Source organism: Psammomys obesus, unplaced genomic scaffold, assembly GCF_907164565.1.
Source record: "Psammomys obesus unplaced genomic scaffold, mPsaObe1.curated_primary_1811, whole genome shotgun sequence".
Classification (NCBI taxonomy): Eukaryota; Metazoa; Chordata; class Mammalia; order Rodentia; family Muridae; genus Psammomys; species Psammomys obesus.
This window is the reverse complement of record NW_026592510.1, coordinates 24,653,452-24,783,642: the sequence shown is the minus strand read 5'-3', so window position 1 is coordinate 24,783,642 and position 130,191 is coordinate 24,653,452. Positions and strand designations below refer to the sequence as shown.

Sequence of the window (130,191 nt, the reverse complement as noted above, 5' to 3'; positions counted from 1 at the left end):
CTTGCCTTGCCTTGCCTTGCCTTGCCTTGCCTTGCCTTGCCTTGCCTTAAACTTTGTAGTACAGGCCAGGTAGGCCTTGCACTTATGATCCTTCTATCTCAACCTCCTTAGCTAAGGTTACAAGTGTGCATCACCATGCTTGCCTGAATAAAGGAAGTGACTGAATCAGTGGCTACTGAGGTCAGAAACTTTCAGGTATAATGACCCTTCAGGAAGGGGATTTTTCACCGGTCTGGCGAAGCATTTCCACACGTACCAAGAACTTTCTCTGGGCTTAGGGGTTGAAGTACATTACATCATATGAGGAAATGTTATGAAACCTGTCTCAGGGGCTAGAGAGGCGGCTGCTGAGATGAGCTGCCTGATCCTCCTGAGGATCTAGGTTCAGTTCCCAGCACCCTCATGGCAGCTAACAAGCATCTGTAATTCTGGTTCCAGGGCTTCTGACAGAGCCATTCTATCGAATATAGCAGGTGGCTTCAAGAAATGAGAAGAGGTAGAAATGAGCAAAGGCCTGGAGACAGCATGGAGTGGGCCGGTGTGTTGGACTAGACTAGAGATTAAAATGAAAAGGGAAACCATCTAGAGGGTAGCTGTCTATGTGAAGGCTGAGCTGGCTTTCATAGGCTGGAAGGGGCAGAGGTTGAAACTGCTGGGCTGAGTCTCACCTCCTGGGGCCTGTCCCCACCCACTGCCTGGGGTGGGGGTCGAGCTGCAGTGAGGCCTTCTTGGGATGCTGGGGCAGCAGTTTCTGGGCAAACAAAGCCTGAGTATGGGCAAGGGATGAACAATCTCCCTGCTGTGGGCAGCGGTTGGGGGCTAAGGCTGATGACAGGGATGAGCAGTCTCCCCGTGTGGGGTGGAGGTTGGGGGCTAAGACAAGACCTTCCTAAGACAGCTGGAGTCTCCTAAGAGAAGGGCACCTTGATGTTGGGTGCCAGAAGGCACCAGAAGTCATCATCATCCCACCTCAGAGGGAAACAGACTTCTCCAGGCTGGACCAGAGTCCAGGGAACTCAGGCCTCAGAAGCAAGCTCTAACTCAGCAGCCAGGCTTACAGGCATTTCCCCTGTGTTCATAGACCACCCCCTATACTTCAGCATTCCTCCTTTCATCCACCACCTGGCTTTAAGTGAAGTCAAGAATAATGGCAGATTCTAAGAGAAGCTAAAGAGGGACTAAGAGTGTGCCCATTCATCTCTCTTAGGGACCCATGAAATCTCAGATTTCAGATGAGAATTGAGGCTCAGCAGCATGTAAAGATGTCTCCAAGATAACAGTTACTAAGCAACATGTCCAGATTTGGGTAGCAAGAGCCTCTGCAGCTACCTGGCTGTACGGCTATCCTACACAACGCTCTGTAAGTCACATTGTGGGTGCCTCTGTGACAACTCCAGGTCTTTCCAGTTCTTGTGTCTTTAAACTCTTAGTCTGGGAGGTGTTGGTTGTTCATTCTTCTATGGATTTCTTTGTCTTAGCCGGCTCTGTGCCAGCCTGTCTTGGTAGAGTTCATAGATGACTGTGATCAGATGAAAGTACTTCTTAGGGTTTGAAACAAACTTTGAGAGAAGTAAGGATGAAAAAGAATGATGTCTTGAAGACAGGTAGGCACTATCAAGGATGAGGAAGTAATAGGACTGAGACTCTGTTCAAAGACTCATATCTCTGCCTAACAACCTAAGCTAGACAATGTACCCCCTGTCCACCTACACACCTTTCTTTTTGTCACCAGTGAGATAATACAACAGGAAACCCATATGCTTTTTTTTAACAAAAATATTCAAACCTTGCCAATAGAAACCCTCCCTGTCTTGAAAAACAAGACAAACAAACAAAATTCAAACCTTGATTTTAATGCTGAAAGGGCAATGTTGCTTTCTCAGCCTCTGAATGTCATACAGAGTCCAAAAGTCTTCAACATGGGACTTGCAGTGATTTGATAGAACGTTTGTCAAGGCCAAAGTGCAAGGATTACCTGGGAACTTTGGCAGAGGCATGAGGCAGCCATCCCAGCCTCTGTCAATCAGTGTCCACTGTTTGGGGTGACAGTCTTTCTCAGGTAGATGGCCACCTGCCTGCTCACCCAGCCTCCTCTTCTGGCTTAGGATCTAGTGGGTTTTTTTTTGGGGGGGGGTTGTTTTAAGACAAAGTTTCTCTGTGTAGCCCTGGCTGTCCTGAAGCTCACTCTGCAGACCAGGCTAAGCTCTAACTCAGAGATTGGCCTGACTCAGACTAGAGTGCTGACATTAAAGGCGTGTGCCACCACACATAGTTATGACTTAGCTTTTAAATTCTGAAATCTTTGGGAGAGAGGGGCAAACTCCACAGCTTGGGGGGTTTGTGGCTTTAGAGCTAAGCTGAGGTGGATTCAAATCCCTTGCTTTCTATTTTTGAGCCTTAGTGTGTTTTGCCAACCTAACATCTTTCTGAGGGATGTCAGGCAGTGAAAGAGAGCCCAGGCACCTAGGGCCAGCCTTAGTCACCACCCTGAGAGCATTCTTACACAACCATACTGCAAATCTGAGGCCCTAAAGGGTGCTTCTATAACTCTGTTGATTGTGAGGCCCAACCTAAGAAGCCATTTGCAATCTTTATTAATCCTGTGAAGTGTGAAGAATCCTACATTTTTCTGTTGAAATGTGAATGTATGTGGTTTCTAGTGACTTCCCTGCTTCCTTCTGAGACATCGCATCATAGACAATATATGCATCATGCCAACTTTTAAAAATCCAAGCCATATGTGGAAGGGGGCACCCTTATTCCCTGCTGGCGGGGGTATAAACTAGCATAGCCATCCATGAAAATCAGCAGGGAGATTCTTTCAAAAATTAAAAATACAACTACAGTACTCCTGGGCACATGCCCAAGGGATTGTCTCACTACACAGATACTTGTACATTCTTCTCAGGAAATGGAGCCAGCCTAGATGTCCGTCTGAAAGGGTTAGACTAACTTTGTAACCTGTATGTCTTCTAAAGCCTATAGTTTTGAGTTTTAGGTTCAGGTTAAGCTAAAGCCTCTTAATACCTTTTCAGAGAATGGAAAAAATGTGACCCTATCTATGAGGACAGATAGAAAAAAAGGCAAGCAAGCAATGACCTTCAGTCAGCAAAAAGAAAAACTCCTGTCTTTGAGATAGCATTTCTTAGCAATGAACCCAGACTTCTTCTGAGTAGCTTTTGACCTCCAGCCAAGAGCCAGCAGCCCTAATCTTCAAGGATGAGCTAACCACCCCCACCTTAAATTGCAGCTGCATCCACACTTGGCAGGACTGACCAAGCTTGAGCACCTAAGACTAACCAATTATCTTACTTTATAGCTTCCTCATCCAATCCTAAATTGCCAAGACTGCAACTTCAAATCTCCCGAAATTTTTCTTTTAAAAACCTAAAGGCCTTTGTCTCCGGGTGCCACTCTTTGTTGACCGGCAGGGGTGACCTCATTGTGCAATGGTTAATAAACCTCTTGCTTTTGCAATGAGTCGTGGTCTGGGGGAGATTCTGGGAAGGGCACGATCTTGAACTCCTGAGCTGTGAGACCCCAGGTCTTACACGTCCACAAAGGGGTGAACCGTAGGAAAGCAATATATAAATAAACTTACTGAAGTTTCAGGAAAATAGGGAGAACTTAAAAAAGACTATTAGTAAGATGACCCAGGCTCAGAGAGAAACCACACATGTTCTCTTATACCCAGAGCCTACCCTTTAGTGCTTGTATATGAAGTTGTAGTATAGGCAAAACCTCTCTGAGACTAGACAGGAGACCATTAGAGGGCAAAGAGGGGTTGGGATGTGTGGGGTACAGGGAAGAAAGAAAGTTATTGGCGAAAGGCAGGGGCTGGTTGGGGAAGAAGCCAGGAGAACGACAACAAACTATTATTTTAAGTGCCATTAATAAGGGGCTGGGGAGATGGCTCTGTGCTGTTCTTGAAAAGAACTTGGATTTGGCTCCCAGCATTCATATGACAGCCCAGAACCATCTCTGGCTCATGTTCCCTGAGAGCCAGTGTCGTCTTCTGGCCTCAAACAGCACCACACATGTGCATACATACATTCAGGCAAACATTCATACGCATAAAATAAAAACGGGTAAAATTTTTCAAATGCCATAATGAAATTCAGGTATTTTGAAGCTAACAACAACAAAAAAGAAATATTATTCTAACATACAGAAATGCTGTAATTATCCATTCTGTTCTTTTAATTTTGGGTATGTTTGTGTGTGTGATTATTTTTTTCCACTAAAATTAAATGCTGGGGGCTGGAGAGATGGCTCCGTGGTTAAGGCTGCTCTTCCAGAGGGGCTGGGTTCAATTCCCAGCATCCACATGTCAGCTCACAACTGTCTGTAACTCCAGTTCCAGGGGATAGGACACCCCCACACACAGACACAGACGCAGGCAAAACGCCAACATGCATAAAATAAAAATAATAAATTAAATGCTGGAATCTTAAACCCAGCTACCCCAGAACATGGTGTTATTCAAAAATAAAGTGTTTATATAGAGTGTGCATCAAGTAAAAGTGAGGTCTGTGGTGTAGAAGGTCTTAATCCAACATCACGAGCATCTTCATAAGACAGCACAGACAGTGTTGTCAAGGGAAAGCTAGAGACTGCAGTGCTGCTTTGCTGTTTGTTGGCTTTCTGAGACAGAGTCTCATGTAGCCCAAGCTGACTTTAAACTCAAAATGGCCTTGACCTCTTAGTCCTCCAGCTTCTACCTCCTGATTGTTAGGATTACGATGTACGCCACCGTGCCTAGTTTACGCAGTGCTGGGTTCGAACCTAAGACTTATCCCATGCTAGGAAAGCAGTCTAACAACTGAGCTACACCCCTAGCCCTAGAGTGACCTTTCTACAGGCCAAAGGAACACCCAAGATGGACACAAACCTGCAGAAGCTAGGAGATGAGAACAGATGCTCCCTCACAGCCTTCTGCAAGAACCCCAGCTGCTGACCCTGGACCTTAATTCAAACCTCTAGGACTGTGTGAAATAGACGTCTCTTAATGGTGCCACCTAGTCTTTGGGACTTTGCCACTTAGCCCTAGGACACTAAATCGCCCACCTCTACACTCATATCTGCAACAGAAATTCCACGAGAGCTCGGAGGGAGGAGCCTAGAATTCCAGAAGAGAAGAGAGGAGCCAGGAAGATGGAAGAACGGGTCTTCCTTTACTTCCGGTTGCTTGTAGAGTCTACAAGCAAGCACGTCCTTCCAAAGCCTGAGTTTTGTGACTATGCTGATACAGCTAGAGCTTAAGCAGCCTCACGTGCTGGTGACAAAATATCCGTAGAAGCTTGTAGGGAGCCGCAGGGTCTGTCACAGCCCTGGAGTGGAAGGAGAGAGCGTGGGGACTTCCTCAAATTCACAGGAACAAAGAGTTTAGTGTTGTTCAAAGACCCTGGAATCTGTGTGCTCCCAGCCAAGCCACAAAAGCTGCTCAAAACCTGCCTGGTGCCTACTTCTTAGCACCCCCACCCATGTGCTGATGGGCCAAAATGTCCTCTAAGCTTTTGAGTATTAAAAGGCCCCTTCTTCAAGGACAAAGGGGAGGGGTGTGAAGGTGCTGAGTGAGACTTCTGTTCTCTTTGCATTTTTTTTTTTAAATGTGGTTGCTACAATTCTTTTGCAATAAGGATGACTAATGTTTACATTGTTTCTGAATTTTCACTAGAATTGAGTGGGGGTGGTGAGAGTTGGTAGAAGCGGCCCAGCTACCTTGCCCATCTTAGCTAAGCGCCTGGTCCTTTCCTTCAGACACTGGGCCAGCTGGAATCTGGCTGAAGGAGCTCAGCTGCCAGCACTGACTGTAAACTCTGCTCCTGTCCCTCGAAACACGGCCCCCTCTCCACCATCCCATTTGCCTCTACCCACTACTGTTCCCACAAATTAGTGAACCTTTGCCACAGCAGCCTTGGTTTCGGAGACAGATAAAAGATTAAACAACCCTGAACTGCACAGTAAGCAAACGACACCCTTTCTAATTATCCAACCCTTCAAGAAAAATCTGAAGTGGTCTAGATGGCTCCACTGGCAAAGGTGCTTGCTGTCAGGCCTGAACTGATCCCCAAAACCCACAGGGTGGAAGGAGAGAACAGACTCCTGCACATTGTTCCCCGAATACCATACACATACTGTGCTTCACTAACACACACACACACACACACACACACACACACGTCAATATAGTGTTACCAGCCTTTAACACTGTTTAAGCCCCCTTGGGCTTGGGGGCAAGTTGTTTGCTGGCCCTCTGTTTTTAGTGTTTTGCTTATATGTATAAATAATCTCATACTTTAAACTCTGACTTCCCACTTCCTCTGGGTGTGTTTGAATCCCAGGCTCTGTGACCCATCTCCTTACCCTCCCGTTCCTATACCTGACACCAGGCTTCTGTGGCAATATTCCCTGTTCCTGGGATGACTGACTTCCTCCCTGATGTCAGCATTCACGGATATGGGCATCACCCAGGACTCTGCTCCCATGTCCTTAGAGCTCTTGCCTGCATCTCTAACCCAGACTGCTTCATCACTTTTCCTGTGTGTGCCACTTCATGAAATGATACAGTTTTTAAAATGTGTTTATAGTTCGCTTTTCCTCATAACTTCTGTGGCTTAAAGTCGGCAACACATAATACTGTAGTCCCAGCAAGAGGAAGGAGAACTCCCCACGCTGGCAGAGAGTTGCTGAGCCAAACTCCAATGACTGAGGCAGGGCAGCCATCAGAGGCTCCCCTGAGGGAGCCCCAAGTTCCAGCCTTGGTTTCATTTCTACCAGCCTTCCATGCACCAAGCTAACAAGATTTCACCCACTGAGGCAGTTAAGAAAACCACGTGAGTAGTGATAAATGCAGGAGCGACGATGGTGTTCTGAGGTCACAGACTGACAACCAGAACCAAAGTAAGTGTTTCGGGCGAGGGTCATCCATGTTGCAAAGCGGGCAAAGGTTTGAGGGGACCAGATATTTATGTATTTATGAGTACATTCTCAAAAAAAAAAAAAAAACTCTATCCAGAAAGTGTGTGTCAGTCTCAGAGGAAGCTCTAATAGAGCAACCCAGCAGATAGTGATCAGTGAGGCTAACAACGGTGGGACTGTCCATCCCACATGCTTCCTGGAAAGAGGTGCTAAGATGGATCCCATCAACCTATGTCATCCCTGCCCAAAGACGCGTGACTCAAAGCCATCAGGAGCGATCTTCAGACGAGCCGGTTAAGTGGCCTTTCAGAGAACAAGCGCTCTGTGTGCTTCAAGATCGATGTCATGAAAGAGAAAGAAAAAGCTGGTAAGGGCTGGAGAGGTGGCTCAGCCGTTAAAGCCTAGGCTCACAACAGAAAGAAGCTGGTAGGTCATTCTAGGTGAAAGAGAATAGACATGAGAACCACACGCAGAATGTGAAGCAGAGTTTTCTTCTGGATGTTACTAGACTGGTCTGCAGAATCTGAGTAAAGTCTGCACAGTAATAATATTGTGTCCGAATTTATTGATTTTTGGAAAGTGCAATGTCATCATGTAAAAAAAGTTTTCTCTTTTTTTTTTTTTTCTAAAACTAAAACATCCAACCCTAATTTGAACATCTTTCACACACACACACACACACACACACACACACACACACACACACACACACTGTTCAGGGGAAATCTTGGAAGAGGGAGTAAAAAAAACCCAAAAGAGCTGGAGGACCGGGAGCAGCCCTGTGAACTGCTGTCTTCTGGCCTTGACTCGGGCTATTGCGCACATGCAGCTGAAGTTCCTGTGTAGAGGGAGAGGTGCCCTCCAGGCCCTGTCTCTCGCTGAAAAACGGTTGGCAGTTGATGGCTTCTACAGGAGAGAGAACCACTCACCTAGGATGTGGTTACTGTAGATTTCCTACACTAGGTGACTCCACAGCGGCACACATGGGAGCAGCACTAACTGGAGTTAGTGGGCTAAGGCAGGGGGCTGGGGCAGGAAGTCAGGAGAGGGAGGAGGTACTGCAGGGAAAATGAGTTGCAGGAGGGAAATAGAGGGTATATAAGGCCATATTTTATTATTATATTTTATTACATGTATGGAATTCTCATGGGAATCATGGGGGGGGGGAACTAATGCTGGACATAGTGATACATGAGAAATTAAGGCAGGAGGATTGCTTGAGCCCAGCCTGGGCAACATGGTCAGACTCTGAGACTCTGTCTCAAAAACAAAGCAAAACAACCAGCACAAAACAAACAAAAACGTCAATGTAACCTAAGAGACAAAACTAAAACATATTAGAGCATGTAGGGGGAAATAGTATGTCCACAACCTGCTCTTAGAAAGTTAGGAAAACAGTAACAGATAACAGAAAATGTGCTTTGAGAGCCAATGACAAAGCAAATGAGGTGCGCTTGACGGTTGGGAGTCTGGGTGAAGTACTCTAAGAAATCTGTCGTGCTGTCCTTGAAACTTCTCAGTAAGTCTCAAATTAAATGGCTGTGGTAAAATTTACGAGAGAGAAGAGAGGAAGTGAGAAGAAAAGAAGGAAGGAAGAACTGGAGGGAAAATGAAAACACCCAAGATACAAAGTTCCCAGAACTTTGGGGCTGGGTCAGCTGGTAGACGGGCAAGCTAGAGGGCCTGTAGGAGACAGCTCCTATCTTCATCCAGCTGGCCAACAAAGTTGAAGCCCAGGGTGGGCCGCCTGTGTTCAGGTGAGAGCAGGTTGGACCATAGCATCCCCTAGCTGGTCTCCCATAAAGGAAGCTAAGCATGAACCAGTCTCACAGGTGATGTGTAAAGAAGTCCTGGAGTTGGGACTAGACCTGTAGAGTTGCCTTCTCCTGACCTTGGGCTTCCCACTCTGCAGTTGACTTTCCTCCTCTGAGAAATAGGAGCAGTTGGCTGCCCACTGTGGTGTCCTCCAGCTTAGATACTATTGTACGTCCAGAGTCTCATCTGGGAAGAAGACATTTCTCCAAGGAACTTATTTGAGAAGGCTGGGTCGAGAAAGGTAGGGCCTGGGTCTCTGGCAGCCCAATAGTCCATTGTTACCTCTGCCCTGGCCCCAAGTCTATCTGAAGGTACCCCTCCAGAAAGAGCTAAACACTCTAGCTAAAGCATATTGTCATGCAGATGAAACCTTTCCTCCTAACCCCATTGAGGAAGAGGCAGCTAGTGGGCAGGAGTGGGGTGGAATGGGGGTGGGCTGGCAAGCAGGTCTACCAGGAACTGAAGGCTCCTTGCCATCACTCTGCTCTTCTGTAAATGGAGCAGATCCCTGCTCAGCATTGGCCCCCACCTCTGAAGATACAGGGTCCTCCTGACCCAGACAGTGACAGGAGATTTCCTCAGTGAGGATGGTTGTTCAAAAGAGCTGCCAGCTCTGAGGGAGACTTCTCCTCTTCCAACCTGTCACTATTCCCCAGCAGCCCATCCTTTCAGTCCCACACAGAACCCTTGGGCATCTGTTGGCACTGTCTGGAGACAATCATCAGACCAGGCTTGTGAGGTAGGTCGGGAGTGGCCTGGAGATATGGAAGCTGGATCTTTTATATCCTCCTATCATGAACACTTGTGGAGACCCAGGGGCTCAGTCTCTTGCAGAGGAAAGCAAGAGGTTGCTTTCCCAGAGTGAAGACCCTTTCCTGGAAATCTCAGATGTGCCAGGCCTGGCCTATAGCTTGATCAACAGTTTATCAGCTGCACTGACCTTTTTCAGGCGCCATTTTCAGGCAGGAGGCTAGGCAGACCGCTGAACCTACAAAATGGCGGGCGGAAACCTGACCTTTGCTTTGTTTCTCCTCTGCTGTCCCATGCCTCAGCCACATCGCCTGCTGCTGAACAATGCAGCTGTAGGGCCCTTGCAGCATCCCACACCTAGTCTTTTTCTTAGTCTGCCTCAGCTGACATTTCATGGAAGTAGGCTCTCTCATTGGCCTGGATTGTACTATATCAGCTGGGCTGGTTAGCTAGAGAACCACCGGGACCCACAAGTCACTACCTTCCCTGCACTGGGATTACAATTGCACACCCACCATGCCAGGCTTTGGTTTTCTAACATGGGTTTTAGCAATCAAATGCAAACCCTCATGTTTACAAGGCAAGTACCTTACCCACTGAACCATCTTCCCAATCCTAGACATGATTTCTTTAAATTTACCATTAGCTACCACTGAGACAAATTATGTAACCTTCTGAGCCTCAAACTCCCTTCTTCTAAAATAGGAGTAATTACCCTAGAATTGTGAGGATTGGATAGGATAAACATCTAAGCTGAGACTTAGAAAATGGAAGTCCCTAAGGATGGCTGGGGGTTAGAGTTCATTGGCTTGTATCTGTGGCCACATTAGGCCAGGTTGGCCCTGATACGTTTCCCCACCTGCTTCATCATGATGTGACTTTTGTTATCTTGTATCTTAATGTGAGCATAGGGCTCAGTGCAGAATAAATATGTTAAGACGGACCCTCCTGCCAGGAAAACTCGGAAGGAGAGCCATGGCTGAGCAAGGCAGCCACACTATGTCTCCTGTATTGCTAAAGGCCAACTGGAACCACAGAACCTCAGAGCCCCTCCAACAGAACCTCCCCCTCCAACAGACCCTGGACTCAATGGTGAGCAAGCAAAAGAAGGGTGCTATTTGAGGAACAAAACTTCACAACTGAAGAAGGTGTCAACCAGGCCACTCGCTTATGGGGGAAAGGGCTCTGGGCTGCTCAGCTTCCTGCTCTCGCTAGCTATAGATTTTGTTCATCTCTGAGGTGTGCCAAGCTTCCATTTCTTCATCTATAAGAGAGAGTTGCTCTATAGGTAAATGAGCTCACTGTACAATGGTGCCAGCCTAATGAGCAAATCTTATGTAACATGCACACAGTTGACTGTCTTGGGCCTTATGTGACATGTTTCTGATATAACACTTTTGAATGCCACAGTTTGCTCAGCAACCTGGGATTGCCTGATCTAAGTTGACTTGACTACCTTGGCAAGCCAGGCATTGCTATCTGTAGCTTCCGTGTCACGCAGAGCTGGGGTCGGAAACAAGCCTGTCTGGCCCCAGGGTCTCGGCTGGGGTTGTGACACACTGTGCCTATCCAGAGGTTGGGTTTCTCTCAGTCTGTAGTCTCCAGGGACATATTTAGAGGGTAAGGATTTTTAGATCATTGCAACCTTAGTGCTAATATGTTAATTTTCCAGTGAGGAAGCCAGCATGGGAGAAAAGAAGGAACTTGCCTGAGATTACCCTGAAGAGTTAGTTAAGGTGAGAGCTGGTCCCCAAACCCATCCTGAGTCCCCATCTTCTCCAAGTCATAGGAAACCCTTTTTCCAGAGTCAACTGGGAAGCAGAAGGGGCTATCTTAGTCTGCAAGCATGGGACCTGATGAAAAAATAAGCTGAGCATGGTGGCATAATCCCAGCACTGAGGAGAGAGATGGGCAGATCCCTGGAGCTAGCTGGCCAGTTACCTTAACCTAATTTGTGAGTTCTGGGCCAGCCAAGGATGCTTTCTCGACAAGGTGGAAGGCTGCGGAGGAGCAACATCTGCGATCGAAGTCAGGCCTCCGTGTGAACAGAAACCAGAGCTGTGCCACAGAGCATGAGTTTGGATGTCATACCTATTTCAAGGCTCACCAGAGAAATTCAGGGGTTTCCCAGAGTACCCTGGGCTGCCTATTATGGGGTCTTCATATCCAGAATGTTCCAGGCAGCTGAGTGGCTTCCTCAGATTTAGTCTTATCAAGTGGGCATGGGTCCAATGCCCCTTGACCTTTCTTTGATCAGTGTTTCCATGATGCAAGTACACACCCAAAAGTTTGCCCAATGGCTTTGTTTGGTCGCCAACCTCAACACTATGATCACATTTCTCTTGCAACCTGGCATGGAGGAGAGGGCTTCCTGTGGGGCCAGTGGTAAATGCCTCTCTGATACACACACCTCTCCCTTTGGAGCAACGGTTCTCAACCTTTCTAATGCTGCGATCCTTTAACACGTTCCTTCTGTTGTGGTAACCCCCAACCATAAAATTGTTTTCACTCCTACTTCATCCCTGTAATTTTGCTGTTGTTATGAATTACAAGATAAATAGCTGTGTTTTCCAATAATCTTAAGCGACCCCTGTAAAAGGGTCATTCGGCCTCCAGGCTGAGAACCACTTCTTTGGAGGACAGCAAGAACAACCAAAGCATATGGCTGGTGTCTAGTGTCTAGTGCCATCTTTTTGTTTCCGTGACACTTTTTTTTTTTTGCTCACAGCACATTCAGGTGCTTTCCTGTAGCTTTCCCTGTAAGCCACATGCATTCTCTTCTACAAATAAACACGAGACCTCTTTAAAACACCATTTCAGAAGGGTTGAGGGATGGCAAGACACTGGTGACTGGGAATGCCGATCAACGGGGACTTCTCAGTGCAACCCTAGGCCTTAGCACAGGCATTGAAATTGTTGGCTTCAGTCTGTGGTCTGGGCATGGGGAAGGTGACCTGGTTCTAAAACTGTCTTTTTCTGTCGGACCCTCTAGCCCTGTCCTGATCAGTCAGAGTTACTCTCTAGCTCCCTGGCTCACTCTGCTTGCTTTGTTCATTTCTTCTTTCTTTCTTTCTTTCTTTCTTTCTTTCTTTCTTTCTTTCTTTCTTTCTTTCTTTCTTTCTCCCTCCCTCCCTCCCTCCCTCCCTCCCTCCCTCCCTCCCTCCCTCCTTCCTTCCTCCCTCCCTCCCTCCCTCCCTCCCTCCCTTCCTTCCTTCCTTCCTTCCTTCCTTCCTTCCTTCCTTCCTCCCTCTCCATCCCCTGCCCGATTTGCCACGACACACATATGGAGGCCAGAGAACAAGGTGTGTGAAATCTAGTCTCTCCTTCTGCCAGGGATCTAATTTACATCACCAGGCTTGGTTGAAGCATTTTTGCTGACCCCCACCAACTGCTGCTTATTCTTCCTTGTCTCAGGGAAAAGCTTGGGTATTTTAGCCTCAGAATCTAGCAGCCAGGGTCTGGCTGTATCATGAGGGTTTTTTGTCTTTTGTTTTTTTTGTAAGGAAGTGAGGCTGAGGTGGGCAGCCCAGAAGGCCTTGGCACACACAGAATAAACATGGAAGCTGTAGGCAGAGTATCTCAGTCCACTCGGCTCACTCTGAAACCATCTATATCTGCCTAAATGTGCCAGCTCTACCACATGGGATGGCCATTGATGTAATAGCCGTGACATTTGTCCCCTATCAGTTATCACCTATGACCAGACAGCACAAGAAGCCAGAGGAAGCCTAAGCTTGTCCTGTGTTACTGATGCTATCTGTGAACTGTATGACAGGCAGGAAGAATGTGGCACAAAATGTAATGGAAAAATGGACACGTGCTGGATTTTAATCTGCCAGGTGAGGACACAGACATAGAAAATTAGTTTTGTGTCCTTTGTATCCAGAAACTGTGGGTCAAATGACTACCCAGTTGGAGGAGAAGAGGCCTCAGCATGGCCACTGACAGCACAGAAGAATCACATCTTTTATTTTGATAAAATGAAAAAACAAAACAAAAAAATCCCCACTGACCTCAACTGAGTCCACTGAGATGACAAATCCTCCCTTCTCGAGGAGGCCCCCGACTTCCAGCACACCCCACCAGGGAGGACAGACTTTACAAAGAATACATGATTAAATAAATAGAACCTTTTAGTGTTTCTAGCGGTGGGTGAAGTGAAAGTTGGGTCAGATTCTGTGCATTGGTCTGTGAAGAGGCTGTGCTTGTGATATCTGAGGACACAAGTGCCCTCAAGTCAATGTTCAACTTAAAAATCCAAGGGGATTTGATGTGCCTGTCAACATCGTCAGCATCCTCAGGAGAATTCCCAGTCTGAGACCTTCCTTCTTTGGAAAGTCTTCGTTCTCTGCTGTGAAAGGAAACGCTCTGGTGGGTCTGAGAGTAAGGATGGTGTGGATATTCGAGCCCCTCGATTCCTAAATTCAGTTTAGAATATAAAATATGGGCTGGCAATACGGTATTGTGGGCAAAGGCACTTGTAACCCGAGTTCCATCCATGAGACCCACATATTGGAAGGAGAAAACCAGTTCCCAAAAGTTGCCCCCTGACCTCCACATATGCTCTGACATATATTAGTTTGCGTGTGCCCACGTGCACACACACGCGATTTTAACTCATTTTCAGAATTTGTTTTGTGCTTCGCACTGACACTTCTCATATGGTCGGAACACAGGGGCGGCCATATTGGACAGCATGGAGTTGAGGGAATTAATTAGCTAGAATTAATCAGTAAGATGCATTTAATCAGAAAAAGGAACTGCTCTCTTCAGCCTCATTGGCTCAAAGGCCCCTTGAAATTATCAAGCTTACAACTAAAACAAAACTTATATTCACAAATGAGGAGAATTGATTAATTTTTAAAAATTTAACAATTTTTATGTGTGGTGCTTGGTGTCAAAGCAAGCATCTTGCACATACTAGACAAGTATCAACCACTGAGCAGCATCTCCAGCCTGAAATAGTCTTTTTAGATAAGTACAATTTTTTTTTTTTTCAGGACACAAAAGACTTTATCCACTAACCAGGAAAATGAGGAACAGGGAAGGATGGGAGCCCAGGCACTTGGTGAATTACAGGCAACACTGGGTGAAAACTCCAGTTTCCTAACCCCAAACTCCCTCTAGTTAGCGCTTCTAGTTCACTGTCAGTCTCTTTCTCCCCTTCGATGATCAGGAAACTGAGGTCCAGAACTGGGCCCCGAGGGTCTGTCTCTGTAAGCCCTGGCCACCCAGGAACAGTCAGGCCTTGCCGGAGGTGGGCGACCAAAGAGAGCTGTATGGAACTCAGAGTAGAGAGCTGGGTACCAGACCTAGGAAGAGGAAAGGAGGAGAGCGCTCCAGCTTCTCAGGAAAGCTGGCATCCACCAACCCCTGGCATTCCCTACCCTAACTCCCAAAATGGAACCAAGCAAGGCTTGGACCACGTGGGTTTGGACACTAAGCGCCAGAAAGCGCCAGAACTCTCTTCTAGGCTTCACTCTCCTGCTCCCTTTCCTCTTGTTGTTCACCATTTTTTCTACCTTTTCTTTCTCTTCTCTCTTAATGTCCTCTCCCTAAGCCCGCATGGTCCAACACAGATCCGGCACCCCTGCACACAGTTCCGTGCCCAGCCAGTGAGGCCTGCCAGGTCAGGCAGAGGGAAAGGAACGCTCAGGCCCTTGGCCCAGAGCCTCAGCCTCCCTGACATCAGCAGGAGGGAGACATAGGGTCATTTAGGGGTGCAGTTTTCCTTACACCTGCAAAGATCAGATCATCCTCTGGGGACATTTCTCAATGGGACATAGACCATCAGTGACAGATGAATGAGCATTGCCCAAATTAGGGCCTATTCCCTGCTCAGTGTGCTGGGCAAGTTCAGAAGAAAATAACAATTTGGAACTAGGATATTCTTATGCCCTCCCTCATCACCCCATTAACTGGGAGGGAGGGAGGATATAGGCCTTAGGCTTCAGGGCATTGACTAGAATCATTTCAATTGCCACAAATTGGTTTTTGCCCCCTTTTTGTTTTCTGTTTTTATTTTTATTTTTTTTTTTCAGGACAGCTGTATAACAGTTCTGGCTGTCCTAGAACTCACTTTGTAGTCCAGGCTGGCCTTGAACCCACAGAGATCTGCCGACCTCTGCTTCAGAGTGCTGGGATCAAAGGCGTGCACCATCACCAGTTTGCCACCATTTATTTTTATGTTTCCCTTTTTTTAATTTCTGGCAAATGATAGGGTTTTCTACTTACGACATGACAGAGTTTTCTTTCAAAACTAAATTTGTATCAGTAACAAAAAACAGGTCAACTGACATCAACCCGGGGAAAGGAAGTAGCCGAGGATACTGAGGCTGTGCATGGGGCCAGGTGCAGCCCATACCTAAGGAACCTGCCTGGTGCTGAGGTCTTGCCTTCCCGTAGGCATCACCCTGGGCCCACCTTCTCAGACCGAGGACCAGCCACCTATCAGCTTTAGAACAAAGGGCTCCAGGATCCAGCTCACCCTGTTTCATCCCTCCTGGGAGGCAGTGGAAACAGGAGAAGCTCGTTTGTTTGAAGCCCCAGTCTGGGGCAGTCAGCAGTCATTTCCCTTTAGGACTTAATCCTGAGCCTGTACTGGGCCTCTCGGGAGGGGCAATGGTAATTGCATTGACGGACAGGAAGAGGCAGGAGGCCTCTCACCATTTGTAGTCAGCCTGGCAGCTGAGCCTCAAGAACCAGTGCTTTGGAAATAGCTGGTCAAGAAAGGACCACAAAGCCCGACTGTCCAAGACACAAGCTAATTTAACAGCAGGGGGCTTGGAGGATGTGCCTGCAGATCCAGAAGGAGACACTCCTTTAGAAGTCCCCAAGCGCTCACAGCCTCTGTCCAGCCTGATATCCCTACCCCTTGCCTGGGCTCCCCATCTGTGGGGCAGATCTAACTTCTTAGGCCATAAGTCTGTTTCTATACCATCTTCCTTTCCTGAGTTGTAAAAGCCCACCATGTACAGGGACTCCCGAATCTCTAGGCTGTTGCCTGTTCCAACCAGCTTGGCCTTGGCACTCTAAGGCGCCTCATGAGTGTCTGGTGACCTTGGGCCTTTGCTCTAGAACCCTGGCCCAGGACACAAGGCTCGGGACCTCAAGAGCCTTCCTGATCATTTGTGTCTCAAATTAACCCAGGAGGTTGAACTAAAGTCACCAAGATGATGATCTCAAGGTCCGCTGGTTCTCCCTGGGTTCTGTCTTTGGCACTTATGAGTCCCACCAGGGCTTAACATGAAAAATACTATTGCTGGTTGGTCTTCCTTCTCAAAGGAGGGGTCCCTGCCCTTCTCTGAGATGGTAAGAAACTGTGGATGGGTGGACCTCCTTAGACCTAGGGCCCTAGGCAGGCACAAAGCTCAGCCATCTCACTCCCAGGAGGCCTTTCAGGATGAGAGCAGCCAGTTCTAGCCCCTTAATGCATCCCTGTGTCCTCTCAAGCCCCAAGGTGCTATCACACCAGGATGGCCAGAGATTAAAAGGCTCTACCAAGGTGGCCACAGGCAAACAGCTGGCAAGAGGCCAATGGGACAGGACGCAGGTCCTCAAGCCCAAGCGACGGGAAGCGATGGAAGATATATACCTGAGAGCACTGCCGTCAGCAATCCAGCGATCCCAAGGAAGAGCCACATGTCTGGTGCTGTATCCCGCTGCTACACACGCCTGCCTGAAGGAAGCGCCATCCTGGTTCAGGGAGGCAGCTGTGCCACCGATGGCCGGTCTCACCCTCGTTGCCCTTTCTGTTCTTGTTCCCAGCGTCCTCTGTGCTGCACACCCGTCTCCCCTTCACGCAGGCCCAGCCTATGAGTAGCTCACGCCTCTACACTCTGCTTGTGGTTTTGGTCTCCAGGAAGCCAGGCTGTTGTCACAGGGGTGCTGTCACAGGGGTGTTGGGGCGGGGGGAGCCCAAGCTGCCTTTGTAAGCCCACCAACCCATGGGAACCCCAAGAATCACAGAGTCTCATGCCCAAATGCGCACATCGTCGAGGGTCTCCCGAGAAAGACAGAGAGGCTGCTTCCTCCCTTGAGACGGACAGCTCAGAGATGGTCTAGCAACTGGCGCTGGAAGAGTGAACTCCTGGCCCCCTGCTGCCCCTCCCACATACTGCAGCTCTCATGGGGTTGAGTGCTAAGGTTTGCATCGTCTTTGGGAAGGTGGCGACTAAGAGGCAGGGGAGTAGGGTCTTAATGTGCTTTTCTTTTGCTTGTGTGTATGGAGGGATATATCATGTGTGCTGTGTGTGTGTGTGTGAGTGTCTGTGTGGTATGTGTGTGAGTGTGTGCCTGTGTGTGTGAGTGTGTGCCTGTGAGTGTGTATGTGTGGTGTGTGTGTGGCATATGTGTGAGGGTGTGTGTGGTGTGTGTGTGACTGTGTGTGTGGTATTTGTGTGTGTGTGTGTGTGTGTGTGTGTATAGGCTTGAAGCTGATGTCACGAATCTTCCTCAGTTGTTCTGCACTTTATTTATTGAGGTTGGGTCTCTCACCGGATCTGGAGCTCCTGAGTCCGCTAGTTTAGCTAGCCAGCTCCCCATGCCTCCCAAATGCTGGGCTTACAGGAGGCTGCTATGCCTGCCAGGTTCTGAAGATCTGAGCTCTGATCCTCATGCTTCGCTGACAACCTACTAAGCCATCTCCCCAGTCCTGGGGTGCGCTTTCGAGAAGCAAAGGCCTAAGCCTTTCCAAAGGAAAACCCAAAGAGTAAGGGATCTTAGAGTAGGAGTCCCCCACCTCCATCCCAGGTCGGAGATGCACAGGCGTGCCACAGAATATGGATTCTGCCTTCGAGGACCGGCTGCTCATGTCATAAGAGCTGGACAAGCGGGTGAGTGGGTTTTCAACAGATGGCCATGGCAGGAGGCTGCTGGGGAAGGAAAAGATTCAGAGAGGAAAGAGCTGGGGTTGGGGGCGGTCCAGGCTGCCTGGGAGGTGTTGAATTGTGCTAGGAAGGAGGCCGGGGAGTGTATGTTGAGCTCACCAATGAGCTCCCCTTGGAACACATAGTAGGTGCTAAATAAACTTTGTTGAGAGAAAGAGAGAATGGATAACTTGTCTCTCTAAGCAGAACCGCAGGGTCTAGAAAAGGACTGGTTTCCAATTCTAGCCTTGCCACATAACACATGACATTTTCTGGTTCTCCACTTCCTCCATTTTAGCTTGTCTTCATTTCTTCACGTGTGTCATGGAAAGGATTTCTCCCTGTAGTGGGAGTGTCCCACCAGCTTGAGGGGACATTTGATGTGGCAAGTTGGGAAGCCATAGTGAAACAGGCCCCTCCCACCGTGAGACCACGCCCAGCCCAGAGGGAGCAAGGGGCGGGAACCGCTTCTGGCATCGGCTGAGGGCGCCCTCTAGTGGAGAGCCTCTGACAGCACAAGGGGCAGCTTTGGCTTTCAGATTCCACTCCACTCTCTCGCCAGAGGCTTGGGAGGGTGTAACCTCGGAAACACTCCGTGGGAAGAGGAAAGATGAAACAACTCCCCTGCCTTCAAGAAGCATACAATTCACAGTAAGAATGAGATGGTGGCCGGGCGCGGTGGCGCACGCCTGTGATCCCAGCAGTCAGGGAGGCAGAGGCAGGCAGATCTCTGTGAGTTTCAGGCCAGCCTGGTCTACAAAGTAAGTCCAGGGCAGCCAAGGCTGCCAAGAAAAACAAACAAACAAACAACCCCAAAACAACAACAACAAAACAAACAAACAAACAAACAATGATATGGCTCAGTGAGTAAAAGTGCTTACTGCCAAGCCTGATGCTTTGAGTTCAATCCCTGGGACTCACATCACATGGTAAAAGCAGACCACTGACCCTCTGACCTCTGACATCCACACACTCACACGCCCATGGGCGCCCACGCGTGTGCACACACACACAATTTTTAAAAATAGAATGGAAAGGGATTCTTCCCTAAATCCAAATAAAAACAGGAAAGACAAAACTAAAAATGGAATAGAAAGGAGGGGCAGGTTTCAGTGGCAGAGGGAGGTACAGGGTAGGGGGAAGGGTGTACCTAGCAGGGGGCCACTGGGTACCTCAAGGCAGGCAGCTCTAGGTGAGTGCTGTGGTGGCTAGAAGGACACAATACATCCCAAGCCGCTGGTTCTTCGTGGGCATGAAGCTTAGAGCAGGAAGCTGGAAGACGTGTCCAATTGGATGCTCACATCTGTGAGGCCATATTTATTTTTAATTCTTGGAACCAAGGCCTTTGGATCTCAATTTGCAAGGGGCACCAGTGGCTCTCTGTGATCGAGGGATCCAGGTATTTTTCACTCTCTCTCCACTGACCTTGGGCCTCAAAATGACAAAGGGAAGAGTGTCTAAGCAGAAGGAAGAGAAAGCTCACAGAAGTAGCTCACCTCCGTGTGCAGCAGGGAAGGCTGATGTCACCAGTCCTAAGCGAGCTGACCCTGGGCTACCACCATGCATGGGTCATGGTATGTGCACATTCCTCTCCCACAATAAATAAGTAAACTATATGTATTTAAGACAAGAGGGGGTCGGTGACGGTGGATTGTAACGTAAAATCATCATGGCTTCACAGAGACTAACACTGAAACCCAGGCTCTGAATGTGTCTCTCCCCACTCACGGTTTTGTACAAACATGCGTGGGTTATCTGTGGAACAGGCTGGTTCATAGAATTGAGAATTATTTACCTCTTTCAAATATCAATGGACTTCATTTACACAGTATCAGGAAATCAAAGTCGCTGTGTCTTTGATCCCATCCAGAAACTACAGTCACTGGGAATCTGTCTATATCACAGTGGCAGAGTTTTCTAAAATTCAGATTTTTCACTTAAAAGCTCCAGTTTCATTGGTAGTAACAACTACCACCAGTTGCTTCCCTTGATATGACAGACTTGCCTTCTTCACTTTCAAAACACTGCCTGACAGTTTCTTCAGTCTGAACAATTATGGATCCAAGTAAATTTAGCATTCTTTTCTTGAAGATTTGTTTTATTTTATGATGTGTGTGTGTGTGTGTGTGTGTGTGAGAGAGAGAGAGAGAGAGAGAGAGAGAGAGAAGCGCACATGAGTACAGGCGCCACTGCAAGCCTGAAGAAGGCTTTGGACCCCCTGGAGCTAGCTAGCGTTACAGGAGGTTATGAGCCGTCTGTGCGGGGCCTGGGAACTGAACTCCAGTCTTCTGCAAGAGCAACAAGCACTCCTAACCTTCTTGATGCCTCCAGCCCCCAAATATGGCATCTTTTTAAAAAGAAAAACAAATCCAGCCAGCTCAGCTAGCGAGTCCCAGAACAGCAGATCAGGAGCTTGCCAAGACGGGGCCACTGTGCCACAGCACCCTGCAGTGCTCAATACCTTTGTGCTTGATACTTTTATGTCAACTCATAGAGGCCACAGTCATCTGTGGGGAGGGAGCCTCAACTGAGAAACTGCCTCCATAAGATGGGGCTGCGGGCAAGCCTCTAGAACATTTTTTTCTTTTCTTTTCTTTTCTTTTCTTTTCTTTTCTTTTCTTTTCTTTTCTTTTCTTTTCTTTTCTTTTCTTTTTAGAGCATTTTCTTAATTAGTGAAGTGGAAAAACCCAGCTGCTTACGGGAGGTGCCAGCCCCCCTGGGCTGGTGGTCCTGGGTTCTATAATAAAGCAGGTTGAGTGAGCCATGAGGAGCAAGCCAGTAAACAGCTCCCATCTATGGTCTCTGCATCAGCTCCTGCCTCCAGGTTCCTGCCTGGTTTGAGTTCCTGCCTTGGCTGCAAAGGACTGAGAATCAGAATAGATGAGCCAAATGAACCATTTCCTCCCCAGCTTAATTTTGCTCACACTGTTTCATCACAGCAGTAGTAACCCTAACTAGGACAATCTTCTCCCCATTTTGTTACACATAACCTCAAAAATGCGCGTCCGTGGCCTGTGATTATTTTGTGTGTGTGATATGTACGTGTATGTAGTTGACGATGTCTGCCCCTACTCTCTGTCTCTGTCTCTCTGTGTAAGTCTCTCTCTCCATCTCCTGTCCCTTCCCTCACCCTCTGTGAGAGTGCGCATTTAAAAAAACCAGAGGTCAACATCAGATGTCTTCCTCTATCTCTCTCCACCTTATTTTTTCTCGACAGAAGGTCTCTCTCTAAACCCAGAGCTCGCTCATTCTGCTGGCCAGAAAGTCAGCTCACTAATTCTGCGGATCCTGTCTCCACCTCCCCAGCTCTGGGATTACCCACTCTCCACGTGGTTTCTGCGGGTTCCAACTCAGCTTCTCATGTTTGCGTTGCAAGGGTTTTAACCGCCGAGGCCCCTCTCTTCAGGCACTGGGGTGCAACTTCAGAATATGAACAATGCTAAACATTTCACTGTGGACATTAAGTAAAACCAGCTGTGGCCCCTGTTTCCTCACTCACTGCTGTAGGAGTGTGTAATCCAACGGTTTCAGTAGTTTTTGTTGCTGTTGTTGAGATTGCCAGGGCCCTGGCAGCTGGAACCGCTGCCGCTTCTGATCAGGGCTGTGGTGGTCAGAGGTGAGAGCCAGCATCTCACAAAACCTAGTTCCTCCCTGAAGAATTGCCAGAGACATGCAGGCCTTGTTTACAGCACCGCTTAGGCTCAGTGTTCTCCCCTGTAGGATCCCCTATCACTCACCATCTTTTGACTTGTGCAATGGCTGAATCCAACACCCCCCAGCAGCCTGGAGGTGGAGCCAATGCCACACGTGTGTGGTGCGTGACTCTCTGTGACAGTCAAAGCCTCAGAGCCACAACAGAGTGGAGCTCTGGGAAATCAGACCAATGCACTTAGTAAATGCTTTATAACTTTCTCCTGTCTTGTAACTATGACAGTTTCATGGAATTGTTTCCTGGCTGGAATTCGTTATTTGGGGTGACTTGAATCTTGTGTTTCCCAGGCATGAACACTAAAATTTGGCTCAAGAATAAACTATCTTGGCCTGTTGGTGATGGTGCGTGCCTTTAATCCCAGCACTTAGGGAGGCAGAGCCAGACAGATCCATGTGAGTTTGAGGCCAGCCTGATCTACAAAGTGTGTCCAGGACAGCCAAGGCTACACAGAGAAGCCCTATTTTGACCCCCCCCCCAAAGATATCTCTTTCTCTCTCTGCCTGTCTCTGTCTCTCTGTTTTATTTTAGTTTTTCAAGACATCTGTGCTGTTTAATGTCCCCCAGGATCCATCCAGCCCATGGTGCTGTCTGGAGGGAGTGGGAACTTTTAAGAGATGGAGCTTGTAGCAGGAAGTGATTAATCTCAGTGCCATTCACCTGGATTTAGAATCAGCTAGGAAACACACCTCTGGGAGCGGTTAGCAGGGTGTTTTCAGAAAGGTTTACCTGAGCAGAAAAGGCACAGTCTGAATGTGGGTGTCACCATTCCGCAGGCCAGGGTCTGGAGCTGAGTAAAAAGCGGAAAGGGAGAGGAGTACTGGCATTCCAACTCCCTCTGCTTCTTGACTGCAGACACAAAGTAACCAGCTGTGGCATCCCTGCCACATTGCCTTCCCGTTGCAATAGAGTGTAGAGGGCACTCTCAAAGCTCCATCTAACCCCCCCCTTAAGTTGTTTTGGTTGGGTATTTGGTAAGCATTGGCTATAAAAGAAACTGATACAAAGGTCTTCTGGTCATAGAGTGCCATTGAAGGGGACACATGTTTAGTCGACACAGCCAAGAGTCGCCTGAGAAGGGATTCCCAACTGATGAAATATCTAGGTCGGACTGCATTCCCCGAGTCTGCAGGAGACAGTGAATTGATGGGGGAGGGCCCAGCCCGCTGGAAGTAGCACCGTTTCCTGGAAGAGTGGTCTTGGGCTGTGCGAGAAAGACTCTTTTCCAGCCTTTTCCCTGACTTCTTTGTCCTTTTGCCTATATCCTGTCTTTCCTCATCATCCAATGTTTCCCTTTCTTGGTCTCCTTTCTAACTGTTATGGTATATTCTTCCTTACGTCTGTCACATCTATACATGTATGAATTATAGGATAAGAGCCACGTATGAGGGAGAACATGTGTTGTTTCTTTCTTTCTTTCTAAGTTAGGATGACCTCACTATAAGTACACTTTATAAGTCCACCCATTTTTTTTCCTAAAAATTTCATGACTTCATTTTTTTTTTTTTTTGGAGCTGAATAACTTTCCATTTTACATACACACCATTTTCATTATCCACTGGTCTGTTGATAGACATTTATATTGGTTCCATTCCCTTGCTGTCTGAAATAGAGCAGCAATTAACATGGGTGAGCAAGTATCTCTGTGGTAGGTTGTGGAGTCAGATGGTAGCTGGGTCAGATGGTAATTCTACTTTTAATTTTCTGAGGAATGTCAAAACTGATTCCCACAATGGCTGCATTACTTTGTGCCCTCACCAGCAGTAGGTAAAGTTTCTTTTTCCCACATCCTCCCCAACAATTTGTTGTCAGATTTCTTTACAATGGCCATTCTGGCTGGAGTGGGTGGTATCTCAAGGTAGTTCAATTTGCATATAACTGATGACTGGGAACTTTGAACACTTTCAAAAACAGTTATGGGCTATGTATGTTCTTCCCTTTGAAAACTGAGCATTTCACTAGTTTATTTGATGATTGAAAGTTTCATCTTCTTAGCATGTGATTTCTGCAGTTCTTCGTAAATTCTGGATATCAGTTCCTGAAGTGTAGGTGGTAAGGATTCTCCCCTGTCCCCTGAGCTGTCTATTTGCTTTGCTGATGGCTTCCCTTGCTGTGCAGAGAGACTTTTTAACGTCACGTGATCCCATCTGTTCAGGATAATCCCTGTGCTGTTGGTGTGCCCTTGCCCACCCACAATATCACAGAATGTCCCCTGTGCTTCCATCTAGAAGTGTGAGCAACTGGGGATTTCAATTAATATCTTTGATCCATTTCCAACTGAGTTTTATATAAGACGAAAGATTTGAAGCTAATTTTATCATTCTGTAGGTGGCTATAAACCCTGTTATAGTATTTCTTGTAGTTGATAAGTACATAAAAATGTAACTGATAACCAAAATGTGACACCCTAAGTGAAACTACGTAGCTTCAAAATGGTCATTTCTAGCTGTGTAGGAGCTCATTGAGATGTATTGGTTGAAATTTCTGTTCTGGTTTAATTTGTTTTAACTGTAATAAAATAACATTAAAAAAAAAAAAGCAGCCTAGGGAGGAAAAACAATGTTTTGGGATCCAGTTACAATCTATTAGAGCAGAGAAGTCACAGTGGCAGGAGCTCAAAGCAGGTGTTCATGCTGTAGCCACAGTCAAGGGCCGAGAAGCATAAATGTATTCAGGCATGCTTGCTTACTTGCCCTCTTTCTTGCTTGTACTCAGCTTGTTTTTTTTTTTTTTCTTATTATTATTCTTATGGAATTTAGGTCATCCTGCCTAGAAAACAGCACCACCCACAATAAGCTGGGACTTCCCACACAGACTAACTTAATTAACACAATCCCCACAGAAATGCCCGAAGGCCAATCCAGTGTAGACAGTCCCTCATGGAGACTCTCTTCCCAAGCGATTCTAGGTTGTGTCAAGTTGATCATCACACTAATTAAGGTGTAGACATCTATTGGCCCTCTGTTACATGCCAGCCACAGTAGGTTATCTCATTTTGACGATTACAGAGAATTCCGGTGTAAATATGGTTCTTCTTTAGTTTTCTCTGGCTGTACCTGTTTTCAAGTTGGTCACCTTTCAGTGTTTGTTCTCTTAGAGAGGAGGTGGCTACCTCATGCGGGTCGCCAGGTGCTGAAGCATGGAAAAGAAAGTGTAACCCCTTTCCCCAAAGTCTCTAGTCCCTTGGAGAAACAGAGGAGCAGATAGTATGACATAAGTCAGCACGGGGGGACTATGAGGGTTAGCCCAACCTCCCTGGAGAAATTAGGGGAGACTTTTCAAAACAGGTGACTACTGGGTCAAGTCCTGAGGGACCACAGTAATTAGTCCTAGGCTTGAGGAACAGCAAGGGTCAGGATGCAGATGAGTTGAAGCTGGAAGCTGAGCAGAGGGCAGAGTGAGCCAGGAAGGGTAGAAAGAACAGAGCAAGAGATGACGCTCTGGGTGGGCACAGGAGGGTTTCACCAAGGTTGAACAATGGAGTTTGGACTAGTCCGAAAACCCGGAAGGAGCCTTAATCTCGGCTGTCGGCTCTGTTCCACTCCATTAGAGGCATCTGGCTTTCCTGGTGGCGGCGGGAAGGGAGTAAAACAAAATTTCTGAATCTTGCCCTGTGGCATCAAAAGGTTGCATTCTGCTACTTGCCCCCTCTCCCAATGGGAGTGCTCATTCCATTCTCTCCCTTTCCCCTACACCTCCAGGGCCTTGCTGGAACTCAGGATCCTGACGTTGCTGGGCGCACCATCATGCCCCGCCTCTCCGATTGTCTCATTCTGCTGCTGCTTTTTCTCAGCAGAAGAGAAACGCTCTCTTCGTGGACCCCTGAAGATGACTGGCATGATGCGAGTGTCACCACATCTCAGTCTCTGGTTTGTCATCTCTGGTCTCTGCCTGTCTCCATGGATAATGAGGGAGTTATGTGTCAGAGGATCCTGAAGTATCCTCCAAGAGAAGCAGAGGTGGCTGGTTAGGAGCAGCCTCTGTCTCTGCCTATCTTTTTTCCCCCTTCTTGCTATGTCTGCTTTGGCCCTGAACTCACACACACCTGCCTCTGCCTCCTGAGTTCTGGGGTTTAAGGTATTTGCCTTCACTCCTGGCCTTGTCTCTGCCTATCTCAATATGCTCCCATGGACTCTCCTCTGTCACAGCTGGGCTTCTTCCCTGATATACAATGTTAAAAACTGCCCTGAAAGGCTGGAGAAGATGGCTCAGAAATTAAGAGTCCTGGCTGCTTTTCCAGAGGACCTAGGCTTGGCTTCCAGCACCTACATAAGAGTTCACAACTGTCTATAACTCCAGCTCCAGTGGATCTGACACCCTCTTCAGACCTCTGAGGTACTCATACATACATACATACACGTAAAACTTTCAAACATCTAAAATAAAAAGAAATATATATTTAAAAATAAATGAATGAATAAAAACCATGCTGGGGATGTAGCTCAGTTTGTAGAGTGCTAGCCTAGCATGCCCAAGGCCCACAGTTTAATTAGCAACACCGAATATACTGGACATGGTGGCATGTGCCTACAATCTTAGTAGTCTAGAGTTGGAGGCAGGAAGATCAGAAGTTCAATGTCATACTCAGATACATGGTAATTACAGGCCAACCTGACGCCTGACCTTAAAAACCAAGCAAACAGGAGCTGAAGAGTTAAGAGCACTGGCTGCTCTTCTAAAGGACATGGGTTTAATTCCCAGCACCTACATGACAGTTCACAATTGTCTGTAACTCTAGTTCCAGGGAATATGACACTTTCACACAGAAATACATGCAAGCAAAACACCAACACATAAAATTAAAATAAAAATTATATATATATGCAAGCAAAGAAAATAATAAAAGAAAATCACACACACACAAGTTTAAAGCTTTGGCAATTCTGTTTATTTTAGCTTTCTGATGTCATTCTTGCAAATCCTGCTGCTTAAGCTGCTCTCATTCGCATTCATTTATTCTAGCAATACTTAATGAACAGCTGCCATTGCTAAGCACTGGGAAGTACTAGGAATAAATGATTCTCAAGGGCACCTGCCCCAGTAGTGAGTCTTTCCCCCCATAAGGCAGAGTGCAAAACAATAAGTAAGCCAGGGAGGCTGAGCTGGGACAGGGGGACCTGCTGGGTGTGACGGTGAAAATTCAGTCGGGTGGCTGCTAACCTCAGACCATCTGGGAAGGCCCCTGGGAAGGGGGATCTTCTCACCAACACCCAAATAAAGAGAAAGTAGCCTCGTAAAGGTCTCAGGGAAGAGTCTATTTGGATAGGCAAAGCAAGGCGCTGAGCCAGCTGAGAGGAGAGCTAAAAGGTCAGCAGACCACACTCAGTGGGTTGAGACGCAGTCAGAGGACAGGGTCAGGTGCCTCTAAATTTGTAGGCCAAGGTGTGGCTGGCTCTTCTCTATTCTCCTGCATGAGGTCAGAGGGGTGTGAGTGAGGGGTGACTGTGATTGAGTCTGAGGTCAGTGCCCCATCATTCTTGTGGCTCCCATATGGTGCCACTTCCTTCCCCTCCACTGCTTTTGCAATACAAAGGGCATGTGAGCACTTCCCTCGACACAGGCAGTGGTGGACCCTGGGGCTCAGACACCGGAATCCAGTCATTTCCCACCTCCCTTCCCCACCCCTACTGGGGTTGTCTCTGGGTCTGTGAAAGGACATCTGGGCCTTCTCAGCTCCACAGGGCTGATCTCACTGGCATCACCACAAGTTAGTGTGGAAGGATCCTGAACTTCCTCCAAAGGTGGCTCCCTGGGTAGAAGATGCTCCTCAGTGTCTGCCTGCCTCATCCCAGCTACAGAGGCAAACTCCAGTGGAAGAGGGTGCTGCGTTAGGATGGGAGGGGGGATGGGGTGAAGGGAAACTGAAAGGAAGGTCCCTTCCTGGCCCTGGGAAAGCCGGCAGACCTGGGCTAGGAGGGCCGACAACAGCCCAGGAGAAAGGAGATTTTTTTGGAAGCTGGATGAGGAGGGACCCTTGTAACCCACAGGCTTTCATTTCTCCTAAATACTAGGTGACGTAGGCAGCCCCAGGGCCAGTGAAAGGGGAAGTCCGCAGTTTCTTAAGAAGCAGAGAGAGAAGGACAGAGGGGACTGGGAGGAAGGGAGGCAGTCAGGCAAAGAGGAGTGTGTGGAGGAGGTGGCTGGGCCAGGGCGTGCATTGAGACCCAGGTGTCATAAAAGACGGTTCAACAGTTGAGAAAAGGCAGACAAAGGGGGAATTTAGCAGGAAAGAGGGGGAGGGTAGAGAAATGGAGTAATCGGGGGTGACAGGCTGGGGTTTGGGGGAAGAGAAGGCCGAAGTGGGGGAAGGAGAGGGCAGAAGCACAGGGGAGATGAGCAACAAGAAGGATTGAAGAGTGGAAGGAGAGAGTGGAGAATTAAGGAGGAGATCGAATCTAGGTAGCAAACAGAGGGACCTGAGGGGAAAACAAGAGGGAAACGAGGGGAGAGAAAAGAGAGCGTTCCGATTTAGAGGAAAAGAGAGGCTAGAGGAGAGGGTTTGTGTCACAGGAGGCCCAGGATGTCTGCTCCTCGTGCTGGAGAGCAGCCAAGCAGGTCCGGAGAGCGGCGACCGCTGGTGGCTCGAGGCTCGCGGGCCCCCCCACGGTGGAGACGGACAGCGGTCGCCGCGATGCTGCTAGTCCAGCTGCTGGAACGAGCTGCGTTCTTCGGGGTCACCTCCAACCTCGTGCTCTACCTCAACAGCTTGAACTTCAATTGGGAGGGCGAGCACGCTTCGCGGGCCACGCTCCTCTTCCTGGGCGCCTCCTACCTGCTGGCTCCAGTGGGAGGCTGGCTGGCCGACGTGTACCTGGGCCGCTTCCTCGCTATCTCGCTCAGCCTGCTGCTCTACCTGGCCACCACCGGCTTGCTGCTCACTGTCATCACCGACGATGGTCGCAGATCCTTCTGCGGAGAGATGCCTGAGCTTCCGCTGGGACCCGCCTGCCCATCCGGAGACTGCCAAAGCTTCTGGTCCAGCCCCTACTGCGCGACCACCCTCTACTTGGTGCTGCTGCTCCTGGCGCTGGCTGCCAGCTCTGTGAGGAGCAACCTCACGTCTTTCGGGGCTGACCAGGTGAGTAGACAGAGGCACTGTGTCATGGAGACCCAGGGGGAGTGGAGATCCCAAGTCAAAGGTTCTAGCTTCCAGAGAGACCTCAGACAAACCACTTCCCCTCTCTACACCAGTTTCCTTATATGAAGACAGAAGGAAAGAGCCATGTAGGAGCCTCAGTAAGATCAGCCACAGGTCCCACCTCTGAGCCATGGCCCAAGCCCAGGCCAAGTGCCTTTGATTTTTTTAAGACAGGGTCCCAGCATTCCAGGCTGGCTTCCAACTCAATATGTGGTTGTGGAGGGACTTGAACTCCTGAACCTCCTGCCTCCACCTCCCAAATGCTGGTGTGCCACCATGCTTGCCTCAGTGGTGTATGTGTGTGTCTTGTTTTGACACAGGGTCACACCTCTGTAGCCCAGATTGGTCTAGAATTCATGAAGGAGCCCAGACTGATGTCACAGTGTGGCTATCCTCCTGACTCAGATGCCTATGCGCTGGGATTTCAGATGTGAGCCACCATGCATAGTTGCTTTCCTTGTTTTAACTTGGCCCTCTTCACTATCCCCTAGGTGAGTAGTGTTGGGGCCCCTCAGCTTATCTCAGATGACAGAGAGTAAGTCATGAGGGCCGGTAAGGCAGCTGAGTCTCAGGTCCCAGCTTGAGCCCTGTCCTGAGGTGCCGATGGGACCTGGGGGCGGGGGGGGGGGGGGAGCCAGCCAGCCTTTTCTCACTCAGCAACACCAGAGGCAGTGAGTAAAGATACTCAGACCTCATCTCTACTCCTCCCAAGAGGGGCAGCTGGACATCAGCCTCAGCCCTTTACATTCCCCTGAGCCATGATGAGGGAAAAACAAGGCCGATAAATACTTGCTAAATGACTGACTTGAAGTTTTCTGATGTGGCCCTGTTTTTGGTAGATGTACACAAATAGGATAGTTGATAATAAGCAAACAAGTAGAGGACATTATTAAAACAAGCATACAGTGTGAATGATCAAAGGCAGAATCTGGAAATGCATGGGGCCAGCCATAGGAAAGGTGAGGGGTTCACAGCTGATACTGGCAGCGTGACCAGGCCACTGGGCAAACTGTCCTTTCTAACTCACTTCGCTTTCCTCATAAGCACTCACAAGAAAGTTGGTTTTTAAACGTGTTGTCTTCTGATCGGCATCCACAGCCCATCACCCCTCCCAGTGACCGGAGTCCTTGCTAAGGATTTCCCTTCTTACTAGCATTCATCGTATTCGTTTATGTAGGTGTCTTTGCAAGTATATGTGCACACACGTGAACAGATGCGTAGCAGAGGTCAACAGAGGGCACTGGGTCCTTTGGAGCTTGAGTTACGGGCATTTGTGAACAGCTTGGGCCTCAGGTATCCTTCTCTTCCTCTCATATGGTGTTGACCAGAAGATTCCCAACACTTGCTGAAAGGAGTGCCCCTTCTACTAACTTTACTCTTTGATTTGACACCCCACTGCTTTACCGACTCCCAGCTTCCCTGAAACCCCAGAGTAGATAGGGGTGACCTGCTGTCATGGGGGCTTGCAGGCAATTAACAAACTTACCCTACAAAACAGAATACAAAGAGTTTATTGCTACTGAGCGTGCAGCTGGCTGGGAAGTAGCTGTCATGCCGCCTACAGCACGGGGTAATGATGCGTGGGCCTCCACTTGGTTAGAGTGAGGCCCTTTGTGGGCATTTCCTGGCATGTGATTTGCACGACACGAAGAAAGGCAGCCCAGATTGGTAGTGTACAGTTCTGGGAAGTCAGCATGAGCTGCTATATATAGAATTTCCAGTTGGGTAATATAGACTATGCAAACGAGAGCCATGCAAATCTGGGCAGTTTGTGTTGATCAAAACTAAGCCCTGACCAAAGCTCAGGTTGCAGGGCAGTAGCAGTCTGGGATTCCTGGACCAAGCTTGTGAAAAATTCCCTAGAGGAGACCATCTCTGTGCTCTGGTCTTTCCACCATCCCTCCAAGGGCCTCAGCCACCAAGCACCTCTTCTCTCTTTCCTTCTGATGAAAGAGCTGGTTGCCCATAGGCCAGGTCACAGCGCTGTGACATTCACAGCTTTACTCGGTAAGTTGTCTCTTCAGCCCAGCCACTGTTATTTTTAACACAAAATCGCTATGTACAAAATGAATATTGTTTCTGCGTTGGCAACCATCACAACAAAATTATTGTGCTGGAATTCTTGATTCTTGATTCACCAGCCGGTGAGATAGGCTTCAAAGAAGACTCTGGGGTGAGGGGCTCCTTTCCCTTCCCATCTCCCTGTGATGTTTGCTATCTTTGTATCTCACTCCCTAGGAAAGTGTAGAGACACCGCACTGGCTGGAGGCAGGGTAGACGTCATTGGACTGAAGTTCTTTAAAGATGGCTCTACTGCATTGGAGAGATGGGCAGAACCACAGGATTGGGCGTACCAGAGCACAAGACAGGCTGTTGCAGCATTCAGGAGGTTAGGTAGTCCGTCTAGGGACATGGGGAGCCTGGCACCATCTGGAAGAGAGCTATGCCTAGGAGCTTTGAATGTAGCCCACTTGCTGATTTCAGGAAGGGCAATCCATCATTCTCCACAAGGTATTCATTTGCTCTGGGAGGACTCATTTATTTCCTGCATGGGCTGCCTGGCCTTTCCCTTCGAGTTACACTTGTCATACGTATTTATTTCCAATTAATAAATGGAGGTAGCTGTTCAGAATGGAGCATATTCAATTTTCTGCTTGAAGGTCCAGACAAGGATTCTCAGCAAGCTGACATGGTGGTGCCCCTCCTTCCTCCTCCAAGGGTACCTTAAAGAATCCCCAAGGCAATGCAATTTTAAGCACATCTGTACAGATTATAACTCTACGTTTAGATAAGGAGAAAAACATTTATCTCTTCCTCAGCATAACTGCACGGAAAGTGTGGGAGTGAAAATACGTATTCCATGTTTGGAAGAAGGACAGTGATGACTTCTGAGATTTGGTGGTTATTGGAACACAGCTGTTATTCAGACCTGGTACGGCAGGCCTGTAATCTCAGCTACTTGGGAGGTGTAGGAAAGAGGATGGCAAGTTCTGCATAAGCCACAGAGTGAGTTCAAGAGCAGTCTCCAGAACTTAGTGAAAATCTGTTTCAAAATAAAAGCCAAAGAGGGCTGGAGATGTAGATACAGGTATAGAGCACGTGTGTAGCACGCTTGGGGCTCTAAGCTGGACTTTCAGCATGGAAGGTAGAAGGCAAAGGGCTAAGAGCATACGCCACGGAATCATGAGGGCCTGAGGGAGGATCCTGGCAGTCCTGTAAAAAGCACACTGTGAACACACGTGCCAGTCACCAGTGTTGTCACCCCACTCACTCATAGGTAAACCGCATGCACATGTATGCACACATGTATATACAAAAATACACAGGCACATGTAGACACACATGTATAAACATCAACGTACTTGCACACACTCACACACATATATGTTTGCGTACACATATATAAGTCTCAACACAAATGCACACACCACAAACAAGAATGCAGAGATTCATTTGAAAAGTGACCCTCAGTTCTTACGGCCTCCTAGAAATTCAGGAGCCTGGTCCTCCTTGCTGAGCTGTAGAAGTAGAATCTAGGGGTCATGGTCTGGGAATGGGGAAGCAGCCAGAGACAGCAGGACAAAGTGGACTATCTACTCGACATTGACATAAGTCCTGGGATAAGATCTACCCTTGCTGAGGGGCCTGTGAAAGATTTTTTTTTCATAAGCTCAGAGCCCACTCTGAGTGCTGTGCGTCTAGAGCCATTTCCACCTACCTCCGCTGCTACTCCAGCTTCGTTAGGCCGTGCACAGAGGGAGGGAGGCCCATCAGAAGGGAAAAACTTCCATGCAATAACTCAGTTTGCAACTTGAGCTGCAAAGAAAATTCTTAACCAGTCTCGGTCTAACCCTTCAGTAGCAAGCATACAAAACGTTTACTAGTGTAGTCCTTTATGGATCTTTTGCTGATTAACGCACAGTGTGGGCTGTTCAAAGGCAAAGGAATAAGTCAGCCAGAAGTGAACGAGATGGCTTTGAAGACATTTGTGGCATGTCTTAGTGAGTGACGATGAAAACACAGTGTGTGCGTGTGTGTCATGAGTACATGCTATCAGCTGGGTAAAAGTGTTTCAGTCGTTAACTGGCTCTCATGAGAAGGGTGTAAACAGGGACGGGGTAGATGGCTCAGCAGTTAACGTGCTCAGTGTGCAAGCATGAAGACCTGAGTTGGTATTTCCAGAACCCACACAGAATGGACCTGGTGGCCTGCCTGTAATTTCAGCCTTGAAAGGCAGAGATAGGATCCCCAGAACAGCCTCGCTAAGGAGACTAGCCGTGTTGGTGAACTCTGGGTTTGACTGAGAGACCCTTCTTCACTGAATAAGGTGACAAGCAATTGAGGATGATTCCTGACATCAGGTTTCAAACCTCCAAAAGTACTCCTACACATGTGCTTGAGCACCCCTGGAACATATGTTTTCTACATACATACAAACATGCATGAACACGTATGTACGTCACACACATGAAAAATGTATGTTCATTACTCATTTACTGGATGTTTATTGAACATATATTTGGTCATCAGAGATTACTCATGGACTTGCTTGCTGACTCCAGAAGCATCCCTGTGGGATGTGTGTGTACAGAGGACCTCCTGGGTCCTCCCTAACTCTCATCCCTGGCTGAATGGCAGGTGATGGACCTTGGGCGTGATGCCACTCGCCGCTTCTTCAACTGGTTCTATTGGAGCATCAGCCTGGGTGCCGTACTGTCCCTGCTGGTGGTGGCCTTCATTGAGCAGAACATCAGCTTCCTTTGGGGCTACAGCATCATCGTGGGCCTCGTGGGCCTCGCATTCTTCATTTTTCTCCTTGCCACCCCTGTCTTCATCACCAAACCCCCAACAGGCAGCCAAGTGTCATCTATGCTGAAGCTTGCATTCCAAAACTGCTGTCCCCGGCCTTCTTCCAGGTAAGGACGGGCAAGGGGGAAGCCAAATCCAACTTGTTGGTCTTCTGTTTTGGCTTCAGGGTTGTCACTGAATGAGAACCTGCCCGCAAGTGGGCCGGAGCTACTATGACTGAGGACGGAGGTTAAAGTGAAAACATTGGGGGTGCTGGTGGTGAAAACAATAGGGGTGCTGGTGGTGATGTTGGCGGTGTTGTTAAGAATGATTCTTTAATGAGAAATCATAAGGGCAAGGCTGTGGGGATCGCCCAGTCAGTGAAGAGCCTGCCTTACAAGTACTTGGAGGACCTGAGTCCCTCCCCCAGTACCAACATGAAAGTGCCCAAAATGGTAGCACAAACCTACAGTCCCAGCACCGGGGAGGTAGAGACAGGTGAGACCCTGGGACTTGCCGAACATCCAGCTTGCCCTAATTCACGAGCTGCAGGCCAAATGAGATCATCTCAAAGAAGGCAGCCGGCATTCTTAGAAATGAGACCCAGGGTTATTCTCCGGCCTCTGTGTGTACATGCACACATTTGCACCTGTGTAAACACACACATACATGCGCGCACACACACTGGCTTGGGAGATGGCTTAGCTGATAAAGTATTTGCTGTATGAGCATGAGGAGCTGAATTTAGAACCCCAGAACCCATGTGAAGAGTGAGGCATGGTCACACACCCTTGTAATCCCAGCACTAGGGGTGTGGGGAAAGATCGCTGGTTTGCTGGTCTACAGCCTGGCCCAGGTTCAGTAAAAGACCCTATGGGTCTCCTCTGGTCTCCATGAGCACTTGTGCTTATAGATTTTTCTTTCACCTCTCTCTCTCTTTCTCTCTCTCACACAAATTTAAAAGCATGTTCATAGGTGAAAAGGAATTAAGAGAGTCAATGTCACCTCTAGCCTACACAAGAAAGTGCACAGATACTGTTCTAACTTCATTCTGTTGCTATGACAAACACCACGATCAAGAGAAACTTAGAGAAACTGAGCATTGGTAGTGTGCCCCTGTAATCCCAGCACTCAGGAAGCAGAGGCAGGTGGATCTCTGCATTTGAGCTCCAGGACAGCCAAGGCTACACAGAGAAACCCTGTCTTCGTAACAAAAGAAGAAGAAAGCAACTTAGAGGAGGAAAGGGTTTATTTCCACTTACCGGTTACAGCCCATAACTGAAGAAAGTCAGGACAGGAACTTGAAACAAAAATCATATAGGAATATTGCTTGCTGGATTGCCCAGGCTCTTGCTGGCTCTATACAGCCCAGGACCACATGCCCAGGGAATGGTGCCCACCACAGTGGGCTGGGTCCTATATCAATTAAATTAAAAATCAAAACAACTCCCCACAAACATTCCCATGTCTGGGGGCAGGAGAGATGGCTCAATGGTTAAGAGCACTGACTGCTTTTCCAGAGGACCCTGGTTCAATTCTCAGGACCCAGATGGCAGCTCACAACTTTCCGAACTCCAAAAGCTGACACCCTCACACAAACATACATGCAGGCTAAACACCAATGCACATACAAAAAAAAATAAATAAATTTAAAAAGTAAACACACACACACACAAATATTCCCATAGGACAATGCCTTAGTTGAGACTCTCTTCTCAGGTGACTCTAAGCTGTGTGAAGAAGTTGACAGTTAAAACTAAGAAACCTGTGCACATAAACTCAACACACACACATACGTACACCTACACATTCACAATTTAAAGAAAAGAAAAGAAAAGAAAAGAAAAGAAAAGAAAAGAAAAGAAATCTAGAGGACAGTGGTGGTCTCGGCAGCAGTGATGGTATGTTGATGAGACACTGCTAATGGGCTGATTGTGACAATCAGCATGGTCAGGTAACATGATGAAGTTACCTGAGATATGATCTGAATCTTTGGAGAGGTGTTATCCTTTCTTGAGTCTCAAAGGATGACACAATGCTCTTGGCCAAGAAAGGGTTAGGGTATTATCAGGACAAAAGTCAAAGAGCAAAGGTCAAAGATGGAGCCACAGTTAATCACAATTACTCTAAAATAAACAACCCTGTTTATAGGATCTTCAGAAAGCACCTGCCATGGTCACTCCCTCAGGAGCACACACCTAAGAGAAAAGGATTCCAAGTGTCCTTGGAAATGCTTGGTAGTCTACTTTTGTCCTTTTCATTGGCCTTTAAAAACTTCATTTATTTAATTAGTGAGTGTGTGAGTGAGTGAGTGAATGAGTGTGTGTGTGTGTGTGTGTGTGTGTGTGTGTGTGTGTGTGTGTGTGTAGATCATAGGACAACTTGTGGGAATCAGTTTTCTCCTCCCAAAGGGGACCCATGGGCCAAACTCAAGTCGTCAAACTTGGTGGCAAGTGTCTTAATCCATTGAGCCATCTTGTTGAACCTCCAATCTCTTTTTTAATTAGCATACAAGATAACAGGTTTCAGTCTGGCGTTTTCATACATCCTAAGTTTTTTGTTAACCCTTCCCTATTCGCTTACCTGCCCCCACTCCTCATGGTACCCTTCTGTTCTATTGCTCTTCCTAACTGTTCCCTTAAAGCCTCTTTTGGTCTCCTCTCCTGGCTCATTTCTAGTTTCCTAGCATCTAAACACAATCTCACATACATATAAGCATGTCATAACAGTTGGCAGCTGGGAGCCACACATGAAACCAGGCAGCACTTGTCTTTCTGGGCCTGGGTTACCTCATTTAATATGATACTTTCTCATTCCATCCATTTCCCTCAGATTTCATAATTTCATTGCTCTTTTATGGTTGAATAAAATTCTATTGTGCACAACTGACCACTTATACCAAGCAGATCTGTCTCTAATTCCTGGCTGGACCCAGACCCAACTGGGATGGGATCTAGAGTCTCAGCTTTCCCCAGCCTGCTCGGTGGCTGAAGGTCAGTTAGTGAAGTTACATGTGCCAAGGAGTCTGGTGGTTTTAATTAGCTCTTACTGCCTCACAAGCCACACCGCAACTTACCAACTCAAGCTCCAGCTTTTCATCCTCTCTCAGATGCTGCGGGGTAACTGGGGTTAGGCGGGGCGTGTCTTCTGTGCCCTTGGCATCAACAGGTCATTTGGGAGCTCTAAAAGGGCTGGATTCTAGAACATTCTCACATGGTGGGAGTAGATGTTGAGCTCAGAGCTCAGCTGGGAGTGATGGTGAGAGCCTCAGTTTCCCCTTCCCATGGTCTCATCTGTTGCTTGCACTTCCTGGGGTTGATGTCTGGGCTTTGAGAAGAGAGAGCATTCTAAGAAGGAATGCTCCTGAAGGTGGGAGGTAGATGAAGCTGTGGGTCTTCTTAAGGGTTACAGAGGCTTAGACTTGCAAAGTGTGGCATCTGCCTCTTCCTATTGATCAAAGCATCACAAAGCCAGCTTGGATCTGGCAAGAGAAACAGGCAACACTGTGGAATGCTGGGCGGGGAGGAGTTGATGGCAGCTGTCCCTGAAGAAGACCAGCTGGACAATTTCCCTTTGGAGTCTCAGAGGACAGCTCAGGGCTTTTGTATGAGAAAGTTCAAAAACCCTGAGGGCAAAGGGTAAAGGTTGTAGCAGTGGTCAGTCTATTTGGTCTCCTAATGATGGTCCTTCCATCTCTGCCTCTCCACTCTCCACCTCTCGGTTTAGTCCACTGAGGATAGACCTGGGGTCAGCAACAAGGGAGCTGGAGTACATCAAGTCTGTGTCAGACTCCGAGTCAGATTTGTTCTGGGAATTCCATGGTTCTCATGGTAAATGGATGCCCTGGGTCAAAAACGAAAATAAAAGCCTCTGGCTCTGGCTTTACCACTCCCAAACCCATCAGGATAATTCTCATGGCCACCTGTGATAGCTTGGGTGACATCAGTCACCTCACTAGTGGGGATGATGAAGTCGGTGCTGGTGGTCTTAACAGTGTAATGGAGGAAAGGACTGGCTGGGATACCCCAGGGTCTGGGAATTGGTTCTCTCCATCCACTGTGTGGGCCTGGGGGATTAAATTCAGGTTAAAGGTAAGTACCCTTACCAGCTGAGCCATCTCACTGCCTACTCCCAGTGGGATCCTGGGAGGAGGGTGATAGAGGTAGAAACTGTGGCCTTGGTCCTAGACAGAGTCAAGTTGTGGCTGTCTTTTTTTCTCTCTCTCCCCGTGGCCTTACAGGGACTCTGAAGCTGCCCACCTATTGCCTGCCCAGAGGTATCAGCAGCCAGGAGCTTCACCACAGGAAGACAGGGACAACTTCCGGGTGCTGGTGAAGCTCCTGCCTGTCATGGTGACCCTTGTGCCTTACTGGATGGTGTATTTCCAGGTAGGCTCCCCTGCCTTCCGAGCAGGGGCCTGGCAGCCCAGCCCCTCATGGTCCTTGCAGTAGAAGCCCACAGCATTACCTTCCCAGGGGAGGTGTGTACTCGAGTGTGTGCATTCAGTGCATCCAGGCATCTACATGCGTCTATGTCCATGCGTTGCACATGTGTACATAGACTCCCCATACATGTGAGTGTGTGTATGTGCATGGTCTATATGTGCGTGTGCTTTCACAAGTGTGGAGCCAGGGCAGCAGCCTAATCCATCCCTAACCCCAAAATAACAAGGCCATTGCTTCCCACGCCCTCCCCTCTTCACTGGAGAGAACCTAAGATAGGGTCGTAGCCTGCTAGTCTAGGGTGGCACAGAGTGTCCCACATTATCCGGGGACGTGGGGAAGTCGCCCTTACCAGCTGTCAGGATACTGACATTTTTCCACAGAGGCTGACAAGTGGCTGCTGCTCCATGTGACCCCAGAGCGCCCCTCTTCCAGGAGTCTCCTGGAACCCCTGCACTTCAAGGCAGCTAGACTGCCAATGTCTGGTATAGGAAGGGGCGGGGTCACCAAACCCGTTTCTTCCAGCAGCTGTGCCCAAAGCTGTGCTGGCAGATCAGTACCTCTCCAACCATTGGGACTCAGGTTGGCTTCAGTGTCGGACCGCAACTCCCAGCTGTCATGACATTCCCCATTTCAATAAATGTTTACCTACTCATACCCGCCCTGTGAAAGACCGGGACACACAAATGTGACGGGCATCTGAGCAGCTGTGGTTAGGCTCTGGGCACTGCTCATGGCCCGAGAACATCAGAGGCTCCCATCCCCAAGGCTGCCTCTCAAAGAGAAGTGGGTTGGGGTACCTTTTCCTGACTTGAGGAACGCCTGCCCCAAAGCATCTTGGAGCCAGAGGTCCAATGGCCAGCCCCACCCTAACCTGCCTCCATCTCTCCACAGATGCAGTCCACCTATGTCCTTCAAGGTCTCCACCTCCATATCCCCAACATCTTCAGGACCAACCCTAACAATAGCTCTCTATCTCTGAGATCAGCTAGCAGCAACTACAGGGTAAGAGAGTGTGTGATCAGCCTCAGCCAGGCTGGGGCTATGAGAATCTACACCTGTGTGAATAGGAGGAAATGGGGCTGCCTGTGTCTCCCCTACTCCTCAGTGAGGCAGCACGCTTAGGACACAAGAGAAGCACCTGCAGGGTGGGGGGGGGATGCATGCAACACCCTGCCCCTCTCTCAGCATGGTCAGCTGCCCACAGGACACCTGGCCAGCTGTCCCCACCCCATGCTACTGCTCACCACCCATTTTGCACCCCCAGTTTGAACATTCCTGTTCAACACTGCCTTCACACCTATTGTCCTGGGACCATTTCCATGCTGTGCTCATGATGGAATTGTTGTGTCTAGGAAGAACTTTTTTGTTTCCCTGTCCCCTAGTTACACAGTTGAGAAGGCTGAGTTCCATGGGTGATGGGGGTGGGACAAGGCCACTAGCCCGAGGGATATTGTCCAGCCCAGAGCTCTTTCTGTTCTGTCAGCTTACCTCTCCTGGACCTCTCCCACCTAGATCCCAGAAGCCTGGCTCCTGCTGGCCAGCGTTGTGGTGGTGTTGATTCTGGTCCCTGTCAAGGACCACGTGATTGACCCTCTACTGCTGCGGTGGAGGCTACCGCCCTCAGCTCTGCGGAAGATGGCCCTGGGCATGTTCTTTGGGTTCACGTCCATCATTGTGGCAGGTGTGTGAGACATCAAGTTCATTCCACCTTGGGTGAGAGGTCTGCCCTCAAGACACATAGTATAATGGAGTGAAAGTCATTTGGTGGTGTGCAGTTGTAGCCCTCGGCACTCAAAAAGATCAGGAGTTCAAGGCCAATGGGGGCTGCATGAGACTGTCTGAAAACAATGAAAAAAATAGGGGGCTGAAGAAATTGAAGCTAAGCGAGCACTGTCTTGTTGATCATGTGCAACAGAAACTGTCTTCTTTTATGGCTACATTCCTTACAGCATTTTGTCCTATTCATCCTCAGTAATCCCAGGGATTTTATTGCTTCTGGGGTAAGGGGATAGAGTCTCCACAGGGTTAGGTGATTTGCCCAGGTTGCACAACAAGCCAGTGGAAGAGCCAGGATGATACTGCAAGTCCCCCACCTGATTGTGATTCCTTCACCAGGGCAAAGGTGTCTTCCAAACACTGAAGGGAAGAAGACAATAAACATAAAATCCAGGCTGGGAAAAACGCCATAATACCTAACATTGCACTCGAGGAGTCATGTGATCCCTCGGAAAGCAGGCCAACCTGAAAACCAGATATACTGGGACTAAGATTCAGCCCTAACTGCTTATCACCTGTGTGGTTCTGGGCTGATTGCTCAATCTAAGTTTCACTCTCTTCATTTGCAAAGAATGCCCTAACAGACTGGATTAATGAGAACTCCTACGAAACACAAAACCTAGCAGCCAAGGGCATTCCCCCCTCCCCCCCAAAAAGAGATGGAACTGAAGCTCTAAACTGCTGCCTTGGGAGGTCTGACTGCACTCTTGTTCCCACCCCCCAGGAGTCCTGGAGAAAGAACGCTTGCAGTACATCGCTGCCAACCAGACGGTGCCTCAGGTGATTGGGCACGACTTGTACTACGCGGCGCCACTGTCTATCTGGTGGCAAATCCCCCAGTACCTGCTCATCGGGGTCAGTGAGATTTTTACCAGCATCCCAGGTACCCTGGATTCCCTCCCCAGCTCTTACACTGGTGCTGGGTTCTGCTTGGGTGTGTACCTTCCGACACACGGGCACAGCCCTCTGGCTTCTGTGTGAAGGAGGCCTTGAGTCTGCATGGGCTCCAGTGAGGTTTGAAGCACTTTCTAGGCTTGAGCCAGCCACTACAACAGACCCCGAGGAGGTGAAGCTTAAAAAGGCATTTCCCATACATGCCCTTTGCCATGGACTCTGTCCACCTTTTGCCTTCGAAGTCTGCCTCTTCCCTCAATAAGCCCTTAGGTTGGGGGCTCCTCCCTTCTAGAACTCAACTTTGTGTCCTATAATGTGTGTGTGTGTGTGTCCCAGCCTGATCAAGGAACCAGAACTGTAAGCATTGGGCAGACTCTTCCACTAGGCCATGGTGGAAATTCTAGGTCCTGATAAAACTTCGAACTTAAGTTACAAACAAAACAAAACAAAACAATCAGTGCTGGACTGGGGACTGTAGAGTGTGGCTGGGCTATGGGTCAAGTGGGGAGGGACAAGACGGGCCTCTGGGAAAGCTGAAGTCAGCAAGTGTGGGAAGGAAACAGCATGAGCCAAGCACGGTGTGGAGTGAGGGGATGGCCCTGGAGAGGAGTGTGGAGAGGAAAGTCACAGCGGGTCCGATGAGTAGTGTTTATGGTGTCCAGAGATATGCTCCTTCAAGCGTGGACAAGCAGGGCCACTAAAGCTCATCATGTCTCGGGTATGCCTGTGCTGTCAACCGTGAGAGCACAGCCATCCAAGGGAATTAGGATAAAGGCTTGGAAGAGTGTGATTCCCCCAGTGGGAGGCTGCCATCAGGCCCCATCTCTGCTCCTCCTGGAGCTCAAGCCCCTTCCCTCTCTCCCCAACAGGTCTGGAGTTTGCCTACTCAGAAGCCCCACGCTCCATGCAGGGTGCAATCATGGGCATCTTCTTCTGCCTTTCGGGGGTAGGGTCACTGCTGGGCTCTGGCCTGGTGGCCTTACTCTCCTTTCCAGGAGGCTGGATGTACTGTCCCAAGGACTTTGGTGAGTGAGAGGGGATCCTTCCAAGGAAAAGACAGGGATGGAGGGAGGCTTAGGGATGTGAAGAGCAGTCATGCTTTAGACTCAGTGGCCCTCGGGGAGGCACCTTCCTGTTTCTGGAGCTCAGCCATCACTGTTGATTAGTCACATTTTTTTGCCTGGTGTTTGCTTCAAGCCTCCGAATAGAGGAATGGAAGACACACCAGAAACACTTGGGGGATTAAGATACCCGAGGGCTCTCTACCACATGCACACACTATTCAGACCATACGACTGGTATGCAGATTTAGCTGCTAGCCCAAGAGTCCCTTCCCACCCACAAGCCAGCCCTCCTGTTCCCAGGGAACATCAACAACTGCCGGATGGACCTTTACTTCTTCCTGCTGGCTGGCATTCAGGCTGTCACAGCCATCCTGTTTCTCTGGATTGCTGGTCGCTATGAGAGGACTCGACACGATCCGGCCTCCCAGAGCTCATCCAGCAGGGTCAGGGGCTGAACTGATCTCCGCCCACCCAGACAGACAATGTCACAGCGCCGCCAGCTGTGCCCATTCTCTTCTCATTTATTCTGTACCCAGCATTAGAATGAAATGGTTCCCACAAATAAGGGGCATGCGCCCTCCCTCTTGACCATAGTCCACAACAAGGAGTGGGGTGGAAGGGACCTGGGTTGGGACCCAGCAGGGGACTCAAATCAACAAGCACCAGAAGATGAGCATGTGGGCCAGGCAAGAAGTCCAGCCAGACATCCTACTGGTCCCAGTGCCTGAGCTGGTGGCCAAAGCTGCACCTGGCTGGCCGCGAAGTAGTCAGGAGCTGCCTCGGATCCTCTCCATGTAGTTTCGAAGCTCCTCCGGGTCCTTTAGCCCCATGTCCTCGCACACCCAGCGGATGTCCTCCTCGCCTGCCACCAGGATGGACTGTACAGCCGGGGCCCCTACAGGTTCCTCGGGCAGCTGGAATGGGGGTGCTGGCGCAAACGTCACAAACTCTACTCGCTTCCGACGCCCCCCAGCGTCTTTGCGGGCCAGGGTACTCGAGGAGCCAGCAGTGCCCTCTGAAGCACTGGGAGCCACAGCTGGGGCGTCCCCTGCAGCCCCACTTTCACAGGGGCAGCCTCCCTCCTCCTTGGGTGGGCCCGGGGGGGAGCAACGGTCCAGCTGACGACTCAGTTCCTCCTGATTGGTTCCCAGCCAGACCCAGTTATGGGGCTGGGGGGAGGCAGGGTCCGTAGCGCTGTCGGGAGGCTCTTTGCGCTGGTAGCGCAACACGAAGACCACGCCATTGACCAGGAAGATGAGGATAGCCAGGCAGAAGACGCCCAGCAGAGCATACATTCCCAGCTCTAGGTTGGTGATACGCTGAGGAGCAGGCACCATCTCTTCCTCATCTTCCTCCTCTTCTTTGGCCTCATCCTCTTCCATCCCAACTTCTTCTGCCCGCTCAAACTTGCCCCTAACATCCACGTGGGCCCCCATACCACCCGATAGCTGCCGCTTTCCCCCCACAGTGGCTTCTGTGAGTGGTGGACTCCGGGCAGGGCTGGATGGGAGGGCGGGGGCTGGTGTGGGCAGTGGGGGCAGCCCCAGCCAGGCGGTGCCTGAGGCCAGGGGAACGCGATGGCGGCCCCGGCGACAAGGTTCCGGTGGGTGCAGAGCCACATGTAGGGGTAGCCCTCCGGCCCCCACCCCACTCACCACCACACCAAGTTGGGCTCCCTGCTCTTCAGCAGGCAGGACAGCACTGGGCTCCTCAGCTGAGACAGACAGTCCCAGGTCACTGCGGTCGTAGAGCTCAGCAGGGGCCAAAGTGTGGTCAGAGAAGGACAGCCACAGGGAGAGGGCCACCTCCTGCAGGGCACACAGACACAGGCAGAGACACGCGAGGGCGGGCACGCACGCACGCATGCACACACAGACCACTCCCACAGTGACAGGCCACACGGAAGAAAGAGCACGGAGGAAACAGAGACACAGGCAAATGGACAAAACACAGGGAGAGAGGGGATGCGTGTCAATCACCTGGCTGCCACTCAGCCCAGGAGTCAGGAGAGCCTAATGAACCTCCCAACGACATACTCCAGCCAGCCACAGAGAACTCACTTCCTCAGAGGGAAGCAGTCCTTGTTTTGAAAACCCTAGAGCAAGGGGTCCAAGTACCAGGACCCACTTCCTCCCATTCCTTCCACCATCAGCCCCCATCAATAGCAGCTGACCATGCTCCCTCACCCCCAGCCATCACCTGCTTTGGGGCTGGAAGAGATGACTGGGCCCAGCACATGGCTGTGACCTCCCCAGGGTGGGACGCGCCCCGACTCAGGGACAGTGCGATGCCCATCACTGGCTGCACCCGAAGCTCCAGCACCGAGACCTTGTCATCTGTCACGGCCAGTGCCTGCTCCCCCAGGATGGAGTCAGAGAGTGGGGAACGCACCTGAGAGTGGGGAGCAGATGCAAATGTGGGGTGAGGGGGATGTCTCCCCCCAAGTATCCTTCCTTGGCTCCCAGCATCACGCCTCTACACTCTAATACACTCACAGACTCCAAATCCACAGCAGAGAACAGCACCTTTTCCGGAGGTGGTTTCTACACACTTAGACCCTAACCCTTCACAGTACAGCATTTCCTACAGTGAACCTCATTCTCGGTCTCCTCTCCCTCCTAGACTGCCCACCTATTCTTCCCAGCCACAGTGTAAGCCTCTTCTGCAGCCTTCACCGTGAGCCAGAAACATTCTGGGAACACCAGCACCCTGAGGGGAGGGGGCGGAGTCTCGCTCTTTAGCGCCCCCTGTGGTGGCTCACCTCGATAGAGGTGACTCCAGGCTCCTGTCCCACTAGGATGCGGCCGCCTTCCAAGGAGGCTATTCGAGGATCTTGCACATGGGCGTGGGCTGCCACGAGGTGACTCACATCCAGCATCCAATCAGGGCCGAGCAGGTGAGTGAGGTGGCGGCCACCGTCCTGCGGGTGAGCCGCAAAGGGCACCAGGAAGCGCACACCAGCTCTCTGGTACTGCAGGCGGCAGCCCCGGGAGCGCCGCTCAGCTTCTTCAGCTGCAGCTTCAGGCTCCGACTGCCTGTGGGGCAGGATGTCAGTGAGGAGCCCCGCCCGCTGGGAATCTACTCCTTCCCCAAACTCCAAACTCAACAAGGCCGGGCCCAGCCACACATCTTGAGGTTCTAGACGGAAGCTTCATGCCCCAGCTCCTGCCTCAGCTTGCACAAATGACAAAACAATGATAGTAACAAGAGTCGTCTCACTAGTATATGCCTCTTGTTCTTCAAATTCTGTCCTGAATACCCTCATCTCTGGCTGTCAAGTCTTTCTGCTCAGGTCAGGGATGCCCAGCCCCCAGTCCTGACTGATGAAATGTGCCTATCCAGTTGACTGCACCTGTTTCTGGATAACCCTGGAGTGGGAAGGTAACAAGGAAATGGGATTGACAACTCAGTTTCTGCGGAGCCTAAGAGCTACATTCCTTCCAGTGGCCCAGACACTTCATCTTTGCCCTCGGGTTCTGGTGAGCCTCCCCACTCTCCGGGGTAGTTGGTTTTTATGGAGCTTGGGGCCATTCAGGGCTTCGAGGTACAGTAGTGCACATTTTCAGGGATGGAGTGTAGAATGGGAGAAGGATGCACAGAAAACCAAGCAAAAAGAATTTCTATGTGCCATAGCAGACTAGGAAGCAGGGGAGAGGGAGCGTGGTGGTTGCTAGAGCACACCACAGTGGTCAGGGTTCTGGAAGTCAAAGATGAGCTGATGGCTAACATTGTCAGCTTGATAAAACCTAGAAGGTAAATCTCTGGGCCTGACGGTGAGGTGGTGAGGTAGCTCTTCAATCAGGGTAAACCGAGGTGGGAAGGTCCACCCTAACTACGGTCGGTACCACCTCACCGGCTGTAGTCCCGCTACTGACTAAAAGGAGAAAGTAAGCTGAGTACCAGCATCCATCTGTCTCTCTGCTTCCTGACTTTGGAAGCAGTGTGGCCTGTCCAGCTGTCTAAACTCCTGCCGCTATTGACTGCCCCACTATAATGGGTTGTGCTTCGAAGCATGAGCCAGAATAAACACTGTGTTTCTTAAGTTTCTTTTGTCAACCATTTTGTCATGGCAACATGGAAAGCAATTAATACAGGCTGTGAGCAGTGAGCAGTGTTTCTGACCCTAGCCTTGGTCCACAGAGATATCTGCTGTGTACCCTCAGTCCCAGAAGAAATCACGGAGTCCTATGGGCTCCTTCTGGCCTGAACTCACCCTTCTGATGGGCCTGGGACCCTCCAGCCTCGGATTTGCTCCAGAGTGGTGTCAGTCAGCTCAATGCGCAAGGGCAGAAGTGGGGCCCATACAGTCAGCTTCAGTGAAGCCCTCAGTCTGCGCCACCAGAAGTCCACCCGCACCCCCTTGGCACCCTGGCTCTCCTGGCCAGACACAAACACAGCATCACAGGTCTCCGATACCTATGGAAAGGCAAAGGGATGGGCCAAGACACAAAGGACAAGCATTGATACAGCATCACCAGCCATAAGCAGGACTATAACTCATTCAGTTCTGTCTGTCCCAGATGTGTGTGTTGCGGTTGGCTGGATGGTGGGGGCTACTGTTCCTAGTTTAAAATATTTTCCTCTGCTACTAAAAATCCACTCCAGGGGCATTGGGCCATACTTTGGGTTGTCCATGGGGTGAGCTGGGTCATTTGCATGTAACACACACAGCCTTCCTCCTAGCAGGGTTGGGGATGAACTTGGAATTTCAGCCAGTCTCAGACATTGGTGCCGGAGGCACTAACGGCCAGCTACAGTTAAGCGGGTAAAGGCAGAGGAGCCAAGACAAGCCCACCTACCCAGGAAGGTGACAGCCCCCAAGGTACTGTCACTCCTGCCTGGGATCTGAGTCAGTGCTTCTTCATTAGGACCTCAAGATGGAGAAATCTGTCTACCATGTTAGGAGCCCCAGATCATTACAACAGTGATTATTAGGAATAATATTCATCAAATTATAACAGCAATAACTACCGATGCTTCAGTTCTTGTGATCTGCTGGACACCATCTTAGGTACTTTTAACTCTTATGACAACCTAATGATATGTGGTAAAAGTTGAGGGACTGGAGGAGGGTCATAGAGGTTAAGACACTTGCACCTGACCACACAGCTAGTTGATAACAAAGATGGGCTGTGATGATTAATACTGTCAACTTGGCAAAATTTAGAACTCCCTAGGAGACAACTCACTAGCCACATCTGTGAGGGAATTTCTAGACTGAGCTTACTGAGGTGGGAGAAATCCCTTTTGTCAGAGTTCCAGTGTTTATCTCTCTGCTTCCTGACTACAGTGCAATGAGACCTTCATTCTTCCTTCCCTGACATAATGGACCATACCCTTGAACTAGCAGCCAGAAAGAGCTGTCCTTCCTTACGATGCTTTTGCCAGGTATTTCATCACAGCTGTGAGAAAAGGAACTAGCACAGGTCTCCACAGAAACTTCCTGACGCCAAAGCACATGCTCTCTTCCAGCTCGGCTCCCCGACAGTGCCAAAGTGGACGATGGATAACGAATGTGAAAATAAACTTAAGTCTGGGCGGTGGTGGCACACACCTTTAATCCTAGCTCTCAGGAGGCAGAGGCTGGCAGATCTCTGTGAGTCTGAGGCCATCTTAGTCTACAGTTCCAGGACAGCTAGGGGCTACACAGAGAAACCCTGTCTCCAAAAACAAACAACAAAACAATGAAGAGAGAAAATAAGCTTAAGGCTGAGCTTTCGGAGTTGCCACTTTATTCTAGAGAGATGATGAGTTGATGTCGGGGCCCTCCCCATGAGGCTTGTGGTTGAGCAGCTGTTCTGCAGACAGGAACAAAGCCATGTGCTTGATTGCGCATACTCACAGTGATGAGCCCTGCCACTCACCTGCAGGACCTGTGTGTTGGATGACTCACAGCCAATGTGTCCTGTCACCTCCTCCAGGGCTCCCCCACTGTCCACAGTGACAAGACGCACAGGGATGCGCTGGGGCACTCCAGTCAGTGGAGCCGTGTTCACCAGCTCCTCAGCCTGAGGGGGCAAGGGTCATTTAGTTCCGGGGCTCTCACCTCCCGGGGCTCCTGGGACCAGGCTTCCAGTGGGGCTGAGCGCAGATGGTAGCTTCTTACCTTGGCCAGTGGGACGAGGGCTCTGATGTCCCGCTCAGACACCAGGATCTCCCACACCATTTTATCCTTCTCTGCTTCGGGGGCCTGACCTGGATACTCCAGCTGCCACGTGACAGGGCGAGTGACTGCCACACCCCCACCAGTGCTGTTCTCCACCGCAAAGTCCACCCATAGGAACTCAGACAGTTCAGGGGGGCTGCTGGCAGAAGAGAGAGAGAGATGAGCTGAGTGTTGGCAAGCTGCCAGGTACCACCTGTGTTCACAAGCAGGCTCTACAACGATGCCCACTTGATTGGGAAGACCACAGCACAGAGGTGATACACCTCCCCCAAGATCGCAGTGCAGAGTGACAGCGCCTAGCCTGAACCCTGGCTAGAAAGCCCAACCTGGCCTCCAGGCCCCTTTAAGATTCACAGAGCCACTAATCTATGTCCCCAAATGCTCACTGGGGTGGGGTAGGGGATTCATCAAACCCCTAAACCTGTACTCTAACATTTTAGGGCTAGAACTCTGCTTTGTACCTACCTGGAATCTGGCTCTGCAGGCCCAGCACGGTGACAGGTGATCAGGCTGGTGTGGTGCTTGGAGCCCTTGAAGCGGTCTAGCTTAGCAGTCCAGAAGGTGGGCTGGGCTGGGCGAGCAGCTGTCACCTGCAGCCCTTTCTTTACCTTGATCCTGCAAAGTGGGTGTGGGTTGTTGGCCAAGATGGAGACTGATCTGCCAATTGCTTTGGAAAGGCTGACAAGGTGCTGAAGATGTCAGCCTCCAAGTCTGGCTTTCCCAGGTCCAACAGGAATCTCTTCCTATTCCTCCCAGAAGGACCCCATCTCAAGAGAGGCCATATGAAACCCCTTCCTCTACCCACTTACAACTCTCTACTTCCCACAAGCTAGAGCCTGGGCCTTGTGTTCCAGAGCCTCTAAGTCCAGCCTCAATAAGGACAGAGACATCTCTCTATACTTCTGGGCTTGGACCATACCAACAGTCATTCCTCCCCAGCCTCCAAATGGCCCTAGGCCTTTGCTGGCTGCACCTACAGCCTTTCTTCCTAAATACTATCACTGTAGGTAATGATGGATGGCTTTCCCCCTTACTCTGCCCACCAGCCCAAGTCCTCAGAGTACTACATACGTTCAGCTCAGCACTCCCAGCCCATGCCATCTAATCTAGATTGTGCTCTCTCTTCCAGCCGTTGGCACAGATGAGGGCAGGGCCCTGCACACCTCTGGACAACCTCAGTGTTGCTGGGGCATGATGCATGAAGGTGTGTCTCTGTGTATTCAGTTGTTAACTCTGTATCCCCAGAGAGCTATGGCCCATCCTGCTCTCATATTTTGTAAATATTTGTTCCTTCCTCACCTTCCTAAGGCAATCTAGAATTGTAATGATCGGACCTAAGAAAAATCTGATGGCCAACAGCTGGGCAAGAAGGGGAAGGTGGAACTTCGGGACAGAGAGAGGGTCTCTGGAAGAAAAATTCAGAAGTGGGATTAGCCAGTGTGACACGGGAAGAAACAGACGTGCCGAGCCGAGAGAGAAAGAGAAAGATAAAGAATTAGCCACGTGGCGGGATGTAGGCTAGAATAGTCTTCAAGGAAGATGAGCTAGCTGAGAGTCTGCCCAGCTAAAGGCCTAAGCTTTAATAAATATTCATAAGTCTCCATGTCTTTATTTAAACTCTAAAGGGTCCAAAGAAGTCCCACTATACAGTGTAAAGACACAGAACTTGAACTGTAAGATCTGTGGGGTGAGTGGATGAGTGAGACTGAGTGGACATAGGGAGACACGTGGGGTGGAACTCCCACCTACCCACAAGGTAGAGGAAAAGTTACACTACAGACCATTGTCAGCTTCACTGGGTAGAGTGGAAAATGCTTTGGAGTAACTTTCTGCAAAAAAGGACATACAGAATGGGAGCCTTTGATGGACAGGAGTGGGCTTTGTCCAAAGGGCCCCTCAGCAAGAGTGGCAAGCAGGAGGAACCTCTGGATGTTCCATCCTAAATAGAGCCCATCTCATCAGCATCGAGCATAGCCCAGTATTGGACACTACACTTCTCAGGCTCCAAGTCTCTCCTGCTTCTTCTATCACAGGACATAAAGTCCCAGGGAGGCTTCCCACTTCTGGGCTGTGCCCATCACAGTATCTTGCAATGCTCTGCCTGGAACGTTTATGCAGCACTCATGGTTGGTGGAGGCCAAGAGCACCAGCAAGGACCGCAAGAGAAACAGAAACCTGTCATCTTCCTATTTAGGTCCCCATCCCCTCTTTCCTATGCGAACGTCGTGCTTACCGCAGCGTAAGAAAGCTGGCTGTGAAGTTGTGTCGAAGCAGGAGGGTGGCAGTGAAGAGCTGGCCAGGCCTCAGTGGCACATTGGGTGCCCGCAGAGTGACTGCTTCATCCAGCGGGACCTCCTGGTACTGTGGGGGGTCTGCAGGGTGCAGCTCCACACCGCCCACAGGGATAGCCTGCTCCCTGGGCTCCTCCTCTGTGCCAGGGCCACAGCTCCCAGGGAGCTCACCCGCAGGCTCTAGTGTGTAGGCCAGTTCGGCCCTTGTGGTGGCACTTTGGGAGAACCAGTGAGAAGGGAACTCCAATTCCACCACGCAGGCACCCAGAGATGGCTGCAAACACAATGGAAGCAAAGGTTGTGGTTGGCCTGGGGAAGGTGGGAAGGAGTCTTGTACCCATTGGCAGAAAAGCCTACTAAAGAGGTCTATGAAAGGTAGAACCAAGGATGTCTCCCAGGTGCCACAATAAACAAGGGACCCACCAGGTCTAGGTCTCAGAATACTCTGTAGGTCACTCTTATCTAGAACAGACTTGTAGCAAAAGGGGACAATCTTTATCAAGATCCCAGAGCTGCCTAGAGCTCACAGTATCAAAGCAAGAAACAGTTCTCTCCAGTGGGTTTTTGGGCCCAACTCCACAATAGTAGAAATAAAACTGACGAAAGTTAGCCGGGCGTGTTGGCGCACACCTGTAAACCCAGCACTTGGAAGGCAGAGGCAGCCGCATCGCTGTGAGTTCGAGGCCAACGTGCTCTGCAAAGCGAGTCCAGGACAGACAAGGCTGCACAGTGAAAGTCTGTGTTGAAACAAACAAACAAACAAACAAAACAAACCACAAAAGTTCCATCACTACACACAGGTTAACACGTCTGTTACGGTGACTCTTACATTTGTCTCATTTTCCTCTCCAGCTCCCTATGGGTGGGAACTGTTGTTAGTCTGTTTTACAGATAAGAAAACAAAACAACAAAAACAAACAAACAAAAAAACACAAAAAAAACTGTGCCTCAGAGACATTAAGTTATGTCCCCAAAGCCATTCACCATGGACTAAAATCCTAGTGCTATCAGGAGCCGAAAAGGAGTCAGGAGGCTCATGCCCCTAGACTTCCCAGACCGCAGCAGAGTCCTTTCCTCTCCACCCTGGCACCACTCCTGCATGGCACAGCAGCAGAAACTCACTCACCTGGAAGCGGCAGGCTTGGTGGGCAGTGCCTGCAGGGTGTGTGGCATGCAGTCGGGCACAGGGCAAGCTGGCAGGTCCTGGAGGCCAATCCTGCCCTTTGAGGTGGAAGAGGACACGGGCATAAGGCTCTGCTGGAGTCACAGCTGCTTCCACGGAAACAGCCCGCACGTCCCAAGGGACAGGCTGTCGGTGAGGCTCAGTGACCCTAGGAGGGACCACCTGGAAAAGAATAAAAGGATGCTCAACTGCAGGGCTGGGTGGAGAGGCAGATGCCATGCCAGCCAGGTCTGGGAAGGTGGGATGTCAGGCCTCTAATCTCAGCGTAACAGGAGCTTGGGGGCCTCAGTCTTCCTGTGTAGAGAATGGGAAAAGCTATCTGTGGCCACATGGCCCTAATGTGCCCAACCTTGCCTAATTTCAGAAGTTAAGCAAGGGTCAGGCCTGGTTAGTGCTTAGGTAGAAGAATGAGAAGAGCCCCAGAATCCCAAAACCGCAGAACTCATGAGTCTCATTTGCTTGGCAATCCCTGGGGCCCATCCTTACCTGCTGAGTGGCAAAAGGTGGGTAGGAGGCCCGGAGAAGTGGCTGTGCCCTGGGCCAGGGCTGCAGGAGCAGAAAGGTCTCAGAGCGGGAGCCCAGGGAAGAGTTAGCAGGTGGGTAGTGGTCCATCTGCTGCACACGAAAATGTTCAGGGGCATCTAGGAGTTCCAGGGCCACTGGCAGGTACACGGGGTCCGGGGTGACCTGGTTACTGCCAACTGAAGAGGAGTAAGGGATAGACATGGGCGGAGTTAGCAGAGGTTGAACTGGGCTCCATTCTTACTGTGGGCCTTGGCAGGAGAGAAAATGTACCATCTTCCAGATGTGGAGGAATCATCCCATTTCAGGGGTGAGGTGACTGAGGAACTGAGAGACTCACAACAGCAGAGTTTGAGAGTCAGGGATAGGAAGTAAACCTCCCAGCCATCCCTTCTGCCTTCCACAGACCTTGCCTCTCTCTCTAGCAGAGCCTTTCAACATCTCTATACATGCCTACTACCTACCTGTCTCAGAGGGGGCATTTGGAGAGCAGGACTCCTCCTGCATCAGGGTCTGTTCAGTAAAAGATGGTTCCCAGTTGAGCTTTGTTGAAATGGAGACACTTTTGCTGTGTCTGGGTCGTTTGGTGGACTTGGTTGAATCCCCCCTCCAAGTCCAGTTACCGCCATGGCACACCCACACCAAATTTCTAAGCCTTATCCCTTTTTTCCTGCTCTAGCTGGGAGTCTGGGGTCAGGAATGAGCCTTGGAGAGGGCACCAAAGAGGTCTATGAAGCTACTGGCACTCACTAACAGTGGGAACCACAAACCTGAGGAGACGGAGTATTCAATCATAAAAAAAGCACAAAGGCCCAGTAAGGCTATATTGATTTGTTCTATAATCCCCAAAGTAACAATTTTTAAAGCACTTAGCCCCCCAAAAGAGTCAATTTTACTCGTATTAAACTGTTTCAGTTCTCATGCAATCCTGCGGGTTAAGTTCTATTACTACAAATTCCACTTAATGGATTTAGCAAATGATGTATGAGGGTTCTCCAACCTGGGGTGGACCTGAGAGGCTAGTAAGGAATTCACCACCAAGCTATCCAGCCTTTCCATCCAATGCAACACCAGCATGACACTTTCCCTCAGGGTAAAGTGCCTCCACTTTTCTTCAGGAAAGCCTGAAGGAAGCCTTCTGTGGTCATTAACCCCTCCGACCCTCCTTGTACCAGCTCTGCTTTTCTAAGCCGGGAACAATCCTCCCGCGCCTCTAGAATACCTGCAACCGCAGGCACAGGCACACGTTCCATGTGCCTGGCTCTGCTGCCTCTCCTGAATTACCTGTCAACCCCAAGCTCCACCTTACTCATTCTGGAATTCCCTCAACTCTCCCTGGAGAGGTTTCCTGGGAGGCCAGAGAGCTGACTTTAGGTCCTAGCGCCAGTCACCAACATCTTGGAGCCTGGGTTTCCTCATCAGCAGGAGTGGGAGTATTTCATAACCCTATGGGCAGGGGAGGGCTTTGTAAACTCAGTTGATCCCACGTGAAGTGAGATTGTTGGTGGGCAGAAGGACAAAGCTCTCCCCTCTTCACTGAGGTGGGGTTATCAGGGCTCCCACTGGGTCTGCAGGGTGAGGAGCAGGTGCCTAAAAGAAGTTCCGGAACCAGCTCCCTCTCAGTCCCGCAGCTGAACTGGGATGAGGACTTTCCTTAGGGCCCTCCCCACCCCGCCCCACATCCCTAAGGGTAACAAGGGAGTGACTGCTGACCCCTGGGGTGGCTGCGGTCCACCTTCTAATTCACTGCTTCCATAATTACAATATGCTCAGTAGCTTGACTCCCACAGACTCCCATGGTCTCCCATCCCCGGGAGTCCAGCCCTCTTGATGGGGGCAGGAGGGTAGAGAGTGCTTCACCATCTCCCAGTCTCCCATAGCATCTTCCACCTTTCAGCCCCAGCTCATGTCAGGCACGCGGTAGCTGCTACCCTTTACCCAGTAATGGGTACAACCACAAGGGCTCGGAAAGGTAAGGCTGGGGCTCTCCCAGAAGACTCCAGTGTCGGAGATCTCCTTGGGATAGGGGGAGAGAGAGAGAGAGAGAGAGAGAGAGAGAGAGAGAGAGAGAGAGAGAGACGCACCTCTCTCGGGTCTCATTCCTGTGACTGGAGGGCAGGCGGCTGGGGGCTAGAACCTCAGGTTAGGGAGAGGTGGTGCACGGGAAAGCAGGGCAGCAGGGCTAGACGCTCGGGCTGGAGAGGCGGCTCGCAGAGGTGCTGGGACCGGGCAGGTGAGGACGGGGGTGAGAAAGCTTTAGGCTCAGGTAGGTGCATCCAGGTGGTGCACAGGGAAGGCGAAAGGGTTGTTGGCTGGGAGCCTGTTTCTCAAGGTTGGATCTCTCCAGAGCATCGTTCTAGGTTTAGCTCCAGAGCCCAGAGGCTTGGGCGCATCACCGGCGCGTGGCCTCAGCCGGGCCGGGTCGCCCCTCCCCTCCCCTCCCTTCCCGCTGACCTCTCACGACTTCCAGGGCGAGGGCCACCAGGAGGCAGAGCCAGGCACCGTGGGGCCCCCGAGGGGCCGCAGCCGCGAGTTCGGCCATCGCGGCGCACATCCTTCCCACCGAAGGCGGGTAACAGGCGCGCGGCTCAGGTAGCTGCGGTCTGGCCACGCATCTCCCGCGCCTGCTCCGCTCCGGCAGCTCCGGACTGCCAGTTCCCCGCTCCGCCCGCCCGCGGCAGCAGTTCCCAGACAATGGAGCGGGAGAAGTGGGGTGGGAGGGAACCAGGCACATGGGCTGTCCCCTTCGCCCCGCCGGGTCCTAGTGCCCTGCGGATCCCAAAACCCAGAGCGCACCCGTGCCCTAGGGTCAGGGAGAAGAGGGTGTCCCTGGAGACTGAGAAGATTGACAGCCGCTGCCAGGAAGTTGCATAAGATAAGTTTTGGAATTTCTTTTGGAAGATGATGATCAAGGAGAAAACAAAACAAAAGCCAAAAAAATGTTTCCTCTGCCTCACGCCCTCCCATAAGCATCCAACCTGTAAAGGCATTTCTTTAGAATCAGGGCTAGAAATCAGAGACATAAAGGAACAGAGCTGCAGGCACAGAAAAGGCGAGGCCAAACCAGGCCAGGTGACAACCCTGAGCCACCCGTGGAGTCAGCTTTTTCTGTGCCCAACCTCGCCCCAGGGAGACTCCCAAAGGGTGGAGGGTGCAGGCTAGTCACCCTTCTGAGGAAGACCTGCCTTCAGGTCCCTGCCCAGCCTTGCCACCAGGTGGTGTTGGGAGAGGTCCAGAAGATGATCTGGCATCTCCATGGCAACCTAAAGACTGAAAAGAAACTGACATGCCTGGGCCTTCCACAAAACAGTGGAACCACAGTGAGAAACTTGTTGCAGTAAATTTCTAGGTCTGAGAGGGAAAGCCAGTCTTTCCAAACTCCCTAGGCCAGCAACATGGCAGCATCCTGCTACACCCTGAGGGAAGGGGCACCTTCAACCCCAGCACTGTTGCCAGATCTGCAAGTTTTACAAGAGAGGGCATGTCTCCCTCCAGAGTCCTGGAGGGGTGGGTACCAGGTACAGCCTGCCTTACTGAGCCCTGCCTTCTTCCCAGCAGCTTCCTGTTAGAAATGCAGAAGGTTGGACTGCCCCCACCGAAGAGAGTTTGGCAGCAGAGAGACTTCGAGTAAATACATTTTATTCAGAAGAAGATAATAAAATAGCGTGCACTTTATTTAAAACCAACCAAGCGCTGATAAAAATATCTATCACTGCAGCCATAATTCCACATCAAATCTCACCAGTAAGAATGGGCATTTATTCTTCACATCTTGTGCTAGACCTGGCACAGGACACCTCCCTCCACCAGGGCCTTAAAGGCCAAGGCCAAGAGCTAACAAGTGCCCCGGTGGAGAGGGTTAGTGGCAGGCTCCTCCTGGGCTGTGTAGAACACATCAGGGCAAAGCTGTGCTCTTCCCAGCTGCTGGGACACAGCATCTGATCAACAGTTGCTCCTGGATGGCAGAGTAGACAGGAGAACTGCAAGACAGCAGGTCTTCCTGCCTTTTTCAAGGTCCCTGAAATCCCCCAGGGACATTTGACAGGCCTTGCAGGGCCCCAGCGACAGAGACTTAGCCTTTGCTTTGGCTGCAGGAGTCAGGATTCTGCAAGGAACTGCTCTCACTGAACACAAAGTAGCCACAGCGCACTTTCCTACATTCAGTGTGGCAAAGGGCAATGGAAGGGTGCTGTTGACTCCTGCTAAGGCACTTGTAACAGAACCCAGATGCACAGACCTCTGGGACCCTGTTTCCTCCTCCCTTATCCTCAGGTCTCACAACTCCTGTCCCTCCCCACTGCTGTGCAATGAGGAGGAAGACAGTGAGAGCCTTGAGGGCCTTGGGATGGTGGTGTGGTGGGAGTCCAGTAGGAAAAGAGCTGGGGGTGTGGTCAAACAGGAGCTTCAACCTGGGAAGGCCTTTTGTAAGGAAGCCAGGTGGCAGCAGATTAATCATCACGGAGATCAGTGGCATTGGTGCTGGCTGAGAGCAGAAGCCAGAGCTGAGGCCCCTCCAACCTGCCCTGGGGAGGCAGACTGGGAGCAAAAAGAGCAAGGAGCCATCCCTTGGCTGAGCACCTGCAGAGCACAGGTTCTCTTCTCTCAGCTAGGGGATAGGACAAGGGTAAAGATGTCAAGGGTTCAGACACAAGGCAAGGAAAGGGCAGGGGGCTGCAAGGAGGGTCATGAGACCCAGAAGCAGCTCAGCTCTTTGGTATGGTGAGGGTGTCATTGTGGGACATCCCTGTCAATCTTCCTCCAAACTCCGGGGTGCCTTGGCTGCTCGCCTTTGCCTCCCACGCAGCTCTTCTATCTGGCGCTCCAGCCCTCTCACCTTGGCTTCCAGGTGGGTCCCTGAGCCCCTGGAGCCAGTGAGCCGGCTCAGCAAGGCAAAGACAGTCAGCAAGGCCAGGAGCATCAAGGCCCGGGTGGAGGGGTCGGGCACTGACCTCACCAGGCCCACAAAGCCAGCCACAAAGAGGACAAGCTTTAGACCCCCCAGGATCCTCCCTAGCAAGGCCAAGAGCAAGCCGAGGAGCAGGGACAGCAGCCAGTAGATGACTAGGGCTGCTGCTCCCCAGAGTAGAAGGGTCTGGACTTGGCTAGGGCTGAGCTTCAAGCTCTGGGTGAGTTGTTCACCTGAAAGGGAAAAGGACAGAGTCAGCAATCTAGACATGTGGTGAAGGCAAAGAGGGGCAAGAAATGGTTAAGCAGGAGGGACCAACAGCCTTACAAAGGCATAGCCGTTCTTACAGGCTTAGGGTTTAAACCCCAGCCTCTTGGCTATGGGACTCTTAGAAGACTACTTCCCTTGTGGAGATGGAGTTTTATTTATTATATGAGAACAGTGTGCCTGCCTCCATGAGCTGTGCTAACCAAAGAGGAGATATTATGCCCTTGCAAGATGTTCAACACAAGTAAACCCCTGGTACAGTGGTAAGAATTCATAACCTACCCCCCCCCCCACATGCACTGTACCTCTGGGGACATCTGCAAACAGCTGAGGGAATGTCTAGCCCCATGCAGATAAACTCTCATCAATAGCAGGTCAGGCACAGCCCTGGCTATATCACTCTCTACCACTCACCATCCAGCCCCAGGGCACTCAGCAACTGGGCAGCAATCCCAGACAGGGCAAAGCAGGCCACAGAGATGGCTGATGAGATGGCCCACATCACCTGCAACAGGGTCTGCGAAAAAGACAAATCCATCATGAATGAGGCCCTTCTCCTCCTGCCTGGTCCTCACAGTCTGGACAATACTTCAGGGAAATTTCTGACCTGTTTCTTCCCCAGTGGAGATGGGTCTGGGTAGAAAGTCCATGGACTCTGAGTCCAGAGAGGGGCTCCCCTGCCATGTCTCCTCCCTGACACAGAATCCAGGACGTCTGAGACAGACGTCAGTTGGTCATCTGACTTGCCTTTGAGGTAGCAGGAGGTACACTTGTGAGTGAGTGGGGACATCACCATATCCCCATGGTAGCCACCCTATGAAACTGGAGGCCTCCAGGCCTCCGAGGGAATCATGACGGTGCATGTCCACGCAGGGCTGGGATGTGAGAGAAAAGCAATCAATCAACTATACTACATTATGGATTTGTGTGTGTCTGCATATGTACCCACAAAGGCCCACATGGAGACTGGAGGCTGAAATCAGGGTACCTTCCTCAAGTCTTCACTTGCTTTAAAAAAAAAAAAAAAGATTTTATTTTTATTTATGTGTGTTTTGTGTATGTGTATGAATATGAATATGTGGGGGTTGGGGTGCAACCAAGGAAGCCAGAAGAGGGTGTTGGGTCCCCTGGAGCTGGAGTTACAGTCAGTTGTGTACCACCTGTGGGTGCTGAGAACCAGACTTAGGTCCTCTGCAAGAGCAACAAGTGCTGAGCTGCCTCTGAAGCCTCTCTTTTTGGAGAAAGGGTCTTTTACTGAGCTGGAGCTCTGGTTTCTGCTGGTCTGACTGGCCAGCAAGCTCCTGGTATCTGCCTGTGTCGGTGCACCCCGCTTACCACTGCTGGAGTTTACAGACATGCACACCGTGCCCAGTTTTCACATATGTTCTGAGGATCTGAACTCATGTCTACACACTTGCATAGTATGTGCCTGACCCACTGAGTCATCTTCCCAGCCCTATCCTGTGGCTTTTTATAAACCACTGGCTTGGCACTTTGGTATGAATTATCAGAAGGATGGGACACCATAATAGAAAAGGTGCTGGGTGGAAGAGACAACCCTGCCAAAGGACCTTCATGAGCCCCACATCACTTTCACAGGTGAAGACTTAGATTCAGATCCTGTGCTCTGCCAGTTCAAGATGCAAGGTCTGACACAGATCAAGCCAGATGCTACTGGAAGCCACTAACATGAGTTTGTAAGGGTAGCTCATTTTGAAGCCTTTCTGGCCAAATGGGCAAAGGCTGGAAAAAGACGGGGCGGTTCGAAAAGGCCAGATGGCAAGAATCAAACAACCAACCAGCAAGAGGCAGGACTGCAAGGCTGTGTTTGTAGAAGGTGGGGCTCTCTCTGCAGCAGAGACTAGGACAGAGAGGGTGTGGTGGCAAGGTGAGGTGGCATTAACAGTCTCTCCTTCTCTTTCTGCAAATAGATACTGCAGGCACAGACTTCCTTACCTCTGAAATCATGTGCATGGTCTCTGGCCCCAGCCAGGTATCCAGAGTCTCCTTTATAGATCGGCCAATCTGGGTCAAAATATCAGCTGAGGCCTCTCTCTTCGGCTGGCCAGGGGTGACAAAGTCTCGATGGGACTGAGATGATGCTGAGTGAATGAGGAGAAGAGCCACTAGGACCATTAGGACGGCTTTGAACAGACGCCTGCCCCATGATGGACTGCTGTCTGAGTCTACCATGTTTGTGTCTGTCAAGAGAGGGACATAGGGTAAGCAGTGAGCCAGACCTGATGGACACTTTCACTCTCCCAGCTCATCTCAGGCCCCTTCTCCACCCCTGGCCCATAGCAAGCATCCCAGACAAACCTAAAAAGGGCTGTTTGGCAAAAAAAAGGTAAACCACGACTTTTGATTTAAGCTGGTCACAATCATCTGATTCACAGCTTCCTCTTCTGTATTCTGCACCAGATCAATACACCAGCAAGTACTATTCCATGCCTTCCCATGGCCAAGATCGTACTGTAATCTGTTCCTCCAGTTCTGAAACCTGAAGGCCTGTCTCTACATTTTAGGCACCATGGACATGAATGAATTATAAGTCTCTAAAGGCTTCATCCCAAGAAGCTTATAAAGTACTTAAGCCAAAGCTGATAGGAAAAAGTAACTTAAAAATAGCACACAAGTAGGATCACAATGTATACCAATGTAAAATAAAGCACTCTGTTAATAGAGATACAAGAATGACTGCATTTGCAACAGTATCTCTGCGGGGCCATTATGCAAGAGGGTTTCTCTCCCCACCCGAGGGAACAGAGGTACAGAGAAGCACTTGTGCAAGATCCTGGGCTTAGAGGATTTCAACCCAACCTTCTGCTTCCAAATCCTACCCTTGCTAGGGGTCAGAGTATTAATGGGCTATCAAATGGGGCTGCTCAGTGACATTACCTGAGAGTGGCACAAAGTGCCAATGTGCAAGCACACTGGCTCTGATGGCACTGTCTCTGTGTGACCTGGTCTTGGACACGAGCATCTCAATGATTCTACCATCCAAAGTTGAAAACCATTCTTTAAGGCCAAACTGTCTCTCCTCTACTGTCACTCAACAGTCATAAGATTTCTGTGACTACCTATGTGGTTTGTTCTGTTCTTATCCTTGGCAAGCAAGTGATCCTTTCTGCTCTGGACATCTTATCATTCAGCTTGGCCCTGGTACTTAACGACCCAGAAGCTGCATCACATTCCTTTACCTATTTGGGAGTGGGAACTTGAGGCCATTTTGTGTCAATGGTTATAATACAGTGTACACACACAGACATACACACACACACACATGTACACGCACCACAGCAGTTTGGTTTTCATCCACCCTTCCTGGCTCAGCGCTCGCACATCTCATATAATTTCATACATGGAAAGAACAAAAAGGCTACCTTTTATCAACGTAATTAGTCTTTTAGCCTGGCTTCCTATAACATCTTCAGAGAATGAAGGGTGAAAGACAGCCCTTTCCAACGCACCTTTTATGATAACAAGACCATTTTTAGAACCCTCCCCAGATAACCACAGGATTAGAAGGGTAATTACATTTCATCTCCAGCCTCTGAGGAGGAAGGGTGGCTAACAACCGAGTTGATTCCGATCACTGGTAATTTGGTTGGTCACACCTATACAATGTGACCATTCTTTAAGGGGTTATCCTTTCCAAGGTAATTTCCCACTCTTTTGCCCCCCATTACAGTAAAGAAGCTGTATCATATACTTAAAATGTTAACTGCTGCCGGGGGCAGGTAGCTCAGTGACAGATGGCTAGCTTAGCATTTGCGTAGCCTTAGGTTCAATCCTTAAAACAACAGACAGATAGACAGACAGACTGATCAATATTCTGCTTTTGTTTGTTTGTTCTAAACAAGGTTTCTCCATGTAGCAGTGGCTGTCCTGGAATTTACTCTACAGGCCAGGCTGGCCTTGAACTCAGAGACTCGCCTGCCTCTGCCTCCCAAATGCACGCACACACACACACACAAATGTGCACTATGTCAAACCACTGACAGGATAACCTGAACTTTCTACTTCTAAAATAAGCAAAGGGTTAAGGAAAAATTATCATGAGTTAAAAAGCAGACACCAGGACTGGTCTTGCGTGCATTACTTATCTTAATCTCACAGGTACTTATCAGGTAGGCACTGTTATTCCCTGATGATGATTTCATCATCAGGGAATAGGCAGTATGGGGGAAAACCAAGTTGTGAATTCAGGTGTATCTATATCGCGCACCCCTTCTTTGTCCACAGCCACTTTCCTGTACTGTGTTCAATTTAGGAGTTACTTATAAAGTCATATAATGGAGTATCCATAAGCTAAAACACACTTGGCATTTACCAACTATCTCAAAGAACTACGGTGAAAATTTACCCAAGCACTTTGTGCTTTGTGCTCTGATCTGTCCATAACAGGATGCCATAGACGAGTTAAGACTCAGCAAGCACCGACTTGCAGGTGATGCTCGGGCAAGGAGAATGTTTGCAGGCCCATCTTCATTTTTTTGCCACTCTTCTGGAGTAATGTCAAAAGGCTGTAGCAAATCCCGTTCTCCCTCAGGCTCCAAAAGGCACCTGCAGCTCCAGAGAGTGTCTGTGGTTCAGGGCTGATGAGTGGAGGCTGAGACAAGCCTCTAAGGTGGAGGAGAGGACAGGTTTTGGAGTGTTTGTGGTTACCAAGGTACTGGGAGAGTTGGCCACAAATCTAGAGCCATCTGGATAGCAAAGAGGGTAAAGAAATATGTTCCCATTTGGGCAGAGAAGGCTCAAGAAAAAAAAAAAAAAGGCTTCTAAAAATACTACATTTGGGGTAGCTTCTGTACCAGAAACAGCTGGCAGACCTGATAGAGCCTCCCAGGGCCTGTAAGGTCAAGTGGAGTTGCAAGACACACACAGTTCAAGAAGAAGAACCCGAGGCTGGGAAAGCCTTCAACTCCTTGGCACAAATCAAGAGCCAGATGGTTCCTGCCTACCACTGATGGGAGATGTAGAAAACGTGGGTTAGTTCCGAAGCTATCTGTGTTATGATCATGATGAGGCCCTAAAGAGCAGGGTTGCTTATCCTGGGCTGGATCCTATATCCAAGGACCTCCAACAGGAGGAATCAGGTGTCGTCTCTTCCCTACCAGAAGGTCAGAGTGATGTGAGCTGCAACTCCCACAGCAGCCTGCTGTTTCTCTGTGCCAGCTTCAGGTTGGAGCAGCCATCTGCCCCAGCCCAGGGGACCTTGGGCTGAAGCCTCCACAGTGAGGCCAGTGTTGTTCTGCCAGGTGACCTGATGTGCGCCAGGAACTGAATCTCACAGGATTCTGGAGAACACTGGTCCTCTTAAGAGGTGGTCAGTGACAAACTGCCTTTTTCATCTTTCTCTTCCTTTTCTTCGCTCTCTCGCCCCCTTCCTCTTTCGTTGTTTGAGCGAAGCCCAGGCAATATGAATCTGACCCACCACCATCATGCTTCCTCATGCCTCATTAACAACTTTACAGTTTTGCTGCTGTTTAAGCCAGGGCCTGATATCGCCCAGTGTGATGACTTTGAACTCCTGACCTCCTGCTTTCACCTCCCAAACACTGAGTTAACAGGTGTGTGCCACCTGTATGTTGCACTGGGGACTGAACCCAGGGCTTTGTATATAAAGGCAAGCACTCTACCAACTGAAGTACATACCAGCCCTCATCAAATTATTTATGCAGAAAGATGCTATAGTCACTAAAAGACAAACAGCTCTGGCCTCTTGAAAGATGGAAGCATGTCTGAAACTTTTTTTGCTTCTCCAAATAGAAGGTACTCAATAGTAAGCAGTAATATGTTTACATTATCAAATTTTTGTAGTGATTTATAATTTACAGAGTGCTTATTGCCTACCTACCTCATTTAATTCTTATGACAGTGTGTGTGTGTGTGTGTGTGTGTGTGTGTGTGTGTGTGTGTATAAATGGAAATCAAACAGGACTATCAGGTAGGCAAGCACTTTACCACTGAGTTACAAAACAAAAGAACAGTGTGTATGTGTGCATGTGTGGAAGCCAAAGACAAACCTGAACAAGTTGGTTCTCTCCTTCCACCATGTGGGTCTCAGGGATCAAATTCAGTTCATCAGGCTTAGTGGCAGGGGCCTTTCCCCATGGAACATCTCACCAGCCCTAATCATCTTTGTTTTCCCCTAATTATCTTTATAGTTATCATTATGCCCCCTTTAGAGTAGAAGTGGGACTTGATCCCTAAGCTCAGGAGCACAGGCTTGTTCTTTTGCTTGTCCCATACTTCCACACTGCCTTGATAACACCTGCTCTCTGCCGTCGGGAACATACAGTTGCACCTACTATCATTAAGTTCAAAACAGAAGATACCCAAGCCTCCCAAGAAAAGCCCTCATTGTACCAGGTGACCCCTGCTGAGTTTGCAAGTTATGCACCAACAAATTAAGAGGGAACTACCAAAGACAGCAATGGGACTGGCCACTCCTGCTCAAACAGCTGCAATTCAGCTCAGGCAGGGACAGTCTGAGCCGGGGAAACTGCTTTACTTACTATGTTGGTGAGAAGTCGCTATATGTTCAGCTGTGGTTTGCTATGCCAGGGTAGGGTGGGGCTGTCCACACTCCCCCCTAAGTCAGCACTCCTTCCTCTTCTTTTTTCTTCTCACACTCATAAATCACTACAGGGGCAGGAACTAACTTGGTGCCCTCTGCTGGCCCCAACTGTCCCTTCTGTGGATCAGCGGTCCTCAACTCTGCATTGCCCATCTGGCCAGCCTGCACAGCCTGTTAAACAAGGATGTATGCCCCACCCAGGCAACCCACTCAGACTCTCCCAGGGAGGAGCTCAGCCTTTTTGTTTTGTTTGTAAAGCTCCCCAGGATTCCTGAGGCACAATCAGACAGCGGTTGCAGAGGTCAGGAACCCTGAGAATAGTCTACTTTAAGAAAAGCTTCCTAAGAGCTCTCTGTACAAAGAACACACGCTCAATTCTATCACAAATTAGCGGCCACTACCTTTGCACCTGTTACTTAACCTATCTGAGTTTCAATCTCCTCAAATGTAAATCTTGTTGAAACTGGGTTAAGAGTTGCTTCGAGAAGCTAAGTCATTTGTGCAAGCGCTGTGTTCACGGTTTGTCCCATGGCCTCCCAGCAACTCTCAGTCTAACTTGACATTAGCTTTTCCTGGTATCTCCAGCACCTAGCCCAGAATGACTAACAAGTGCTTGCTCCCTGCCAAAAAGCCACAGTGTAAGACATAAAGACACGGAGAGGTGGGGGAGAGAGGTTATTTGAATACTCGATCCAAATATAATACAGCCACATGAGAAGCACAGCTGAAGTGGAAGGGCCTAAACGTGGCGAAGTCACCACTAAGGAGAATGAAGTCAGCGTTCTGGCAGGTCGGAAGCAGCCCTAGCTAAACCCCTGACAGCTGTTACCCAGCAACTGTTTGGGGGGCAGGGTGACTGCAAAGGGGGGCAGCCTTGCCGCTCCCTTCCCAAGGCCTAGACTGTAGGCTACAGGGTGTCAGTAGCGTGTGCTATTTCGAACGGCACATCCCCCGCGAAAGGCCCATGAGGTCGGGGTACCCAGAGGGGAGCTCCAACTGGGGTGGCAGGAGGCTGGACCATGGCGCTGGGGAAGGTGTGCGGCTCAGCACTGGCCTCATCCCCAAATCTGGCAGCTGCTTCCTCCACTGGACCTCGGAGCTCGAACCCGCGTCTTCCGGGAAACACTCCGTTCCTGGGTTACCTAGTAACAATGCCCCCGGTCGCATAGCAACGAAGATCCGGGTCCCAGGCTGGCTAAGTCCCACGCTCCAAGTTCGACCCCTCCCCACCCGGGCTCACAGGCCTCGCGGCTCCGCCCTGCGAACACCTGCAAATCTGTCCCTTAAGTTGTATCCACAGCTTGGATTTCGGCTCGCACTCACCCTGCTACGGCCACCGCTATCCTTCACGTGCGACTTCGCTAGAAAACGCGCCACCAAACCGGCGCCTTAACTCCCGGGGTGTTGGTTTATACTCTGCGCATGCGCGGGGCGGCTTCGCAGGGAGACTGACCGACCTCTCTGCTGCGGGAGCGGGTACCGTGGACGCATGCGCCTTGCTCGCTCCGCTTTGGTTTGTGTTTCTCCCTCCCAAGCTTTTCCAAGAGAAGAATGGCATCGGAAATTGGAGCTGGAACGGAAGCTAAGCCTTTGGCAGGAAAGGGGAAGGGAAAAAAAACTCAGTCGAGGCTGTGGCGTGGGTAGGGTCGGTGTTTGGTCTGCGGGATTCGGTGCGGATCGGAGTCTGCAACGCGTTTAGGACCACAAAATTCCCGAACTACGGATGCGGCTCCTGCGGCATCGCGGGAAGTGTAGTTCTCAGGCTGGGCGCAGGCGAGCACATAGAGGGTTGAAAAGACCCTTTAGCGCTAAAAAGGCACAAAAGGAGAGAGGAGGGGGAAAAGGTTTTAGTGGAAACATTAATAGTGCATGGGAGAGAGCAAAACCTCACCCCCGAGCTGTGAAGGTGATACGCAAGGCTTTATGTACATAAAGCCTTGTAGAGATGCGAGAAACACCCCCCCCCCCCTTTTTTTTTTTTTTTTTTTTTTTTTTTTAGAACCACTGAGGTAGCTTTGTGGGTGAGGCAGATGCAGAGATTAACATTTTTAAATTACATGTATTTATTTATTCTGTGTATGTGTTGGGTGTGCGCGCCACAGCACTCTTATGGAGATCAAAGGACAACTTGCAGGAGGTTGAATTCAGGTTGTCGACGACCTGCGCCATCTCATCTGCCCGAAAATTGTTGCAGTTGTTTTTAATCCTCATCACTCTGGCTGCCATAAGACTGCCCCCATTAATGTTAAAATTCCTTCCTCAGAAACTAACTTTGCCCCAGCCCCTTTTTGATTCAGCCTTCCAATTCCGCTTTCGCCCCAATCTGTCCCCTCACGAAATTGTTTCTCCTTCGGATATTTCTCAAATGCGTCCATCTTTATCTGCATCTTTGTTTGCTTCCTGCTTCTCAACTGGGAGCCTTCCTTCCAGAATCGGTACTGGTAGAATCCTTATTCTGGAGCCTTCTAATAATTGTAACTTGACATTTGCCTGTGAAATTTCTTCTCCCAGTTTCAGTGTGCCTCAATAGAAAAGATCTCGAGGGTGGTGGGATGGGAATGGTGTTTCTGGGTTCTTTCCAGCCTTGGTTTTAGGTTGCAAGTACCTTTTGGGAACATAGGGACAAACATTGGACAGAAAGATGAAACTGTATGGGAACATGGGAAGAGAAAAGAGGCCCTCATTCTGGAGTCTGTTTAAAGCCTCCCACCAGCTGAGAATTAACATTCCAACACAATTAACAACTAGTTAAGGTCTTTCTCCCCAGCTGTAAACCTACAAGTTTCTAGGAATGTCATAGAAATTCTCATTTACAGTAAGAAAGACATATCCTAGCCTTTCCCCCACTATGCAACCCTAGTGGCTCAATGGTTATATTTTACTAGATTATACTTCTGACACAGTCACATCTGGAGCCACCCTATAATATCACTTACCAGAAAGAGAGAAAAGAATGAAAACAATTCCTAGCAACCTGTTAAGATATAACTTGAAAGCCACCAGAACGTTTTATACGGGCTAATGCTATGACAACTGTGACTCTGTCTTGAGAATGTTATGTAAACACTTGGTTATTTCTTATTCTTTCGGTGTCTCGCTTAATTCACATTCCTAAAAATATGTATCAAAGTATATTTAATAAACTTCAACTCTGCTTCATACTGGTTAGCCATAAATTTTCCTTTTTAGGGGGGCAGAGTCCTCTTTGTGTAGGACAGGGTTTGTTTGTGTAGCCTTGGCTGTCTTGGAACTAGCTCTGTAGACCAGGCTAGCCTTGAGCTTGCAGAGATTCCCCCTACCTCTGCCTCTGCCTCTGGAGTTCTGGGATTAAAGGTGTACACTCCCACTGCTCAACTAGCCTTAAATTCTTTTCTATGTTGAAAAAGGATCAAGTTTTACCTAAATCAAGACCCCTATTAAAAAAAGATGAAGTTGAAGAGAAGACTTGGTGATTAAGAACACTGGCTGCCCTCCCAGAAAACCCTGGTTCAATTCCTAGCATCCATATGGTAGCTCATAAATGAGATCCAACACCCTCATACAGACATATGTGTAGGCAAAACACCAATGCACATAAATAAACAGATAAATAAAAAAAATGTATTTTAAAAAAAATCACTAAAAGATTAAAGGAACTTCTCAAGCTTTTATGGGTGCCAATGTGGAGCTATCTGTAAGTCCCTGCCACCACTGACACAGGGAAAGAAAACAAGTTCGTCTAATCCTCACTGTGAGCTTTTTTTGACACTGACAGCATGTTCAGGCACTCTGACACCTTACCTAATCCTCTGCTCTGCTCTTAGTCCACACTCACGGTTAACGAATCTCCTAAGAAACAGATGCTTTGGGGATTTTTGCCAGTGTGCTCCCATCTCTCCTAAGCAGCAGCAGCTCTTCCTTTAGAGGTGCAAGTTGGAGGAACAAGGAATAGAATTTTCTTTTCACAGATTCACAGAACCTTATGCCATACCTTCTTTCATTTATTTCAAAACCAGACATCCATGTTGGAATTCAGGAAAAAGGCTCACCAAAGTGTGGCACTTTGGCATATGTTCTAGTTTTGGCTTTTATTGCTGTGATAAACACCAGGGCCCAAAACAACGTACAAGAGTGTATTTGCTCCTGTGCCCCAATCACATTCCATCACTCAGGGAAGTCAGGGCAGGAACTCAAAGCAGGAACATGCAGGCAGGAACTAAAGCAGAGGCCATGGGGAAATGCCGCTTACTGCCTCACCCTGCTTGCTTTCTTACACAATCCAGAACCACCAGCCCATGGCATGGCCCACAGTGGACTGGGCCCTCATATCTCTATCATAAATTAAGAAAATGTCCCATCGACTTGCCTGGAGGACAATCTGACAGAGGCATTTTCTCTATCAAAGTTCTCTCTTTCCAGATGACCCTAACTTATATCAAGTTGGCCAAAACTCAGCAACAACTAATGAGCCAGTATGGCACACTGAACTACAGATTATGAAAGCAGCCTCAAAATTAATGTCTCTCTGACCACCAGGCCCTCCTGTCTCTTGTTTCATTTACCTGCTCCCAAGTGTGGGCAGAAGCTTTCTCTGAAGTACCCTATTGGCCTAAATATAGTCATCCCCATAAAGGAATCATGTTGTCATGAGTCCCTTGCCTGGAAATCCAATCAGCCTGGGAAGGTTCCCTCACAAGAAAAAAGATATGTTGTCAATTTAACTCTCTCCCTCTCCTGTTCTCTCTTTCATGTTTTATTGAGATAAGATCTCATACCACCTAGGCTAGCCTCAACTCACTTTGTAGCTGAGGATGACCTTGAACTTGTCCTACTTTTCTCCATAGCACTGAGATTAGAGGTGTTTACTTGCATGCCTGCTTCAGTGCTGAGGTAGAGCCAGGGGCTTCATGCACACCAGGTGAGCCCTTTACTAGCTGTAGTCTTCAGTCCACAACTGCTTACACTTCTGAGGCATCCTCAGAGGCAACTTTTATTACCTGAGAGAACATGTGTGTACAGGAATTGAACACCATGGCCTTAGCAAGTGAGGTAAGTGTTCTACCTTCTGCCTCTGAGATACTTCCCCAACCCCCACCCTCCATGACTTATTTCAAGTTCATTTTCTCCTTTCTCATCATTCGTCACCACTCCATACCCAGAATCTCCAAGCCCTCACTCCCTTATTAGGATACTAACAAAGCCTTATTTACCTGGCCCTTCTCTGTTATTTTTTTTTGTGGGACTCTGGCATACACACACAGACACACACATGCTTTACTTCTATTTATCTATCATAATCTTATTTCGTACACTGAAGAGTTGAGGCTTAAGAGGGTAAAAAGTTTTTCTTTCCTTTATACCCTGAATCCTTTCCATTCTTGGAGGAACCAGCCTCCAAGGCAAGAGGCTCCCTTTCCCCTGATTTCTGGAAATTCCCCCACTTACTTCACAGCTATAAGCTCCCTAGAATAGACCCACTTGTGATGTTGCTCATGTGATATCACCAATTTGTAATACAATATCTACAAGGCACATAGTACCAATAATTAATCACCAGGTGTCATGGTCTGTTTTATGTTGCTGTAGCAGAACAGCAGAGGCTATTTATAAAACAGCAAAGGTTTATTGAGCTAATGTCTTTGGAGGCTAGAAAGTTCAAGCAACTGAAGAGTGCTACAACATATAACACGACAAAGAGAACCACATGGCAACTCAAAGCAAGTGTGCCAAACAGCAAAGTGTGCCTGTGCATGTGTGTGTGCGTGTGCATGTGCATGCGTACATTCGTGCATGTGTGTGTGTGTGTGTGTGTGTGTGTGTATGTGTGTGTGTGGTACCACAGTGAACATGTGGAAGTCAGAAGTCAACTTTGTGGAGTTATTTCTCCTCCCCCACTTTATGTGGGATCTGGGGATTGAACTTGGGTCATCAGGCTTGAACAGCTGACGAGTTTCCCATGCGGAGCCATCTGGCTGGCCCTATTTTATTTTATTATTTTATTTTTGTGGTGCTAGAGAAAAAACCCAGGGTCTTGCACTAGCTAGGAAAAGCACTCAGCCACTGAACTCTATCCCCAGCTCTACAAAAAAAGTTTTTATAACAAAGCCACTCATTTAATACCTTATTAACCCCGTAATCTATGCTGTCAGAACCTTCACCACCCAGTCACTTCCCAAAGGTCCCCTCTCTCAACACTGCTGTATTGAATGCCAAATTTCCAATGTGCCAGGTCTCTTTTTTTTTTTTTTTTTATTCCACTTCTTGTGTAGCTTTTTCTGGGGAGATAGCCAAAGAAAAAAAAAAACCCAAGCCTAGCTTGGTGAAGCAGTAAATTTGTAGGTGTCACTTACAGGCCCCGTGGCGACTCAAAGTCAATTGAGTGACTAAAAAGCCCACTCTAACATTAGGGAGAACTTACAAAAAGCCGCTGACCAATTTAGAGGCAGTTCCACCAAGAATCCTTCCTCTCCCTCTTTTATAACACCCGGGAAGGGCTTTGAAAATCTTGTAACCTTCTGAATTTGCTGAGCCTGGTAATTGTCGCTAATTTCTTGAGTCCTAGGAGCCTCCCTCCCTCTTCCTGCCTCCTCCGTTTTGAGGGAATGTTTCAATTCAGAGGAATAGATACACAATGCTATTCCGTTCCAAACTATATAGTATGAATCTTCCAGAGGAAATTTCTGCAAGTATGGTTATCAGTTGATAGCTTGCTCAAAATGCAATCAAATGCTACTTTGTTGCCAGCCCAATCTAGCCTAATCACCTTGGGTTAAGGAGCCCCACCTAGGCTGATTTACTTCCTACCATACATAGAAAATACTTCAGATGCCCAGCCTGTCAGGCAACCTTCCATTCAATAAACAATAGTAACAATGTCCCTGGCCCAGAGCCAGGCACTGGGCCATGCTCTTAGACTCTTGAGAACTGGTAGAGAGTAGTACAACCTAGTAGAGGGCCCAGATACCAGAGGACTTAAAAAATTAATTAAAACAACATGGAGAATTAATTTAAATTAATTAGCGGGTTGGAGAATTTAAAAAAATGTCAAGAAAGAGTCTGCATAGCGGTCAATACTTAAGATGAAGCTGAGGTTTGCATTGGAGGGTTTAGCCAGGGAGGAGAAATGGGGAAGAACTTGATGAAAGTCGTCGACATAAACATTTTGAGCCACCACCTGCAGGTATACTGAGGCCCCTAAAGGTCCAATGTGGTTGAGAAGAAGGCAGGGTGAAGCTGTGGAGGAGGTTGGCCCATCAGAAATATGTGGTCTAACACTTGTTCCTTATTTAAGTCTCAGCAAAAATGCCACCACCCTGTGAGATGGCTGCTGAGATGGCTCACGGGGGAGAGGAACTTCCTGCCAATTCTGACAGCCTGACTTCCATCCCAAGGACCAACGCTTCCACATTCTCCTTTGACCTCTACACCTGTGCTGTGACACACGCATACACACACACACACTGAATTTTAAGTGTTAAAAAGAAGCATCGTCTCCTGGAGAACATACCTTTTGCATACTGTTTAGTCCCCAGGACTTTCTTCCCAGCCTGCTCTGATTTATTTTGTATTTAGAGCACCCACCTCTTCCTGGAAACTTTCTTTCTTTCTTTCTTTCTTTCTTTCTTTCTTTCTTTCTTTCTTTCTTTCTTTCTTTTTTGGTTTATGTGCCCACTGTCCCATAGACTGTAATCTTACATCAGCATTTCTTTCTTCATCTCATTTCTGCCTCTTAGACCAATTAGATCACTTAGAGATTTACATTGGCTTTGTTTTGTGATTCTAGAATTGGGCAACACTTCTTTCTGTGAGCCAGAATGTAATTTCATAGACAGAAAAGAACTTAAGGAAGCAGAAGTGAGTCAAACAGAAAGGGGTGAGCATCTGTTTTCCTTGTGAGACGGGGAGAGGAAGAGGGAACCACAGAGAGCTAACTGGTTAATATATCAGATTACTCCAGGTTACCTTTTGTAACTAAGGCAAGCAGAAAGCTAGTTTTTATTTGATATCATGGAACTTCAGCATAAGTGACTCATTTTAGTTTTAAATTTATTTATTTATTTATCTATTTATCTATTTATTTATTTATTTATTTATTTATTTATTTATTTATTTATTTATTTTGGAGACAAGGTCTCTATGTGCCATCAGGCCCAGCCTATTTATTTATTTTAGTGTGTGTGTTGAAGGATAATATGCAGGAGTCATTTCTCTCTTTCTAACATCTGGGGTCTTGGGAATTGAACTCATGTATCGGACCTCAGCAGCAGGTCTTTGTTAAAGGAAACAAAGGGGGCTGGAGAGATGGCTCAGTGGTTAAGAGCACTGTCTGTTCTTCCAAAAGACCTGCGTTCAATTCCCAGCACCCACATGCAGCTCACAACTGTCTGTGACACAAATTTCAAGGGATCTGACACCTTCACACTAATGCACATAAAATAAAAATTAAATAAACTAAACAAAGAAAGTTGGTAGGAGACAGGGAACCATTACCAAAACAAAATATTTGAGGCTGGCTACTTTATAAAGAAAAGAGAGTGTTTTTTTCCACCTTCAAAGTTCTAGAGGCACAAGGCTCAAAGAGAATGACACAAGCCATGTCTAGGGCCTTTTCCTTGCTGATGTCATATTACTATGGAAGTCTACACATATATTTGTGACTGGTTCACTCTTCCTTTCCCTATAAAGCCACCACCAGGATTCTTGTAATGACCAAGTCTAATCCCAAAGATACCACCTCTAAATACCATAGTCAAGCCAAGCAGTGGTGGTGTGCAGCTTTAATCTCAGCATCTGGAGACAGAGGAAGGTATATTATTATTACCATTATTACAGCATTCTGCCTCGATGTGTGCCTGTGCACCAGAAGAGGGCACCAGATCTCACTGTAGATGGTTATGAGCCTTCATGTGGTTGCTGGGAATTGAACTCAGGCCAGTGTTCTTAACCTCTGAGCCATCTCTCCAGTCCCCCAGGTAGATCTTTAAGTTGAAGGCCAGCCTGGTCTACAGAGTGAGTTCCAGAACAGCCAGGGATATGTAGAGAAACCCTGTCAAAAAAACCCTGTTTCAAAAATCAAACATGTAGCCATGTTACAGTAGTCATGTTAGCTTTTACTCTTGCTTATTTACGTTTTTTGGGTTTTTTGTTTGTTTGTTTGTTTTTTTGAGACATGGTCTCTCTACACAGCTCCGATTGTTCTGAACTGGAACTCACTGTGTAGTCCAGGCTGGCTTTAAATTCAGAGATCCACCTGCCTCTGCAGTGCACTGCTGTGATTAAAGACGTGTGCAAGCAACTTTCCGTTCTTTTAATATCTACACAAGATGCTGGGAATTAAATTCCTTGGGGTGTAGAAAACAGACTATATTTAAAATGTAGTAGGCAACGAAGCCAGTGACTTGCCAAACACAGCGCAAGAATAAAGAGTAGAGGGCAGTGTTAGGTTCTTCGCACTTTTGTGCTTTATTCATGGGGTCACAGTCATTGTTTCTCAAAAGGTAGCCAAGGAACACAGGCCTCAGAATCGTGCCTACAGACTCTCTAAGGCAGACTCTAGGAATCTGCCTTTTTACAAGCTCCTGAGAAAACCGTCCTGCAGACAAACGTTTCAAAGACCACTGTGTCCTGGGTGACAACAGCACAACCTCAAAAACAGCCTTGACCAAATTCCTGGGTTTAAGATTCCCACAGCCTCATGGGAAATGTAGTTTCGGCTCTCCTTCCCGCCTCCGGACTCTGGGAGAGCTGGTCGGAAGGAGCCGAGCCAATGCGGAAACAGCCGAGTGTTCCGAGGCGGGCCTTTTCCTGCTCGGTTGCATTCTGGGAAAGGGCAGTTTCCGTTAGCTGTGGAAGGCTGAGGCGCGCCACCGGCCACCTCCCCACGTGAAGCGGTTGTGCGAGCGAGCATCCCCTCGCCGGGCAGCAGTCTACCCGTGTCCGAGCGCCCCGGAAGCGGCGGGGGACCGGAAGTGGTCCGCGGAGGCTGCAGAGCGAGTCCGGGAGCCGGCTGTGAGGCGACTGGCAGCGCTGCGACGGCGCCATGTCCCTGATCTGCTCGAGTGAGTGCTGGCTGCGGCGGGAGGCGGGAGCGTGTGCTGTCGCTGCGGCGGGGGACCCCGGAGCTCCCAGCCCTGCGTGCGGGGTGCATTTGCGCAGTCCTGCACAGTTCACGTAGCTGGGAAGAATGACTGTCTCCGAGGTCTTTTCAAACCTGTGTGGTTTTACAGAGCCGAGACAGGCCTGAGCAGAGGGGGGAGGAGCAGGTTCATGGAAAAACAGCTCGGAAACCCGAGGAAGAGTCCAGGATCCTCCTCCGATTGTGATCTGAGCGCTAGCGGTCTGGGCCTCAGTTTCCCCATCTGCAAAATGGAAAGCGTTGCCGCAGTGGGTATTGCTTGGCAAACCTCGCTTAGGAATCAGGTGTTTTTGCGATTTGAAGAGATCACGCAGTGACTTCGAGACAGGGTTGGAAGCCAGGTGTCTGGCTTCTAGCCTCGCGCAGTATGACTAATGAAAACAGCGAACGTTTAGAAAACCTGTATTGATTTACGACGCACTTCCAAACGGTGATCTCATTTGATGCTGACAAGAATTGTCTGAAGGGAAAGAAAAGATCCGTGATTTACAGAGGGCGTCATGAGTCTTAGGAAGAATGAGGTTTATCCAGGAATGTGCGGCGCAGAGAAGCGATGGAGCGCGGTTCTTTGAGCCTGGATTCGTGCTCTTTCCATGCTGTATACTGTCTTTTCTTTGGGTGTTCTGATACGGCATTGCGGGTATTCTCCCTTATTTACCACATTGCTAGCATACCCTCCCTCTATTCTCTCTCAGAACGTTGCCATTAATTCAGAGAGGGAAAGGAAGGAGAGAGATGACAAACAGAAAACGGAATCTCATACTGAAGAAATTGCAGTTTACAAAGTATTTTCGAATGATTTATTTCCTTTTAATCTTTGATACATCACTCTTTCATGCCCTGGGCCATCCTTCGTCTTGTAGGGGAGGGAAAGCTCCCTGAAGAGTTCAGTCATTGAGTATGCGAGATAAGCCCACAGCATAGCACAGGAAAGCCATACTTTGCTCATTTAATTACATATGCATGGGAGTCCTGCAGAAATAGGTGGCTCTAAGGGAAGGTTATACAGAACCTTGAACTACAGAAAAAGAAGAGGAACTTGAGGCCTAGGTATGGTGGCTCACAAGCTATGGGAAGGTGAACAGAATTATGCGGTGAATAAGAGCTGTTTTGTTATGTGATAAGTCTCTCAGGAAACATATACTATCTTAGAGCAGCCCTCAGAAGAGAGGAGTTGTGTGGAGGTAGTATTCACTTGTCTGCTAAAGTCAATCAGTCGTCCCTGTTTAGGGTAAGTTAGAGAAACAAGGGGCCCTGAGAAGGTCAGAGGGACCTTGATTCTGAGCTTGCTTTTGAGGTATTCATTTTTTTAGTAGTTCAGCATGACCAGGCTCCATACTTTAGGATATTCTTTTCTGAGCACCATTACTTACACACTCATTTACCCTGTTCTGATGTTTATCAAGTGTCTGCTTAGTATCTGCATTGTCGTGGAGATCAGTGACAGCTGTAACACTCATCTTCAAGGGTACACAGACTATTCTGTCAAGTGCTTAGAATAGAATCTTGCTCGGCACGTAGTAGCAGACACTATGGAAAGTTTTTTTTTTTTTTTTTTTTTTTTTAATTTATCTGTGCTTGGCACATTGCTTTGTAATTTCTCTGCTTGTTGATCCACCTAGGGCTCCAGACAGATGGCAGGGGTTTAAGTTGTGCTCTGTGTACTTCTCTGTTGTGTGCCTAGTCAACTGTGCTAAAAAATGAGATGGGCAGGGCTTACTGACCACTCTTTACAGGACTGGGGCATAGGACCTGCATAGTTATTATTTATTGACTTTTATTGTCAGCAGACTGGAGAAACTAGTTAAGTAGTTGTTAAGCATCCTAGGGCCAAGAACCAGCTGGCTTTCCGTCACAGACTTTGCTTCCTGATACCTGAGTATGTAGACAGGGTCTTGTGAGGGCTGACACAGTGAAGAGTGTCCCTCAGTCCGGGTCTCCTTTAACGCTGTGCTCACTACCTGCCTTTCTCTATAGTCTCCAATGAAGTGCCAGAGCACCCATGCGTGTCCCCTGTTTCTAACCATGTGTATGAGCGGCGACTCATTGAGAAGTACATTGCAGAGAATGGCACAGATCCCATCAACAACCAGCCTCTCTCAGAGGAGCAGCTCATCGATATTAAAGGTGCTACCCAATAGCCTCAGCCCAGGGCCAACTCAGCTCAGCCTTCAAGAGTGGGAGGTGGAGTCAGTCTGGTGGAGAAGATGGTGGCTGAAGCAGGGGAGGGGATGAGTCCCCGGCTTCAGGTTCTTTATACCTGCTTTGCTGCCTCTCTTGACAGTTGCTCACCCAATCCGGCCCAAGCCTCCTTCTGCCACAAGCATCCCAGCCATTCTGAAAGCCTTGCAGGATGAGTGGGTGAGTTCCATGAAGAGAATGCACCTATGGGCTGGGGCCTGGGCATTTAAAAGACGAAGCCTCCCTCCCTCTTTTAATCTTATTTTACTTTATATGTGTGGCTCTTACGCTTACATGTATGTCTGTATCTCTTACGTGCCTGGTGTTTGGGAGGCAGGGAGAGGATGTGCGATCCCTTGGAATAGTAGTTACAGATAGTTGCGAGTCAGCATGTGAGTTCTGGGAATCGAACCTGGGTCCTCCGGAAGGATAGCAAGTGCTCTCAGCTCCTGGGCTATCTCTCAAGGCCCCCTTTTCTTCCCTTGAGATAGTACTTTGTTTGTGGCCTACACTGGCCGGGAACTCATGATCTTCCTGTCTCAGCCTTCGAGTGCTAGGCTTACAAGTGCCAACCACCAGGTCTGACTCTTTTCAGGGGTATGAACACAGGGCTATTGTAAATGCTGTACCACTGAGCAGCCCCCTCATTTCTTGCCAGCCTTATTTCATTTGTGAGGAGCAGGATGGCAGCACAAGAGGAGCCCAGTTGTTGGAACTCTTGAAGACCTGGATTCCAGTGTTTTCCCCACTGTCAGCCTTTGGGACTTGGGGCACACTGATTAGTCCTGTCTGTTTGGATTCTGTAAGGAGTAGAATAAAATTGACATATTTGACTTGTGACTCCAGGGGCTCTTTTTCATACTGAGCACTGCACTTTTGAAGGTAGCCAGTAAATAACCACAGCAGCATTATTATTTCCTTTCAGAGAGGTAGTGACATTAACACCGATTTATTAGTGACTAGCACAGCTGGGGTTGGGAAGGAACTAGGTCCTGCTTCTGTCTGTGTGTCCCGGGTGTGGTGTGGGGTTAGGAGCCTGAATGCCATCCAGGGCATTCAGGGTCACTCAGGTGTTGGCTTGGTAGCTCTATGTAGCTCAGGTTGGTTTCAGTGTAGAATAGGAGGTGGTGTCCTCTTCTCTAGGGCTGGCCGAGTTCTCCGGCTCTCCCCCAGTCCTCACAGTGGCCTACCCCCTCCCAGGATGCAGTCATGCTGCACAGCTTCACTCTTCGCCAGCAGCTGCAGACAACCCGCCAGGAGCTGTCCCATGCTCTGTACCAGCACGATGCTGCCTGCCGAGTCATTGCCCGTCTTACCAAGGAAGTCACTGCTGCTCGAGAAGGTGTCTCTTAGTCGCTGCTGCTCCCCACCCTCACAGTGCTTTATGATGTTCTGTTTCTAACATAACCTTTTCTCTCAGCTCTGGCTACTCTGAAACCACAGGCTGGTCTTATTGTACCTCAGGCTGTGCCAAGCTCACAGCCCAGTGTTGTGGTAAGTGTTCCCTTCCAGGCCCTAGTAGCTGCCCTTACACAGATGTTTTTGGTATTGGGAGCCCCTTCTATTCTCCCTTTATTTTATGCAGGGTGCAGGAGAGCCCATGGATTTGGGTGAGCTGGTGGGAATGACTCCTGAGATTATCCAGAAGGTGAGTCATGTGCTCCTCCGCTGGGCCTGCCACGGAGCCTTCCTTAGTACCAGGGGTCTTGGGGTCCAAGTGAGAATCTCACATGCTGGGCAGTGTGGGGAGCCTGTGCTGCCACTTGAGAGCTTTCTGATGAGGCTTACTTTAGTCTGCTTTTCTATGTCTTCATTTCCCTGGCTTCTGAAAAGAATGAGGTGTGTATTTCACACACTTGTGAGAAAGATTTAATTACTGATAAGGGCAGCTTTTAGCTTTTGTTATTACGTTCTTTACTGATAGTAAGCCATTTTGTTACAGATTTTGAAGATTTTTGCCTACAAGATAGGATAGGAATTATCTTTATTTTAAGTTTGAGCCTGTAAGTCGGACAGCTGAGATGCGGCAGACTGCAGCCAGACTGCATTCCAGACTGCAGCTCAGGATTCTGTGGAGTGTACAGTCTTTATTTGTGGGGTCCAGCACAGTCTGAGCAGCTTATCTGAGCTTTCGTGTTTGTAGCCTGGACCTGGTCCACAGCACTACAGACTAGCTCCTGTCCCTACCAGTTCTGTCAGTGGAGTTCTTTTGACATTCTGTTTTCTCAGCTATACCATAGGTCATGGGTACCTCACCTTATAAGATGTGGAAATGTCCCGGGTATGGTGGTGCTCACCTGTAATCCCAGCACTCGGGGAGGCAGAGTTCTGTGAGTTTGAGGCCAGCCTGGTCTACAAAGAGAGTTCAGGACAGCCAAGGTTGCACAGAGAAAACCTGTCTAGGAAAAAATAAAAGATGTGGAAATGTGTCAGCTTTTTACACATTATCTACACATGGGTTGGCAGATAGCATGTTTTTGGTGGTGCTTGGGACACCAGATGTGACCAACACCTAGTGTGCTTTGTCCTTCTAGAATCATTTGTCTCACAAAATTATTGTGTTCTCCACAGCTTCAAGACAAGGCCACTGTGCTAACCACAGAGCGTAAGAAGGTGAGTTGTTGCCTGCTATGAACACTTGCCTTCTTGGAGAAGGAGCTAGTTGAGGCCTGCATTCACTGCTGCTCTTCGTGGGCTTTCTGTTTTCTCAGAGAGGAAAGACTGTGCCTGAGGAGCTAGTGAAACCTGAAGAGCTCAGCAAGTACCGGCAGGTGGCATCCCATGTGGTAAGTGGCTGGGGGTGGCCCTTACTGTTTCCAGGATAAGGTGGGCCAGCCTGAGGAGCTGGGAAAATGCTGCTCAGCTCTCTGGCATGGTGTCTTGCTATGGCTGCTATTCTGCCATGCAGTAGGGGAATTGCTGCATCCAGGCAGCCAGCCAGCCAAAGTGGATGGATAAGGGACAGAATTCATTCTTGTTCCCTGGCTGGAGAGGAGGATGGGAGATGTGGGGAAGGGGAGGGGAGGAGCTGTGTGGCTTGGATTTTGCTGTTACTGGGTTTCATGTGCCTCTGTCTACAAAGGGGCTACACAGTGCTAGCATTCCTGGGATCCTCGCTCTGGACCTCTGTCCCTCAGACACCAACAAGATTCTCACTGGTGAGTCTAGGCCTTACCTGACAGTCCAAGATGAGGGATGGGTACAAGCAAGGGAAGGTACAAACCCCTGCATGGCTTTGAGGACAGAAAGACCTTCTTTAGCACAAGGATTCTTATAAAAAGGCCTGACTTTTTTTTTTTTTTATCTCCTCCAGGTGGGGCAGATAAAAATGTCGTTGTCTTTGATAAGAGTACTGAACAAATCCTGGCCACTCTGAAAGGCCATACCAAGAAGGTCACCAGTGTGGTATTTCATCCTTCTCAGGTAAGGCACTCTCATTGCCACTCTTTTCCTTCCTAAGTCCTGTTCCAGTGGTTTTAAATCTCAGAACTAATTGCCTAACCCCTACTGTCTCGATGAAGCAGACATTGATGGTCTCCATGCAGACCCCCAAAGTAGTGGCCCTCGAACTAAGGGAGAAAGGAAATGCCACCAACAAAGCAACAAACACACTAGAGTGTTTATAGATAAACTACAGACAGCAGAGCTCCATGTAGTTCCTGACTGCCATGTGTTGTCCCCATGACCCTGCAGGGTCAGGCTCAAAATTTAATGTTGACTGTTGAAAGTAGTGTGAGTTAAAATAGATGAAAATCCCTGGCTTACAGGAAAAGATAGTTCATTAGAGGAGATTAATGGGAGTACATTGGCTTGGTATGCTGCTGCATGGGGTGCTGGAGCAGTGCCTCCTAGTTAGTCTTTCTCTTAGAACTTAGAGAATTGAGAAATAGAGGAATATATGTGTTTTCGTCAGTGTTCTGTTGCTGTGAAGAGACACCATGACCATGGCAACTCTTAAGCATTCAGTTGGGGGCGTGTTTACAATTTTAGATGGTCAGTCCATTGTGGTAGGGAGCGTGGTGGCAAGCATGGCACTGGAACAGTAGCTGAGAGCTACATTCTGAGCTGCAAGGAGAGGGAAAGAGGCAGACAGACTCATATTCTGGGTTTGGCATGGGTTTTTGAAACCTCAAAGCTCACCCCCAGTGACTTCTTCCATCAAAGGCATACCTTCTAATTCTTTCAAATAGTGCCACTCTTGGTGACTTAAGTGTTCAGATATATGAACCTATAAGAGCCATATTTATTCAAACCACCACAACTGTGACAAACTGAAAAACTAAATCAGATTGAAATCACCATATTCCTATTTATTTGATTAGTATACTACATTTGGCTTATATGAAAATATATTAATAAAAGAGGATAGTTGCTTTTATCTTCTGGCTGTTAGTGTCCTAACTAGTTAAAATAATTTGCTAAGGAAATAAAATAAGCTCTGTGTGCCCTGGGTCTTTTGAACAACCAACCCTTGAGGTCTAAGTAGGAGTAACATGAGAACATGACCCAACATTAGGCTCAGTGCTGCTCAGATGTGGGCCACCTAGTACAGTTGTCTTTAGCCACAGGTGGCACATGGCTCTAGGCCCGTAGTTGTACTGGTTACTTTTCACTCAGCTTGAAAGTGGGACAAAAATAGCTCTCTGGTACAGTTGATTTTTTTTTTTTTTTTTTTTAACTAAGTAGTGAAGAGCTTGCTTGGCCTAGTGTTGACCATTTCAGCAACATTTTTTTTTTTTTTTCTTAGCTTTTTTGGGCATTGTAGTTTAGATAGATGGTTACAGGTAGGACAGGGCTAGAAGAAAGAGCTGTTGCTGGTAGTTGTGGTTGTGCTTGTCACTATGGAAAAGAGTGTTATTGCTCACTACTTGGTTTCTGATTCTTGGTCTCTTTCCTTTTAGGAACTGGTGTTTTCTGCGTCCCCCGATGCAACTATCAGGATTTGGTCGGTCCCAAACACCTCTTGTGTACAGGTTGTTCGGGCCCATGAGAGTGCAGTGACAGGCCTCAGCCTCCATGCTACTGGAGACTATCTCCTGAGCTCCTCTGATGATCAGGTGCAGTCTCAGCCAGGACCCTGAGGAAGCCGCTTACTCATCCTGGGAGGAGGGGCCTTCTTGCTGGGGGCCCAGAGTTCTGGAAATGTTTCTTCTCTGTGTGGGAACTAACTTGGCCAGCAGATATTGAACCAGGGTCTCTCTTGACCTTTGAAAGCCACCAGACTCACTTTCTCACTGGCTCTTTTGTCTCATTTCTAGTACTGGGCCTTCTCTGACATCCAGACAGGGCGTGTGCTCACCAAGGTGACAGATGAGACTTCTGGCTGCTGTAAGTGGACTTAGAGGCACTGAGTTCTTTTCTTTTTAATTTATTTTTTTTATTTTTTTAGTTATTACATATACAGTGTTGTGCCTGCACGCCAGAAGAGGGCACCAGACCTTATTATAGATGGTTGTGAGCCACCATGTGATTGCTGGGAATTGAACTCATGACCTCTGGAAGAGCAGCCAGTGCTCTTAACCACTGAGCCATCTCTAGCCTGGCACTGAGTTCTTGTTTACCATTGGCATCAGTCTAGTGGCCACTTTTGTACTGGGCACAGTGAGATATAAAAAGCTCCTACCTTTCTTGCAGACTGACTACAGACCCCTCTCCCCTTTCCTCAGCTCTTACCTGTGCACAGTTCCACCCTGATGGACTCATCTTTGGAACAGGAACCATGGACTCCCAGATCAAGATCTGGGACTTAAAGGTAGGACATGGTAGCCTCCCAGAGGGAGAAAGTACTAGTAAGGTGTGGTGGGAGGCCCTGGGCTGTGTCAGGACTTGGGAGAGCCTGGCTCTGTTTGTGTGACATGGTGACTGTGACCAAGGAACTGTGGATGCACAGGACATCTCAGAAATAGGAGTTTGGTAAGCCCTGTTTTCTTCCTGTCTTGACCAGTGAGTGAGATTTTATTGCCCAACTCCCCACCTGTAGGAGCGTACCAATGTAGCCAACTTCCCTGGCCACTCTGGCCCCATTACCAGCATCGCCTTCTCTGAGAATGGGTACTACCTGGCCACAGCAGCTGATGACTCTTCAGTCAAGCTCTGGGACTTACGCAAGCTGAAGAACTTCAAGACATTGCAGCTGGACAACAACTTTGAGGTGTGCTCCTCCCCTTGGTTGTTTCTCTTTGCTCGCTGATAGTTTCTCATTTCATGTAACTTGCTTCTATTTTGTTCCCACTTGTTTTGTGGCTTCTGGTCATTTGTGTGATTGCCTCTCTTTGGGGTTTGGCAGGTGAAGTCACTGATCTTTGACCAGAGTGGTACCTACCTGGCACTTGGGGGTACAGATGTCCAGATCTACATCTGCAAACAGTGGACAGAGATTCTTCACTTTACAGGTATAGGCTGCCTGTGGCTTCCCAGGGCCTGTGTATCTGCCTGGAGAGAGATGGGGAAGTCTCACTGGGGGCTAATCAAGTTTTTCCATTTTGCTGTCTTGGGAGCAGAACCTAGCCAATTTTTCTACCACTGAACCCACCCGCCAGGCAGCTTTTACTTATGTCTGGGGGCACAAGAGCATTGTGGCCTAGGAAGAGTTCTTGTGAGTTTTTTTGGCTGTGAGTACTACTGTTACTAGCTGGCCTCTCCCAAGTTGTGTGTTGAGGGCGAATTATGTAATCTCTCTGGTGCCCCAGGAAAATTGGAATAAATGAAGACATTCATTGGGAATTATGGGGGTTTGCATCAAAGTACATACCACCCATAGGTTAGAAGTGTCTTATGGTATATTTGGTATTGGGTCTTGATTTGAGTAATGAGTATGAACCAGTCTGGGCAGTAATGACATTATTATTTATTTAGCTTTTTGAGGCAAGATTTCTCTGCATAATAAGCCCTGGCAGTTCTGGAACTCACTTTGTAGACCAGTTTTTTTTCAAATTCACGGAGATCTGCCTCTGCCTCCTGAGCCTGAGTGCTAGGATTAAAGGCGTGTACTACCATGCCAGGTTTTGTTTTTTTTTTTTTTTAATTTGGGCCCTGTCATGGGTGAGTAATGAAGCTTATAAGTCCAGTTGGGAAGGGTAGATGGAAGGTAATTTAATAGGTTTGTTTCTGTATCAGGTGTTCAGACCCCAACACTTACTTAAGGGTATTAATAAGGAAAAGTCTGAGGCTGACATAGTGCTATACTAGAGGGTTTCTCATCTCAGTGTCACTCCGTGGCCCTGGGTTACTTTAGATTTCTTTTTCAGGTGAGGAGGATCTTGCCGTGTGTGGTAGCTCACACCTGTAATCCCAACTCTTGGTGCCTGGTGCTAGAGGATCACCTTGAGTTTGGGCCAGCTGGGAGCACAGGGCTTTTCTCTGGGGAGCTAGGGAGCTCCAGATGTTATCCTAACTCTTGAAGGAACTTGCCTTGGTTAGCCAGCTGAATCCTTTGAGGAGGATAGCTCAGCTTTGTCTGTTCTGGAGCCAGCCCTATGCTTTGTGCCCTGGACTTTGACACCTTTGAGCTAGAACAGGCTAATGGACTATTCCAGGTCCAAGCAAAGAGATAAAGCTAAGATACATACCAAGTGAGTACTGAGGTTTCCAGCCAAACTGAGGTACACTTATTCAGAAAGCTTGGGTGAGAATGGGATGGTATTCCTCTGTGAAGTCATCTCACCAGCCAAAGGTTAAATGCTGCTTCCTGCCAGATGCTGGGTGCTGGCTAAAGATAAATAGTAAAAGCAGAATCCTGACTTTGGGATTCAGTGCCATTCAGTGCACTCTGACTCTTACCATCTGGGTTTGTGCCAGGAACATGGTATTCAGACTCATTTTTCAGCCCTGAAGAAGGGACAGTCATCTTATACTTCCTTTTTTTCTCTCCTCAGAGCATAGCGGCCTGACCACTGGAGTGGCCTTTGGGCACCACGCCAAGTTCATCGCTTCAACTGGGATGGACAGGAGCCTCAAATTCTACAGTCTGTAGGCCCTATGCCTTCTCACAGTTCTGGGCCTCATCTCAGTAGTGGGTTAGAGTTAGAGGGTTGGGGTGGGGGTGGGACTTTAGGAGGAGGGAGGTCTGGTGGGGGGGACATTCACATCATTTCATTTTGGTCTAGATGATGGTCTGAGCCAGGGCACATGGAACACTGCTATTCATGCAGCCTTTGGGCCCCAGGGAATGGACACGGAGGAACTGTCACCCTGTAAATGCTCAGAGTCGGAGTCCAGCACCTCCCCCATTGGTGGCAGCTGTTCCATGCCTGCTCTGTTTCAGCTCTTCTGAGACAGGGGGGTGAGCCAAGGGAACTGTGAAGGGGAGGGGCAGGAGGCCTCTTGCAGGTTTTTGTAAGCAGTGATCTAGTTTCATTAAAAAAAAAAACCCCACACAGTAAACAGTCACCTCTTTTGTCTGTCTGCCAGAAACATTGGTTTGGGAAGGTATGGGGAGAAGAAGCACAGTGTGGGACACTGGCTATCAGGAAGCTTCCCCTGCAGCAGAAGTAAGGGAAAAGCCTAGAAGCCATTTGTCAAAAGTCTCCCATGCTCCTGAAGGCCTTGACCTCGTTTCCACAGTGCCTCTTGTCACTCTTGTTCTCTTGCTCCCTGGCTTGGCTTCTCTCACAAGGTAGCGAGGGGTTAGAAGATTGGCCTTAGCCCGCTGATGGGTTGCTGTGAGTGGATTGCTAGGGATACTTCAGTTGTAGGTAATACAAACATTCCCAGCTGGCTGGACCAAGGAGATTTTCTTGACTGGCAGCTAAACTCTTGAAGTAGAGCTGCTTCCAGGGCAGACAGTGCACAGTAAATAAAAAAGTTATAAATAAAAAACACAGGAGGGGATTAATGGCTCTTGCCAGGTTTTTTAAGCAGAATCCTAGGGTCCTGTGGCTGTTCTACATGTGGAAGTACCCTGGGGCCTCTGAGGACACAGGCTAAAGGTGAGGGGGAGGGTGTAGGTGGAAGGAAAGAAGGTTCTGAGGCTGAGATAGAAAGGTGTGGAGCAGGAGGAGGTAAATGTGGTTGTCTGGGGGTAAGTTACCATTAGTGTGCCCGGGGCGTTCTTAGTGCCTTTAAGTAGGGCCGTCCTTGTGGAATGTTGGCATTTGGGAGCCTGCTATGAGATTAGGAGTGTGGGTGAGATGAGGTCGGAAGGGAGGAATTGGTGAGTATATATGGGAAACTCTTAGGAAGGAAGAGCTGCGAAGTGAGGTGTTACCAGAGGGTTGTGACCTGAAGCCTCTTGGTATATTCTGCCATTCTGCCAGGCAGTCCTGTGGTCAAGAAAATTCAAATTTACCTCATCTACTAGGATATGGTAGAGAAACCATCTGGTGTAGTTACTGTGCAGCTGGCTGCTGCCTAAAAGTGTATCCAGTAAACTACTAGAGGGGCTGGGGAAATAGCTCAGTTGGTAACGTGCTTTCTAGGCAAGTGTGAGGAGCCAGATTCAATCCTCAGAACCTAATGTAAAAAAGCTGGATGTGTGAGCCCATTATCAGTGCTGGGGAGGCAGATGCAGATATTCTAGGAGCTTATAGACAGTAGTACTAACATAGTTAGTGGGCTCTAGACTGAGAACCCTATTTCAGAAGAATTAACTATGAGGATGACACCCAAAGTGATCCTCTGCCATCTACATGCATGTGTACATATGTACGCACCCCCTGGTGCGTGGCCATGGGCAGGGTCAGTGGGCATCCTGGGCCATGGAGCTCAGTGGTTTGCTGAGTCTTCCACTTTGGACTGAATTGAAGCTATGGCTCTTTTGGGATGGCCCTAATTTAACATAATGCTCAGGCAGCTTTAGGTATTCTGATTGAAAAGTGTCATTTTTTAGAATTTTTTTAAAAATTTTATTTTTGAGACAGGGTTTCTCTTTGTAGCCCTGGCTGTCCTGGAATTTACTCTGCCCCCAGAGTGCTGTGATTAAAGGCATGTACCACCACTGCCCAGTGGAATGTTTGATTTTTTTTAAAAATTGTGTCTTATAAGTTCTTCAGTAGTAATGTAAAATGAGTTATGAAAACTAAGAAAGAGGTGGGCTGAAACAGCTGTCTGCAGGTGATAATGAGGTGCCATTGAAGGTAGGGTGAAAGTTGAGGGCATGGCCTGGGGCCATCCTAGGCCTAAGCTGGTCCCTAAAGCTGGCCAGTTCAGAGCCATTGAGTGATTTTATTAGATGTTAATATTCATTTTATGATTTCCCTATGAAGATACTGAAAGACAGGATTTGGGAACCCATTGGTGGACACAGCATTGTGGACAAATCCTGAAATTATATCAAGTGTGTGGTATGTGCACAGATAGGGGAACCCTGACGTTTATCAGCGATGTAAACAAGCCGGGTGAGGTGGCATACCTGCACTCAAGGAGTTAAGAGGCAGGCAGATTTCTGAGTTTGAGGCCAGCCTGGTCTACACAGTGAGTCCAGGACAGCCAAGGCTACAGAGAAACATTGTCTTGAAAAACCAAGAGAGAGATGTAAACAAATAGTCACACCTTTGAGGGCACCAGTTTGTAGTGCCTTACAGGACAGTCAGCTCGTGTGCAGTTAGGGCAGAATTCTATGCAGATGGCCTGGAGGCACAGGAGCAAGTGTTTGGACGTCACCGATGGTCTGGTGACCCTCTCCACCCACTGCTTGTATGAGGGAACATTGGCAGGGAACAGTTCCAGTCTTGGGGGTTGCCAGTAGTTGCAGCTACTCTGATGGAAGATGACACTACATAAAGCAACTTTCAGTTGGGGCTTGATGGATCCTAAAGGGTTCTCTCTTCCTGGACTCATTTGTGGGCAACACAATCCTAGTAGGATCTAGGAACATCACCGGGTCTGGTGTCCAAAGAGATACTTTGCTATGAAATGGATCAGTGCTTGATAGACTATGGGCATTTGAACCTCTGCTGTGTCTCCTTTCTGTTAAACTGGCAGGGCTTGGAGCAACAACCAAGGAGTTCTCACCAGGGTGCACTGGCTCCCAAACGAACCAACCTAGTACCTTGGCTGGGCTCCTGCAAGGCATGTGTCTAGCCAGCAGGTGGTGCTAATTCCCTTATCCAAGAGATCAGAGAAGCATCTTGTCCCAAGACATCACCTTGAATTGAGATTTTTTAAAAATGTTTATATTTCTTTTTTATGTGTATTGGTGTTTTACTTGCATGTATATCTGTGAGGGTGTTAGAATTATCAACAGTTGTGAGCTGCCATGTGTGTGCTGGGAATTGAACCCAGGTCCTCTTGAAGTTCTTAACCACTGAGCCATCTTTCCAGTGTCCTTGTATTGAGACTTTAAGCATAGTTTCAGAGACAAAAAGCAGACAGCAGGGGACAGCTAATGACCTCCACGGGTCCCTGGGAGTATAGGGTCATGGTTATTATGGACTCTGGCATCAAGCCCCAGTTTGACTCCTACTTGTGTTTTTACAGTGAGTCTGTCAGTGTATGAGTTTGTGGTGCCTGCCTACCTGTTAGGGCTATGAGAGCAAAGTGAGCTATTGAAGGAGCACAAGGTGGTCCTCAGGAACTAGTGACTGCCTGCCTGCATTGTGATGGCTGACAGAGACATAGTTACACTGGCCCTTGGTACTTTATACCCATGGTGTTAAGCTTTGACTTAGCTTTATCCTTAAGCCTGACGTGATTGTTCATCAATCCAGCTGGTTATATTGGCACACACCTTTAATCCCAACATCTTGAAGTAGGCAGATCTGAGTTCAAGGCCAGCCTGGTCTGCAGAGTTACAGGTCAGCCAGGACCACATAGAAAAACCCTGTCTCAAAAAAGCCAAACTCCACAAAACCAAAAGCTTATCAATTCTGGCAGGGAGGCAAGCAGCAGCAGAATCTAGCTAGGACAGAAGCTTGAAGGATCCCTCTGTTTCCCAACCCCATACTAAGAAATTGAATGATGCACCTTGAAAAGAGGTGGACATTTCTCATTAAGGCAGAGTTCTTTTTAGTCTAACAGCACCAAAATAGGCAAGCGTCCTCATTTCCCGCTTTGGTGCATTGGATTGCCCCTCTTGCCCTAACTTTGGATTGAGCCTCTGCAGTCTCCACACTCAGAGACCTACATCTAGACTTCTACCTTTGGCAGGGTCTGGTCTTCCTCTGTGGTCCCAGTACTCACCCAGGCGGAATGTCAACATTGTCAGAATTCTGTAGACGTTCTCAAAATAGAAGCTGGTTTTACTTCTCAGAGTTTTTATTTTCATCCCGTCTTTGTGACTTTCTTTTTTATCCTCACATTAGTTCAACAGTGACTTAAATGCCTATAAAATATGTATAATCTGGCATTCTTGTTTACTTCTAAAGACTGGTCTGATACTGCCCATTATTGGAACACAAAAGGCCTTTTGCATTAAATATTCCTGCAGGAATACCTGGATAGGAGCCATATGTGAAGGAGGTAAATACATCTTAAACCGAAGCAGCACTCAACTCTGAAATACTTTAAAATTTATATTTATCTTGTGCCTGTGTGGCATGTGTTCTTTCACAACACATGGAAGAATATAGCTTACAGGGGTTCATTCTCTTCTGCCACGTGGGCCCCAGAGACCAAACTCAGGTTGGCTGTCTTGGTGATCACTGAGCGGTGGTCAGCCCCCACTTCCTTTAAAGAACTGCATGGAAATAATTTCCCCTCAATGCCTAGTGGGGAGGGTGGAGAGGCAGGGAACCCCTTGGGTTTCCTGTAGCTGTGGCCCAAAAGCAGGAAGAGGAAATCTGATGGACTGCAAAGCAGCCCTGCTCAGGAAATGGCTTGTCCTCCTCCCCATCAGATCTGATTCAGCTTGTCATAGGCTCAGGTGTCTGCTAGCAGGTGCAAATGAGAGGAAGGGGAGCTGGTTTTTCTCAGCACGATTCAAGTGAGGTTTTGGCATCTTGATGTGTCAGCTGAGACTATTTTCTGCCATTGAGAGCATTGTTGCAGAGAGCTTCACTGTTGGTGTTTTGTCCACAGAACCCTTTGATACAGAGGTATTGGTAGAAACTATATACCAGCCCAATAAAATTGCAGTTTTCCTATCAAAAATCATGTGCAAATGGATATGTTTATGGTTGTGCAGGGCAAGGTCTAACATTATATAATTCCCTCAGAGTCGGGGGGGAGGGGATGAAACATGAAGAAAAGCCCATGACCAATTGTTGGGAACTATGAGGAGGTTACCCCTTAGGTTTGTGAATGTTTTGTGGACAAGGAAGAAATGGGAGGGAAGATAGCACGTAAGATGGAATAGAGAATGCATAGCTTCTAACAACAGAACCACTTTCAGACTAGTGGCTGCCCACTGCTCAGTTGGGCAAAGATCTAAAACAATATGGAGATATGGAGGGGCAGGTCCTCATACAATCTCAGCCCAGTGTCAGAAAGGATGTGGCTTCTGTCTGACCAAGAGTTATCTAAGAATTTTCTTCTTAGAAAGCAGTACACAAAGAGGTCCACACTTACAGAACTGCATTCACACTTGGGACCTGAATCGATAGGCTTCTGTTCCTTTAACAGAACAGATGTGTCCACAGAAAGCTGGATAGCACAGATGTTTAAAATGATACAAAATGAGGCACTGGGGCTGCAAATACAGCTCACTCAGCTGGGAGAGCATCTCTACTTAACACTCAGTATCCAGTGAAATCAGGAATGGTGGCACATGGCTGTGATACCAGCAGGAGGATCAGAAGTTCAAGGCTATCCGGTCAGCCTGGGTTATATCAGACCCTGTCTCAAAAAAAACCAAAGACATACAAGGATAAATATGTAGAATGTTAGGGATGATGCTGGTTTAGTAAAGTGTGAGCTCTCCAAACATATACATTATATATAACATATGGACTCAGTGGGTTGTATTTATATATTTAGGAACACACGTAATAATGAAGGCTATGAATTTGAAAGGACAAGGGGGTATATGTGGGAGGAGTTGAAAGGGAAGAGGGAAATGTGATTATCTCAAAAAATAAAAAGTTTAAGGGATCAGTAAGATAGCTCAGTGAGGAAAGTGATGTGCAGGCTAGACCACCTGGATTTGATCCCTGGAATCTATATAAAGGTAGGAGAGAACTACAGAATTTACAGAGAGTAATACAGACTCTCCATTGTATATATCCTGGCACACTCATGCCTCACCCTCCAGGCATACATACACACAACAATATAAAAAGAAAACCAAACAAAGAATGATGCAAGATATTTACTGTTTGTTTTAACTTGGTTTGTGTGGGCTAGTGAAGCTCAGGTCAACAAAAATGCTTGCTCTGCAAGCCTGACAACCTGAGTTCTATCCCTTGCATCTATTTAAATGTCAAAGAACTGTCAGATGACCCCAACATATGTCTACCTATCTCCCAGTAACAAAACAGATTTTGCCAAGTGCTCCGTGTTTGTTTGTAAGCCTTGGCTCTCTAGGAATTCCTATGTAGACCTAGCTGGCTTCAAACTCAAGAGATCTGCCTGTTGCTGTCTCCCAAATTCTGATTAAAGATGTGGGCCACCTTGCCAGCTTCCCTGTAGACTTTTGACTCAGGAATGTAGTAAACATGAGATGTTGGCATAACAGTGTCCAGTTTTAGTCAGTTTTTGTAAGAAGTTAAATACATGCTAACATGATGGCAAAGGCCAGTGAGGTCATCAGGTAAAGATACTTGCTGCACAAGCCTGATGACCAGAGTTCAATCCCCAGAACCTGCATGAAGGTACAAGGAAAGAACTGACTCCACAAGTTGTCCTCTGACCCCCACATGTACCTTTACACACATACAGTAATAATTTTTGAAAGTTAAAAAATGAAATAGTGACTAGAAAATAGAGGAAATATGCAAGCCAGTTAACAGTCCTTTGTTATAATCAAGTATTATGTACTGTGGGTATGCTCGTGTAATATGCTCTGCTGGTATACACTCAGCACAAGCTTTTGCATATCTGTGACACTACATCTATTGTTACAGTGGCTGCGGCATCATGAGTGACAGGAGCTTCTCACCTCCGTTTCAGTGTACAGATACTTGTCATAAAGGTGGCAGGTTGTTGGCTGAAACCTTATGGGTAACATGACTGTGTAATAAGTGTCATGATTCTGACTCCAAGGACGAATTTCTCACGTGGCTCACCCCTGTAATCCCAGCATTCTGAGGCAGAAGAATCACTGAGTCAAAACCAGGCTAGGCCATAGAGTAAGACCCTGTTCTCCCTCAAACACACCCTCAGAAAAGATATACCTCAGGTTTCATAAATAACTTTCCCACATCTGCTTTCAGTAGATTTCAAGCAATGGTTTATTGAGCCCATTTAACATCTTGTGCCTTCCCAGAGCTTCTGGGCCCATGCCCAGCTCAAACCCACAAACACACCAGCCCCCAGGACCAGAGTGATGGCCAGTAGCAGGAGGAGCAACCAGAGCAGGAGTCTTGAGCTGGAGTTGGGGCTGGAGCCTGTCAGGGTAGGGGTTGGGAGGTACATCTGGAGCTGTCTGCAGATAAGGGGCTGCCCTATCTTAGTTCCTCAACCAGTGGAGTTACACCATACCTCTGACCTCTGCCTTCCACACGGCCAGAGCTTTCCAGTTTTATCAGCATTTTTAGAGAGGACCATGGCCCTTAGGGGCACACCCAAACCCTGGTACCTGAAGGCTCAAGTTTAGCAGCATCCTCAAAGTCCACTGCCCCTGGAGAGCTCACAATGTCCAGGGCCCGGATAGTGCTGTTGTGACCAGAGGATCGTCGACGCCCTGCCCAGGAGAAAAGCTGTCTTCCAGCTCCTGGTGGCCTGACTACCAGCCACAGGTGTAAGGATGCATCAAAGAACAAACAATAGCCCCAGACTTACTTGCCTTCCCAGAGTCACATGTAGTAGAGCACGCCTCAGGCCCTGCAGGGTGGCAGGCAGAAGCACTACAGAAGAAATAAACCTGGTAAAAAGGAACACAATCAAAGGGGTGGCCTCTGTGCAGCTGTGCTGGCAGCAAGAGGCAGGGGTGAGACATGGGCGAGCAGAGACTAAGATCATAGCTGTCCCACATCTTTGGGGTTACAAACTGTGTTGTTCCCAATTTGGAGCTGAGACCTTCCTCTTCCTGAGGGCCCAAACCTGCAGTAGGAGACACCCTCTGCAAACAGGAACTACTGCATTTAAGAGCTACAGTCCTCTGCCCTCCGGCCCCAGGAGCAGAACTGTTGGTTAGAAGGCAGGGTGTTTTCTTCCCACCCAGCCAGCTAAAAAAGAGGTAAGGTGTGGTCAGAGATGTCTGCTGTCTTCTCTTTATCCCTACAGGCAATACATGGAGGCAGAAGGGAGGACAAGGCAGCACCGCTTCCAAAAACAGCCCAGGGGAGGTGACCAGAGGTAGCACCCTTCATGTAGCAGGTTAGAGCCTCTTGGCTTGGGAGGCAGCACAGAAGTAGGAGTGAGGCGACTCTCAGCCACCCTCAGCGCTGCTTACCAGTGGGACCAGTCCCTACCTGATTAGTTAAGGGCAGGGATTTGAACATGAGAGATCTATGAACACTGACTGATATGATATGTTGTGCTATTGATCATGGGTTGGATCATAATAGTGTTTTTTATGGTGCCATTTGTACACTATACAGAAAAAAACCCTAAGGATGAAACACCCTAAGTATATCCATTCTTATCTTCTGGAGAAATTGCTCGGTTATAAAATCAAAGCAGAAGAAAAAGGAACACATTATCATTTCTAGGATCAGAAGTGAGACCACACAAGGACACCACAACTGATGTTCAGATTGAGGGTTGATTGTAGTCACAATAATGTTTCCTTCTAATGTTTAGTTGCTTTGCATAGGTATGCATGTATAGGGGAATGTGCATGCCACAGCACACATGTGAAGGTCAGAGACAAACTGTGGAAGTTAGTTCTCTCCTTCCACAACGTGGCTCCATCCAGAGAGCGAACTTAGGTCAGCAGACTTGGCAGCAATGACCTTTCCTTCTGAGCCATCTTGTTGGCTACCCCTCTCTGGTCTCTCCCAAGCTGTTTGTGGGTCATCTCTCGGAAGACCTGGCCTCCTATCCATGCTGTTGTTCCAACACTTGGTAAAAGCCATCCTCCAAGCTGGGATCTTTCCACTAGCTTATAGGGTGCTGGAAGGATGTGGTGGTGACCAGCTCACTACCACTCAACAGGGGACTTGGGGCATGATGAACAAAAGGTCTTCCTACCTGTCCCGTAAGGGCATTCTGGGAGCTGGAGTCCAGGAGAGTGAAGGTGGCAACGGTGAAGCGCTGGTAGTGGGACCAGAAGGGTAGCTCCGCCCTGTCTGTAGCTATCAATTGTGTTCTGTAGTTGTCACCCTTGAAGGGACACCTGGATTGAAAAGTTCAGAAGGCTCTTTAAGGAGGTGTGGTGGGCAGGAAGACCTCCTACCCCGGAGAGCAGCTTAAGTCACCTTCTGCCACTCACCCATCTGACAGAATGGACCATTGTGGATGCTGGAAGGCGCTGGCAGTAGGAGTGGCCCAGCACTGGTGTAGTACCAGGGCCAGACTGGGGTCAGTTCTCTGCATGAGCCGGACCTCTACATGGACTGGTTCCTGGAGCAGTCTCACAAGAGGATAGTCACTCTCCTGATAGTAGGAGCTGAAAGTCTCATCTGCAGAGACGGGGGCTTGTGAGCTTAGGACAGATGTGCATCAAGGCATTAGAAGCAGGAATAGAAAGCAGCAGGTGGGGTGGGGTGGAGTGGGGGTGAGAGGCTGTACCCTTGGCAATCCTCAGCTCCAGCCGCAGGGGTCCAGACTGGGTCACAGGGGCAGGTGGTGGGGGTGAGAAGATAGATGCCTGGATGGGCAGGAAGTCGCTAGCATTGAAGATACAGCGAACATTAAGCCTAAAAGTGCAGGAGCAAGAGGTTAGGGGACCGTAAATCAGAGCACCTGTTTACTGAATCACCACATCCAAGCAATGGATACAGTTTACAGCATCCTCCCCAGGGTGCAGAGATGCTCCCAGAGCCATCGCTAGGGCCTGTGGATATCATCGTTCACCCTGCTCTTCTGACCACCTGGTCTGCCTGGGACAGCTTGAGTAGGGCTACTCCAGGTGCCAGGTACAGCATCAGGACAACAGGGCTCCGTCCTAGCACTTGGGGTCTTTGAAGCCTGGTGGAAAGACCTGGATTGTAGAGCCTAAGCCTCATTTATCCTTTTCTCCCATTGAGAGCCTCTAGTGAAGATTGTAGAGGCTACAAGACCGTGCCTTGGGGTCTTGTTTCTCCTTGCAGTTGGCCTGTCAGTGTCGTGTGTCTTCCTCAGTACCCTGCGTGCCACGTGGTCACCAATCCAGAGGCCCAGTGCCCACCAATGATGTGTTTGTTAGGCAGCTGTAGGAATTGCACCTCTACTATCTCGTGCCCCTCTAGCATAACTCCGACAGACTCTAGCCACCCTCCAGTACTTCTGATTTCCTCGCCCGCCAAGTCCTCGATGCTGTGCCGAAACGGGCTGCATCAAGCACTTAAGTCTGAGAGCTTAAAACATGCTAGCAGGCTTGTGTCCTCACCTCTGTGCCATAAGTACTTTGTGCTGAAGCAAAAGACATTTGTACCCTGACAGTAGTCTCACACCCTAATCCTGTGGCAGATAGTGTTGGGGAGAACCAGGTATCCACATGATCCCAAGTACAGGCTTTGTACAACCCATGGCTAATATACTGGCCCTCTCTGGCAGAGCACACAAGTTGGAGTTAGGTGCCTGGCCCTGAAAGCTCAAAGCCAGGTGTAAGAGGGGCAGGCTCCCTTGGGGTCACCCTAGGCAGCTGGGATGGGTTGTGGCCTCTGAGCTAACAGGTCCAGGAGGCCTCTTCCTTTAGGGTTCTTCTCCCGGTCCCTTCCTCCACCACACCTTCAGATGCCTCTGTCTGAGGTATAGTCACCTCATCGGTGGTGTCATTGCCTGGTGGCAACAGCCACAGCTCTTACCTGGGGCCTGGAAGGGATGCCTTCAAATACTGAAGGCTTAGTTCTTAGAGGGATAAAGGCCAAGGAATCTTTGGGGGAGCTGCTATTGGGTATCCCTGCGGCACCATGTACAGACATACCCAGAAGTCTTAGCCTCGCATCTGCATGGTACGGGAGGCTCCAAGAGATACATTAGCTCATTTAGGGTCACCCAGCTAGGCAATACCAGAGTTAGGATTTGTCCAAGCTGGCTCCAAATCTGTGCCGCGCTCTTCTACACCCTTTATACCCGAGGCCCATAACCCAGCTACCGCTCACCGGAAGACACTGTCCCGAGTGATGGAACCCCGTGGCCCCTTTTGGACATCAATGTCAGACACCAGCTGGTTCTCATAGATGAGCTGCTCACCAACCACCTAGGGAGGAAGTAGTGAGCGAGGCTCCCTAGGGGTGGGATTTTCTTCCAGCACACATCCCACCCACCCCCTACTTGGACATGATGATGCTACAGAGGTTGAAGGGGTAGCTGGCAGGTGAGGCCCCTCAGGAGATGGGGCTCAACTCCAGCTCAAGTTCCACTCCTACCTGGATTGCTGTTCCACAGAGGGTAAAAGGGACATGGAAGACCACAAAAGCACTTGTCTTCTGGGTAGGGGGGCATCCATTGGGGGCATAGGCCAGGTAGACATTGTCCAGTGTGACCATGTGTGTCCGGGCTGTTTCTTGCGACATGACCAGGGTGAAATAGCCACTTCTGAAACACTGGAGAGTGGCTAGGACAAAGAGATCCAAGAGGTAGACCAGGGCCCTGGGACTCAGTGTCTCTTCAGCTCAGGAATAGGCGATGGGCTCGGTGCTGAAAACCAATATCTGATCACTAGCTGGAGTCAAAGGACTTGGACATTCATCTTCCCACTGTTGTCCTAAGCAAATGCCTAGGAGCTGATGGAACAAAGGGTTGATGAATGCTACAGAGCAAGGTCGGGGTCAGTAAGAAAGGCACCTAACAGTGCCCTTGGGCAGGTGTTCCTCATGTCTGAGGGTGTCTGCCTCTACTTGGGAGCTGGGTGGAAGGAAGACTTCCCTACCATGACAAAACCTAGAGAAGCATACTTGGGATGAGAGGTTGTACCTGTGTTGCCATAGTAACAGGACACTTCTCTGGTGTTGTCATAACAGCAGCCAGCCTGCTGACAGGCTTCCTTGGAACTACCTTTCACCATGCAGGGAATGCGCTCAGAGGCTACCTGACACCGCTCCTGGGGCAGATGGGCACCTAGGGTTGGCGACAGACCTCAGTGAAGAAATGACACCTTAGAGCCCAAAGGCCCCAAGACACAGGCATGTGTACACAGAGAATTCCCACGTACCTACAGATCCCCAGGGCCCCAAGATGCCCCACTGGGGATGAGGCGTGATGGCTCCAGCAGATCCAGATCCTGGGGCTGGTGGAGCAGGAGTTGAATGGATGAAACTGTGCTCTGGGTACAATGTACTGGGAGTGTGGTCAGATGCAGCCAAGGTGTGGTTAGAGATGAGGTGGAGGGCAGAAGGCTGGGGTGTGGACAGCTGGGGTGTGGATGGCTGGGGTGTGGATGGCTGGGGTGTGGACAGCTGGGGTGTGGATGGCTGGGGTGTGGATGGCTGGGGTGTGGATGGCTGGGGTGTGGATGGCTGGGGTGTGGATGGCTGGGGTGTGGACGGCTGGGGTATAAATGACTGGGGTGTAGGTGGCTGGGGGTTGGGTGGCTTGGGGGTGATGGGTGGAGCCAGGTAGGGGTCCGGAGTCAAGGTGTCTGGTTTGGGACAGATCAGAGTGACATCTTGTGCTGTATCCACACGGCCACTGGGTAGTATGGCTTGCACGAACACCCTCAAGCGGAACCGCCCATCCTGCAGGTGAGAAGGCCATAGAGAGCAGCTGACTATTGCTGCCTGACACTTCAGGTGAGCGCTGGGCTGGAGGCCAGAGCAGGAGGCTACACCCAGGCCTGGAGTGGTTGCCACTTGGCATGGCTGGGGTGGTAGTGGGAACTGAGCAGCCCCTGTAGAGAGGGAACTAATTTGTGGTGTGTCTCCGGATCTCCTTTCTCACCTACACCCTCCCCCACCCATCCTAGTCTCTCTTCTTCTCTGGCCATGAGGTGGCTGCTAGGACAAGCTCCCCGAGACCTTACATTCTCAAGCACGTGGCAGCCTCTGTAATCAGCGGAGAGTACTGCAGGCTCTTGGGGCTCAGAGGTGACCCAGTGGTAGCAGATAGAGCAGTTATTCACCTCAAAACGGTTCCCAAATTCATCTGGGTATGGGGAGGAGATGGAGGTTAGGGGAAGACAGGTGCTGGAGAGCAAGGCTGCAAGGAACCTCTGAAAAGCTCTGGACAGAAGCAGGCTTGTTTCAAGACCTAGTTTTGCTTGCTAGCTCAGCCGTGTGGCCTTAGATAAGTGTCTTTTCCTTTCTGGTTTTGGTTTTTGCTTCTGCCATTGGCTCTTTGTAGCTGGAGTAAAGAGTACTCACAGGGTATCAGGCGCAGACTGAACACCTTATAGTCTAGGTTTAGTTAGCCATGGCTGTGGCATCTGGGAGTCCCAAAGAGCCCGAACTTTCTCGGGCACACACAATAAGGGATAGAACCAAGCTGGTTTGTTATTTTAACTGGCTCAGTCACTCACTTGGGGACACCTGATAGATGCTCACTCACTTTGTGAGCTACTGTGTGGCTGCTGGGAATTGAACTCAGGACCTCTGGAAGAGCAGAAGGTACTCTTACAGTGAGCACCAGCTCCCCCCACCCACACACCTGCCCCTTGCCCTTCTCTTTTAGTGCACAGGGCTCGTTCCCACCTCGCGGATGTTGCTCTGAAGGTGCAGATTCAAACTGTCACACAGAACCCCCCACCCCTATGCCCATTCTCTACTTTAAGTCACACCCTCAAGGGCTCTTGCATTCCAAGAGTGGTTTGTAGACCTGAAGCTTGCAGCCACAAGCTAAGCCTGAAGTTCAGAGCCCAGCATTTTAGAGCAGGAGCCTGCCTTTCCCACAGGTGATTCCTGTGCTCAGGACTACGGGAGAGTCTGCTCTGGTGGATGCCTCCCTATCTCCGTGCGAAGACAAGAGGGCAAGAGGATGGCTTTGTAATCCCCTGAATGGCCGCACTCTGCTCTTCCAGGGAAGAGGTCTCGCTCCCTCCTTGCAGCACACTAGCCTTGGGGCTGGGGCTGGGAAGTTGGGACAGGCGTCTTCCAGCACTCACCCAGAACCTTGAAGTGGATAGTCTGGTTTGACCTGGGGAACACCAGCAGCTGCATGCCCTGCACCCCACAGTCATAGCTGTATCCAAGACTAGGCTTGGGGTTCAGATGCTGACCCAGTCTCAGGGGAGACGCCACCAGCAGAAGCAGAGCCACAAAGCAACTCCAGGCCATGATGGAGACTCTTCCCAGCATGCACAGCGGATGCCCACAACAGCCCCTGAGGCTTCCTCATCAACCAGCTGGGGTGGGGTGGGGGGCACACCCTTATGTGGATTAGGCAGCGAGCGGCAGCCTCTGAGGGCAAAGGGGTTCCACCTGGGGGAGCAGCTGCCTAGCCTGCAAGGGGCTATAGAGAAACTCCTTCCCCTGAAGGAAGCAGGGGAAGGCGCCTTCTCTCTTGGGTCAATCAGGGATCTTCAGAAAGCTGCACTTGCCCTCTCAACCCAATTTTCTGTGGCAGCTGAGACTGCCCAGGGATTTCTAGCAAAGAGGCTGCAGGAGCATCCAGGACAGCAGCCATGATCCTGAATGCCTTGGCCAGGTGCTTCCCAAGTCTCTCATAGGTGTGGGAGCTTCCTGCCTAGGAAGCCTCCTGGGGTCTCTTCTGCCTGTCAGGATCCTGGGAACAGAATTCGAGATTACTGCCCCACCCAACCCCAGCTCCTGGGAGAAGCTGGCAGTGTGCAGGGCGGGGGGAGGGTGGGGGGGTGAGCAATCGGAGAAGGGAGGTAGCACCTCTCAGGGGTTCTGGGCCAGTTCATCGTTAACTGTCACAGGGGAACATAGTCTGTTTGAAAAGTGAAATCCCAGATACATGATATCTGAAGTGTTCTGAGCACCAATACGACGACAAAAGTGGAAATCTGTCCCTGACTTTGTGAGCGGTCATAGTCAACACGCTCACGCACACAATACGGTATAAATCACAGTTCGGGTGCTGAGTCCACATGGTGATACATGCCTGTAATCCCAGCACCTAGGAGGCTGAGGCTACGGAAGGAGATCAAGTCTCAAAAACAGCAATAAACAAGACTGCCACTACCAAGAATATCTCCAGCCTATTGCGTAAAATGTATACGGGACATAAATGATTTTCTGCTTACTCTAGGGTGCTGTCCCTAGGAGCTAGGGAGGTAACTCAGTGGGTGAGAGTGCTTGCTGTGCAAGTATGAAGACCTGAGTTCAAATCCCCAGCACCATGTAAAAAGCCTGGTATTTGTAGCCACATTGCTCTTGGGGCCAGAGATAAAAGGATTACTGGGGTTTTCTGGCTGCTAGCCTAGTCCAGATTCACCGAGAGGACCTTTCCCAAGGGTGGTAAAGCAGGTGTGCTGGTTTATCTTTTGCCAACTTGACACAGGTTAGAATCATCCGGGAAGAGGAAACCCCAACTGAAAAGATGCTCCATCAGATTGGTCTATAGGCAAGTCTGCAGGGGAGTTTTCTTGATTGGTGATTGATGTAGGAGGGCCCAGGTCACTGGGTGGTGTCACCCCTGGACAGGTGGTTCGGGTTATATAAAAGAGCAAGCTGAGCGAGCCATGAGGGCAAGCTAGTAAGCAACATTCGTTCCTCCATGGCTTCTTCCTGTCCTGACTTCCCTCTGTGATGAACCTGCAAGCATAAAATGACATAAACCTTTTCTTCCCCAATTTGCCTTCAGTCACAGTATTTATCACAGGAGTAGAAAACAATCTAAGATAGTGGGGTACCAGATGTCCACCTCTGGCCTCTACTCATGCCTGTACTCACATGACACACACCACACACACACACATCCGTATCCCTTTCCCCCATATAAAACACTTCTAGTCCCAAGCAGTTCACATAAGGATGCTTAAACATAATGAATAACATAATAAATTAAACATAAATAAAATAATAAGAATAGATATCAATGTGACATCTTAGACACTGGGAAAGCTCAGGAGATGTATCTACCAGGATTCTTGACAGTAATAAATGCCTGGCACTATTAGAGCCATAGCAATAGCGACAGGGAAAGCGGTGAGGGGTTTCCAGTCTTCCTGGTTTTCTGGTCAACATTTATAAGAGATATCATCTGTGAACACACAAGAATGGGCAGGTGGGTACCAAGGCTCTGCTAGCCTCTCACTTTCCCCCAGCCTCTGAGGGAAGGTATCATTCTCGCCTTCAGAGCACTAATTCACCCAGAGCCCGCCAGAGTCTGAGTTCAGCAAAAGCTGGTAACATGGGTCATTAGTGTCCATGCAGACAGCATGTCATTAGGTCACTAGTAGTTCCAGGCTGGCTGCAATCTAGTCCATATGACTTCCCACTTGTGACCTGGGTGTATCTTTTTTTTTTTTTTTTCAAGCCTCAGGCTTCTTGTTTGGTAACTGGGTGAGCAAGAAAATCCAAAGACACCCATAATGGGTGTATTGAATTATATTTGGCAATGACTTAATACATGACTTTAAAGCATGGCTCTGGTGACGCTGGCTGAGCTGGAGGAAGCTGGGAGGGTGGCTACTGAAGCAATGCAGGGAGAGGCTCCCACCTGGAGTAGGATGGGGTGAGATGGAGTTCTGAAGGAAAGCTAACTTCAGAAACAGGGTGTTGGGCAGGAGAGATGGCTCTGCAGTTAAGAACACTTTTGCAGAAGTCCTGGGTTCCATTCCCAGGACCCACGAGGCTCACAGCCATTCATAACTCCAATTCTAATAGATCCAGTACTCTGTTCTGACCTCTGTAGGCATCAGGCATGTTTGTAGAGAACATAGATTCAGGCAAAACACTCACACACATTAAGTTAGTAAGCAAATAAAATTTTAAAAACTTTTAAGGAAAAAGAAACATTTCCAAGTTGAAAAAGAAGAGTCGGGCTTAGGGCTAGAGATGCAGTTCAGCTGAGCTCATGAGGTATGCAGGAGGCTCGGGGGGAAATTAAACGGGAGCTGGTAGCATACACCTGTAACCCAGCACTCTTTTATTTATTTATTTATTTATTTATTTGTTTGTTTGTTTATTTATTTATTTATTTTTATACAGTGTTCGGCCTGCACACCAGAAGAGAGCACCAGATCTCACTATGGATAGTTATGAGCCACCAAGTGGTTGCTGGGAATTGAACTCAGGACCTTTAGGAAGGCCAGCCAGTGTTCTTAACCTCTGAGCCATCTATCTCTCCAGCCCCCAGCACTCTTTTTAAGGTGGAGGCAGGAAGAACAGGATTTCAAGGTCATCCTGTTATATAGCAAGTTTGAGGCCACAGCCTGGGCTATGTGAGTAAGATTGTGTCAAACAACAACCCAATAACAAATATGACAACCAAACAACCACACAACAAAACAAAACAGGCTTGGTAGAGAAGGGTCGGGTAGGAAGAAGATATGGTGGGGGATGGGAAGTGGGGAGCACCCAGGAAAGCGGATTTCTCTAAGTGAATGATGTTTCATTAGGGCAAGCACTCTGCCACTCTGCCACATCCTGAATTGTAATCTGGCCACTTTGAAATAATCTCGGGCAGCCAGGTGGTGATGTTGCATACTTTTATCTCTGTGAGTTCGAGGCCAGCCTGGTCTACAGAGCACGTTCCAGGACAGCCAGGCATACTCAGAGAAACCAGGTCTCAAAAATTAAAAAAAAAAAAAAGAAGAAATAAATAAAATAAAATAAAATAAAATAAAATAAAATAAAATAAAATAAAATAAAATAAAATAAAATAAAATTTAGGCTTTTCAAGCTCACAGAAAAGAAACCCGGGTGGCCTTCTCCCGCAGTGTTGATGCCACCTGTCTGCACACATTCTTAGCCCCTGCGTTCTTCTCGGATCTGTGTGCATGTGTGTGTACGTACACACGTTTCCTTCTATGTGATCTGAGAGTTGTGCAAGCGGGTTCTTTACCTCTTGTCACGTGCATCCATTTATGTTGGTAAACTGTCGCATGCTGTTTGAGTTCATGAGAAGCAGGGGTTGCCCTCCCCCATTTCAGACCCAAATATGTTTATGTCAAGTGTCCTCCAATGTTCCCTGACCTGGGTCAGGCTGGTTCTCCAGCTCTAACAAGGAGGAAGGAAAACAGCAAACAGTACAGGCCAAAGACTGGCCCTACTGGAGGCCCATCCCATAGGAGAGAGCCAACCCCTGTCGCTATTAATGGTCCTCTGCTCTGCTTATAGACAGGAGCCTAGCGTAACTCCTCTGAGAGGCTTCACCCAGCAGCTGATGGAAACAGATACAAAGACCCACAGCCAAACATTAGACAGAGCTCAAGGAGTCCCATGGAAGATTTGGGGGAACAGTTGAGGGAAGTGGAGGTGTCCAGAACTCCACAAGAAAACCTATAGAATCAACTAATCTGGGTCCATGGGAGCTCACAGAGACTGAACCATCAACCAAAGAGCATGCTCGGACTGGTCCTAGGACTCTTGGTATATGTAACAGATCCAAAGTTTGACTTTCATGTGGGTTCTCCAACAACTGGAGCGGGGCCCTCTCTGACTCTGATGCCTGCCTTTGGATCTCGTTCCCCTAACTGGGCTGACTTGTCTGGCCTCAATGGGAGGCCAGGGTGGGTTGGAACCTATGGGGGACCTCCCCCTTTTTTGAGGAGAAGGAGAGGGGAGAATGGAGGGACTGGGAGGAGATAGGGGGCAGCCATCAGGATGTAAAGTAAATAAATAAATGGAGGGGGAAGGAAACCCCAACAACAAAACAGCGCACCCTGAAAAGTAGCCTAGACCATAAACTATTTCCATCCGAGGCTACCCTGCTTATCCCATAATATAAAAATGCCTACAGTGAGAGAGAGAAGGCGGGTACTGATACACAGAGAGAGGTGTGCTCTGCCCAGAACTCCAACATGGCTTCAGCAGGGCTCCCCACTTGCTTTCAGCTGGATGCCTGTAAGTGCTGGCTTTGATGGTAAGTCTCTGCTGATCTTTGATTCTTTCTTTGGAAGTTGCAACCAAGTGGGGCTTCTGTGCTCTTCCTGGGACTCTAAATCGAGAACTCCAGCTGCCTGCCTCAGCAGGGTTTCCCCACTATTTGCTGCTGGAGGTCTGTAAGCCCCAGATCTGACAATGTTATTGTTTGTTTGCTCTCTCTCTCTCTCTCTCTCTCTCTCTCTCTCTCTCTCTCTCTCTCATTTGGGCTGCTCTAGTCATCTCTGTTGGGTGCTCTGAGTGCCTGTTTGGATGGTGTTTTGCCATCTGTTGCTGCTCTTCATCTGCTGCTCATTGTTTATTCTTTCACTTTTTCTGTACACTTAAACCCACTCAACACCAAGAGCACGGCTGTCACATGTTGTTTTTCAGACAGTACAAAGCACCTCTAATCATGTGAATGTGCGCTTTTTTTTTAAAAGGATGTAGCTACGGTAAACTGATCAAAATCAGGAAATCAACATTGGTTGAAGCTCATTTGTCTAATCTATAAACTTTATCATGTAACATTTGTTTTGAGAAATATTTGTGTACATCTGTCTGTCTCTGTGTGTCTTTCCTTTCTGTGTATGTCTGTATGTCTCTGTGTGTATAAACTGTCACATACAGTTGCAAATGAAGGAAAATTGATTTCAAGAGTAGGAGTTTGGAGCCAGGAAAGCATGGTGGTGCACACTTTTAGTCTCAGCACTCCAGAGACACAGGCTGACTGATCTCTGAGTTTGAGGCCAGCCAAGTCTACCTAGTGAGTTCCAGGACAGCCAAGGCCACACAGAGAAACCCTGTCTCCAACCCTCAGCCTCAGCCGCAAAAGACTTTTATAGCAGAGGACAGTGTTTCCTAGTCTGGGATTCCATCCAGAATCAGGAGGAGCTTCTCTGATGGGGACAGTCCACCTGTCTTCCTCATCATCCGCACCCTTGGCTTTTGGACCAGCTACTTTGTGTGGATTTGCCTGGTGTCTTCCCAGATTAGATCCAGGAATCAGATTACACATTTCTGGCAGTTTTCGTCAGCCTGGCTGCTGTAACAAAACACCAAACACCTGCTGCCTAAGAAAAGCATTTATTTTCTCACAGTTGGAGAGGCTGGAAGTCCAAGGTCAAGATGACAGCCCATCTGGTTTCTTCTGAGGCCCTTCTCCTGGGTCTGCAGATGCCTAACCTCTCTCCATGCCCTCATGTAGCATCTCCTCTATGTGTGCGAGTTCCTCGTGTCCATTTGTGCGTCCCAGTTTCCTGCTTTATAAGGACACCCACCAGACTACATTAGGCCCCTGAGGTCACTGGGTTTAAATAGTGGCTGCTCGGTTTCTCTACAGAAAGTTACCAGGGCTGTATGTCATCTTCAAAAGTCTTAGAAGTAAATGCTTAGAGCCTGTGCATGCATCCTGCTCCTCCTGGGATATTTGTGTGTGTGTGTGTGTGTGTGTGTGTGTGTGTGTGTGTGTTGTGTGTGTGTAGTGGGGATTGATGAGAGAAAGTGATGTAACTGCTTTTCTTTTCTCTCTGGACAATGAAGAATGAGACTGGTGATGGCTGGGGTGGTCTTAAGTGATAACAAAGATTTGTTTTCTAACTGTGGAAGTGGTAGCCGAAGAAAAGCAGTAGCTTGCTCACATCCGGGACAGATGTTGTTTGTTTGAGGAGGGCCAAAGGCTCGGTGGCCAGCCTGTGTCACTGTTGGGAGGTGCTAGAGCCTTTAGGAGGGAGGGTCTAGTAGAAGAAAGTTATACAAATGCTTAAGATGTGACCTTGAAAGGGACATTGGAACTCCAGTTTCTTGTGCTCCCTCTGCTCCCTGGCTTCATGGGGTGAGCAGTTTTGCTCTGTCGTGATGCTGTCTGCCTCACAGCAGTCCCAAGACAAGGGTCTGATGAACCATGGGTTGGTAGCTCTGAAACAGTGAGATAAAATGTAACACCTTGTTCTCCATGAGTTGACTTTTTCAGATGCCTTGTCACAGCGATGAACAGCAGACTCGCACAGATGCCTTTGAGAAGAGGGTATCAAGGCATCCTCGTTACAGTTCCACAGCAGTGCCAGCGTTCCTGGGCACCCAAGCTCACCTGGGAGGGATCCAGCTGCTCAACTCACCACATGGAGTTTGTGAAAGTATCTCTTGTCTGCTCTGTGACTTGCTTTCCTCCTCTGTAAATGGGGATAGTGACAGTGCTGAATCCATAGAGTTGGTAGGGAGAGTTTTTTCTTTATTCAGTTGTAGACTAGTGGGTTTAGAACTCAGGCTCTTTCTATCTCCAGTGCTAGAATTATAGGTATGAGCAGAAATGCTCAGGTCTCATTTAAAAAAATTAATATTAAGTATTTATTCATTAAATTAAGTATTTATTTATATGTACATGCTTTTCATTTTTTAAACAGGGTCTCACTCTTCTCTCTGACTTGGCAGGAACTGCCTGCATAGCTGGGGTTAGCCTCTAATTTCTGATGTTCCTCCTACGGCTGCTTCCAAGCATTGGGATTACAGGAGTCTGTCAGTACATCTGTCTTAATTAATTAATTAATTTTTGTATGTGTGCATGCACACATGTACTATGGCACACATGTGGAGGTCAGAGGACACCTTTAGAGTACCAATTCTTTTCTACCGTGAGGGGCCTAGGAATTGAACATGTTATGACATCATCAGGGAGCTAACATATGGCTGTTGCTCTGATGAAGATTAAATTGTATGTGGACAGGGCATAGATAGAGGGTGAGTCCAGGCCTGGCTGCTTTTCTTCTTTCTCCTCATTCTCATTCTCCTCCTATTCTTATTCCTTCCCCTCTTTCCTTTAGACCAGCTTTAGACTCTTGTGTAGCCAAGAATAATCCTCCTGCCTCCACCTCCCAAATTCTGGCATGACAGGCACACAAAGCCATGCTGGCTTTGTGCAGGGCTGGGGAAGGAACCCAGGATGTCAGGCATGCGAGGCAATCACTCCACCAACTGTGAGCCAACCTGCAGCCCTTACTCTACCTTCTGGCTGTCCATCATCCACTATTAGTGTCCAAGGTTGTGCCCATCACAAACCACATGCCCTGGGCTGGCCATAGCCCCACCAGACGGAGGAAGCATGGGTCACTGGGAGGTCTGGTGGGGTGTTTGGGTCTGCACACAGATTCCAGCGCTGAAGGACTGCCTGCTCAGCAGACATTTCTCACATGCTCCCTGCTCATCTTTGGAGCCTAAGAGTAAATGTAAGGACAGTCTCTCATATTGTTCATCATGAGGATGGGGAGAAATTGTTGAAAAAGAGTAACGACAAGAGGATGAGGGTGGCTTTGTGTAGAGTGAGGTAAAGGCTGGGGAAGCTAAGATGTCCCAGAGGAGCTTTGAAGGGTGATTAGGAGTGCACTAAAAGGTGGGATGCCGAACTAATAGTCCAGGGCAGGGGACAGACATCATGGGTATGAGCATGGCCTGCTGTGTGCAGAGCGGGCAGGGGTGATGATGGATGCTGACTGATGATAAGGAGGAATGGAGAAGATAGAGGGATGTGTTGGGCTACTGGGCCATAAGAGAAGGTGGTCTCTTTCTGTGGTGGACAGGAGCTTCTGGGTGTCTCCTGTCAGTCTCCCACAAGATGACATATAGAATGCCACCAGACCACTCCTCTGTGGGGCCTGGGCACCTCCACGGCCTGCTGAGCTGGGGCTAGAAGTTTTAGGGCTTCCTGAGTGCTTCTTACTTCCACTTTGGCTGACTTCTTTAAAAGTGGCCAGAAAGGAACTAAAAAAAAACTTGCTTCCTAATGCAGGGCCTGAGGTAGGGAGCGCAGCCCAGCTGGGAGGCTGCACTGGCCTCATGGGTGGACATTTCAGGTAGCAAGATTTAGGCGAAGACAGGAGGTAGAGAGAAGGGTAGGCTAGCTGAGCGTGGGAAACAGGATGCTGGGACTGGGGTGTCCTAGTTAGGGTCTTATTGCTGTAAAAAGACACCATGACCATGGCAACGCGTATAAAAAAAAGACAGAACATTTCATTGGGGCTGGCTTACAGTTTCAGAGGTTTAGTCCATTATCACCATGGAGGGAAATGGCGGCATGCAGGCAGACATGATGGTGGAGAAGGAGCCGAGAGTTCTACATCTCGATATGAAGGCAGTAGGAGGGAACTGTGTGCCACACTGGGTATAGCTTGAGTATAGGAGACCCCAAAGCCCGCCCCCACAAAGAAACGCTTCTTCCTACAAGACTACACCTACTCCAACAAGGCCACACCTCCTAATAGTGTCACTCCCTATGGCCAAGCATTCAAACACTTGAGTCTATGGAGGCCATTCCTACCAAACCACCCCAGGGGGAGACACAGTGCTGGATTCTGAGGGGCGCTGGATGCCTCTAGTAGGCACCTGGTCCACACCTCATACACAGCTCCCCAGGACTCATGTGCTAGGAAGCCATAGGCTCTGATTCTGCGCGGCTGAAGAGAGTGCCAGGGTCTCACTGCACCCTGCTTCTGTGATTCCTGTAACACTGAGCTCCGCACCATGAAAAGGGGCTGCTTTCAGGGACCAGCACCTGTGGCCGTTCAGTGGGCACTGTCTTTCCCTAGGTGTCAGGGATCACAGACATGGAACTGGGCATGAGGTGGGCCTGGAGGCCTTTTTCCTGTCCCCTAGGTACATAGGGAAGCTAGGTTGACATGGCTCTGCAACCCCAACCCTGTCCCTTGGGGCCTCTGACTAGGGCCACTTTCTTCAGTTGATCCGTTACTCTTTCAGGGCAGCTATGGCTGCAGGTCTTTATGCCACAAGGCAGACTGAGGCCCAGTGCTTCGCCACATTTTGATAACTCCAAGAGACAACAACAGTGGCTAGCCCTTGTGTCCTTCTTCTGGTCCAGCCTGGTACCAAGCATTTATTTGGCTCATGGCTTCCTTTATCCTTTTAGGGCCAGGCCCCAGGCCCAGAGATAAGTGGCTCTGTCTAACATGCTGCTGGTACACAGACTTTGGGGACCCACATTCCCACCACACTGCCTTAGCCCTTTATGTGGTTTGTGTGGTCCCATGAAATCCATATTCCCAGGCTGCACTTGGTCATCCTGGGTCAGACACCCTAGCAGGTAAGTTGGACCCAGATATTTGGGCTCATCCAGAGCTGGGGATAGCCTGTATGTGTGTAGATGTGTGTGTGTGTAAGGGAGAGAGATCATGTGATGTATGTATATGTTTGTGTAGGCTTGTGCACGTACTTTGTATGTTTGTGTGTGGGCATGAGTGTGTAGATGAGCATGCCCGTGCATGCACAGGTGGAGGCCTGAGCAGCACACTGGGTGTCTTCCTCTTTCACACTCTACTTGTCTAGACAGGGTCTCTCACTGAGTTAGAGGCTCAGGGGTTCAGCTATAATACACACCTGGTCAGCCCTGCGCAGGCCTTACGATTCCACTTCAGTCTCTGGGAGCTCCTGTAAGTCTGTTTAGTTGATTTAGGGGGCCTTGCTCTCCTGATGTCCTTTAGCCCCTTTTGCTTTTATACTCTTTTGGCCTCCTCTTCCTCTGGGCTCCCTGAGCTCTGAGGGAGGGATTTGATGGCGATATCCCATGTAGGGCTGAGTGTTCCAAGGTCTCTCATTCTCTGTATAACCCTGGTCCCCTTTTGACTGGTCTTTGTCCTCTCAGGCTAGACAGGACTCCTGTTTAGTCAGGGCTTCTGCCCTTTACTCCCAGCCAGTGTCCCTTGTCCCCAGGATCCTCCTCCCCTTGTTTTGGGGGTCCTGAATCAGTTCCCGAGACTCCAGGGTAACAAGCATGAGCCACATCCTGCTGACACCCTTTTCTCACCCCTCTGCCACAGGCTGGAAGAGCTGGGCTCTTTGGACGTATAGAAGCTGTTTTCACCAGACAATCAGCCAGGATCCCACAAGACCTTCTGGGACAAGGGGAAGAGGCTATGTGCCCTTCCCTTCTTCAGAAAATGCCTCAGAGACTCATTCCAGGGAATCCTTTCTTTGGTTTGTTTTTGTAACTTTATTAGAATTTTTTTTCTTAGCAATAAAACATCCTCAGTCAGGGAAGGCTAGGACATGAGAGCGATGACAGGACCAGAACTGAGAACTGAGAAAAGTCAGAAGAGAGAGGACTTATCTGGAAGGAGAGCCCCTTAACATGGTTGCCACAAGAGGCTGTGTAGGGTGTTCACTGCACAAAGGTACGAAGGGGAGGACTCAGGGCGCTCTGAGATCCTGAGGGAAGTCTGTATGGGCCTTGGTGTGAGATACGTCTATTAGAAAAGAAGGAGCTGTTTTTTAGTTCAGTCAGCATGCTTAACCCCTGTTAAGGCTGGAACTGGGCAGAAGGGAGACCTTGTGGAGGATTATTTTTATTTTTTAACTGTGTGATTGTGTGTGTGTGTGTGTGTGCAGCTGTGAGGGCAGTTACTTGTGGAGTCCAGAAGAGGGTGATGGAGCTACAGGTGGTTCTAAGCCTCCTTGCATGAGTGCTAGGAACCAGATTCAGAGGCTGAGGTATCTCTCCAGCCCCAAGAAGACCTTTAAAGAGTCAGATTTCACTGCTGTCGAGTTACTTACCCCAGGTCACATAACTAGGGAGTGGGAGGGCCAGATCCAAATACTGGTGGTCTGACCCGAAGGTCCTGGCCTAACCAGCATACCACACTGCCTTATGGCCTTCCTCATGCTTTTATGGGTCGGGCAACATATTAGTGGTGTTTATGTTGCTGAGATCAAAATACCTGACATGACTGCTTAAGAGAAGAAGGGTTTATTTTGGCCCATGATTTTAGAGAGTTTCAGCCCTTGTGGCCGGAAACAGATGGCAGAGCAGTTCAAGTTCACAGCAACTAGAGTGTATGGGGGAGGCTATTTTCACATCATGTTGAAAGAGAATTGAAGTATAAACCAGAAACTAAGGGATGGGTCTAACCATAAAGTCTCACCCCTACTGGCCTTCTTCTGCCCGCTTGTTTCCACAGCCTCCCAAAACTGCACAACTAGCTGGAAATCTAAACATGAGCGTATGGGCACAGCCTACACTCAGGCCATCCCAGGTATGGATGAGCATTAATCCAAGAATGCATAGGGCCACGCACTTTTAGGAAGGGCTGCAAGCGCCATGACTGGGAGGAGGGGACCTGTGTCTTGAGGCACTATGAGGAACACCCCTGTCGACAGAGCACAGCACTCACCCTCTATTCCTGACGTCTGTCTTATAGCAAGGGTGTCAAGAACAGGGAACAGTGTTCTTGCCATAATCTGGGCACACCGACTTGCCACATGTTGAGTTTGAAGGAAGGTCCCCAGCCCCAAGAAACAAAGAAGAGATAAAGAGTTAGGTAACAGGTTAGAGAGACAGTTTGATTGGTAAAGTGCTTGCTAAGCAAGCATGAGGATCTAAATTTGCTGGCCAGACAGTCTAGGCAATCGGTGAGCACTCGGTTCAGTGAGAAATCATATTTTAAAAGATAAGGTACACGGGAGCTAGAGAGATGGCTCATCAGTTTCAAGTACTCAGTGCTTCTGCAAAGTACCTAAAGTCAGTTCCCAGCACCCACCACACATATATGGTGGAGTGATAGCTCAATGGTTAAGAGCATTGGTTGGTCTTGGTCTTCCAGGGACCTAGGATTCAATTTCCAGCACCCACATGACAGCTCGCAACTGTCTGTAGCTCCAATTCCAGGGTGTCCCATTCCCTCTTCTGGCCTCCATGGGAGCTGCATGCACACGGTGAACAGACATACATGCAGGTGAAAGGCCCATGCACATAAAATACAATAAATAAAACCTGAAAGGAAAAAAAAAAAAAAAGGGAAGGTGGAGAATGATCGAGGAAGACACCTGATGTTGACCTCTGGCCTCTGCATACACCAACACATGTGCACCACCATCATGCATGCACACACACATATATCACACACACATACATGCATGGCAAGGCGGAGGGCCCCTGAACAACAGCTGAGGTGTCCCCTGGTTTCTACACACGTGCACATTTACAACTGCATACACGCCTGCACACACACACACTCAAAACGCAGACTTCTAAGCGTCAGCCTTTTCCCACTCTGGACTTGGGGTCTCTTTTCCTCAATATGCAGCAGCTATCAACTTTTTTTCCATTTTTTTCCCTGTGGAAGAAGCTGCTTTTGTGAAGATTTACTAAGTGCCAGGTGCTCTCTTAAGCCACCTCATTCCACCCCTACCACCTGCTGTGAAAAGATTTTTTTTGCTCTTGCCAGGTGTGGGACGGACGCCAGGGGCAGAGGCAGGCGGATCTCTGTGAGTTCGAGGCCAGCCTACAAAGAGAGTCCCAGGACAGCCAGGGCTATGACACAGAGAAACTTCGTCTAAAAAAAAAAAAAAAAGGCTTTGCTCCTGGTCACAGCTGCCAGCACCCAGAAAGAGGAAAGAAAGAGGAAGTGACTGACAGACTGACAGCAAGGGTCTCTGTGCTCTTCCCACGGCCTCTCCCTGCTACCTCTGGTTCCCTGGGGACAGGGGTGCATGCTGCCTTAGAAGGGCTGGAATGCTTCTCCTCAGAGGATCTTGGTGTCAGGGGATTGGCAGTCAAGGACTTACAGTGCCCTCTTGGCTGCAGAGGGTCCCCCATGAGGAGAAGGGGTGGACCAGGGCTGGTGGCCCGGATAGAGATGAAAGCCTTGAATACAGCAATCCCTGCCCTCTGAGCTGATAGCTATTTTCTCCTTCAGCTCCCTCCCCTGTTCCCCCTTGCCTGGTGCTCAGTCCTACTGCTTTCGGGAGCTGCCAGCCTCCCCAACTCGACTCTGCGCTCACTCTGTGGCCAAGTAAGGAGGCAGTCTTCCAGGGGCTGGGCAGCCTTAGTGCCGTCTCAGTATAGACTGAGGGCTGCTCAGGATGATGTGGGATGAGCTTGGGAGCCTGGTGGGGCCTGATGCCCAGAAGGAAGGACTGTGCTTTCCTGGGTGCTAAATAGATGATAGACACAATGGTGAGCTGTCCAATCATGGCCACTGTGCTCTCAGGTGTGGGGACATGATCACTTGATGAGCTTAAAGAAACTGACTAGTTCACCCAGCTGGAAGCTGAGTAACTGGAATTCAAGCTCAGGGCTTTGCAAAGTTGGGGTCCCCGCCACAGCAGGGTCCTAGCTCTTTGGGCACACCAAGATCCTGGGTCTCGAAGCTGTCTTCATGCAGCCTGAGGGATCAGACTGGGTGGTTCCCAAGAGTGTGGGAGCACTGTCTCCTGAGCATCTCATGTGTCTTGGACACTGCAGCTGACCGGAACTGCCTCAGGGTAGAGGGGGAATGGCTCACATCTGTCTGCTGAGAGAAAAGCCTCAGGCTCCCACCTCAACCCTCCCCCCCCACTTCTGTGCCTCTCTGAACCTGTTTCCTCTTCTGAAAAGCTGCTCACATTGGTTTACTGCTCTGCAGATGCCAAAGCTTAGAAAGTAGGATCAGGAAGAATCCAGAGAGCACAGGTGTGCTTGTGCCCTCTGACCTAGCTCCAAGACGGATTCTTTCAGGAAAACTCTAGCTTGGTGTTCTAGAGCCCCACCATATGAAGGGCAGTGGTTTCTGGAAAGATTTAGACTTTTTCATTCCGGCCACTGTTGTTGTCGAAAAGAGGAGTGAATTCTGAAGTCCCCTCCTCTTTCCTTCTCTTCCTCCATCATCCCACTTGCAAAGCCAGAGAGACAGCAGGCTGAAGACCAACAGTGACCCAACATGGCTGTGTTTGGTCAGTCAACAAGCACTTTAAACACTCGTGTCTTAGTTTTCTCATCTGTACAACAGGATGGAGAGAGCTCTGGCACGTTTCGTCCAGAACCACAAGAAAGAACATCTGTATTAGAGGATCTACCACAGTCTCTGAGGTTCTCCATGCAGCTGTGAGCATGCATAGAACCTGGCTTTTCCAGAGCACCCATGCTGTCTACATGCCTATTGGCCCAGTAAACAAGGATGGGTTTTCTGGGATAGGCAGGGTCGCCACTGGGCCCCTTGAAACCATGTGTGATACTTCCTCCAACCAGGTCTCACTCTTGTCCCTCTTATCTTATTTCCTCTCCTTCTATCAGAGGAGGGGCCAGCTATCCTGATCTCAATCAATCAGCACACCCAAGCAGCAACTTCTGAGGCTGACAGCGGCTCTCTAGGAGGAACTGCAGAGAGGTAAGGCGTGCGGGTGCTGGGTGGTACAGACCTCCCATCTCATATGAGGGAACGAGCTCATCCCTGTGTTCTGGGGACTGGGGAAATGGGTCCTGCCTGGCCTGACCTTTGTGATCTTGGATGTGTACTTAATATTAATCACAATGGTATTGATACAACACCTGCTATATGTAAGTTCCTTTGTGTGTGTTTGTGTTATGTGCCTGTATGTGCATCTTTTGTGCATGCGTTATGTGTGTGCACGTGTGCATGCATGCATGTGTGTGTGTGTGTGTGTGTAAGCCAGAGGCCAACCCTAAATGTTCCTTAAAAAGACTTCCTTTTATTATTTTAAAGTGTGTGCCTAGGAATCAGGTAAATGTGTAAGTCAGATGTCAACCCTGCGTGAGGTCGCTTTGGAGCAGCCCACCTTAAAGATTTTTATTATTTTAAAGTGTGTGTGTGTGCGGACATGTGTGAATGCAGGTGCCTACAGAAGTCAGAGGAATTGGATCCCCTGGATTTGAATTATATAGGCAGTCATGAGCTGCCCAGCATGGGTACTAGGATTCAAACACTGGTGCCCTGGAAAGCAGTATGTGCTTTTCTATGGAGCCATCTCTCCAGTCCCTTACCTTGTCTTTTTGAGTTAAGGTGTCTGGAGCCTCTGTTTCATTGGCTAGTTTAGGCTGGCTGGTCAGTGGGGCCCCAGGAGCCACCTGTCTTTACCTCTCCAGCACTGAGATTACAAGCAAGTGCCACCATACCCTACTCTATACTTGGGTGCTGGGATCTAACTAAGGTTCTCACACTTGCATAGCAAGCATTTATATTTTCCTTGTTCGGCCACACCCTCTTTAAATTGTTCTCATTTTGTTGCTCCAATAGCCCTACAAGCTAAAGACTGTTAGGGTAGACACCCATGTTACAGAGGACATAGCCTCAGGAAGGCCACACTTGGCTTGCACTGGCAGAGGAGGGCAGCTGGGTGGGATGTTACTTCCTTGTCTTGCTCGTCCTCACCGATCCCGTGTTCATCCTATTGCCACGTCATACTGGCAACTCTGACACAGGCTTATCTCTTGCCCAGGCTGCAGGCTTATGGTTCCCGGGTGCCTGGCTCAGCCCTCCTTTCTTCCCCTTTGCCATGGCCAACATCACAGTGAAGCCGCTCTGTCCACTCTTGGAGGAGATGACCCAGTTTCCAAACCACAGCAACTCTAGCACCCGCTATATTGACCACGTGTCGGTGCTGTTACACGGGCTGGCTGCGCTGCTGGGCTTGGTGGAGAACGGGCTCATCCTGTTTGTGGTGGGCTGTCGCATGCGCCAGACGGTGGTCAGCACCTGGGTGCTGCACCTAGCGCTGTCCGACTTGCTAGCCTCCTCCTCCCTGCCTTTCTTCACCTACTACCTGGCGGTGGGCCACTCCTGGGAGCTGGGCACCGCCTTCTGCAAGCTGCACTCCTCGGTCTTCTTTCTCAACATGTTTGCCAGCGCCTTCCTGCTCAGCGCCATCAGCCTGGATCGCTGTCTGCAGGTGGTGAGGCCAGTGTGGGCACAGAACCACCGCACGGTGGCGGTGGCACACAGAGTCTGCCTGGTGCTCTGGGCTCTGGCGGTGCTCAACACAGTACCTTATTTCATGTTCAGGGACACCATCCCGCGGCTTGACGGCCGCATCATGTGCTATTACAACATGCTGCTCTTCAGTCCAGGGCCTGACCCTGACGCCACGTGCGACTATCGCCAGAAGGCCCTGGCTGTCAGCAAGTTCCTGCTGGCCTTCGTGGTGCCTCTGGCCATCATCGCCTCGAGCCACGTAGCCGTGAGCCTGCAACTGCGCCACCGCGGCCACCAGAGGACAGGCCGCTTCGTGCGCCTGGTGACCGCTGTCGTGGCGGCCTTTGTGCTCTGCTGGGGGCCCTACCATGTCTTCAGTCTGCTGGAGGCCCGTTCCCATTCTGTTACCTCGGTGAGGCAGCTCGTGTCACGTGGGTTCCCATTCGTCACCAGCCTGGTCTTCTTCAACAGCGTGGTCAACCCACTGCTCTATGTGTTCACCTGTCCCGACATGCTGCACAAGCTGAAGCGCTCGCTGCGCACTGTGCTTGAGAGCGTGCTGGTAGAGGACAGCGACCTGAGCGGTGGGTCGGGCAGCCGCCGCCGCCACGTTTCCTCCACCGCCACCTCAGCCTCCACTCTCCTGCCGGCTGACCGCCTTTCCACCCTACGACCTGGGCGCTTGATCCGCTGGATGAGGGGTGGTGGAGCAGAGGCCCCGCAGAGGGTCCAGGTGCAGTCCCAGGTGCTGAGCTCCACCTCGGATTAGAACCCCACAGCCTTGGATGGCACGCCAGCACACCCCTGGCCTCTCCTCATACCCCATTGAAAATGCACATTGCCAATGCCAGGCCCAGGTTGTAGCTCCCCTGGGTAAGGTCCAGCGAACCAGCTTGTGGAAGTGCCCTGGGTGACTGAATCTTGCGGAGCAAAGTGAATTGACGAAATTTTATCACTTTAATCTGAACACTTTAAGCTTGTGGTGTGGAGCTGGGAGATGAGCAGGGTGTGGAAGCAACCTTTAGAGGAGTTACCTAGTTTCTCACTGCTGGCTCCAGGCTTCTACACATTTAAGAACAAATGTACTCCAACTGCCTAGGGATCTTGATGAGGGCAGGGAAGATTTTGTACTTCCAATACCTTCCAGGCAGCTGTCCCAAGGACAACTGGGAGTCAGACAGGTTAAACTCACAGCCTGCTTATCATAAGGCACTGCTTTGTGGATGGGACAAAGGGAGATGTTCAATTAACAAGTGTAGGAGGGTCAGAGGAGGGTTGAGAACAGTTTCCAGCCAAACACCTTCACTCTTACGCCCCTGCTTGGCCTTTCATCACACATACCTTGCTGGCCAGCTCCTACTCAGATCTTTACTCCCCAGTCTCAGGGCTGCTGCTGCTAGAGGCTTCACTGTGGCCTTCTGCATCACCGGCTCAATTCTATCCAGAGCCAATACCCTCCAACCTCCCCAGCATTACTGCTGTCTCTGGGGACAGGGCCTGGCAGCTCTCACGTCCACCTGCAGGTGGGAGGGGCCCCCTTACCAGTCATGGACCTTCTACCACATTGCATCTAATGTCCTCTTTTGTGTGAACAGACTCCAGGGCAGCCAGCAATGGCTCACCTTTACATTCCAGGGGAAGCAGAGTGGATGTGGATGTAGAAGAGCCGGGATGAGAAATTTTCACATCTCCTGAACCACTCAAGGCTAAGCTGGTTGTTCAGTTCTTCAGTGCCAAGCAGGCTTCAAGCTCAGAGCAGGTGCTTCTCAAACTGGCTAGTAAAATGTCACCCTTAACCCCCTTCTGCTTTACTCAGAGCACAGCACACCTGTCACACCATGTATTTTAATTGTTTACTATGAGAATCCCCCATTGGGGGCAGGGACATCTATCTTTTTGGGAGCCCAGAGATGTACTTGTGCAGATATCAATAAGCAAACACTTCTGGTAGGAACAGCACAAGCCCCAAGACCTCTACAGTCTAGCATAGGAAAGGGATGCCAGAAAGGAACCCAGTTCCCCCAAACTTCCGACTTAAATCTCTGTCTAGGTTAGGAAAGGGCTGGCTCCAGGTGGCTGAGGGAATACAATGAGAATGCCCAAGCAGACAACATAGCACTGGGAAAACAGAAGTGCCGACTTTGGACAGTGGACCTCCAGGTATGGGCTAGACTCAAGACACCAAGAAAGGAAGTTAGCAGCTCACTGGGATCAAGAATTCATAGTTCAAAATCTTTTTTGTTGTTTTGCTTTTTACATCGTTTTTTGAGACAGGATTTCTTTGGGTAGCCCTGGCTGTCTTGGAACTTGCTCTGTAGACAGGCTGGCCTCAAACTCATGAGATCTGCCTGCCTCTGCCTCCTGAGCACTGGGATTAAAGGTGTGCACCACCACCCAGGTCAACAGCTCCTTTTTTTGTGTGAATAGCCTTGGTTGTCCTGGAACTTGCTCTGTAGACCAAACTGGTCTTGAATCTATTAATTCAAGATCTTAAGGCACTTTAGAAAGGAGATGGGGACAGTTAATCTCCTGCGTCCCTAAGAGGTCTTGGGTTCCCTCTGGCCTGGAAGTTCCTGTCTTAATGTGACACAGTTGGTTCGCTGGTCCCAGTAGAGGTATCTGACAGTGGCCTGAGAGGTGCCCTGTTTGCTGTGGCTCTTGGCTTATGGAGACCTCCAAGCTGTCCTGAGCTCAGACCTTGGCTACAGGCCTCTGGGGTGGCTGCTTCTGAAGCAAGGCCAGGGTGTCTCTCTTCTCAATGGAGCGCAGCTGCTTCTTCTTTGCCTTCTTGAGCTTCGCAGGGTTTCGGATCTGAGGATGGGGAAACAAGAGGCATCAGTGTGGCTGAGGACCCTGAGCCTGTCTCGGGAAAAGGAGGGCAGGGGCCTAGGACTGCAGCAGGACAGTGGACATGTAGGACAGGCAGCCCAAACTCCTTAAAGGCCTCTTTCACCTTGCCATAGACTGCATCTCTTGAGTGGGGGTACTCACCACTTGGACAATTTCAGCCTTGCGTTCATTCTCTAGGCGGCGCCTCAGGTTCTCAGCCCGGCGTTCTTTCTTCTCCTGAAACAATAGAAGAAAAACCTCAGGATAGAGCTGAGGTGGCCTTTGTCTCAGGCCGCTGGTTAGTGAGAACTGCCACAATCCTAGGGAAAGAAGCCTGCTTGGTGTCCGAGTTGCACCTCGTGGGGAAGGATGGAGGCCTAGGCACTTCTTGGGAAGATCAGGGATGAAACGCCTCTGTGGGCCTGGAGCTGAGGCAAGAGTATCCGGCTCCAAAATTAGAAAGAAGGTGGGTAAACAGACACCCGAGGACAGAGGCTTACACAAGATGACTATATGGGCCAAGAAGTGTTGCTTCCCACCCAAAAGTCACATGCAGGCAGAATGGCCCCTTGTGCCATCCCCTGCATGAGCTGTCAGGAAGAGAGCTGGGGTGGTCCTCTCCTTCACGCTACTTTCCGTTTCCTTCTCACCAGGCTCAGGTGTCCCCAAATGAGGATAAAGACTAGAATAAAGCTGGTTGAGTTGTCAAAGGTTCAGGAGGACTCTGGTCCAGCTTGAGTTTTCATTCTGCTACTTTATAACTAGGTTTTTGTGGCTGAGTCTATGCCTCTATTTCCTCACTTCTACAGTAAGGCTGACCACAGAACCTAACTCATCATACTGATCTGAAGAGTGTGTGACTAAGGCCTGAAACAGGACCAGCTCTCTGCGGACACTTAGAGCCTGTTTGAGGGGTGGGAAGTCCAAGGCTTCCTACCTATGCTGCTGTTTACTCCAGCAGGGCTAGGGAACAGATGGTTGTTCCAACATTGACTGCTACGTGGTCAGGGCCTCTCATGCAAAGCTTTGATAACCTGGGGTCCTGGCCCTTAGGGAGGAAGTGAACATTGTTCCTACATATTAGGAGTGCTGGAAGAATGCACTTCTCTAGTTGCTCATGAGATGGTAACTGTTTTGCCCAAGACGGAGCTAAGGCTGCACAGGAAAAGAGATAAGGCCTCAGTGACAGCTAGCCCTGGAGTGATGCAAAGCTAGGCAGAGGGATGTCTTAGTGAGTGACTGGCCCATCTTCCTCTCAGTGGCCAAGCTGGGACCACAGATCTGAGACAAGTCACCTGACTCTAGATCAGAGCTTCTCTGTACCCCAGGCTCACCAAACTAGCCACGACACTTGAACTTGGTCCTGGGGACAGTGCTGCTAACCAGCCCAGGACTTAGCTTAATCAGTACTGCCTGTTAAAGTGAAAGCAGGACTCTTTGCAAGGCTTCCTGCAGGCCAAAGGTGTTGGGAACAGCCTGTGGTGATGGTGATGGAACCCAAGGTCTTGTGCACGAAAGTCAAGTGATCTACCACTGAGCTATACCACTAGCTCACAAGCAAGAACCTTTAATGAGGACATTTTTGGTTCTGAGGTGGGGGCCAGTGGAGTAAATTGGAAGGAAAGTGCAGGGATCACCCATGGAGTGGTGTGTGGGAATCTCTTCTGGAATCACAGCACCAAATCTGAGGCAAGCTTTTTCCTCATAAGCAGGTCTCAGAGAGGTGGCAGACTCCACCACATTGAATGCTTCTGCCACCAAGATGGCTTGCTGGCCTTTATATTGGGTTCCCTGTTCTACTTCTAGGTTTCCTGCATGTTCCTGAGACAGAGGCTTAGCTGGATGGTGGAAATCCCATTATGGCCCTAGACTACTCTGGTCCCCTTCTCTCCAGCCAGGGCCCTCATACCCAGGGGCTCTGACTAAGCTGTATTCCTCCTCCAGCCCTGGTGCCTGCTGTAGCAGACATGTATTTGGCCTCTATGATCCAGACTTGGTTGGATGGCCCCTTACCTGCCGCCGCCTCTGCTTCTCCTCCTCCAGGTGCCGAGCGAACTCCTTAGCCAGCTTCCTCTCTTGTCGCTCCTTCATCTTCCGCTGCCACGAAGTATGCAGGGGCTTGTCCTGAACCATCTGGGAGAACCTTGGCAGTAGAGAAGGCACTTAGGGGACCTCTGTGGTGCTGCCTTCACAACCTGCTCTCCCTGACCTCTGGGTCTGCTTCCTGACTCCTCTTGCCTGCCTGGCACTCAGCTTTTTACAGAAACTTAGGATGGAACAGGCTCCCTAAGCATGTGGCTGTACCTCTGGAGGTTAGCTTGTGCTTTCCATTCTACAGAGTAACAAACTAAGACTTTGAGAGTCCTCTTGTTCCTAAGCGCAGGTCAGGACTTGAACCTTTCGGTACCCATATGCCTCAGCTGTGAAGTTTTACTGCCACCAAACCTGTGAGTGAATGCCTCTGGAGATGAGGTATTCACTCCTTAGAGGAGTGTGGCTTTGCTCCCAAACAGCAAGGACAAGGGGGATTTTCTGTAACAATTCTGATTCTTCCCCAGTTTGGGGGGGTGTGAGGTGGTGATGTGGGATTAGAGGAATTCTGAGAAGTATGGCTTTTCTAGAGAGAGACAAATGTTCTTCGAATCATGGAATAGAGATGACTTCTGTAAGAACACATGTAGGGTGTGCTGAAACATTCTAAAAGGAAGAAAGTGCAGGGACAAGGAACAGAAAATGAAACTAGGCCAGGAAATGCTGAAAACTGTTGAAACTGGTGATGGGTCTCATAAACTTAGCTCTTCTCTTTTCTGTACACTTCAAGAGTTTTAAGAAATAAAAAATAAAATAAAGATAAGCCTCCATGTCTGGGTTCTCCCCCATCACTTGCCAAGCCTGCTGGGTATCCCATGGGCTAGTTCTTTTCCCCTGTCTTATCCCTAGAACTCTAAGGCTCCTCAGCAGATTCTTACACAGTGGTCCTTCTGCTTCTCACACTGACCTTGACCTACAGAAGTTTCTATTTACCTCTGTCTGTTATAGGGTATCTTGAGGCAACCCTGTCTCTGCAGGCCTTGATGCATTCTGGGTAGTCTGTTTCTGAACAGATAAAGGTCAACACTGCTTTTTTTGAGCTGCCTGTTCCCTTCCTAAAAGTCTGGCATACACAGTCTGGAACTTGGTTCCAGGCTCATTCATAAACAGCACTGTTCTGTTCCCTCCTACTGAACTGTTAGTTTCTGATACCAGTATGCTCCTCTCCTGCCAGGTTCCCAAAGGCTTACTCAAGGTCCAGTTTCCTAAAAACAGAGCAGTGGGTATCTTGTAACTTCCTTCCTAACCTTAAAAACTAGGATTTAAGAATCCTGAAAAGACAAGATGATGGAAGCCTGGAGAGCCACAAGAACAAGATGCTATGTCTTCTTAGAGCAGCAGTACCAAGAGAATGTCATAGAAATGGTCCAAATCTCTTCTGTCTGCAACAGAATCACTATGCACAGGCTGCGGTAGCACTTGAATTATGGCTCATGATTTAAAAAAACCGCTCACAGAATCTTAATTTCATTTTACAAAGTTAATGTAAACAGTCACATGTGGCTGATGGCTACAGTACTGAGGCACTAGTTATTGGAGATGGAAGACAGGTCTGGATGAGTGATGGTCCTGAGCCCATCACTCACTGCCTGTGTGACCCTGAGCAAGGAAGCTTCTAAGCATGGCATCCTCCTGCATGCAGATAAGAGTGTTGAGAGGTAACAGCTGGGGAGAGCTGGGACCACGTACCCTCTTCTCTCCTACTGTGATTTCCTCTTCCCACTCAACCCAGCAGAGCCCCTCCATACTCAGCAGATCCATCTTCCCCACCTGAGGGTGAGTGCAGGGCCCAAGGCTCTACACTGAACTCAACTAGCTGGTCACCCTCTTCCCACTGAACCAATCACTCTGGCTGGTTACCTGGAGACATCAGTAGCCTGGCTACTGTGACTTGCTGGGACAGGGAAAAGGAGCGGGTTCAAGCTTTCTCTGATTGTACTTTCTCCTTACGCCCCACTTTCTTCTGTTTAATCAAGTATGCATTGAGAAGGGGCAATACCCAGCACCTAAAATTTAAGAGTATGACAAAATGACACTTGTAAAGAGCCAGCACAAAGCATGGCACAGTTCGCCCTTAGTCAGTATTATTCTCTTAAAATATCTCATGCCCTTACTGTTATGAATTCTTGTCTCTGGACAGTAGCTAAAATTTCAACTGAACCCCACTTCTCTTTCCCTGCTGCCTAAACGATGCCCTTTCTGTAAGGACCCCTTATTCCTTTACTCAAAGATATAAACTGAGCATAAAGGTGACACTAAAAAGAAAAGGAAGACCTCATGTCTTAAGAAGGCTGCAACCCAAGCCAAGGTGATCAACAGAAGTTAATGGGTTCTGCTCACATGCTTTGAAACCAAATCTATGTATGCATCCTGTGTCTCATTGAGTCTCCTTGAGCCTTGGTTTCCTCAGATGAACATCAATACTAGTAACACCTGCTCCATAAAGGTTAAATGTGATTACATGGGCTGCTGCGTGTAAAAGCCTCTCCCTAGGGCCAGTTCCTATTGAAGTGATACTAACCAGTGTCCGGTGATACATTTTATTAGAGAAAACAGCTAGCAGACAAGTGGGAAGGACCTCACTATGTTCAAGTAATGGGTGCCTTTTTTGCTCTGCCTCCTTCACCAGATGTCGCAGACAAGGTGAACTTGGAACTCTGGATAGAGAATGGAAGGGCCTTGGGTAGCGGCCCAAGCCTTTAATCCAAGCACTAGCGAGGCAGATCTCTGTGAATCCCTGTCTTACGTGGGGAGGAGGGTGTGGGAAATGGAAGGGAAGTTCCCGCCGAGGGTCTCCCTCCTCAACCTGAGGGCATTTTGACATTTTGATCTTGTTTGTTACCTTGGGTGAGCTCTTTCCAATCCTGGGATTGCATTCAGGCGAAGACAGGGTCCAAATACACGGAGACCCCAACCCATTGCCCACGCTACCCCCACTTTACCTCTTCTTTGAGCGGTCTTTCCACACACGCCCGGATTTGGGCTTCCCCTTCGGGATTACAGGAAGCTCCTCCTTCTTCAATTTCTTGGGCGCAGGGGCCTGGGGAGAAGACGTAACTCGCTTCTTTATGTCGAGGTCTCCTGGCACCGTCTCGCCAGCCGGGGGTGGCTTGGCTGGCTCCTGCTGCCGCTTTGGGGAGCTAGGTGGCTGGGATGCCAGCTCCTCTGGTGGCTGAGAGGGCTCGGGACCCGGTGCTTGCTGGCCCGGGCAAGGCTCTGGGGATCCTGGGATCACCTCCTCCTTAGCGTGGGCCACCTCTGAGTCCAGTTCTCCCTGTGTGGAAGAGAATTTGGATGACTCCTCTCGTTGCGGGGATTCCGAACTCGATTCTGTCTGGAGTCCTGCAGGTGACTCCAGGCCCAGATCTTGGTGAGGTTGGAGGGACCCAGGGTCAGGCTCTGGCTGCTCTTGGGGGGACCCAAAGCCTGCATCCTGTCTCAGACAGGGTGATTCGGGGCTTGTCTCCGGTTGAGGTATGGGAGATGCAAGGCCCAGTGGCGGCACTCTCGGAGACGTGGGCTCGCTTGTTTCTTCTGGGTTCGACTCGAAATCTACAAGGGCCCGCTTCACCCGAGAAACTGAGTGCTCAGGAAGGGTCTCTTGGGACAGAGGTTTGAGGCCTTCCAGCCGCCGGCTGCGCCTCAGCGGCGTATCCATGGCTCACGTGTAGTCTCGGTCGCTTTCGGAACCACCGGCGCCTTCATATGACGTCAGCCCCGTCCACTTCCGTACCGGGCAGGAAGTGCACTTGCAGGAGAAGCCTTGGTGGTGGTGACGGGTAGAATGGCAGACGTACCTGCCCCCGGGGCGGGGCTTACTAGACGCATGCGTGTTGTGAGTGATCTCTGTATCTTAATTTTTTTTTTTTTTCCCCAAACAGCATATTCTAGGTGCCAGAGTAGGGGATACCTTTTCTTTTTTTTCTGAGGGAAGAGGTTGGCAAAAAGTCCGAGGGAACCTGTAGGCAGGGTCGAATGAATGTGTTAACTCATTCTGACACAGCTGGGCCCGCATTTTCTTTCCGCCTCAGTTTTCTCTTTTGTGACATAGTGGCTTTGCGTTGTGTTAAGAAGGAGGAGGTCCTGAGGCCTTCCGTGAGTGGGAAATCTAAGTCTCGAGTGGTGTTAAACGTTCCCATCCTTGCCACGTCTCTCTTCTCCCCTACTCTGCTCAGGTAGGCAGTTCGTGGTTCTCTTCTTTCATCACGTTCAGTTAATCAGCGAAGTGTCAGGTCTGACGCCCAGGAAACCTTGACTGCTTGTTGTTGAGTTGGGGGTCCCAACGTGTGCCCGAAGTCAGATCTAGCTACCCTGTCCTCAGTAAGCCAATTGAAAGGCAAATTAAAAGTAGAAAGCTTAAAAAAAGAAAAAAATTTCAATGGGGTCATATTGAGCAGAGGGGCAAAGAGATTCTCTGAATCACACAAGTCCGACCTCAGGATCCTGAAGTACGATAAAAATTTAGATAGAGGGCCAAGGATAAGCACATCCTGGTCAAGGTGGGCTACGTCCACCATTGCCCCATCTTTATCTGGGTTTTAGTCTCCACCTGTAAGGTGATCTGACAACCTTTTAGAACTGTGAAATCTCTTTTCCAGGAGACAAGTTCCGCTTCTGGCTGGTACCCTTTTCTACTCCCAGCATAAAAATTCTGGGGAAATTCCCATTTCTTTGAAGTCTATTGTCTGATAGATTGTCTGACAGGCTGAGATAGAATAATGTCATTTCTGTCATGATAGTTATATGCTGACCCGGGAGAAGGCAGAGAAGATGACGACCCAGAGAAAAGTTGCTGCAGGGTGGAAAGTGGATGGAGAATTCTTGAATACACTTTCTAGACACTGCCACATATAATCTCAGATGCATACTGATGGAGTCAACCCGAGTCTCCTCTTAGGGGTAGGGAGTAGCACAGCTTCTCCATGTCACTAGAAACAGTTTCACCCTTTTGTTATACTTGTATGTCAGTTCTTGTCTCCCTGGTATGGGCTCCGAGCCCTCCTGTTTCTGAGGAGAGCTGCAGGGAGTTACAGTTCAGGCACTAACTCTCCCAGCTCCTCCAGCCTCCCAATTCTCAAAGGAGTAGGTTCTGTTTGGTTACTTAAATTCCTGCCCTTACTTGACTGGTCCAATACTCCACAACGTGGAGGTGTCTGGGGCTCTGGAGGAGATTATATGCCTCCACTCCTCCTCCAGGCCACCTCAGCTCCCCCTCTTACTTCTGTCTAGAGGGGTCAATCACTTGCAAATATTGATCAGATCACATCACAGGTCTACTTAAAATAACTCAGGGCTAATTTTATGTCCTTTCCAGGGACGTGTGTGAGAGGGAGATGGATTTTGGATGGAAAACTTTGGGTATGCCTCTAATGTGTTTGCAAGGTCCAGCCTGCCATTGTCATTGTGTGCAGCGGTTTCTCCCTGGCATATTTTCCCACTCATTTATGGTTGCTTCTAGAGGAGTGGGGGGGGGTAGCACTTTGCAAACATTATTTGCATATACATCCTAATCTCAAGAGTTGGCACTTGTTACTGTATTAAAAGATCTCCTGGGTCTTCAATCTCTTGGCAGAACAGTGGATGCAGGGGACTAATGAAGGTCTGTCTGTTTCTTTGTGTATATCTGTCTGGGCTTGTCTTTCAAACTGCCTGTGCCTGTGTGTGTCTCTGTGTCCGTGTGTCCTCTCTATGGATATTTGCCTCTGCCAGAGCAAGGTGAGAGAGTACCTGGCTGCCTGTGCTTGTCTCTTGGCTCAAGCATGCATATCTTCGTGCGCTCCTGTCTGTATAAGTCACATATGCCCACCTGTGTGTGTTTGTGCACATCACACAGATGTGTGCATCTGTCAATGTAAACTATTGTGCTAGGATCAACAGTCACTCTCCCAGCTTGCTCCTCCAGGGAACTAAAGGAACTCCAGCCGGCTAGGCAGCAAGTGTTTAGTGCCAGGGATTTACAAATTCAACCGTGCTGCCCTGTTTGGGTGGATGATTGAAGCCTAGGAGACTATCTGATCCATATCATGGGTCCATCTGTAGTCACTGGTTTCCTTCAGTCAGCAGATCTCAGGTTACATAAATAAGCCAGATCTTGCCCAGTCAGCACTTCATGGCATATGTGACACTCAGCCCCTCCAGTGCATAGTCCAGGGGCAGTCAGGAACAGGAATGTCTGCAGGAGGGGCAGTTGCCAGGCAGCTAAACCTTCCAGCTCTGTGACTAATTCTGTCTCACAGTGTCATGTACTGCCTGGCCTTGGCCAAGTGCCTTTTCCTTTCTGTGCCTTGGTTACTTTCTGGGGAACAAGGAGATTTACTATGAAGAGTTGAGGTGTGGGAGTCAGACAGGACAGGTGTGACTCCTTCCCACCTTCACCACCTATTTGCTGCGTGGTCTTTACAAGCACCTAATCCTCTCTCTGTGCCTCAGTTTTTTTTTACTAATAAAATGAGTCATGAGAACAGCCCACCTGCCTCCTGGGATGGTTGTGCACAGTTAAACAAGTATGTATCCCTCAGCAGACTTCTCTCTGCTACTCACAGATGCTTACTTATTCAAAGATAGTTTCCCTATGGCTTTTCCAGAATTGTCTTTTAGTCAGGCTGAAATTTCCCATCTCTCCCAACTGTCCCCCAGTTCTCCACAGACCTCTCTCTTCTTCTCCCAGGATGGACTGCACTCCTGCAGGTAAACATGTCCCAGCATTTACCCATGCACACTCAGACGCTCAGTTCCCAGGATCTGGTCAATGACAGAATAAGTCGCTGCCCTCTCTCCCGCTCTGTTTACTGGCCTGGCCTTCTCATTTCCTTCACATCTTGCTTCTTAACAGCTCTGCTTTTCTGTTTTCTCTCCAGTGTGATATCCACCTCAGTGGTGTTTGTCTCTTTCTCAGTCAATATGGCCTTATCTCCACGGCAACCTCTGGAGTTGCTGTCTTTCTGTGATGCTGGGAATGGTACCCAGGATTTCATATACACTAAACAAGGATTGTAACACTGAGCCATACCCCCAGCCCTTGGAGCTATTGACTTGGTGACTAAGAAAAAGCATCCCAGAGCAAAGTATTAGGTCCCTTTCCTAAACCACAGATTAAACTGGTCTCTGGTTTAGTGGCAGGGATCTCAGTTCTCTCTACCATAGCAGCAGCTCAGACTGTTGGGTCTGATGGACCTGCAAATAAAGAGGAGAGAACCACTGAAGTCTAAGTAAACAAAAAAGCAACTTTATTCACTGCAGGAGGAAGTTTCTAACCCGCTAGGACTACAGTCAGACTGCAGCCCTGAAAGGAGAAGGTAGGTTCCTTTTAAAGCAAAAACCAAAACCAAAACCAAACCAAACCAAATAAAAACAAAACAAAACAACAACAACAACAACAAAATAACAAGGTGTCCAGAAGATGATTAAGTAAGAATTCAGTCACTCTCTGCAGGGGCAGACCCTTAAGGTGAAGCAGCTGGTGTTATCGCTTTCTATTGCCTGATGCAGGCCATTTGGCTTTTCCTGCAATTAGGGAGAATCTAAAGACAAAAGGGCGGCAAGAATCTAGGGCAAAGGACATTCAGCAGATGTCCTGTTCATTCCATGGAGACTCTGGGGTGGAGGGTCCCTTCACAGACCAGTCCTAGAACTCAGGCAGATGGGACATTCAACCTCAGATGGGTGAACTGATTTCTAAGTGTCAACAAAGGACCTTTTCTGTTTTCATGGAGGCTCCAGATGTCTAACCCTCCCCTTGGAACAGGGCTGCACATGGAACTCAGCATCACAGGGCAGAGCCCTGCTATCATCCTGTCATCTACTTACATCAAGAACTGATTGTGTGCCCTGTGGTCGTAATTCTGCACCTCAGATACGCTGGCTCAAGTAGCTCTACCAAAGGACTGTCATGGAAACAGATTGTTTCCTCCGCAAACCCCATTTATCTGCAGTTTGAAAGGCATGCTGCTAACAAGATGGCCAGAAATACTGATAAGAATACATTTTACACAGTAGATTAGAAAGCCATAAAAAAATGTTCAAGTTTCACCAGTAGTTTAAACCATCAAGAGTCTAGTAGTTAGCACATATGGGTGATGCTTGCAGGTCTCTGATTCTCTGGGCAATCTTGTTTTTCAGAGGTGCAGGGGCAGAAGCTGGTCAGTGGTCCAGTGGGGGTTTGAATCCAGGGCTCTGTTACTACAACACATGTGATTTTACCCACACCAGGCCTTTGTGTCTCAGGCCCTTGCGCTAAAGGTAGCATAAGTTCCGACCTGTAGCCTAGGCTGACCGTTCTTTCTAAGGTAGAAGCTGCAGGTCTTTAAAAGTGCCCCTCATCTGGGTGCAGTGATGCACGCCTGTAATCCCAGCCCTCAGGAAGTGGGGGCAGGAGGATTTGGAGGTAAATGCAGGAGGACATGGTGGTGTTGCAGGCTATTTGATCCCATTGTGAACCCTGAGATCAGGAACTGTAAAAGCCTGTTTATTGTTTGGTGTGGTTCAGCTCTAATACACACTTTTAACCCAAGAATTTTCTGCTTATTGCAAACAGGTGATTATGGTGTGCCTCAGCCCTAGCACACAGCTTCAATCCTAGTGCTTTCTGTACACAGGATTTAATAAAGTTAACCCAAGGTCAAGAGGCGGGGCAAGAACATGGCTGATAGGGATTAACAGAAAGGAGGGACTTTGAGTTGACAGTGTGGAGGAGAGGCTCTTGAGCAATTTAGCTTTTTGACTTTTAGCTTTTGGCTTTTTCCTTCTGGGCTGTCAGGTGAGCTAGCAGGCCTTTTCCTCCTGGGCATCAGCTGAGCTAGCAAGCTTTTGGTCTTGGGCTTTTGGCTTTTTCCTTCTGGGACGTGAGTTGAGTACAAAAGGCAGTTGTGTACTTTCTCTGACTCTCTGAGTAGCAAGTTTTCACTCCAGCATCTGGCCTCTGAATCTTGGCTGGTAAATAGAATGATTTGGGATTTTTTTTTTTTCATTCTCTATAACAATAGGGAGGTGTTGGCCAGCTTGGAATTAAATAAATAAATAAAATAAGTTAATTAAAATAAATCAAAGTAACAAAAAGAAAACAAAACCAGACTTCCTATAGAGATAAATGACAGATTAATCAGTGATATTTTATTCAGTTCTGTGCATCTCCACATAAAACACAGCACTCAGATGTTATCATTTTCTGCTTGTGTGGTTTTAGCTCTCTGTTTTTGAAATGACTGCATAGATCTAGACAGACTTTCTTGGAAAGGTGTTAAGGACTGGGTTTTCTAAAGCTGGCCTTGGTGTTGTCTCTCATCCATGTGATCTTTTTACTGTGTCACCCTGACACCCCTCAGGTACTGGAATCCCTGTTCCTCCATCCTTCAAACCCCAGGACAGCCCCCAGCTAATGGAATACAGTGCAAATGTTGTTATACATTTCTAAGGTTACATCATAGAGTGCTGAGTACTTCTGCTTGGCTCTCATGGGATGCTGGCTCAGCCACCATATTATGAGGAAGTACAAGTCTCCCCATGTGGAGAAACCACTTGGAGCTGTCTTTGGCATCTCAGCCAAGCTGCCAATACCCTTCATCATCTGGCAGGTGGGAGTGGAGATGCTTCTGTGATGATTCTATCACATCATTCCTGACTTTGAACCTAGGACCAGCAGAGGTCCCAGAAATTGAGACAGAGGTGCTCTCTCCCTGGCCATGCCTGTCTTGCCAAACTTATCAACACTTATTTCACATCACTAAATCCCGGGATGGCATCTCAAGGAGCAACAGTGACTGGTAGGAAGAATACATCTGTGGCCTTTTTTGGCACCTCTCCTAGGGAAAGGTGACAGGGAGTGATGACACCTATGTGTCGCTGCATTACCTCATCAGAGGCGGACTGGAAGGCCAGCTCTTTCTTGGCTGTATATATATACTGGCTCTCTTGGTGTGTGTGCACGCGTGCTATAGCCCCAGTCCTTTCCTTTTTCTTTTTCTTTTCTTTTCTTTTTTATGACAGGGTTTCTCTGTGTAGCCTTGGCTATCCTGGACTCACTATGTAGACCAGGCTGGCCTTAAACTCACAAAGATTTGCCTGCTTCTGCCTCAAGTGCTGGGATCACAGACTTGTGCCACCATGCCTAGCCCCAGCCCTTCCTTCCTTCCTTCCTTCCTTCCTTCCTTCCTTCCTTCCTTCCT

At 49.0% G+C, this 130,191-nt stretch overlaps 8 protein-coding genes across 11 annotated transcripts in view; 3 read left to right on the top strand and 5 right to left on the bottom strand.

The window, feature by feature from the left end:
* The window catches only part of Cd6 (CD6 molecule), a 38,524-nt gene extending 21,299 nt beyond the window's left edge, over positions 1–17,225 (bottom strand). Inside the window, exon 1 of the mRNA XM_055614252.1 lies at positions 17,081–17,225. Within this exon, the coding sequence (XP_055470227.1) occupies positions 17,081–17,129 (49 nt within the window). The 5' untranslated portion in view covers positions 17,130–17,225. The remainder of the gene's footprint in view (positions 1–17,080) is intronic.
* Positions 17,226–28,411: 11,186 nt separating this feature from the next.
* Positions 28,412–42,628, top strand: Slc15a3 (solute carrier family 15 member 3). The gene is made up of 8 exons (XM_055613923.1): positions 28,412–29,140; positions 33,839–34,116; positions 38,229–38,376; positions 39,325–39,435; positions 39,946–40,114; positions 40,934–41,092; positions 41,973–42,128; positions 42,468–42,628. The coding sequence occupies exons 1-8, from the start codon at positions 28,583–28,585 to the stop codon at positions 42,620–42,622; spliced, it is 1,734 nt and encodes a 577-aa protein (XP_055469898.1). The 5' UTR covers positions 28,412–28,582; the 3' UTR covers positions 42,623–42,628.
* A 40-nt stretch (positions 42,629–42,668) lies between these two features.
* On the bottom strand, positions 42,669–55,012 carry Tmem132a (transmembrane protein 132A). 3 transcript variants are annotated; one of them, XM_055613920.1, is made up of 11 exons: positions 54,784–55,012; positions 52,294–52,508; positions 51,751–51,969; positions 50,567–50,898; positions 48,799–48,948; positions 48,274–48,472; positions 48,032–48,175; positions 46,381–46,583; positions 44,929–45,202; positions 44,367–44,558; positions 42,669–43,975 (listed from the first exon to the last, which is right to left on the bottom strand). In XM_055613920.1, the coding sequence occupies exons 1-11, from the start codon at positions 54,881–54,883 to the stop codon at positions 42,935–42,937; spliced, it is 3,069 nt and encodes a 1,022-aa protein (XP_055469895.1). In that variant the 5' UTR covers positions 54,884–55,012; the 3' UTR covers positions 42,669–42,934. The 3 variants fall into 3 exon arrangements, with proteins under 3 accessions (XP_055469895.1, XP_055469896.1, XP_055469897.1); XM_055613921.1 differs by having other exon boundaries at positions 48,274–48,469; XM_055613922.1 differs by lacking the exon at positions 54,784–55,012 and adding an exon at positions 54,414–54,603.
* A 939-nt stretch (positions 55,013–55,951) lies between these two features.
* Tmem109 (transmembrane protein 109) lies at positions 55,952–65,518 on the bottom strand. The gene is made up of 4 exons (XM_055614250.1): positions 65,409–65,518; positions 59,459–59,703; positions 57,917–58,019; positions 55,952–57,468 (listed from the first exon to the last, which is right to left on the bottom strand). The coding sequence occupies exons 2-4, from the start codon at positions 59,693–59,695 to the stop codon at positions 57,077–57,079; spliced, it is 732 nt and encodes a 243-aa protein (XP_055470225.1). The 5' UTR covers positions 59,696–59,703; positions 65,409–65,518; the 3' UTR covers positions 55,952–57,076.
* An 8,366-nt stretch (positions 65,519–73,884) lies between these two features.
* Prpf19 (pre-mRNA processing factor 19) lies at positions 73,885–84,762 on the top strand. 2 transcript variants are annotated; one of them, XM_055613925.1, is made up of 16 exons: positions 73,885–74,122; positions 76,177–76,326; positions 76,484–76,560; positions 77,581–77,722; positions 77,801–77,874; positions 77,966–78,028; positions 78,952–78,993; positions 79,092–79,166; positions 79,463–79,538; positions 79,694–79,803; positions 81,282–81,437; positions 81,639–81,708; positions 82,047–82,132; positions 82,361–82,531; positions 82,667–82,772; positions 84,255–84,762. In XM_055613925.1, the coding sequence occupies exons 1-16, from the start codon at positions 74,104–74,106 to the stop codon at positions 84,350–84,352; spliced, it is 1,515 nt and encodes a 504-aa protein (XP_055469900.1). In that variant the 5' UTR covers positions 73,885–74,103; the 3' UTR covers positions 84,353–84,762. The 2 variants fall into 2 exon arrangements, with proteins under 2 accessions (XP_055469900.1, XP_055469899.1); XM_055613924.1 differs by having other exon boundaries at positions 77,524–77,722.
* Positions 84,763–91,656: 6,894 nt separating this feature from the next.
* Positions 91,657–98,708, bottom strand: Zp1 (zona pellucida glycoprotein 1). Its single transcript, XM_055614205.1, has 13 exons — positions 98,537–98,708; positions 97,460–97,581; positions 97,030–97,175; positions 96,653–96,849; positions 96,415–96,558; positions 95,868–96,055; positions 95,601–95,698; positions 94,087–94,214; positions 93,788–93,977; positions 93,547–93,691; positions 92,194–92,275; positions 91,991–92,095; positions 91,657–91,799 (listed from the first exon to the last, which is right to left on the bottom strand). Exons 1-13 carry the CDS (start codon positions 98,706–98,708, stop codon positions 91,657–91,659), a joined length of 1,860 nt encoding a protein of 619 aa, XP_055470180.1.
* A 15,987-nt stretch (positions 98,709–114,695) lies between these two features.
* On the top strand, positions 114,696–115,880 carry Ptgdr2 (prostaglandin D2 receptor 2). The gene has a single exon (XM_055614204.1). It carries the CDS (start codon positions 114,696–114,698, stop codon positions 115,878–115,880), a length of 1,185 nt encoding a protein of 394 aa, XP_055470179.1.
* A 1,058-nt stretch (positions 115,881–116,938) lies between these two features.
* Ccdc86 (coiled-coil domain containing 86) lies at positions 116,939–123,740 on the bottom strand. The gene is made up of 4 exons (XM_055614158.1): positions 122,974–123,740; positions 119,954–120,083; positions 118,103–118,177; positions 116,939–117,922 (listed from the first exon to the last, which is right to left on the bottom strand). The coding sequence occupies exons 1-4, from the start codon at positions 123,687–123,689 to the stop codon at positions 117,803–117,805; spliced, it is 1,041 nt and encodes a 346-aa protein (XP_055470133.1). The 5' UTR covers positions 123,690–123,740; the 3' UTR covers positions 116,939–117,802.
* Between the last annotated feature and the right edge of the window lie 6,451 nt (positions 123,741–130,191).

Excerpts from the sequence above, each read along its gene's own strand:
- Tmem132a (XM_055613920.1), bottom strand. The coding sequence starts at position 54,883 with ATGTGCGCCGCGATGGCCGAACTCGCGGCTGCGGCCCCTCGGGGGCCC. Across the intron at positions 50,899-51,750 it reads ACCAAGCCTGCCGCTTCCAG|CCATCTCTGGGTGCCTGCGT; the intron begins GTGAGTGAGTTT and ends TTGTGTTTGCAG. Across the intron at positions 48,949-50,566 it reads GCCAGCTTTCTTACGCTGCG|GATCAAGGTAAAGAAAGGGC; the intron begins GTAAGCACGACG and ends CCCACTTTGCAG.
- Ccdc86 (XM_055614158.1), bottom strand. The coding sequence starts at position 123,689 with ATGGATACGCCGCTGAGGCGCAGCCGGCGGCTGGAAGGCCTCAAACCT. Across the intron at positions 120,084-122,973 it reads AAAGACCGCTCAAAGAAGAG|GTTCTCCCAGATGGTTCAGG; the intron begins GTAAAGTGGGGG and ends TCTACTGCCAAG. Across the intron at positions 118,178-119,953 it reads AGAAGCAGAGGCGGCGGCAG|GAGAAGAAAGAACGCCGGGC; the intron begins GTAAGGGGCCAT and ends CTATTGTTTCAG.
- Ptgdr2 (XM_055614204.1), top strand. The coding sequence starts at position 114,696 with ATGGCCAACATCACAGTGAAGCCGCTCTGTCCACTCTTGGAGGAGATG.
- Slc15a3 (XM_055613923.1), top strand. The coding sequence starts at position 28,583 with ATGTCTGCTCCTCGTGCTGGAGAGCAGCCAAGCAGGTCCGGAGAGCGG. Across the intron at positions 29,141-33,838 it reads CGTCTTTCGGGGCTGACCAG|GTGATGGACCTTGGGCGTGA; the intron begins GTGAGTAGACAG and ends GCTGAATGGCAG. Across the intron at positions 41,093-41,972 it reads GATTTTTACCAGCATCCCAG|GTCTGGAGTTTGCCTACTCA; the intron begins GTACCCTGGATT and ends TCTCCCCAACAG.
- Zp1 (XM_055614205.1), bottom strand. The coding sequence starts at position 98,708 with ATGGCCTGGAGTTGCTTTGTGGCTCTGCTTCTGCTGGTGGCGTCTCCC. Across the intron at positions 97,582-98,536 it reads TATCCACTTCAAGGTTCTGG|ATGAATTTGGGAACCGTTTT; the intron begins GTGAGTGCTGGA and ends CCCCATACCCAG. Across the intron at positions 93,978-94,086 it reads GGAGCTGAGGATTGCCAAGG|ATGAGACTTTCAGCTCCTAC; the intron begins GTACAGCCTCTC and ends CCGTCTCTGCAG.
- Prpf19 (XM_055613924.1), top strand. Across the intron at positions 78,029-78,951 it reads CTCCTGAGATTATCCAGAAG|CTTCAAGACAAGGCCACTGT; the intron begins GTGAGTCATGTG and ends TGTTCTCCACAG. Across the intron at positions 79,167-79,462 it reads GGCAGGTGGCATCCCATGTG|GGGCTACACAGTGCTAGCAT; the intron begins GTAAGTGGCTGG and ends CTGTCTACAAAG.
- Tmem109 (XM_055614250.1), bottom strand. The coding sequence starts at position 59,695 with ATGGTAGACTCAGACAGCAGTCCATCATGGGGCAGGCGTCTGTTCAAA. Across the intron at positions 58,020-59,458 it reads CCATGCACATGATTTCAGAG|ACCCTGTTGCAGGTGATGTG; the intron begins GTAAGGAAGTCT and ends TCTTTTTCGCAG. Across the intron at positions 57,469-57,916 it reads GAGTGCCCTGGGGCTGGATG|GTGAACAACTCACCCAGAGC; the intron begins GTGAGTGGTAGA and ends TTTCCCTTTCAG.